Source organism: Passer domesticus, chromosome 7 (genome assembly GCF_036417665.1).
Source record: "Passer domesticus isolate bPasDom1 chromosome 7, bPasDom1.hap1, whole genome shotgun sequence".
In the NCBI taxonomy this organism is placed as follows: Eukaryota; Metazoa; Chordata; class Aves; order Passeriformes; family Passeridae; genus Passer; species Passer domesticus.
In genome coordinates, this window is record NC_087480.1 from 26,241,045 (window position 1) to 26,382,888 (window position 141,844).

A 141,844-nucleotide genomic window follows, 5' to 3' on the forward strand; every position below is an offset into this window, starting at 1 on the left:
CAGGATAATTCCCAGACCGAAATTAAAACCATAGGCAACTGTGGCTGGTTTGACAGTGCCAAGTGCCTCCTGCAAACAGACATCAGGAACCTGGACTGGTAAGTTTTGTTTCTCTGGGGAAAGGCCATCATTCTTTTACGGGGCCCGCTGGCCCGGAGTGGCCGGCAGCCTGCTGAAATTCCACACGGTTGAGAATACCTCCCAGATGCAAGGTGGCCCCACAGGCAACTGTGGCTGGTTTGACAGTGCCAAGTGCCTCCTGCAAACTGACATCAGGAACCTGACCTGGTGACTTTCGTTTCTCTGGGGAAAGACCATGATTCATGTCCAGGGCCTTGCGGCCCGGAGTGTCCGGCCGCCTGCTGAAATTCCGCATGGATCAGGATGCCTCCCAGATGAAAAGTGCCCCCACAGGCAAATGTGGCTGGTTTGACAGTGCCACGTGCCTCCTGCAAACTGACATCAGGAACCTGGCCTGGTGACTTTTGTTTCTCTGGGGAAAGGCCATCATTCTTCTCCAGTGCCCGTTGGCCCGGAGTGGCCGGCTGCCTGCTGAAATTCCGAACGGATTAGGATGCCGCCCAGATGCAAGGTACCACCACAGGCAACTGTGGCAGGTTTGACAGTGCCAAGTGCCTCCTGCAAACTAACATCAGGAACCTGGCCTGGTGACTTTTGTTTCTCTGGGGAGAAGCCGTGGTTCATATCCAGGCCCTGGTGGCCCGGAGTGGCCGGCCGCCTGCTGAAATTCCGCAGGGATCAGGATGCCTCCCAGATGTAAGTTGCCCCCATAGGCACCTGTGGCTGGTTTGACAGTGCCAAGTGCCTCCTGCAAACTGACATCAGGAACCTGGCCTGGTGACTTTTGTTTCTCCGGGGAAAGGCCATGATTCTTCTCCAGTGCCCGTTGGCCCCGAGTGGCCGGCTGCCTGCTGAAATTCCGAACGGATTAGGATGCCGCCCAGATGCAAGGTACCACCACAGGCAACTGTGGCAGGTTTGACAGTGCCAAGTGCCTCCTGCAAACTAACATCAGGAACCTGGCCTGGTAACTTTTGTTTCTCTGGGGAAAGACCATGGCTCATGTCCACGGCCTGGTGGGGCGGAGTGGCCGGCTGCCTCCTGAAATTCAGCATGGATAAGAATGCCTCCCAGATGAAAATTGCACCCAGAGGCAACTGTGGCTGGTTTGACAGTGCCAAGTGCCTCCTGCAAACTGACATCAGGAACCTGGCCTGGTGACTTTCGTTTCTCTGGGGAAAGACCATGATTCATGTCCAGGGCCTTGCGGCCCGGAGTGCCCGGCTGCCTGCTGAAATTCCGAACGGATCAGGATACCGCCCAGATGGAAAGTACCACCACAGGCAACTGTGGCAGGTTTGACAGTGCCAAGTGCCTCCTGCCAACTGACATCAGGAACCTGGCCTGGTGACTTTTGTTTCTCTGGGGAAAGGCCATAGATGATGTCCAGTGCCCACTGGCCCGGAGTGGCCGACGGCCTGCTGAAATTCCGCACGGATCAGGATACCTCCCAGATGCAAGGTGGCCCCACAGGCAACTGTGGCTGGTTTGACAGTGCCAAGTGCCTCCTGCAAACTGACATCAGGAACCTGGCCTGGTGACTTTTGTTTCTCTGGGGAAAGGCCATAGATGATGTCCAGTGCCCCCTGGCCCGGAGTGGCCGACGGCCTGCTGAAATTCCGCACGGATCAGGATACCTCCGAGATGCAAGGTGCCCCCACAGGCAACTGTGGCTGGTTTGACAGTGCCAAGTGCCTCCTGCAAACTGACATCAGGAACATGGCCTGGTGACTTTTGTTTCTCTGGGGAAAGGCCATAGATGGTGTCCAGTGCCCCCTGGCCCGGAGTGGCCGACTGCCTGCTGAAATTCCGCACGGATCAGGATACCTCCCAGATGCATGGTGCCCCCACAGGCACCGGTGGCTGGTTTGACAGTGCCAAGTGCCTCCTGCAAACTGACATCAGGAACCTGGCCTGGTGACTTTTGTTTCTCTGGGGAAAGGCCATGATTCTTTTCCGGGGCCTGCTGTCCCGGAGTGGCCGGCTGCCTGCTGAAATTCCGCACGGATCAGGATACCTCCCAGACCGAAACTAAAACCATAGGCAACTGTGGCTCGTTTGACAGTGCCAAGTGCCTCCTGCAAACTGACATCAGGAACCTGGCCAGGTGACTTTTGTTTCTCTGGGGAAAGGCCATCCTTTTTGTCCGGGGCCCGCCGGCCCGGAGTGGCCCGCTGCCTGCTGAAATTACACACGGTTGAGGATACCTCCCAGATGCAAGGTGGCCCCACAGGCAACTGTGGCTGGTTTGACAGTGCCAAGTGCCTCCTGCAAACTGACATCAGGAACCTTGCCTGGTGAGTTTTGTTTCATTGGGGAAAGGTCATGGTTCATATCCTGGACCCGTAGTCCCGGAGTGGCCGGCTGCCTGCTGAAATTCCGAACGGATTAGGATGCCGCCCAGCTGCAAGGTGCCACCACAGGCAACTGTGGCAGGTTTGACAGGGCCAAGTGCCTCCTGCAAACTGACATCCGAAACATGGCCTGGTGACTTTTGTTTCTCTGGGGAAAAGCCGTGGTTCATATCCAGGCCCTGGTGGCCCGGAGTGGCCGGCCGCCTGCTGAAATTCCGCATGGATCAGGATGCCTCCCAGATGAAAAGTGCACCCACCGGCAACTGTGGCTGGTTTGACAGTGCCAAGTGCCTCCTGCCAACTGACATCAGGAACCTGGCCAGGTGACTTTCGTTTCTCTGGGGAAAGGCCATCGTTCCTCTCCAGGGCCCGGTGGCCCGGAGTGGCCGGCTGCCTGCTGAAATTCCGCACGGATCAGGATACCTCCCAGAGCGAAACTAAAACCATTGGCAACTGTGGCTGGTTTGACAGTGCCAAGTGCCTCCTGCAAACTGACATCAGGAACCTGCCCTGGTAAGTTTTGTTTCTCAGGGGAAAGGCCATCGTTCTTGTCCGGGGCCCGCCGGCCCGGAGTGGCCAGGTGCCTGCTGAAATTACACACGGTTGAGGATACCTCCCAGATGCAAGGTGGCCCCACAGGCAACTGTGGCTGGTTTGACAGTGCCATGAGCCTCCTGCAAACTGACATCAGGAACCTGACCTGGTGACTTTCGTTTCTCTGGGGAAAGACCATGATTCATGTCCAGGGCCTTGCGGACTGGATTGCCCGGCTGGCTGCTGAAATTCCGCATGGATCAGGATGCCTCCCAGATGGCAAGTGCCCCCACATGCAACTGTGGCTGGTTTGACAGTGCCAAGTGCCTCCTGCAAACTGACATCAGGAACCTGGCCTGGTGACTTTTGTTTCTCTGGGGAAAGGCCATCGTTCCTCTCCAGGGCCCGGTGGCCCGGAGTGGCCGACTGCCTGCTGAAATTCCACACGGTTGAGGATACCACCCAGATGCAAGGTGGCCCCACAGGCACCTGTGGCTGGTTTGACAGTGCCAAGTGCCTCCTGCAAACTGACATCAGGAACCTGGCCCGGTGACTTTTGTTTCTCTGGGGAAAAGCCGTGCTTCATATCCTGGACCCGTAGTCCCGGAGTGGCCGGCTGCCTGCAGAAATTCCGAACGGATTAGGATGCCGCCCAGATGCAAGGTACCACCACAGGCAACTGTGGCTGGTTTGACAGTGCCAAGTGCCTCCTGCAAACTGACATCAGGAACCTGGCCTGGTGACTTTTGTTTCTCTGGGGAAAAGCCGTGGTTCATATCCTGTGCCTGATGGACCGGAGTGGCCGACTGCCTGCTGAAATTCCGCACGGATCGGGATACCTCCCAGATGCAAGTTGCACCCATAGGCACCTGTGGCTGCTTTGACAGTGCCATGTGCCTCCGGCAAACTGACATCAGGAACCTGGCCTGGTAACTTTTGTTTCTCTGGGGAAAGGCCATGGTTCAGGTCCACGGCCTGGTGGCCCGGAGTGTCCGGCTGCCTCCTGAAATTCCGCATGGGTAAGAATGCCTCCCAGATGAATAGTGCCCCAAAAGCAACTGTGTCTGGTTTGACAGTGCCAAGTGCCTCCAGCAAACTGACATCAGGAACCTGGCCTGGTGACTTTTGTTTCTCTGGGGAAAGGCCATCATTCTTTTCTGGGGACCGCTAGCCCGGAGTGGCCGGCAGCCTGCTGAAATTCCGCACGGATCAGGATAACTCCCAGACCGAAATTAAAACCATAGGCAACTGTGGCTGGTTTGACAGTGCCAAGTGCCTCCTGCAAACAGACATCAGGAACCTAGACTGGTAAGTTTTGTTTCTCTGGGGAAAGGCCATCATTCTTTTACGGGGCCCGCTGGCCCGGAGTGGCCGGCAGCCTGCTGAAATTCCACACGGTTGAGAATACCTCCCAGATGCAAGGTGGCCCCACTGGCAACTGTGGCTGGTTTGACAGTGCCAAGTGCCTCCTGCAAACTGACATCAGGAACCTGACCTGGTGACTTTCGTTTCTCTGGGGAAAGACCATGATTCATGTCCAGGGCCTTGCGGCCCGGAGTGCCCGGCTGCCTGCTGAAATTCCGCATGGATCAGGATGCCTCCCAGATGCAAGGTGCCCCCACAGGCAACTGTGGCTGGTTTGACAGTGCCAAGTGCTTCCTGCAAACTGACATCAGGAACATGGCCAGGTGACTTTTGTTTCTCTGGGGAAAGGCCATGGTTCATGTCCACAGCCTGGTGGCCCGGAGTGTCCGGCCGCCTGCTGAAATTCCGCATGGATCAGGATGCCTCCCAGATGAAAAGTGCCCCCACAGGCAACTGTGGCTGGTTTGACAGTGCCACGTGCCTCCTGCAAACTGACATCAGGAACCTGGCCTGGTGACTTTTGTTTCTCTGGGGAAAGGCCATCATTCTTCTCCAGTGCCCGTTGGCCCGGAGTGGCCGGCTGCCTGCTGAAATTCCGAACGGATCAGGATACCGCGCAGATGGAAAGTACCACCACAGGCAACTGTGGCAGGTTTGACAGTGCCAAGTGCCTCCTGCAAACTGACATCAGGAACCTGGCCTGGTGACTTTTGTTTCTCTGGGGAAAGGCCATCATTCTTCTCCAGTGCCCGTTGGCCCGGAGTGGCCGGCTGCCTGCTGAAATTCCGAACGGATTAGTATGCCGCCCAGATTCAAGGTTCCACCACAGGCAACTGTGGCAGGTTTGACAGTGCCAAGTGCCTCCTGCAAACTAACATCAGGAACCTGGCCTGGTGACTTTTGTTTCTCTGGGGAAAAGCCGTGGTTCATATCCAGGGCCTGGTGGCCCGGAGTGGCTGGCCGCCTGCTGAAATTCCGCATGGATCAGGATGCCTCCCAGATGCAAGTTGCCCCCATAGGCACCTGTGGCTGGTTTGACAGTGCCAAGTGCCTCCTGCAAACTGACATCAGGAACCTGGATAGGTGACTTTTGTTTCTCTGGGGAAAGGCCATAATTCTTAACCAGTGCCCGTTGGCCCGGAGTGGCCGGCAGCCTGCTGAACTTCCGCACAGATGAGGATACCTCCCAGATGCAAGTTGCCCCCATAGGCACCTGGGGTGGTTTGACAGTGCCAAGTGCCTCCTGCAAACTGACATCAGGAACCTGGCCTGGTAACTTTTGTTTCTCTGGGGAAAGACCATGGTTCATGTCCACGGCCTGGTGGGGCGGAGTGGCCGGCTGCCTCCTGAAATTCAGCATGGATCAGGATGCCTCCCAGATGAAAAGTGCCCCCACAGGCAACTGTGGCTTATTTGACAGTGACACGTGCCTCCTGCAAACTGACATCAGGAACCTGGCCTGGTGACTTTCATTTCTCTGGGGAAAGGCCATGATTCATGTCCAGGGCCTTGCGGCCTGGTGTGCCCGGCTGCCTGCTGAAATTCCGCATGGATTAGGATGCCACCCAGATGGAAAGTGCCCCCACAGGCAACTGTGGCTGGTTTGACAGTGCCAAGTGCCTCCTGCAAACTGACATCAGCAACCTGGCCTGGTGACTTTTGTTTCTCAGGGGAAAGGCCATCGTTCATATCCTGGACACATAGGACCTGAGTCTCCGGCTGCCTGCTGAAATTCCTCACGGATCAGGATGCCGCCGAGACGAAATGTGCCCCACAGGCACCTGTGGCTGGTTCGACAGTGCCAAGAGCCTCCTGCAAACTGACATCAGGAACACGGCCTGGTGACTTTTGTTTCTCTGGGGAAAGGCCATGGTTCATATCCTGAGCCTGTTGTCCTGGAGTGGCCGACTGCCTGCTGAAATTCCGCACGGATCAGGATACTTCCCAGATGCAAGTTGCCCCCATAGGCACCTGTGGCTGGTTTGACAGTGCCAAGTGCCTCCTGCAAACTGACATCAGGAACATGGCCTGGTAACTTTTGTTTCTCTGGGGAAAGGCCATCGTTCCTCTCCAGGGCCGGGTGACCCGGAGTGGCCGGCAGCCTGCTGAAATTCCGCACGGATCAGGATACCTCCCAGATTCAAGGTGCCCCCACAGGCAACTGTGGCTGGTTTGACAGTGCCAAGTGCCTCCTGCAAACTGACATCAGGAACCTGGCCTGGTGACTTTTGTTACTCTGGGGAAAGGCCATCATTCTTCTCCAGTGCCCGTTGGCCCGGAGTGGCCGGCTGCCTGCCAAAATTCCGCACGGTTCAGGATACCTCCCAGATGCAAGGTGCCCCCATAGGCAACTGTGGCTGGTTTGACAGTGCCATGTGCCTCCTGCAAACTGACATCAGGAACCTGGCCTGGTGACTTTCGTTTCTCTGGGGAAAGACCATGATTCATGTCCAGGGCCTTGCGGCCTGGAGTGCCCGGCTGCCTGCTGAAATTCCGCATGGATCAGGATGCCTCCCAGATGGAAAGTGCCCCCACAGGCAACTGTGGCTGGTTTGACAGTGCCAAGTGCCTCCTGCAAACTGACATCAGGAACCTGGCCTGGTGACTTTTATTTCTCTGGGGAAAGGCCATAGATGATGTCCAGTGCCCCCTGGCCCGGAGTGGCCGACTGCCTGCTGAAATTCCGCACGGATCAGGATACCTCCCAGATGCAAGGTGCCCCCACAGGCAACTGTGGCTGGTTTGACAGTGCCAAGTGCCTCCTGCAAACTGACATCAGGAACGTGGCCTGGTGACTTTTATTTCTCTGGGGAAAGGCCATGGTTCTTGTCCAGGGCCTTGAGGCCCGGAGTGGCCGGCTGCCTGCTGAAATTCCGCATGGATCAGGATACCTCCCAGATGCAAGTTTCCCCCATAGGCAACTGTGGCTGGTTTGACAGTGCCAAGTGCCTCCTGCAAACTGACATCAGGAACCTGGCCTGGTGACTTTTGTTTCTCTGGGAAAAAGCCGTGCTTCATATCCTGGACCCGTAGTCCTGGAGTGGCCGGCTGCCTGCAGAAATTCCGAACGGATTAGGATGCCGCCCAGATGCAAGGTACCACCACAGGCAACTGTGGCTGGTTTGACAGTGCCAAGTGCCTCCTGCAAACTGACATCAGGAACCTGGCCTGGTGACTTTTGTTTCTCTGGGGAAAAGCCGTGGTTCATATCCTGGGCCTGATGGACCGGAGTGGCCGGCCGCCTGCTGAAATTCCGCACGGATCAGGATGCCTCCCAGATGAATAGTGTCCCCACAGGCAACTGTGGCTGGTTTGACAGTGCCAAGTGCCTCCTGCCAACTGACATCAGGAACCTGGCCAGGTGACTTTCGTTTCTCTGGGGAAAGGCCATCGTTCCTCTCCAGGGCCCGGTGGCCCGGAGTGGCCGACTGCCTGCTGAAATTCCACACGGTTGAGGATAACACCCAGATGCAAGGTGGCCCCACAGGCACCTGTGGCTGGTTTGACAGTGCCATGTGCCTCCTGCAAACTGACATCAGGAACCTGGCCCGGTGACTTTTTTTTCTCTGGGGAAAGGCCATCGTTCCTCTCCAGGGCCCTGTGGCCCGGAGTGGCCGGCAGCCTGCTGAAATTCCGCACGGATTAGGATAGCTCCCAGATGAAAGGAGACCGCATAGGCAACTGTGGCTGGTTTGACAGTGCCAAGTGCCTCCTGCAAACTGACATCAGGAATCTGGCCTGGTGACTTTTGTTTCTCTGGGAAAAAGCCGTGCTTCATATCCTGGACCCGTAGTCCCGGAGTGGCCGGCTGCCTGCAGAAATTCCGAACGGATTAGGATGCCGCCCAGATGCAAGGTACCACCACAGGCAACGGTGGCTGGTTTGACAGTGCCAAGTGCCTCCTGCAAACTGACATCAGGAACCTGGCCTGGTGACTTTTGTTTCTCTGGGGAAAAGCCGTGGTTCATATCCTGGGCCTGATGGACCGGAGTGGCCGGCCGCCTGCTGAAATTCCGCACGGATCAGGATGCCTCCCAGATGAAAAGTGCCCCCACAGGCAACTGTGGCTGGTTTGACAGTGCCAAGTGCCTCCTGCCAACTGACATCAGGAACCTGGCCAGGTGACTTTTGTTTCTCTGGGGAAAGGCCATCGTTCCTCTCCAGGGCCCGGTGGCCCGGAGTGGCCGACTGCCTGCTGAAATTCCGCACGGATCGGGATACCTCCCAGATGCAAGTTGCACCCATAGGCACCTGTGGCTGCTTTGACAGTGCCAAGTGCCTCCTGCAAACTGACATCAGGAACCTGGCCTGGTGACTTTTGTTTCTCTGGGGAAAGGCCATCATTCTTTTCTGGGGACCGCTAGCCCGGAGTGGCCGGCCGCCTGCTGAAATTCCGCACGGATCAGGATAATTCCCAGACCGAAATTAAAACCATAGGCAACTGTGGCTGGTTTGACAGTGCCAAGTGCCTCCTGCAAACAGACATCAGGAACCTGGACTGGTAAGTTTTGTTTCTCTGGGGAAAGGCCATCATTCTTTTACGGGGCCCGCTGGCCCGGAGTGGCCGGCAGCCTGCTGAAATTCCACACGGTTGAGAATACCTCCCAGATGCAAGGTGGCCCCACAGGCAACTGTGGCTGGTTTGACAGTGCCAAGTGCCTCCTGCAAACTGTCATCAGGAACCTGACCTGGTGACTTTCGTTTCTCTGGGGAAAGACCATGATTCATGTCCAGGGCCTTGCGGCCCGGAGTGTCCGGCCGCCTGCTGAAATTCCGCATGGATCAGGATGCCTCCCAGATGAAAAGTGCCCCCACAGGCAAATGTGGCTGGTTTGACAGTGCCACGTGCCTCCTGCAAACTGACATCAGGAACCTGGCCTGGTGACTTTTGTTTCTCTGGGGAAAGGCCATAGATGGTGTCCAGTGCCCCCTGGCCCGGAGTGGCCGACTGCCTGCTGAAATTCCGCACGGATCAGGATACCTCCCAGATGCATGGTGCCCCCACAGGCACCGGTGGCTGGTTTGACAGTGCCAAGTGCCTCCTGCAAACTGACATCAGGAACCTGGCCTGGTGACTTTTGTTTCTCTGGGGAAAGGCCATGATTCTTTTCCGGGGCCTGCTGTCCCGGAGTGGCCGGCTGCCTGCTGAAATTCCGCACGGATCAGGATACCTCCCAGACCGAAACTAAAACCATAGGCAACTGTGGCTCGTTTGACAGTGCCAAGTGCCTCCTGCAAACTGACATCAGGAACCTGGCCAGGTGACTTTTGTTTCTCTGGGGAAAGGCCATCCTTTTTGTCCGGGGCCCGCCGGCCCGGAGTGGCCCGCTGCCTGCTGAAATTACACACGGTTGAGGATACCTCCCAGATGCAAGGTGGCCCCACAGGCAACTGTGGCTGGTTTGACAGTGCCAAGTGCCTCCTGCAAACTGACATCAGGAACCTTGCCTGGTGAGTTTTGTTTCATTGGGGAAAGGTCATGGTTCATATCCTGGACCCGTAGTCCCGGAGTGGCCGGCTGCCTGCTGAAATTCCGAACGGATTAGGATGCCGCCCAGCTGCAAGGTGCCACCACAGGCAACTGTGGCAGGTTTGACAGGGCCAAGTGCCTCCTGCAAACTGACATCCGAAACATGGCCTGGTGACTTTTGTTTCTCTGGGGAAAAGCCGTGGTTCATATCCAGGCCCTGGTGGCCCGGAGTGGCCGGCCGCCTGCTGAAATTCCGCATGGATCAGGATGCCTCCCAGATGAAAAGTGCACCCACCGGCAACTGTGGCTGGTTTGACAGTGCCAAGTGCCTCCTGCCAACTGACATCAGGAACCTGGCCAGGTGACTTTCGTTTCTCTGGGGAAAGGCCATCGTTCCTCTCCAGGGCCCGGTGGCCCGGAGTGGCCGGCTGCCTGCTGAAATTCCGCACGGATCAGGATACCTCCCAGAGCGAAACTAAAACCATTGGCAACTGTGGCTGGTTTGACAGTGCCAAGTGCCTCCTGCAAACTGACATCAGGAACCTGCCCTGGTAAGTTTTGTTTCTCAGGGGAAAGGCCATCGTTCTTGTCCGGGGCCCGCCGGCCCGGAGTGGCCAGGTGCCTGCTGAAATTACACACGGTTGAGGATACCTCCCAGATGCAAGGTGGCCCCACAGGCAACTGTGGCTGGTTTGACAGTGCCATGAGCCTCCTGCAAACTGACATCAGGAACCTGACCTGGTGACTTTCGTTTCTCTGGGGAAAGACCATGATTCATGTCCAGGGCCTTGCGGACTGGATTGCCCGGCTGGCTGCTGAAATTCCGCATGGATCAGGATGCCTCCCAGATGGCAAGTGCCCCCACATGCAACTGTGGCTGGTTTGACAGTGCCAAGTGCCTCCTGCAAACTGACATCAGGAACCTGGCCTGGTGACTTTTGTTTCTCTGGGGAAAGGCCATCGTTCCTCTCCAGGGCCCGGTGGCCCGGAGTGGCCGACTGCCTGCTGAAATTCCACACGGTTGAGGATACCACCCAGATGCAAGGTGGCCCCACAGGCACCTGTGGCTGGTTTGACAGTGCCAAGTGCCTCCTGCAAACTGACATCAGGAACCTGGCCCGGTGACTTTTGTTTCTCTGGGGAAAAGCCGTGCTTCATATCCTGGACCCGTAGTCCCGGAGTGGCCGGCTGCCTGCAGAAATTCCGAACGGATTAGGATGCCGCCCAGATGCAAGGTACCACCACAGGCAACTGTGGCTGGTTTGACAGTGCCAAGTGCCTCCTGCAAACTGACATCAGGAACCTGGCCTGGTGACTTTTGTTTCTCTGGGGAAAAGCCGTGGTTCATATCCTGTGCCTGATGGACCGGAGTGGCCGACTGCCTGCTGAAATTCCGCACGGATCGGGATACCTCCCAGATGCAAGTTGCACCCATAGGCACCTGTGGCTGCTTTGACAGTGCCATGTGCCTCCGGCAAACTGACATCAGGAACCTGGCCTGGTAACTTTTGTTTCTCTGGGGAAAGGCCATGGTTCAGGTCCACGGCCTGGTGGCCCGGAGTGTCCGGCTGCCTCCTGAAATTCCGCATGGGTAAGAATGCCTCCCAGATGAATAGTGCCCCAAAAGCAACTGTGTCTGGTTTGACAGTGCCAAGTGCCTCCAGCAAACTGACATCAGGAACCTGGCCTGGTGACTTTTGTTTCTCTGGGGAAAGGCCATCATTCTTTTCTGGGGACCGCTAGCCCGGAGTGGCCGGCAGCCTGCTGAAATTCCGCACGGATCAGGATAACTCCCAGACCGAAATTAAAACCATAGGCAACTGTGGCTGGTTTGACAGTGCCAAGTGCCTCCTGCAAACAGACATCAGGAACCTAGACTGGTAAGTTTTGTTTCTCTGGGGAAAGGCCATCATTCTTTTACGGGGCCCGCTGGCCCGGAGTGGCCGGCAGCCTGCTGAAATTCCACACGGTTGAGAATACCTCCCAGATGCAAGGTGGCCCCACTGGCAACTGTGGCTGGTTTGACAGTGCCAAGTGCCTCCTGCAAACTGACATCAGGAACCTGACCTGGTGACTTTCGTTTCTCTGGGGAAAGACCATGATTCATGTCCAGGGCCTTGCGGCCCGGAGTGCCCGGCTGCCTGCTGAAATTCCGCATGGATCAGGATGCCTCCCAGATGCAAGGTGCCCCCACAGGCAACTGTGGCTGGTTTGACAGTGCCAAGTGCTTCCTGCAAACTGACATCAGGAACATGGCCAGGTGACTTTTGTTTCTCTGGGGAAAGGCCATGGTTCATGTCCACAGCCTGGTGGCCCGGAGTGTCCGGCCGCCTGCTGAAATTCCGCATGGATCAGGATGCCTCCCAGATGAAAAGTGCCCCCACAGGCAACTGTGGCTGGTTTGACAGTGCCACGTGCCTCCTGCAAACTGACATCAGGAACCTGGCCTGGTGACTTTTGTTTCTCTGGGGAAAGGCCATCATTCTTCTCCAGTGCCCGTTGGCCCGGAGTGGCCGGCTGCCTGCTGAAATTCCGAACGGATCAGGATACCGCGCAGATGGAAAGTACCACCACAGGCAACTGTGGCAGGTTTGACAGTGCCAAGTGCCTCCTGCAAACTGACATCAGGAACCTGGCCTGGTGACTTTTGTTTCTCTGGGGAAAGGCCATCATTCTTCTCCAGTGCCCGTTGGCCCGGAGTGGCCGGCTGCCTGCTGAAATTCCGAACGGATTAGTATGCCGCCCAGATTCAAGGTTCCACCACAGGCAACTGTGGCAGGTTTGACAGTGCCAAGTGCCTCCTGCAAACTAACATCAGGAACCTGGCCTGGTGACTTTTGTTTCTCTGGGGAAAAGCCGTGGTTCATATCCAGGGCCTGGTGGCCCGGAGTGGCTGGCCGCCTGCTGAAATTCCGCATGGATCAGGATGCCTCCCAGATGCAAGTTGCCCCCATAGGCACCTGTGGCTGGTTTGACAGTGCCAAGTGCCTCCTGCAAACTGACATCAGGAACCTGGATAGGTGACTTTTGTTTCTCTGGGGAAAGGCCATAATTCTTAACCAGTGCCCGTTGGCCCGGAGTGGCCGGCAGCCTGCTGAACTTCCGCACAGATGAGGATACCTCCCAGATGCAAGTTGCCCCCATAGGCACCTGGGGTGGTTTGACAGTGCCAAGTGCCTCCTGCAAACTGACATCAGGAACCTGGCCTGGTAACTTTTGTTTCTCTGGGGAAAGACCATGGTTCATGTCCACGGCCTGGTGGGGCGGAGTGGCCGGCTGCCTCCTGAAATTCAGCATGGATCAGGATGCCTCCCAGATGAAAAGTGCCCCCACAGGCAACTGTGGCTTATTTGACAGTGACACGTGCCTCCTGCAAACTGACATCAGGAACCTGGCCTGGTGACTTTCATTTCTCTGGGGAAAGGCCATGATTCATGTCCAGGGCCTTGCGGCCTGGTGTGCCCGGCTGCCTGCTGAAATTCCGCATGGATTAGGATGCCACCCAGATGGAAAGTGCCCCCACAGGCAACTGTGGCTGGTTTGACAGTGCCAAGTGCCTCCTGCAAACTGACATCAGCAACCTGGCCTGGTGACTTTTGTTTCTCAGGGGAAAGGCCATCGTTCATATCCTGGACACATAGGACCTGAGTCTCCGGCTGCCTGCTGAAATTCCTCACGGATCAGGATGCCGCCGAGACGAAATGTGCCCCACAGGCACCTGTGGCTGGTTCGACAGTGCCAAGAGCCTCCTGCAAACTGACATCAGGAACACGGCCTGGTGACTTTTGTTTCTCTGGGGAAAGGCCATGGTTCATATCCTGAGCCTGTTGTCCTGGAGTGGCCGACTGCCTGCTGAAATTCCGCACGGATCAGGATACTTCCCAGATGCAAGTTGCCCCCATAGGCACCTGTGGCTGGTTTGACAGTGCCAAGTGCCTCCTGCAAACTGACATCAGGAACATGGCCTGGTAACTTTTGTTTCTCTGGGGAAAGGCCATCGTTCCTCTCCAGGGCCGGGTGACCCGGAGTGGCCGGCAGCCTGCTGAAATTCCGCACGGATCAGGATACCTCCCAGATTCAAGGTGCCCCCACAGGCAACTGTGGCTGGTTTGACAGTGCCAAGTGCCTCCTGCAAACTGACATCAGGAACCTGGCCTGGTGACTTTTGTTACTCTGGGGAAAGGCCATCATTCTTCTCCAGTGCCCGTTGGCCCGGAGTGGCCGGCTGCCTGCCAAAATTCCGCACGGTTCAGGATACCTCCCAGATGCAAGGTGCCCCCATAGGCAACTGTGGCTGGTTTGACAGTGCCATGTGCCTCCTGCAAACTGACATCAGGAACCTGGCCTGGTGACTTTCGTTTCTCTGGGGAAAGACCATGATTCATGTCCAGGGCCTTGCGGCCTGGAGTGCCCGGCTGCCTGCTGAAATTCCGCATGGATCAGGATGCCTCCCAGATGGAAAGTGCCCCCACAGGCAACTGTGGCTGGTTTGACAGTGCCAAGTGCCTCCTGCAAACTGACATCAGGAACCTGGCCTGGTGACTTTTATTTCTCTGGGGAAAGGCCATAGATGATGTCCAGTGCCCCCTGGCCCGGAGTGGCCGACTGCCTGCTGAAATTCCGCACGGATCAGGATACCTCCCAGATGCAAGGTGCCCCCACAGGCAACTGTGGCTGGTTTGACAGTGCCAAGTGCCTCCTGCAAACTGACATCAGGAACGTGGCCTGGTGACTTTTATTTCTCTGGGGAAAGGCCATGGTTCTTGTCCAGGGCCTTGAGGCCCGGAGTGGCCGGCTGCCTGCTGAAATTCCGCATGGATCAGGATACCTCCCAGATGCAAGTTTCCCCCATAGGCAACTGTGGCTGGTTTGACAGTGCCAAGTGCCTCCTGCAAACTGACATCAGGAACCTGGCCTGGTGACTTTTGTTTCTCTGGGAAAAAGCCGTGCTTCATATCCTGGACCCGTAGTCCTGGAGTGGCCGGCTGCCTGCAGAAATTCCGAACGGATTAGGATGCCGCCCAGATGCAAGGTACCACCACAGGCAACTGTGGCTGGTTTGACAGTGCCAAGTGCCTCCTGCAAACTGACATCAGGAACCTGGCCTGGTGACTTTTGTTTCTCTGGGGAAAAGCCGTGGTTCATATCCTGGGCCTGATGGACCGGAGTGGCCGGCCGCCTGCTGAAATTCCGCACGGATCAGGATGCCTCCCAGATGAATAGTGTCCCCACAGGCAACTGTGGCTGGTTTGACAGTGCCAAGTGCCTCCTGCCAACTGACATCAGGAACCTGGCCAGGTGACTTTCGTTTCTCTGGGGAAAGGCCATCGTTCCTCTCCAGGGCCCGGTGGCCCGGAGTGGCCGACTGCCTGCTGAAATTCCACACGGTTGAGGATAACACCCAGATGCAAGGTGGCCCCACAGGCACCTGTGGCTGGTTTGACAGTGCCATGTGCCTCCTGCAAACTGACATCAGGAACCTGGCCCGGTGACTTTTTTTTCTCTGGGGAAAGGCCATCGTTCCTCTCCAGGGCCCTGTGGCCCGGAGTGGCCGGCAGCCTGCTGAAATTCCGCACGGATTAGGATAGCTCCCAGATGAAAGGAGACCGCATAGGCAACTGTGGCTGGTTTGACAGTGCCAAGTGCCTCCTGCAAACTGACATCAGGAATCTGGCCTGGTGACTTTTGTTTCTCTGGGAAAAAGCCGTGCTTCATATCCTGGACCCGTAGTCCCGGAGTGGCCGGCTGCCTGCAGAAATTCCGAACGGATTAGGATGCCGCCCAGATGCAAGGTACCACCACAGGCAACGGTGGCTGGTTTGACAGTGCCAAGTGCCTCCTGCAAACTGACATCAGGAACCTGGCCTGGTGACTTTTGTTTCTCTGGGGAAAAGCCGTGGTTCATATCCTGGGCCTGATGGACCGGAGTGGCCGGCCGCCTGCTGAAATTCCGCACGGATCAGGATGCCTCCCAGATGAAAAGTGCCCCCACAGGCAACTGTGGCTGGTTTGACAGTGCCAAGTGCCTCCTGCCAACTGACATCAGGAACCTGGCCAGGTGACTTTTGTTTCTCTGGGGAAAGGCCATCGTTCCTCTCCAGGGCCCGGTGGCCCGGAGTGGCCGACTGCCTGCTGAAATTCCGCACGGATCGGGATACCTCCCAGATGCAAGTTGCACCCATAGGCACCTGTGGCTGCTTTGACAGTGCCAAGTGCCTCCTGCAAACTGACATCAGGAACCTGGCCTGGTGACTTTTGTTTCTCTGGGGAAAGGCCATCATTCTTTTCTGGGGACCGCTAGCCCGGAGTGGCCGGCCGCCTGCTGAAATTCCGCACGGATCAGGATAATTCCCAGACCGAAATTAAAACCATAGGCAACTGTGGCTGGTTTGACAGTGCCAAGTGCCTCCTGCAAACAGACATCAGGAACCTGGACTGGTAAGTTTTGTTTCTCTGGGGAAAGGCCATCATTCTTTTACGGGGCCCGCTGGCCCGGAGTGGCCGGCAGCCTGCTGAAATTCCACACGGTTGAGAATACCTCCCAGATGCAAGGTGGCCCCACAGGCAACTGTGGCTGGTTTGACAGTGCCAAGTGCCTCCTGCAAACTGTCATCAGGAACCTGACCTGGTGACTTTCGTTTCTCTGGGGAAAGACCATGATTCATGTCCAGGGCCTTGCGGCCCGGAGTGTCCGGCCGCCTGCTGAAATTCCGCATGGATCAGGATGCCTCCCAGATGAAAAGTGCCCCCACAGGCAAATGTGGCTGGTTTGACAGTGCCACGTGCCTCCTGCAAACTGACATCAGGAACCTGGCCTGGTGACTTTTGTTTCTCTGGGGAAAGGCCATCATTCTTCTCCAGTGCCCGTTGGCCCGGAGTAGCCGGCTGCCTGCTGAAATTCCGAACGGATTAGGATGCCGCCCAGATGCAAGGTACCACCACAGGCAACTGTGGCAGGTTTGACAGTGCCAAGTGCCTCCTGCAAACTAACATCAGGAACCTGGCCTGGTGACTTTTGTTTCTCTGGGGAAAAGCCGTGGTTCATATCCAGGGCCTGGTGGCCCGGAGTGGCCGGCCGCCTGCTGAAATTCCGCAGGGATCAGGATGCCTCCCAGATGCAAGTTGCCCCCATAGGCACCTGGGGCTGGTTTGACAGTGCCAAGTGCCTCCTGCAAACTGACATCAGGAACCTGGCCTGGTAACTTTTGTTTCTCTGGGGAAAGACCATGGCTCATGTCCACGGCCTGGTGGGGCGGAGTGGCCGGCTGCCTCCTGAAATTCAGCATGGATAAGAATGCCTCCCAGATGAAAATTGCACCCAGAGGCAACTGTGGCTGGTTTGACAGTGCCAAGTGCCTCCTGCAAACTGACATCAGGAACCTGGCCTGGTGACTTTCGTTTCTCTGGGGAAAGACCATGATTCATGTCCAGGGCCTTGCGGCCCGGAGTGCCCGGCTGCCTGCTGAAATTCCGAACGGATCAGGATACCGCCCAGATGGAAAGTACCACCACAGGCAACTGTGGCAGGTTTGACAGTGCCATGTGCCTCCCGCAAACTGACATCAGGAACCCGGCCTGGTGACTTTCATTTCTCTGGGGAAAGACCATGATTCATGTCCAGGGCCTTGCGGCCTGGTGTGCCCGGCTGCCTGCTGAAATTCCGCATGGATTAGGATGCCACCCAGATGGAAAGTGCCCCCACAGGCAACTGTGGCTGGTTTGACAGTGCCAAGTGCCTCCTGCAAACTGACATCAGCAACCTGGCCTGGTGACTTTTGTTTCTCTGGGGAAAGGCCATCGTTCATATCCTGGACACATAGGACCTGAGTCTCCGGCTGCCTGCTGAAATTCCTCACGGATCAGGATACTTCCCAGATGCAAGTTGCCCCCATAGGCACCTGTGGCTGGTTTGACAGTGCCAAGTGCCTCCTGCAAACTGACATCAGGAACATGGCCTGGTAACTTTTGTTTCTCTGGGGAAAGGCCATCGTTCCTCTCCAGGGCCAGGTGACCCGGAATGGCCGACTGCCTGCTGAAATTCCGCACGGATCAGGATACTTCCCAGATTCAAGGTGCCCCCACAGGCAACTGTGGCTGGTTTGACAGTGCCAAGTGCCTCCTGCAAACTGACATCAGGAAGCTGGCCTGGTGACTTTTGTTACTCTGGGGAAAGGCCATCATTCTTCTCCAGTGCCCGTTGGCCCGGAGTGGCCGTCTGCCTGCTCAAATTCCGCACGGATCAGGATACCTCCCAGATGCAAGGTGCCCCCATAGGCAACTGTGGCTGGTTTGACAGTGCCATGTGCCTCCTGCAAACTGACATCAGGAACCTGACCTGGTGACTTTCGTTTCTCTGGGGAAAGACCATGATTCATGTCCAGGGCCTTGCGGCCTGGAGTGCCCGGCTGCCTGCTGAAATTCCGCATGGATCAGGATGCCTCCCAGATGGAAAGTGTCCCCACAGGCAACTGTGGCTGGTTTGACAGTGCCAAGTGCCTCCTGCAAACTGACATCAGGAACCTGGATAGGTGACTTTTGTTTCTCTGGGGAAAGGCCATCGTTCCTCTCCAGGGCCCGGAGTGGCCCGGAGTGGCCGGCTGCCTGCTGAAATTCCGAACGGATTAGGATGCCGCCCAGATGCAAGGTACCACCACAGGCAACTGTGGCAGGTTTGACAGTGCCAAGGGCCTCCTGCAAACTAACATCAGGAACCTGGCCTGGTGACTTTTGTTTCTCTGGGGAAAAGCCGTGATTCATATCCAGGGCCTGGTGGCCCGGAGTGGACGGCCGCCTGCTGAAATTCCGCATGGATCAGGATACCTCCCAGATGAAAAGTGCCCACACAGGCAACTGTGGCTGGTTTGACAGTGCCACGTGCCTCCTGCAAACTGACATCAGGAACCTGGCCTGGTGACTTTTTTTTCTCTGGGGAAAGGCCATCATTCTTCTCCAGTGCCCGTTGGCCCGGAGTGGCCGGCTGCCTGCTGAAATTCCTCATGGATTAGGATGCCGCCGAGACGTAAGTTGCCCCCACAGGCACCTGTGGCTGGTTTGACAGTGCCAAGTGCCTCCTGCAAACTGACATCAGGAACCTGGCCTGGTGACTTTTGTTTCTCTGGGGAAAGGCCATAGATGATATCTAGTGCCCCCTGGCCCGGAGTGGCCGACTGCCTGCTGAAATTCCGCACGGATCAGGATGCCACCCAGATGAAAGCTACCACCACAGGCAACTGTTGCAGGTTTGACAGTGCCAAGTGCCTCCTGCAAACTGACATCTGGAACCTGGCCTGGTGACTTTTGTTTCTCTGGGGAAATGCCGTGGTTCATGTCCACGCCTGGTGGCCCGGAGTGGCCGGCCTCCTGCTGAAATTCCGCATGGATCAGGATGCCTCCCAGATGAAAAGTGCCCCCACAGGCACCTGTGGCTGGTTTGACAGTGCCAAGTGCCTCCTGCAAACTGACATCAGGAACCTGGCCTGGTGACTTATCTTTCTCTGGGGAAAGGCCATCGTTCACCTCCAGGGCCCGGTGGCCTGGAGTGGCCGACTGCCTGCTGAAATTCCGCACGGATCAGGATACCTCCCAGATGCCAGGAGCCCCCACAGGCAACTGTGGCTGGTTTGACAGTGCCAAGTGCCTCCTGCAAACTGACATCAGGAACCTGGCCTGGTGACTTTTGTTTCTCTGGGGAAAGGCCATGGTTCTTGTCCAGGGCCTTGAGGCCCGGAGTGGCCGGCTGCCTGCTGAAATTCCGCACGGATCAGGATACCTCCCAGATGCAAGTTTCCCCCGTAGGCAACTGTGGCTGGTTTGACAGTGCCAAGTGCCTCCAGCAAACTGACATCAGGAAGCTGGCCTGGTGACTTTTGTTTCTCTGGGAAAAAGCCGTGCTTCATATCCTGGACCCGTAGTCCCGGAGTGCCAGGCTGCCTGCTGAAATTCCGCATGGATCAGGATGCCGCCCAGATGCAAGGTACCACCACAGGCAACTGTGGCTGGTTTGACAGTGCCACGTGCCTCCTGCAAACTGACATCAGGAACCTGGCCTGGTGACTTTTGTTTCTCTGGGGAAAAGCCGTGGTTCATATCCAGGGCCTGATGGACCGGAGTGCCCGGCCGCCTGCTGAAATTCCGCACGGATCAGGATGCCTCCCAGATGAATAGTGTCCCCACAGGCAACTGTGGCTGGTTTGACAGTGCCAAGTGCCTCCTGCCAACTGACATCAGGAACCTGGCCAGGTGACTTTCGTTTCTCTGGGGAAAGGCCATCGTTCATGTCCAGGGCCCGGTGGCCCGGAGTGGCCGACTGCCTGCTGAAATTCCACGCGGTTGAGGATACCACCCAGATGCAAGGTGGCCCCACAGGCACCTGTGGCTGGTTTGACAGTGCCAAGTGCCTCCTGCAAACTGACATCAGGAACCTGGCCCGGTGACTTTTGTTTCTCTGGGGAAAGGCCATCGTTCCTCTCCAGGGCCCTGTGGCCCGGAGTGGCCGGCAGCCTGCTGGAATTCCGCATAGATCAGGATGCCTCCCAGATGAAAAGTGCCCCCACAGGCAACTGTGGCTGGTTTGACAGTGCCGAGTGCCTCCTGCAAACTGACATCAGGAAGCTGGCCTGGTGACTTTTGTTTCTCTGGGAAAAAGCCGTGCTTCATATCCTGGACCCGTAGTCCCGGAGTGGCCGGCTGCCTGCAGAAATTCCGAACGGTTTAGGATGCCGCCCAGATGCAAGGTACCACCACAGGCAACTGTGGCTGGTTTGACAGTGCCAAGTGCCTCCTGCAAACTGACATCAGGAACCTGGCCTGGTGACTTTTGTTTCTCTGGGGAAAAGCCGTGGTTCATATCCTGTGCCTGATGGACCGGAGTGGCCGGCCGCCTGCTGAAATTCCGCACGGATCAGGATGCCTCCCAGATGAAAAGTGCCCCCACAGGCAACTGTGGCTGGTTTGACAGTGCCAAGTGCCTCCTGCCAACTGACATCAGGAACCTGGCCTGGTGACTTTTGTTTCTCTGGGGAAAGGCCATCGTTCCTCTCCAGGGCCCGGTGGCCCGGAGTGGCCGACTGCCTGCTGAAATTCCGCACGGATCGGGATACCTCCCAGATGCAAGTTGCACCCATAGGCACCTGTGGCTGCTTTGACAGTGCCAAGTGCCTCCTGCAAACTGACATCAGGAACCTGGCCTGGTGACTTTTGTTGCCCTGGGGAAAGGCCATCGTTCATGTCCAGTGCCTGGTGGCCTGGAGTGGCCGGCTGCCTGCTGAAATTCCGCAAGGATGAGGATACCTCCCAGATGCAAGGTGCCCCCACAGGCAACTGTAGCTGGTTTGACAGTGCCAAGTGCCTCCTGCAAACTGACATCAGGAACCTGGCCTGGTGACTTTTGTTTCTCTGGGGAAAAGCCGTGGTTCATGTCCAGGGCCCGGTGGCTCGAGTGGGCGGATGCCTGCTGAAATTCCGAACAGATGAGGATAGCTCCCAGATGAAAGGAGCCCCCACCGGCAACTGTGGCTGGTTTGACAGTGCCAAGTGCCTCCTGCAAATTGACATCAGGAACCTGGCCCGGTGACTTTTGTTTCTCTTTGGGAAGACCATTGTACGTGTCCAGGGCCTGTGGCCCGGAGTGGCCGGCCGCCTGCTGAAATTCCGAACGGATCAGGATACCTCCCAGACCAATAGTACCAACACAGGCAACTGTGGCTGGTTTGACAGTGCCAAGTGCCTCCTGCAAACTGACATCGGAACCTGTCCTGGTGACTTTTGTTGCTCTGGGGAAAGGCCATCGATCGTGTCCAGTGCCCGCTGGCCCGGAATCCCGGCTGCCTGCTGAAATTCCGCACGGTTGAGGATACCTCCCAGATGCAAGGTGCCCCCACAGGCAACTGTGGCTGGTTTGACAGTGCCAAGTGCCTCCTGCAAACTGACATCAGGAACCTGGCCTGGTGACTTTTGTTTCTCTGGGGAAAGGCCATCGTTCATATCCTGGACCTGTAGGCCCGGAGTGGCCAGCTGCCTGCTGAAATTCCTCACGGATCAGGATACCTCCCAGATGCAAGGTCCTCCCACAGGCAACTGAGGCTGGATTGACAGTGCCAAGTGCCTCCTGCAAACTGACATCAGGAACCTGGCCTGGTGACTTTTGTTTCTCTGGGGAAAAGCCGTGGTACATGTCCAGGGCCCGGTGGCTCGAGTGGGCGGAGGCCTGCTGAAATTCCTCACGGATCAGGATAGCTCCCAGATGCAAGGAGCCCCCACAGGCAACTGTGGCTGGTTTGACAGTGCCAAGTGCCTCCTGCAAAGTGACATCAGGAACCTGGCCTGGTGAATTTGTTTCTCTTTGGAACGGCCATTGTACGTGTCCATGGCCTGTGGCCCGTAGTGGCCGGCCGCCTGCTGATATTCCGAATGGATCAGGATTCCTCCCAGAACGAAAGTACCACCACAGGCAACTGTGGCTGGTTTGACAGTGGCAAGTGCCTCCTGCAAACTGACATCAGGAACCTCTCCTGGTGACTTTTGTTGCTCTGGGGAAAGGCCATCGATCGTGTCCAGGGCCCGCTGGCCCGGAGTGGCCGGCTGCCTGCTGAAATTCCGAACAGATGAGGATAGCGCCCAGATGAAAGGAGCCCCCACAGGCAACAGTGGCTGGTTTGACAGTGCCAAGTGCCTCCTGCAAACTGACATCAGGAACCTGGCCTGGTGACTTTTGTTTCTCTGGGGAAAGGCCATCGTTCATGTCTAGTGCCTGGTGGCCCGGAGTGGCCGGCTGCCTGCTGAAATTTTTCACGGATCAGGATACCTCCCAGATGCAAGGTCCTCCCACAGGCAACTGTGGCTGGTTTGACAGTGCCAAGTGCCTCCTGCAAACTGACATCAGGAACCTGGCCTGGTGACTTTTGTTTCTCTGGGGAAAAGCCGTGGTTCATGTCCAGGGCCCGGTGGCTCGAGTGGGCGGATGCCTGCTGAAATTCCGAACGGATGAGGATAGCTCCCAGATGAAAGGAGCCCCCACAGGCAACTGTGGCTGGTTTGACAGTGCCAAGTGCCTCCTGCAAACTGACATCAGGAACCTGGCCTGGTGACTTTTGTTTCTCTTTGGAAAGGCCATTGTACGTGTCCAGGGCGTGTGGCCCGTAGTGGCCGGCTGCCTGCTGATATTCCGAACGGATCAGGATTCCTCCCAGAACGAAAGTACCACCACAGGCAACTGTGGCTGGTTTGACAGTGCCAAGTGCCTCCTGCAAACTGACATCAGGAACCTGCCCTGGTGACTTTTGTTTCTCTTTGGAAAGGCCATCGTTCATGTCCAGGGCCCGGTGGCCTGGAGTGGCCTGCTGCCTGCTGAAATTCCCCATGGATTAGGAAGCCTCCCAGATGAAATTTGTACCCACAGGCAACTGTGGCTGGTTGACAGTGCCAAGTGCCTCCTGCAAACTGACATCAGGAACCTGCCCTGGTGACTTTTGTTTCTCTTTGGAAAGGCCATTGTACGTGTCCAGGGCCTGTGGCCCGGAGTGGCCGGCCGCCTGCTGAAATTCCGAACGGATCAGGATACCTCCCAGACCGATAGTACCACCACAGGCAACTGTGGCTGGTTTGACAGTGCCAAGTGCCTTCTGCAAACTGACATCGGAACCTGTCCTGGTGACTTTTGCTGCTCTGGGGAAAGGCCATCGATCGTGTCCAGTGCCCGCTGGCCCGGAGTCCCGGCTGCCTGCTGAAATTCCGCACAGTTGAGGATACCTCCCAGATGCGAGGTGCCCCCACAGGCAACTGTGGCTGGTTTGACAGTGCCAAGTGCCTCCTGCAAACTGACATCAGGAACCTGGCCTGGTGACTTTTGTTTCTCTGGGGAAAGGCCATGGTTCTTGTCCAGGGCCTTGAGGCCCGGAGTGGCCGGCTGCCTGCTGAAATTCCGCACGGATCAGGATACCTCCCAGATGCAAGTTTCCCCCGTAGGCAACTGTGGCTGGTTTGACAGTGCCAAGTGCCTCCAGCAAACTGACATCAGGAAGCTGGCCTGGTGACTTTTGTTTCTCTGGGAAAAAGCCGTGCTTCATATCCTGGACCCGTAGTCCCGGAGTGCCCGGCTGCCTGCTGAAATTCCGCATGGATCAGGATGCCGCCCAGATGCAAGGTACCACCACAGGCAACTGTGGCTGGTTTGACAGTGCCACGTGCCTCCTGCAAACTGACATCAGGAACCTGGCCTGGTGACTTTTGTTTCTCTGGGGAAAAGCCGTGGTTCATATCCAGGGCCTGATGGACCGGAGTGCCCGGCCGCCTGCTGAAATTCCGCACGGATCAGGATGCCTCCCAGATGAATAGTGTCCCCACAGGCAACTGTGGCTGGTTTGACAGTGCCAAGTGCCTCCTGCCAACTGACATCAGGAACCTGGCCAGGTGACTTTCGTTTCTCTGGGGAAAGGCCATCGTTCATGTCCAGGGCCCGGTGGCCCGGAGTGGCCGACTGCCTGCTGAAATTCCACGCGGTTGAGGATACCACCCAGATGCAAGGTGGCCCCACAGGCACCTGTGGCTGGTTTGACAGTGCCAAGTGCCTCCTGCAAACTGACATCAGGAACCTGGCCCGGTGACTTTTGTTTCTCTGGGGAAAGGCCATCGTTCCTCTCCAGGGCCCTGTGGCCCGGAGTGGCCGGCAGCCTGCTGGAATTCCGCATAGATCAGGATGCCTCCCAGATGAAAAGTGCCCCCACAGGCAACTGTGGCTGGTTTGACAGTGCCGAGTGCCTCCTGCAAACTGACATCAGGAAGCTGGCCTGGTGACTTTTGTTTCTCTGGGAAAAAGCCGTGCTTCATATCCTGGACCCGTAGTCCCGGAGTGGCCGGCTGCCTGCAGAAATTCCGAACGGTTTAGGATGCCGCCCAGATGCAAGGTACCACCACAGGCAACTGTGGCTGGTTTGACAGTGCCAAGTGCCTCCTGCAAACTGACATCAGGAACCTGGCCTGGTGACTTTTGTTTCTCTGGGGAAAAGCCGTGGTTCATATCCTGTGCCTGATGGACCGGAGTGGCCGGCCGCCTGCTGAAATTCCGCACGGATCAGGATGCCTCCCAGATGAAAAGTGCCCCCACAGGCAACTGTGGCTGGTTTGACAGTGCCAAGTGCCTCCTGCCAACTGACATCAGGAACCTGGATAGGTGACTTTTGTTTCTCTGGGGAAAGGCCATCGTTCCTCTCCAGGGCCCGGTGGCCCGGAGTGGCCGACTGCCTGCTGAAATTCCGCACGGATCGGGATACCTCCCAGATGCAAGTTGCACCCATAGGCACCTGTGGCTGCTTTGACAGTGCCAAGTGCCTCCTGCAAACTGACATCAGGAACCTGGCCTGGTAACTTTTGTTTCTCTGGGGAAAGGCCATGGTTCAGGTCCACGGCCTGGTGGCCCGGAGTGTCCGGCTGCCTCGTGAAATTCCGCATGGGTAAGAATGCCTCCCAGATGAATAGTGCCCCAAAAGCAACTGTGTCTGGTTTGACAGTGCCAAGTGCCTCCAGCAAACTGACATCAGGAACCTGGCCTGGTGACTTTTGTTGCCCTGGGGAAAGGCCATCGTTCATGTCCAGTGCCTGGTGGCCCGGAGTGGCCGGCTGCCTGCTGAAATTTTTCACGGATCAGGATACCTCCCAGATGCAAGGTCCTCCCACAGGCAACTGTGGCTGGTTTGACAGTGCCAAGTGCCTCCTGCAAACTGACATCAGGAACCTGGCCAGGTGACTTTCGTTTCTCTGGGGAAAGGCCATCGTTCATGTCCAGGGCCCGGTGGCCCGGAGTGGCCGACTGCCTGCTGAAATTCCACGCGGTTGAGGATACCACCCAGATGCAAGGTGGCCCCACAGGCACCTGTGGCTGGTTTGACAGTGCCGAGTGCCTCCTGCAAACTGACATCAGGAAGCTGGCCTGGTGACTTTTGTTTCTCTGGGAAAAAGCCGTGCTTCATATCCTGGACCCGTAGTCCCGGAGTGGCCGGCTGCCTGCAGAAATTCCGAACGGTTTAGGATGCCGCCCAGATGCAAGGTACCACCACAGGCAACTGTGGCTGGTTTGACAGTGCCAAGTGCCTCCTGCAAACTGACATCAGGAACCTGGCCTGGTGACTTTTGTTTCTCTGGGGAAAAGCCGTGGTTCATATCCTGTGCCTGATGGACCGGAGTGGCCGGCCGCCTGCTGAAATTCCGCACGGATCAGGATGCCTCCCAGATGAAAAGTGCCCCCACAGGCAACTGTGGCTGGTTTGACAGTGCCAAGTGCCTCCTGCCAACTGACATCAGGAACCTGGCCTGGTGACTTTTGTTTCTCTGGGGAAAGGCCATCGTTCCTCTCCAGGGCCCGGTGGCCCGGAGTGGCCGACTGCCTGCTGAAATTCCGCACGGATCGGGATACCTCCCAGATGCAAGTTGCACCCATAGGCACCTGTGGCTGCTTTGACAGTGCCAAGTGCCTCCTGCAAACTGACATCAGGAACCTGGCCTGGTAACTTTCGTTTCTCTGGGGAAAGACCATGATTCATGTCCAGGGCCTTGCGGCCCGGAGTGTCCGGCCGCCTGCTGAAATTCCGCATGGATCAGGATGCCTCCCAGATGAAAAGTGCCCCCACAGGCAAATGTGGCTGGTTTGACAGTGCCACGTGCCTCCTGCAAACTGACATCAGGAACCTGGCCTGGTGACTTTTGTTTCTCTGGGGAAAGGCCATCATTCTTCTCCAGTGCCCGTTGGCCCGGAGTGGCCGGCTGCCTGCTGAAATTCCGAACGGATTAGGATGCCGCCCAGATGCAAGGTACCACCACAGGCAACTGTGGCAGGTTTGACAGTGCCAAGTGCCTCCTGCAAACTAACATCAGGAACCTGGCCTGGTGACTTTTGTTTCTCTGGGGAAAAGCCGTGGTTCATATCCAGGGCCTGGTGGCCCGGAGTGGCCGGCCGCCTGCTGAAATTCCGCAGGGATCAGGATGCCTCCCAGATGCAAGTTGCCCCCATAGGCACCTGGGGCTGGTTTGACAGTGCCAAGTGCCTCCTGCAAACTGACATCAGGAACCTGGCCTGGTAACTTTTGTTTCTCTGGGGAAAGACCATGGCTCATGTCCACGGCCTGGTGGGGCGGAGTGGCCGGCTGCCTCCTGAAATTCAGCATGGATAAGAATGCCTCCCAGATGAAATTTGCACCCAGAGGCAACTGTGGCTGGTTTGACAGTGCCAAGTGCCTCCTGCAAACTGACATCAGGAACCTGGCCTGGTGACTTTCGTTTCTCTGGGGAAAGACCATGATTCATGTCCAGGGCCTTGCGGCCCGGAGTGCCCGGCTGCCTGCTGAAATTCCGAACGGATCAGGATACCGCCCCGATGGAAAGTACCACCACAGGCAACTGTGGCAGGTTTGACAGTGCCATGTGCCTCCCGCAAACTGACATCAGGAACCCGGCCTGGTGACTTTCATTTCTCTGGGGAAAGACCATGATTCATGTCCAGGGCCTTGCGGCCTGGTGTGCCCGGCTGCCTGCTGAAATTCCGCATGGATTAGGATGCCACCCAGATGGAAAGTGACCCACAGGCAACTGTGGCTGGTTTGACTGTGCCAAGTGCCTCCTGCAAACTGACATCAGCAACCTGGCCTGGTGACTTTTCTTTCTCTGGGGAAAGGCCATCGTTCATATCCTGGACACATAGGACCTGAGTCTCCGGCTGCCTGCTGAAATTCCTCACAGATCAGGATACTTCCCAGATGCAAGTTGCCCCCATAGGCACCTGTGGCTGGTTTGACAGTGCCAAGTGCCTCCTGCAAACTGACATCAGGAACATGGCCTGGTAACTTTTGTTTCTCTGGGGAAAGGCCATCGTTCCTCTCCAGGGCCAGGTGACCCGGAATGGCCGACTGCCTGCTGAAATTCCGCACGGATCAGGATACTTCCCAGATTCAAGGTGCCCCCACAGGCAACTGTGGCTGGTTTGACAGTGCCAAGTGCCTCCTGCAAACTGACATCAGGAACCTGGCCAGGTGACTTTTGTTACTCTGGGGAAAGGCCATCATTCTTCTCCAGTGCCCGTTGGCCCGGAGTGGCCGTCTGCCTGCTCAAATTCCGCACGGATCAGGATACCTCCCAGATGCAAGGTGCCCCCATAGGCAACTGTGGCTGGTTTGACAGTGCCATGTGCCTCCTGCAAACTGACATCAGGAACCTGACCTGGTGACTTTCGTTTCTCTGGGGAAAGACCATGATTCATGTCCAGGGCCTTGCGGCCTGGAGTGCCCGGCTGCCTGCTGAAATTCCGCATGGATCAGGATGCCTCCCAGATGGAAAGTGTCCCCACAGGCAACTGTGGCTGGTTTGACAGTGCCAAGTGCCTCCTGCAAACTGACATCAGGAACCTGGATAGGTGACTTTTGTTTCTCTGGGGAAAGGCCATCGTTCCTCTCCAGGGCCCGGAGTGGCCCGGAGTGGCCGGCTGCCTGCTGAAATTCCGAACGGATTAGGATGCCGCCCAGATGCAAGGTACCACCACAGGCAACTGTGGCAGGTTTGACAGTGCCAAGGGCCTCCTGCAAACTAACATCAGGAACCTGGCCTGGTGACTTTTGTTTCTCTGGGGAAAAGCCGTGATTCATATCCAGGGCCTGGTGACCCGGAGTGGACGGCCGCCTGCTGAAATTCCGCATGGATCAGGATACCTCCCAGATGAAAAGTGCCCACACAGGCAACTGTGGCTGGTTTGACAGTGCCACGTGCCTCCTGCAAACTGACATCAGGAACCTGGCCTGGTGACTTTTTTTTCTCTGGGGAAAGGCCATCATTCTTCTCCAGTGCCCGTTGGCCCGGAGTGGCCGGCTGCCTGCTGAAATTCCTCATGGATTAGGATGCCGCCGAGACGTAAGTTGCCCCCACAGGCACCTGTGGCTGGTTTGACAGTGCCAAGTGCCTCCTGCAAACTGACATCAGGAACCTGGCCTGGTGACTTTTGTTTCTCTGGGGAAAGGCCATAGATGATATCTAGTGCCCCCTGGCCCGGAGTGGCCGACTGCCTGCTGAAATTCCGCACGGATCAGGATGCCACCCAGATGAAAGCTACCACCACAGGCAACTGTTGCAGGTTTGACAGTGCCAAGTGCCTCCTGCAAACTGACATCTGGAACCTGGCCTGGTGACTTTTGTTTCTCTGGGGAAATGCCGTGGTTCATGTCCACGCCTGGTGGCCCGGAGTGGCCGGCCTCCTGCTGAAATTCCGCATGGATCAGGATGCCTCCCAGATGAAAAGTGCCCCCACAGGCACCTGTGGCTGGTTTGACAGTGCCAAGTGCCTCCTGCAAACTGACATCAGGAACCTGGCCTGGTGACTTTTCTTTCTCTGGGGAAAGGCCATCGTTCACCTCCAGGGCCCGGTGGCCTGGAGTGGCCGACTGCCTGCTGAAATTCCGCACGGATCAGGATACCTCCCAGATGCCAGGAGCCCCCACAGGCAACTGTGGCTGGTTTGACAGTGCCAAGTGCCTCCTGCAAACTGACATCAGGAACCTGGCCTGGTGACTTTTGTTTCTCTGGGGAAAGGCCATGGTTCTTGTCCAGGGCCTTGAGGCCCGGAGTGGCCGGCTGCCTGCTGAAATTCCGCACGGATCAGGATACCTCCCAGATGCAAGTTTCCCCCGTAGGCAACTGTGGCTGGTTTGACAGTGCCAAGTGCCTCCAGCAAACTGACATCAGGAACCTGGCCTGGTGACTTTTGTTTCTCTGGGAAAAAGCCGTGCTTCATATCCTGGACCCGTAGTCCCGGAGTGCCCGGCTGCCTGCTGAAATTCCGCATGGATCAGGATGCCGCCCAGATGCAAGGTACCACCACAGGCAACTGTGGCTGGTTTGACAGTGCCACGTGCCTCCTGCAAACTGACATCAGGAACCTGGCCTGGTGACTTTTGTTTCTCTGGGGAAAAGCCGTGGTTCATATCCAGGGCCTGATGGACCGGAGTGCCCGGCCGCCTGCTGAAATTCCGCACGGATCAGGATGCCTCCCAGATGAATAGTGTCCCCACAGGCAACTGTGGCTGGTTTGACAGTGCCAAGTGCCTCCTGCCAACTGACATCAGGAACCTGGCCAGGTGACTTTCGTTTCTCTGGGGAAAGGCCATCGTTCATGTCCAGGGCCCGGTGGCCCGGAGTGGCCGACTGCCTGCTGAAATTCCACGCGGTTGAGGATACCACCCAGATGCAAGGTGGCCCCACAGGCACCTGTGGCTGGTTTGACAGTGCCAAGTGCCTCCTGCAAACTGACATCAGGAACCTGGCCCGGTGACTTTTGTTTCTCTGGGGAAAGGCCATCGTTCCTCTCCAGGGCCCTGTGGCCCGGAGTGGCCGGCAGCCTGCTGGAATTCCGCATAGATCAGGATGCCTCCCAGATGAAAAGTGCCCCCACAGGCAACTGTGGCTGGTTTGACAGTGCCGAGTGCCTCCTGCAAACTGACATCAGGAAGCTGGCCTGGTGACTTTTGTTTCTCTGGGAAAAAGCCGTGCTTCATATCCTGGACCCGTAGTCCCGGAGTGGCCGGCTGCCTGCAGAAATTCCGAACGGTTTAGGATGCCGCCCAGATGCAAGGTACCACCACAGGCAACTGTGGCTGGTTTGACAGTGCCAAGTGCCTCCTGCAAACTGACATCAGGAACCTGGCCTGGTGACTTTTGTTTCTCTGGGGAAAAGCCGTGGTTCATATCCTGTGCCTGATGGACCGGAGTGGCCGGCCGCCTGCTGAAATTCCGCACGGATCAGGATGCCTCCCAGATGAAAAGTGCCCCCACAGGCAACTGTGGCTGGTTTGACAGTGCCAAGTGCCTCCTGCCAACTGACATCAGGAACCTGGCCTGGTGACTTTTGTTTCTCTGGGGAAAGGCCATCGTTCCTCTCCAGGGCCCGGTGGCCCGGAGTGGCCGACTGCCTGCTGAAATTCCGCACGGATCGGGATACCTCCCAGATGCAAGTTGCACCCATAGGCACCTGTGGCTGCTTTGACAGTGCCAAGTGCCTCCTGCAAACTGACATCAGGAACCTGGCCTGGTAACTTTTGTTTCTCTGGGGAAAGGCCATGGTTCAGGTCCACGGCCTGGTGGCCCGGAGTGTCCGGCTGCCTCGTGAAATTCCGCATGGGTAAGAATGCCTCCCAGATGAATAGTGCCCCAAAAGCAACTGTGTCTGGTTTGACAGTGCCAAGTGCCTCCAGCAAACTGACATCAGGAACCTGGCCTGGTGACTTTTGTTGCCCTGGGGAAAGGCCATCGTTCATGTCCAGTGCCTGGTGGCCCGGAGTGGCCGGCTGCCTGCTGAAATTTTTCACGGATCAGGATACCTCCCAGATGCAAGGTCCTCCCACAGGCAACTGTGGCTGGTTTGACAGTGCCAAGTGCCTCCTGCAAACTGACATCAGGAACCTGGCCTGGTGACTTTTGTTTCTCTGGGGAAAAGCCGTGGTTCATGTCCAGGGCCCGGTGGCTCGAGTGGGCGGATGCCTGCTGAAATTCCGAACAGATGAGGATAGCTCCCAGATGAAAGGAGCCCCCACCGGCAACTGTGGCTGGTTTGACAGTGCCAAGTGCCTCCTGCAAACTCACATCAGGAACCTGGCCTGGTGACTTTTGTTTCTCTTTGGAAACGCCATTGTACGTGTCCAGGGCCTGTGGCCGGGAGTGGCCGGCTGCCTGCTGAAATTCCGAACGGATCAGGATACCTCCCAGACCGATAGTACCAACACAGGCAACTGTGGCTGGATTGACAGTGCCAAGTGCCTCCTGCAAACTGACATCGGAACCTGTCCTGGTGACTTTTGTTGCTCTGGGGAAAGGCCATTGAACGTGTCCAGTGCCCGCTGGCCCGGAGTGGCCGGCTGCCTGCTGAAATTCCGAACAGATGAGGATAGCTCCCAGATGAAAGGTGCCCCCAGAGGCAACTGTGGCTGGTTTGACAGTGCCAAGTGCCTCCTGCAAACTGACATCAGGAACCTGGCCTGGTGACTTTTGTTTCTCTTTGGAAAGGCCATCGTTCATGTCCAGGGCCCGGTGGCCCGGAGTGGCCGGCTGCCTTCTGAAATTCCGAACGGATCAGGAAGCCGCCAAGATGCAAGTTGCCCCCACAGACACCTGTGGCTTATTTGACAGTGCCAAGTGCCTCCTGCAAATTGACATCAGGAACCTGGCCCGGTGACTTTTGTTTCTCTTTGGGAAGACCATTGTACGTGTCCAGGGCCTGTGGCCCGGAGTGGCCGGCCGCCTGCTGAAATTCCGAACGGATCAGGATACCTCCCAGACCAATAGTACCAACACAGGCAACTGTGGCTGGTTTGACAGTGCCAAGTGCCTCCTGCAAACTGACATCGGAACCTGTCCTGGTGACTTTTGTTGCTCTGGGGAAAGGCCATCGATCGTGTCCAGTGCCCGCTGGCCCGGAATCCCGGCTGCCTGCTGAAATTCCGCACGGTTGAGGATACCTCCCAGATGCAAGGTGCCCCCACAGGCAACTGTGGCTGGTTTGACAGTGCCAAGTGCCTCCTGCAAACTGACATCAGGAACCTGGCCTGGTGACTTTTGTTTCTCTGGGGAAAGGCCATCGTTCATATCCTGGACCTGTAGGCCCGGAGTGGCCAGCTGCCTGCTGAAATTCCTCACGGATCAGGATACCTCCCAGATGCAAGGTCCTCCCACAGGCAACTGAGGCTGGATTGTCAGTGCCAAGTGCCTCCTGCAAACTGACATCAGGAACCTGGCCTGGTGACTTTTGTTTCTCTGGGGAAAAGCCGTGGTACATGTCCAGGGCCCGGTGGCTCGAGTGGGCGGAGGCCTGCTGAAATTCCTCACGGATCAGGATAGCTCCCAGATGCAAGGAGCCCCCACAGGCAACTGTGGCTGGTTTGACAGTGCCAAGTGCCTCCTGCAAAGTGACATCAGGAACCTGGCCTGGTGACTTTTGTTTCTCTTTGGAACGGCCATTGTACGTGTCCATGGCCTGTGGCCCGTAGTGGCCGGCCGCCTGCTGATATTCCGAATGGATCAGGATTCCTCCCAGAACGAAAGTACCACCACAGGCAACTGTGGCTGGTTTGACAGTGGCAAGTGCCTCCTGCAAACTGACATCAGGAACCTCTCCTGGTGACTTTTGTTGCTCTGGGGAAAGGCCATCGATCGTGTCCAGGGCCCGCTGGCCCGGAGTGGCCGGCTGCCTGCTGAAATTCCGAACAGATGAGGATAGCGCCCAGATGAAAGGAGCCCCCACAGGCAACAGTGGCTGGTTTGACAGTGCCAAGTGCCTCCTGCAAACTGACATCAGGAACCTGGCCTGGTGACTTTTGTTTCTCTGGGGAAAGGCCATCGTTCATGTCTAGTGCCTGGTGGCCCGGAGTGGCCGGCTGCCTGCTGAAATTTTTCACGGATCAGGATACCTCCCAGATGCAATGTCCTCCCACAGGCAACTGTGGCTGGTTTGACAGTGCCAAGTGCCTCCTGCAAACTGACATCAGGAACCTGGCCTGGTGACTTTTGTTTCTCTGGGGAAAAGCCGTGGTTCATGTCCAGGGCCCGGTGGCTCGAGTGGGCGGATGCCTGCTGAAATTCCGAACGGATGAGGATAGCTCCCAGATGAAAGGAGCCCCCACCGGCAACTGTGGCTGGTTTGACAGTGCCAAGTGCCTCCTGCAAACTGACATCAGGAACCTGGCCTGGTGACTTTTGTTTCTCTTTGGAAAGGCCATTGTACGTGTCCAGGGCGTGTGGCCCGTAGTGGCCGGCTGCCTGCTGATATTCCGAACGGATCAGGATTCCTCCCAGAACGAAAGTACCACCACAGGCAACTGTGGCTGGTTTGACAGTGCCAAGTGCCTCCTGCAAACTGACATCAGGAACCTGCCCTGGTGACTTTTGTTTCTCTTTGGAAAGGCCATCGTTCATGTCCAGGGCCCGGTGGCCTGGAGTGGCCTGCTGCCTGCTGAAATTCCCCATGGATTAGGAAGCCTCCCAGATGAAATTTGTACCCACAGGCAACTGTGGCTGGTTGACAGTGCCAAGTGCCTCCTGCAAACTGACATCAGGAACCTGCCCTGGTGACTTTTGTTTCTCTTTGGAAAGGCCATTGTACGTGTCCAGGGCCTGTGGCCCGGAGTGGCCGGCCGCCTGCTGAAATTCCGAACGGATCAGGATACCTCCCAGACCGATAGTATAACCACAGGCAACTGTGGCTGGTTTGACAGTGCCAAGTGCCTTCTGCAAACTGACATCGGAACCTGTCCTGGTGACTTTTGCTGCTCTGGGGAAAGGCCATCGATCGTGTCCAGTGCCCGCTGGCCCGGAGTCCCGGCTGCCTGCTGAAATTCCGCACAGTTGAGGATACCTCCCAGATGCAAGGTGCCCCCACAGGCAACTGTGGCTGGTTTGACAGTGCCAAGTGCCTCCTGCAAACTGACATCAGGAACCTGGCCTGGTGACTTTTGTTTCTCTGGGGAAAGGCCATGGTTCTTGTCCAGGGCCTTGAGGCCCGGAGTGGCCGGCTGCCTGCTGAAATTCCGCACGGATCAGGATACCTCCCAGATGCAAGTTTCCCCCGTAGGCAACTGTGGCTGGTTTGACAGTGCCAAGTGCCTCCAGCAAACTGACATCAGGAACCTGGCCTGGTGACTTTTGTTTCTCTGGGAAAAAGCCGTGCTTCATATCCTGGACCCGTAGTCCCGGAGTGCCCGGCTGCCTGCTGAAATTCCGCATGGATCAGGATGCCGCCCAGATGCAAGGTACCACCACAGGCAACTGTGGCTGGTTTGACAGTGCCACGTGCCTCCTGCAAACTGACATCAGGAACCTGGCCTGGTGACTTTTGTTTCTCTGGGGAAAAGCCGTGGTTCATATCCAGGGCCTGATGGACCGGAGTGCCCGGCCGCCTGCTGAAATTCCGCACGGATCAGGATGCCTCCCAGATGAATAGTGTCCCCACAGGCAACTGTGGCTGGTTTGACAGTGCCAAGTGCCTCCTGCCAACTGACATCAGGAACCTGGCCAGGTGACTTTCGTTTCTCTGGGGAAAGGCCATCGTTCATGTCCAGGGCCCGGTGGCCCGGAGTGGCCGACTGCCTGCTGAAATTCCACGCGGTTGAGGATACCACCCAGATGCAAGGTGGCCCCACAGGCACCTGTGGCTGGTTTGACAGTGCCAAGTGCCTCCTGCAAACTGACATCAGGAACCTGGCCCGGTGACTTTTGTTTCTCTGGGGAAAGGCCATCGTTCCTCTCCAGGGCCCTGTGGCCCGGAGTGGCCGGCAGCCTGCTGGAATTCCGCATAGATCAGGATGCCTCCCAGATGAAAAGTGCCCCCACAGGCAACTGTGGCTGGTTTGACAGTGCCGAGTGCCTCCTGCAAACTGACATCAGGAAGCTGGCCTGGTGACTTTTGTTTCTCTGGGAAAAAGCCGTGGTTCATATCCTGGACCCGTAGTCCCGGAGTGGCCGGCTGCCTGCAGAAATTCCGAACGGTTTAGGATGCCGCCCAGATGCAAGGTACCACCACAGGCAACTGTGGCTGGTTTGACAGTGCCAAGTGCCTCCTGCAAACTGACATCAGGAACCTGGCCTGGTGACTTTTGTTTCTCTGGGGAAAAGCCGTGGTTCATATCCTGTGCCTGATGGACCGGAGTGGCCGGCCGCCTGCTGAAATTCCGCACGGATCAGGATGCCTCCCAGATGAAAAGTGCCCCCACAGGCAACTGTGGCTGGTTTGACAGTGCCAAGTGCCTCCTGCCAACTGACATCAGGAACCTGGCCTGGTGACTTTTGTTTCTCTGGGGAAAGGCCATCGTTCCTCTCCAGGGCCCGGTGGCCCGGAGTGGCCGACTGCCTGCTGAAATTCCGCACGGATCGGGATACCTCCCAGATGCAAGTTGCACCCATAGGCACCTGTGGCTGCTTTGACAGTGCCAAGTGCCTCCTGCAAACTGACATCAGGAACCTGGCCTGGTAACTTTTGTTTCTCTGGGGAAAGGCCATGGTTCAGGTCCACGGCCTGGTGGCCCGGAGTGTCCGGCTGCCTCGTGAAATTCCGCATGGGTAAGAATGCCTCCCAGATGAATAGTGCCCCAAAAGCAACTGTGTCTGGTTTGACAGTGCCAAGTGCCTCCAGCAAACTGACATCAGGAACCTGGCCTGGTGACTTTTGTTGCCCTGGGGAAAGGCCATCGTTCATGTCCAGTGCCTGGTGGCCCGGAGTGGCCGGCTGCCTGCTGAAATTTTTCACGGATCAGGATACCTCCCAGATGCAAGGTCCTCCCACAGGCAACTGTGGCTGGTTTGACAGTGCCAAGTGCCTCCTGCAAACTGACATCAGGAACCTGGCCAGGTGACTTTCGTTTCTCTGGGGAAAGGCCATCGTTCATGTCCAGGGCCCGGTGGCCCGGAGTGGCCGACTGCCTGCTGAAATTCCACGCGGTTGAGGATACCACCCAGATGCAAGGTGGCCCCACAGGCACCTGTGGCTGGTTTGACAGTGCCAAGTGCCTCCTGCAAACTGACATCAGGAACCTGGCCCGGTGACTTTTGTTTCTCTGGGGAAAGGCCATCGTTCCTCTCCAGGGCCCTGTGGCCCGGAGTGGCCGGCAGCCTGCTGGAATTCCGCATAGATCAGGATGCCTCCCAGATGAAAAGTGCCCCCACAGGCAACTGTGGCTGGTTTGACAGTGCCGAGTGCCTCCTGCAAACTGACATCAGGAAGCTGGCCTGGTGACTTTTGTTTCTCTGGGAAAAAGCCGTGCTTCATATCCTGGACCCGTAGTCCCGGAGTGGCCGGCTGCCTGCAGAAATTCCGAACGGTTTAGGATGCCGCCCAGATGCAAGGTACCACCACAGGCAACTGTGGCTGGTTTGACAGTGCCAAGTGCCTCCTGCAAACTGACATCAGGAACCTGGCCTGGTGACTTTTGTTTCTCTGGGGAAAAGCCGTGGTTCATATCCTGTGCCTGATGGACCGGAGTGGCCGGCCGCCTGCTGAAATTCCGCACGGATCAGGATGCCTCCCAGATGAAAAGTGCCCCCACAGGCAACTGTGGCTGGTTTGACAGTGCCAAGTGCCTCCTGCCAACTGACATCAGGAACCTGGCCTGGTGACTTTTGTTTCTCTGGGGAAAGGCCATCGTTCCTCTCCAGGGCCCGGTGGCCCGGAGTGGCCGACTGCCTGCTGAAATTCCGCACGGATCGGGATACCTCCCAGATGCAAGTTGCACCCATAGGCACCTGTGGCTGCTTTGACAGTGCCAAGTGCCTCCTGCAAACTGACATCAGGAACCTGGCCTGGTAACTTTTGTTTCTCTGGGGAAAGGCCATGGTTCAGGTCCACGGCCTGGTGGCCCGGAGTGTCCGGCTGCCTCGTGAAATTCCGCATGGGTAAGAATGCCTCCCAGATGAATAGTGCCCCAAAAGCAACTGTGTCTGGTTTGACAGTGCCAAGTGCCTCCAGCAAACTGACATCAGGAACCTGGCCTGGTGACTTTTGTTGCCCTGGGGAAAGGCCATCGTTCATGTCCAGTGCCTGGTGGCCCGGAGTGGCCGGCTGCCTGCTGAAATTTTTCACGGATCAGGATACCTCCCAGATGCAAGGTCCTCCCACAGGCAACTGTGGCTGGTTTGACAGTGCCAAGTGCCTCCTGCAAACTGACATCACAAACCTGGCCTGGTGACTTTTGTTTCTCTGGGGAAAAGCCGTGGTTCATGTCCAGGGCCCGGTGGCTCGAGTGGGCGGATGCCTGCTGAAATTCCGAACAGATGAGGATAGCTCCCAGATGAAAGGAGCCCCCACCGGCAACTGTGGCTGGTTTGACAGTGCCAAGTGCCTCCTGCAAACTGACATCAGGAACCTGGCCTGGTGACTTTTGTTTCTCTTTGGAAACGCCATTGTACGTGTCCAGGGCCTGTGGCCGGGAGTGGCCGGCTGCCTGCTGAAATTCCGAACGGATCAGGATACCTCCCAGACCGATAGTACCAACACAGGCAACTGTGGCTGGATTGACAGTGCCAAGTGCCTCCTGCAAACTGACATCGGAACCTGTCCTGGTGACTTTTGTTGCTCTGGGGAAAGGCCATTGAACGTGTCCAGTGCCCGCTGGCCCGGAGTGGCCGGCTGCCTGCTGAAATTCCGAACAGATGAGGATAGCTCCCAGATGAAAGGTGCCCCCAGAGGCAACTGTGGCTGGTTTGACAGTGCCAAGTGCCTCCTGCAAACTGACATCAGGAACCTGGCCTGGTGACTTTTGTTTCTCTTTGGAAAGGCCATCGTTCATGTCCAGGGCCCGGTGGCCCGGAGTGGCCGGCTGCCTTCTGAAATTCCGAACGGATCAGGAAGCCGCCAAGATGGAAGTTGCCCCCACAGACACCTGTGGCTTATTTGACAGTGCCAAGTGCCTCCTGCAAATTGACATCAGGAACCTGGCCCGGTGACTTTTGTTTCTCTTTGGGAAGACCATTGTACGTGTCAAGGGCCTGTGGCCCGGAGTGGCCGGCCGCCTGCTGAAATTCCGAACGGATCAGGATACCTCCCAGACCAATAGTACCAACACAGGCAACTGTGGCTGGTTTGACAGTGCCAAGTGCCTCCTGCAAACTGACATCGGAACCTGTCCTGGTGACTTTTGTTGCTCTGGGGAAAGGCCATCGATCGTGTCCAGTGCCCGCTGGCCCGGAATCCCGGCTGCCTGCTGAAATTCCGCACGGTTGAGGATACCTCCCAGATGCAAGGTGCCCCCACAGGCAACTGTGGCTGGTTTGACAGTGCCAAGTGCCTCCTGCAAACTGACATCAGGAACCTGGCCTGGTGACTTTTGTTTCTCTGGGGAAAGGCCATCGTTCATATCCTGGACCTGTAGGCCCGGAGTGGCCAGCTGCCTGCTGAAATTCCTCACGGATCAGGATACCTCCCAGATGCAAGGTCCTCCCACAGGCAACTGAGGCTGGATTGACAGTGCCAAGTGCCTCCTGCAAACTGACATCAGGAACCTGGCCTGGTGACTTTTGTTTCTCTGGGGAAAAGCCGTGGTACATGTCCAGGGCCCGGTGGCTCGAGTGGGCGGAGGCCTGCTGAAATTCCTCACGGATCAGGATAGCTCCCAGATGCAAGGAGCCCCCACAGGCAACTGTGGCTGGTTTGACAGTGCCAAGTGCCTCCTGCAAAGTGACATCAGGAACCTGGCCTGGTGACTTTTGTTTCTCTTTGGAACGGCCATTGTACGTGTCCATGGCCTGTGGCCCGTAGTGGCCGGCCGCCTGCTGATATTCCGAATGGATCAGGATTCCTCCCAGAACGAAAGTACCACCACAGGCAACTGTGGCTGGTTTGACAGTGGCAAGTGCCTCCTGCAAACTGACATCAGGAACCTCTCCTGGTGACTTTTGTTGCTCTGGGGAAAGGCCATCGATCGTGTCCAGGGCCCGCTGGCCCGGAGTGGCCGGCTGCCTGCTGAAATTCCGAACAGATGAGGATAGCGCCCAGATGAAAGGAGCCCCCACAGGCAACAGTGGCTGGTTTGACAGTGCCAAGTGCCTCCTGCAAACTGACATCAGGAACCTGGCCTGGTGACTTTTGTTTCTCTGGGGAAAGGCCATCGTTCATGTCTAGTGCCTGGTGGCCCGGAGTGGCCGGCTGCCTGCTGAAATTTTTCACGGATCAGGATACCTCCCAGATGCAAGGTCCTCCCACAGGCAACTGTGGCTGGTTTGACAGTGCCAAGTGCCTCCTGCAAACTGACATCAGGAACCTGGCCTGGTGACTTTTGTTTCTCTGGGGAAAAGCCGTGGTTCATGTCCAGGGCCCGGTGGCTCGAGTGGGCGGATGCCTGCTGAAATTCCGAACGGATGAGGATAGCTCCCAGATGAAAGGAGCCCCCACCGGCAACTGTGGCTGGTTTGACAGTGCCAAGTGCCTCCTGCAAACTGACATCAGGAACCTGGCCTGGTGACTTTTGTTTCTCTTTGGAAAGGCCATTGTACGTGTCCAGGGCGTGTGGCCCGTAGTGGCCGGCTGCCTGCTGATATTCCGAACGGATCAGGATTCCTCCCAGAACGAAAGTACCACCACAGGCAACTGTGGCTGGTTTGACAGTGCCAAGTGCCTCCTGCAAACTGACATCAGGAACCTGCCCTGGTGACTTTTGTTTCTCTTTGGAAAGGCCATCGTTCATGTCCAGGGCCCGGTGGCCTGGAGTGGCCTGCTGCCTGCTGAAATTCCCCATGGATTAGGAAGCCTCCCAGATGAAATTTGTACCCACAGGCAACTGTGGCTGGTTGACAGTGCCAAGTGCCTCCTGCAAACTGACATCAGGAACCTGCCCTGGTGACTTTTGTTTCTCTTTGGAAAGGCCATTGTACGTGTCCAGGGCCTGTGGCCCGGAGTGGCCGGCCGCCTGCTGAAATTCCGAACGGATCAGGATACCTCCCAGACCGATAGTACCACCACAGGCAACTGTGGCTGGTTTGACAGTGCCAAGTGCCTTCTGCAAACTGACATCGGAACCTGTCCTGGTGACTTTTGCTGCTCTGGGGAAAGGCCATCGATCGTGTCCAGTGCCCGCTGGCCCGGAGTCCCGGCTGCCTGCTGAAATTCCGCACAGTTGAGGATACCTCCCAGATGCAAGGTGCCCCCACAGGCAACTGTGGCTGGTTTGACAGTGCCAAGTGCCTCCTGCAAACTGACATCAGGAACCTGGCCTGGTGACTTTTGTTTCTCTGGGGAAAGGCCATCGTTCATATCCTGGACCTGTAGGCCCGGAGTGGCCAGCTGCCTGCTGAAATTCCTCACGGATCAGGATACCTCCCAGATGCAAGGTCCTCCCACAGGCAACTGTGGCTGGTTTGACAGTGCCAAGTGCCTCCTGCAAACTGACATCAGGAACCTGGCCTGGTGACTTTTGTTTCTCTGGGGAAAAGCCATGGTACATGTCCAGGGCCCGGTGGCCCGAGTGGGCGGAGGCCTGCTGAAATTCCTCACGGATCAGGGTAGCTCCCAGATGAAAGGAGCCCCCACAGGCAACTGTGGCTGGTTTGACAGTGCCAAGTGCCTCCTGCAAACTGACATCAGGAACCTGGCCTGGTGACTTTTGTTTCTCTTTGGAACGGCCATTGTACGTGTCCATGGCCTGTGGCCAGTAGTGGCCGGCCGCGTGCTGATATTCCAAATGGATCAGGATTCCTCCCAGAACGAAAGTACCACCACAGGCAACTGTGGCTGGTTTGACAGTGCCAAGTGCCTCCTGCAAACTGACATCAGGAACCTCTCCTGGTGACTTTTGTTGCTCTGGGGAAAGGCCATCGATCGTGTCCAGTGCCCGCTGGCCCGGAGTGGCCGGCTGCCTGCTGAAATTCCAAACAGATGAGGATAGCTCCCAGATGAAAGGAGCCCCCACAGGCAACTGTGGCTGGTTTGACAGTGCCAAGTGCCTCCTGCAAACTGACATCAGGAACCTGGCCTGGTGACTTTTGTTTCTCTTTGGAAAGGCCATCGTTCATGTCCAGGGCCCGGTGGCCCGGAGTGGCCGGCTGCCTGCTGAAATTCCTCACGGATCAGGATGCCGCCAAGATGCAAGGTGCCCCCACAGACACCTGTGGCTGATTTGACAGTGCCAAGTGCCTCCTGCAAACTGATATCAGGAACCTGGCCTGGTGACTTTTGTTTCTCTGGGGAAAAGCCGTGGTTCATGTCCAGGGCCCGGTGGCTCGAGTGGGCGGATGCCTGCTGAAATTCCGAACAGATGAGGATAGCTCCCAGATGAAAGGAGCCCCCACAGGCAACTGTGGCTGGTTTGACAGTGCCAAGTGCCTCCTGCAAACTGACATCAGGAACCTGGCCTGGTGACTTTTGTTTCTCTGGGGAAAAGCCATTGTATGTGTCCAGGGCCTGTGGCCGGGAGTGGCCGGCCCCCTGCTGAAGTTCCGAACTGATCAGGATACCTCCCAGACCGATAGTACGACCACAGGCAACTGTGGCTGGTTTGACAGTGGCAAGTGCCTCCTGCAAACTGACATCGGAACCTGTCCTGGTGACTTTTGCTGCTCTGGGGAAAGGCCATCGATCGTGTCCAGTGCCCGCTGGCCCGGAGTCCCGGCTGCCTGCTGAAATTCCTCACGTTTGAGGATACCTCCCAGATGCAAGGTGCCCCCACAGGCAACTGTGGTTGATTTGACAGTGCCAAGTGCCTCCTGCAAACTGACATCAGGAACCTGGCCTGGTGACTTTTGTTTCTCTTTGGAACGGCCATTGTACGTGTCCATGGCCTGTGGCCCGTAGTGGCCGGCCGCCTGCTGATATTCCGAACGGATCAGGATTCCTCCCAGAACGAAAGTACCACCACAGGCAACTGTGGCTGGTTTGACAGTGCCAAGTGCCTCCTGCAAACTGACATCGGAACCTGTCCTGGTGACTTTTGTTGCTCTGGGGAAAGGCCATCGATCGTGTCCAGTGCCCGGTGGCCCGCAGTCCCGGCTGCCTGCTTAAATTCTGCATGGTTGAGGATACCTCCCAGATGCAAGGTGCTCCCACAGGCAACTGTGGCTGGTTTGACAGTGCCAAGTGCCTCCTGCAAACTGACATCAGGAACCTGGCCTGGTGACTTTTCTTTCTCTGGGGAAAGGCCATCGTTCATATCCTGTACCTGTAGGCCCGGAGTGGCCAGATGCCTGCTGAAATTCCTCACGGATCAGGATACCTCCCAGATGCAAGGTCCTCCCACAGGCAACTGTGGCTGGTTTGACAGTGCCAAGTGCCTCCTGCAAACTGACATCAGGAACCTGGCCTGGTGACTTTTGTTTCTCTGTGGAAAAGCCGTGGTTCATGTCCAGGGCCCGGTGGCTCGAGTGGGCGGATGCCTGCTGAAATTCCGAAAGGATGAGGATAGCTCCCAGATGAAAGGAGCCCCCAACGGCAACTGTGGCTGGTTTGACAGTGCCAAGTGCCTCCTGCAAACTGACATCAGGAACCTGGCCTGGTGACTTTTGTTTCTCTTTGGAAAGGCCATCGTTCGTGTCCAGTGCCCGGTGGCCTGGAGTGGCCGGCTGCCTGCTGAAATTCCGCATGGATGAGGATACCTCCCAGATGGAAGGTGCCCCCAGAGGCAACTGTGGCTGGTTTGACAGTGCCAAGTGCCTCCTGCAAACTGACATCAGGAACCTGGCCTGGTGACTTTTGTTTCTCTGGGGAAAAGCCGTGGTTCATGTCCAGGGCCCGGTGGCTCGAGTGGGCGGATGCCTGCTGAAATTCCGAACAGATGAGGATAGCTCCCAGATGAAAGGAGCCCCCACAGGCAACTGTGGCTGGTTTGACAGTGCCAAGTGCCTCCTGCAAACTGACATCAGGAACCTGGCCTGGTGACTTTTGTTTCTCTTTGGAAAGGCCATCGTTCATGTCCAGGGCCCGGTGGCCCGGAGTGGCCTGCTGCCTGCTGAAATTCCGAACGGATCAGGATTCCTCCCAGAACGAAAGTACCACCACAGGCAACTGTGGCTGGTTTGACAGTGGCAAGTGCCTCCTGCAAACTGACATCAGGAACCTCTCCTGGTGACTTTTGTTGCTCAGGGGAAAGGCCATCGATCGTGTCCAGTGCCCGCTGGCCCGGAGTGGCCGGCTGCCTGCTGAAATTCCGAACAGATGAGGATAGCTCCCAGATGAAAGGAGCCTCCACAGGCAACAGTGGCTGGTTTGACAGTGCCAAGTGCCTCCTGCAAACTGACATCAGGAACCTGGCCTGGTGACTTTTGTTTCTCTTTGGAAAGGCCATCGTTCATGTCCAGGGCCCGGTGGCCCGGAGTGGCCGGCTGCCTGCTGAAATTCCTCACGGATCAGGATGCCGCCAAGATGCAAGGTGCCCCGACAGACACCTGTGGCTGATTTGACAGTGCCAAGTGCCTCCTGCAAACTGACATCAGGAACCTCTCCTGGTGACTTTTGTTTCTCTGGGGAAAAGCCGTGGTTCATGTCCATGGCCCGGTGGCTCGAGTGGGCGGATGCCTGCTGAAATTCCGAAAGGATGAGGATAGCTCGCAGATGAAAGGAGCCCCCACCGGCAACTGTGGCTGGTTTGACAGTGCCAAGTGCCTCCTGCAAACTGACATCAGGAACCTGGCCTGGTGACTTTTGTTTCTCTTTGGAAAGGCCATCGTTCATGTCCAGGGCCCGGTGGCCTGGAGTGGCTGGCTGCCTGCTGAAATTCCGCATGGATGAGGATACCTCCCATATGCAAGGTGCCCCCAGAGGCAACTGTGGCTGGTTTGACAGTGCCAAGTGCCTCCTGCAAACTGACATCAGGAACCTGGCCTGGTGACTTTTGTTTCTCTTTGGAAAGGCCATCGTTCATGTCCAGGGCCCGGTGGCCCGGAGTGGCCGGCTGCCTGCTGAAATTCCGAACGGATCAGGAAGCCGCCAAGATGAAAGGTGCCCCCACAGACACCTGTGGCTTATTTGACAGTGCCAAGTGCCTCCTGCAAATTGACATCAGGAACCTGGCCCGGTGACTTTTGTTTCTCTTTGGGAAGGCCATTGTACGTGTCCAGGGCCTGTGGCCGGGAGTGGCCGGCTGCCTGCTGAAATTCCGAACGGATCAGGATACCTCCCAGACCGATAGTACCAACACAGGCAACTGTGGCTGGTTTGACAGTGCCAAGTGCCTCCTGCAAACTGACATCGGAACCTGTCCTGGTGACTTTTGTTGCTCTGGGGAAAGGCCATCGATCGTGTCCAGTGCCCGCTGGCCCGGAGTCCCGGCTGCCTGCTGAAATTCCGCACGGTTGAGGATACCTCCCAGATGCAAGGTGCCCCCACAGGCAACTGTGGCTGGTTTGACAGTGCCAAGTGCCTCCTGCAAACTGACATCAGGAACCTGGCCTGGTGACTTTTGTTTCTCTGGGGAAAGGCCATCGTTCATGTCTAGTGCCTGGTGGCCCGGAGTGGCCGGCTGCCTGCTGAAATTTTTCACGGATCAGGATACCTCCCAGATGCAAGGTCCTCCCACAGGCAACTGTGGCTGGTTTGACAGTGCCAAGTGCCTCCTGCAAACTGACATCAGGAACCTGGCCTGGTGACTTTTGTTTCTCTGGGGAAAAGCCGTGGTTCATGTCCAGGGCCCGGTGGCTCGAGTGGGCGGATGCCTGCTGAAATTCCGAACGGATGAGGATAGCTCCCAGATGAAAGGAGCCCCCACCGGCAACTGTGGCTGGTTTGACAGTGCCAAGTGCCTCCTGCAAACTGACATCAGGAACCTGGCCTGGTGACTTTTGTTTCTCTTTGGAAAGGCCATTGTACGTGTCCAGGGCGTGTGGCCCGTAGTGGCCGGCTGCCTGCTGATATTCCGAACGGATCAGGATTCCTCCCAGAACGAAAGTACCACCACAGGCAACTGTGGCTGGTTTGACAGTGCCAAGTGCCTCCTGCAAACTGACATCAGGAACCTGCCCTGGTGACTTTTGTTTCTCTTTGGAAAGGCCATCGTTCATGTCCAGGGCCCGGTGGCCTGGAGTGGCCTGCTGCCTGCTGAAATTCCCCATGGATTAGGAAGCCTCCCAGATGAAATTTGTACCCACAGGCAACTGTGGCTGGTTGACAGTGCCAAGTGCCTCCTGCAAACTGACATCAGGAACCTGCCCTGGTGACTTTTGTTTCTCTTTGGAAAGGCCATTGTACGTGTCCAGGGCCTGTGGCCCGGAGTGGCCGGCCGCCTGCTGAAATTCCGAACGGATCAGGATACCTCCCAGACCGATAGTACCACCACAGGCAACTGTGGCTGGTTTGACAGTGCCAAGTGCCTTCTGCAAACTGACATCGGAACCTGTCCTGGTGACTTTTGCTGCTCTGGGGAAAGGCCATCGATCGTGTCCAGTGCCCGCTGGCCCGGAGTCCCGGCTGCCTGCTGAAATTCCGCACAGTTGAGGATACCTCCCAGATGCAAGGTGCCCCCACAGGCAACTGTGGCTGGTTTGACAGTGCCAAGTGCCTCCTGCAAACTGACATCAGGAACCTGGCCTGGTGACTTTTGTTTCTCTGGGGAAAGGCCATCGTTCATATCCTGGACCTGTAGGCCCGGAGTGGCCAGCTGCCTGCTGAAATTCCTCACGGATCAGGATACCTCCCAGATGCAAGGTCCTCCCACAGGCAACTGTGGCTGGTTTGACAGTGCCAAGTGCCTCCTGCAAACTGACATCAGGAACCTGGCCTGGTGACTTTTGTTTCTCTGGGGAAAAGCCATGGTACATGTCCAGGGCCCGGTGGCCCGAGTGGGCGGAGGCCTGCTGAAATTCCTCACGGATCAGGGTAGCTCCCAGATGAAAGGAGCCCCCACAGGCAACTGTGGCTGGTTTGACAGTGCCAAGTGCCTCCTGCAAACTGACATCAGGAACCTGGCCTGGTGACTTTTGTTTCTCTTTGGAACGGCCATTGTACGTGTCCATGGCCTGTGGCCAGTAGTGGCCGGCCGCGTGCTGATATTCCAAATGGATCAGGATTCCTCCCAGAACGAAAGTACCACCACAGGCAACTGTGGCTGGTTTGACAGTGCCAAGTGCCTCCTGCAAACTGACATCAGGAACCTCTCCTGGTGACTTTTGTTGCTCTGGGGAAAGGCCATCGATCGTGTCCAGTGCCCGCTGGCCCGGAGTGGCCGGCTGCCTGCTGAAATTCCAAACAGATGAGGATAGCTCCCAGATGAAAGGAGCCCCCACAGGCAACTGTGGCTGGTTTGACAGTGCCAAGTGCCTCCTGCAAACTGACATCAGGAACCTGGCCTGGTGACTTTTGTTTCTCTTTGGAAAGGCCATCGTTCATGTCCAGGGCCCGGTGGCCCGGAGTGGCCGGCTGCCTGCTGAAATTCCTCACGGATCAGGATGCCGCCAAGATGCAAGGTGCCCCCACAGACACCTGTGGCTGATTTGACAGTGCCAAGTGCCTCCTGCAAACTGATATCAGGAACCTGGCCTGGTGACTTTTGTTTCTCTGGGGAAAAGCCGTGGTTCATGTCCAGGGCCCGGTGGCTCGAGTGGGCGGATGCCTGCTGAAATTCCGAACAGATGAGGATAGCTCCCAGATGAAAGGAGCCCCCACAGGCAACTGTGGCTGGTTTGACAGTGCCAAGTGCCTCCTGCAAACTGACATCAGGAACCTGGCCTGGTGACTTTTGTTTCTCTGGGGAAAAGCCATTGTATGTGTCCAGGGCCTGTGGCCGGGAGTGGCCGGCCCCCTGCTGAAGTTCCGAACTGATCAGGATACCTCCCAGACCGATAGTACGACCACAGGCAACTGTGGCTGGTTTGACAGTGGCAAGTGCCTCCTGCAAACTGACATCGGAACCTGTCCTGGTGACTTTTGCTGCTCTGGGGAAAGGCCATCGATCGTGTCCAGTGCCCGCTGGCCCGGAGTCCCGGCTGCCTGCTGAAATTCCTCACGTTTGAGGATACCTCCCAGATGCAAGGTGCCCCCACAGGCAACTGTGGTTGATTTGACAGTGCCAAGTGCCTCCTGCAAACTGACATCAGGAACCTGGCCTGGTGACTTTTGTTTCTCTTTGGAACGGCCATTGTACGTGTCCATGGCCTGTGGCCCGTAGTGGCCGGCCGCCTGCTGATATTCCGAACGGATCAGGATTCCTCCCAGAACGAAAGTACCACCACAGGCAACTGTGGCTGGTTTGACAGTGCCAAGTGCCTCCTGCAAACTGACATCGGAACCTGTCCTGGTGACTTTTGTTGCTCTGGGGAAAGGCCATCGATCGTGTCCAGTGCCCGGTGGCCCGCAGTCCCGGCTGCCTGCTTAAATTCTGCATGGTTGAGGATACCTCCCAGATGCAAGGTGCTCCCACAGGCAACTGTGGCTGGTTTGACAGTGCCAAGTGCCTCCTGCAAACTGACATCAGGAACCTGGCCTGGTGACTTTTCTTTCTCTGGGGAAAGGCCATCGTTCATATCCTGTACCTGTAGGCCCGGAGTGGCCAGATGCCTGCTGAAATTCCTCACGGATCAGGATACCTCCCAGATGCAAGGTCCTCCCACAGGCAACTGTGGCTGGTTTGACAGTGCCAAGTGCCTCCTGCAAACTGACATCAGGAACCTGGCCTGGTGACTTTTGTTTCTCTGTGGAAAAGCCGTGGTTCATGTCCAGGGCCCGGTGGCTCGAGTGGGCGGATGCCTGCTGAAATTCCGAAAGGATGAGGATAGCTCCCAGATGAAAGGAGCCCCCAACGGCAACTGTGGCTGGTTTGACAGTGCCAAGTGCCTCCTGCAAACTGACATCAGGAACCTGGCCTGGTGACTTTTGTTTCTCTTTGGAAAGGCCATCGTTCGTGTCCAGTGCCCGGTGGCCTGGAGTGGCCGGCTGCCTGCTGAAATTCCGCATGGATGAGGATACCTCCCAGATGGAAGGTGCCCCCAGAGGCAACTGTGGCTGGTTTGACAGTGCCAAGTGCCTCCTGCAAACTGACATCAGGAACCTGGCCTGGTGACTTTTGTTTCTCTGGGGAAAAGCCGTGGTTCATGTCCAGGGCCCGGTGGCTCGAGTGGGCGGATGCCTGCTGAAATTCCGAACAGATGAGGATAGCTCCCAGATGAAAGGAGCCCCCACAGGCAACTGTGGCTGGTTTGACAGTGCCAAGTGCCTCCTGCAAACTGACATCAGGAACCTGGCCTGGTGACTTTTGTTTCTCTTTGGAAAGGCCATCGTTCATGTCCAGGGCCCGGTGGCCCGGAGTGGCCTGCTGCCTGCTGAAATTCCGAACGGATCAGGATTCCTCCCAGAACGAAAGTACCACCACAGGCAACTGTGGCTGGTTTGACAGTGGCAAGTGCCTCCTGCAAACTGACATCAGGAACCTCTCCTGGTGACTTTTGTTGCTCAGGGGAAAGGCCATCGATCGTGTCCAGTGCCCGCTGGCCCGGAGTGGCCGGCTGCCTGCTGAAATTCCGAACAGATGAGGATAGCTCCCAGATGAAAGGAGCCTCCACAGGCAACAGTGGCTGGTTTGACAGTGCCAAGTGCCTCCTGCAAACTGACATCAGGAACCTGGCCTGGTGACTTTTGTTTCTCTTTGGAAAGGCCATCGTTCATGTCCAGGGCCCGGTGGCCCGGAGTGGCCGGCTGCCTGCTGAAATTCCTCACGGATCAGGATGCCGCCAAGATGCAAGGTGCCCCGACAGACACCTGTGGCTGATTTGACAGTGCCAAGTGCCTCCTGCAAACTGACATCAGGAACCTCTCCTGGTGACTTTTGTTTCTCTGGGGAAAAGCCGTGGTTCATGTCCATGGCCCGGTGGCTCGAGTGGGCGGATGCCTGCTGAAATTCCGAAAGGATGAGGATAGCTCGCAGATGAAAGGAGCCCCCACCGGCAACTGTGGCTGGTTTGACAGTGCCAAGTGCCTCCTGCAAACTGACATCAGGAACCTGGCCTGGTGACTTTTGTTTCTCTTTGGAAAGGCCATCGTTCATGTCCAGGGCCCGGTGGCCTGGAGTGGCTGGCTGCCTGCTGAAATTCCGCATGGATGAGGATACCTCCCATATGCAAGGTGCCCCCAGAGGCAACTGTGGCTGGTTTGACAGTGCCAAGTGCCTCCTGCAAACTGACATCAGGAACCTGGCCTGGTGACTTTTGTTTCTCTTTGGAAAGGCCATCGTTCATGTCCAGGGCCCGGTGGCCCGGAGTGGCCGGCTGCCTGCTGAAATTCCGAACGGATCAGGAAGCCGCCAAGATGAAAGGTGCCCCCACAGACACCTGTGGCTTATTTGACAGTGCCAAGTGCCTCCTGCAAATTGACATCAGGAACCTGGCCCGGTGACTTTTGTTTCTCTTTGGGAAGGCCATTGTACGTGTCCAGGGCCTGTGGCCGGGAGTGGCCGGCTGCCTGCTGAAATTCCGAACGGATCAGGATACCTCCCAGACCGATAGTACCAACACAGGCAACTGTGGCTGGTTTGACAGTGCCAAGTGCCTCCTGCAAACTGACATCGGAACCTGTCCTGGTGACTTTTGTTGCTCTGGGGAAAGGCCATCGATCGTGTCCAGTGCCCGCTGGCCCGGAGTCCCGGCTGCCTGCTGAAATTCCGCACGGTTGAGGATACCTCCCAGATGCAAGGTGCCCCCACAGGCAACTGAGGTTGATTTGACAGTGCCAAGTGCCTCCTGCAAACTGACATCAGGAACCTGGCCTGGTGACTTTTGTTTCTCTTTGGAACGGCCATTGTACGTGTCCATGGCCTGTGGCCCGTAGTGGCCGGCCCCCTGCTGATATTCCGAACGGATCAGGATTCCTCCCAGAACGAAAGTACCACCACAGGCAACTGTGGCTGGTTTGACAGTGCCAAGTGCCTCCTGCAAACTGACATCAGGAACCTGGCCTGGTGACTTTTGTTTCTCTGGGGAAAGGCCATCGTTCATGTCCAGGGCCCGGTGGCCTGGAGTGGCCCGCTGCCTGCTGAAATTCCCCATGGATTAGGAAGCCTCCCAGATGAAAGGTGTACCCACAGGCAACTGTGGCTGGTTTGACAGTGCCAAGTGCCTCCTGCAAACTGACATTAGGAACCTGCCCCGGTGACTTTTGTTTCTCTTTGGAAAGGCCATTGTACGTGTCCAGGGCCTGTGGCCCGGAGTGGCCGGCCGCCTGCTGAAATTCCGAACGGATCAGGATACCTCCCAGACCGATAGTACCACCACAGGCAACTGTGGCTGGTTTGACAGTGCCAAGTGCCTCCTGCAAACTGACATCGGAACCTGTCCTGGTGACTTTTGCTGCTCTGGGGAAAGGCCATCGATCGTGTCCAGTGCCCGCTGGCCCGGAGTCCCGTCTGCCTGCTGAGATTCCGCATGGTTGAGGATACCTCCCAGATGCAAGGTGCCCCCACAGGCAACTGTGGCTGGTTTGACAGGGCCAAGTGCCTCCTGCAAACTGACATCAGGAACCTGGCCTGGTGACTTTTGTTTCTCTGGGGAAAAGCCGTGGTTCATGTCCAGGGCCCGGTGGCTCGAGTGGGCGGATGCCTGCTGAAATTCCGAACACATGAGGATAGCTCCCAGATGAAAGGAGCCCCCACCGGCAACTGTGGCTGGTTTGACAATGCCAAGTGCCTCCTGCAAACTGACATCAGGAACCTGGCCTGGTGACTTTTGTTTCTCTTTGGAAAGGCCATCGTTCATGTCCAGGGCCCGGTGGCCCGGAGTGGCCGGCTGCCTGCTGAAATTCCGAACGGATCAGGATTCCTCCCAGAACGAAAGTACCACCACAGGCAACTGTGGCTGGTTTGACAGTGGCAAGTGCATCCGGCAAACTGACATCAGGAACCTCTCCTGGTGACTTTTGTTGCTCAGGGGAACGGCCATCGATCGTGTCCAGTGCCCGCTGGCCCGGAGTGGCCGGCTGCCTGCTGAAATTCCGAACAGATGAGGATAGCTCCCAGATGAAAGGAGCCCCCACAGGCAACAGTGGCTGGTTTCACAGTGCCAAGTGCCTCCTGCAAACTGACATCAGGAACCTGGCCTGGTGACTTTTGTTTCTCTTTGGAAAGGCCATTGTACGTGTCCAGGGCCTGTGGCCGGGAGTGGCCGGCCACCTGCTGAAATTCCGCACGGATCAGGATACCTCCCAGACCGATAGTACCACCACAGGCAACTGTGGCTGGTTTGACAGTGCCAAGTGCCTCCTGCAAACTGACATCGGAACCTGTCCTGGTGACTTTTGTTGCTCTGGGGAAAGGCCATCGATCGTGTCCAGTGCCCGGTGGCCCGCAGTCCCGGCTGCCTGCTGAAATTCCGCATGGTTGAGGATACCTCCCAGATGCAAGGTGCCCCCACAGGCAACTGTGGCTGGTTTGACAGTGCCAAGTGCCTCCTGCAAACTGACATCAGGAACCTGGCCTGGTGAGTTTTGTTTCTCTGGGGAAAGGCCATCGTTCATATTCTGTACCTGTAGGCCCGGAGTGGCCAGCTGCCTGCTGAAATTCCTCACGGATCAGGATACCTCCCAGATGCAAGGTCCTCCCACAGGCAACTGTGGCTGGTTTGACAGTGCCAAGTGCCTCCTGCAAACTGACATCAGGAACCTGGCCTGGTGACTTTTGTTTCTCTGGGGAAAAGCCGTGGTTCATGTCCAGGGCCCGGTGGCTCGAGTGGGCGGATGCCTGCTGTAATTCCGAAAGGATGAGGATAGCTCCCAGATGCAAGGAGCCCCCACAGGCAACTGTGGCTGGTTTGACAGTGCCAAGTGCCTCCTGCAAACTGACATCAGGAACCTGGCCTGGTGACTTTTGTTTCTCTTTGGAACGGCCATTGTACGTGTCCATGGCCTGTGGCCCGCAGTGGCCCGCCCCCTACTGATATTCCGAACGGATCAGGATTCCTCCCAGAACGAAAGTACCACCACAGGCAACTGTGGCTGGTTTGACAGTGCCAAGTGCCTCCTGCAAACTGACATCAGGAACCTGGCCTGGTGACTTTTGTTTCTCTTTGGAAAGGCCATCGTTCATGTCCAGGGCCCGGTGGCCTGGAGTGGCCTGCTGCCTGCTGAAATTCCCCATGGATTAGGAAGCCTCCCAGATGTAAGGAGCCCCCACCGGCAACTGTGGCTGGTTTGACAGTGCCAAGTGCCTCCTGCAAACTGACATCAGGAACCTGGCCTGGTGATTTTTGTTTCTCTTTGGAAAGGCCATCGTTCATGTCCAGGGCCCGGTGGACCGCAGTGGCCGGCTGCCTGCTGAAATTCCTCACGGATCAGGATGCCGCCAAGATGCAAGGTGCCCCCAGAGACACCTGTGGCTGATTTGACAGTGCCAAGTGCCTCCTGCAAACTGACATCAGGAACCTGACCCGGTGACTTTTGTTTCTCTTTGGAAAGGCCATTGTACGTGTCCAGGGCCTGTGGCTGGGAGTGGCCGGCCACCTGCTGAAATTCCGAACGGATCAGGATACCTCCCAGACCGATTGTACCACCACAGGCAACTGTGGCTGGTTTGACAGTGCCAAGTGCCTCCTGCAAACTGACATCAGGAACCTGGCCTGGTGACTTTTGTTGCTCTGGGGAAAGGCCATCGATCGTGTCCAGTGCCTGCTGGCCCGGAGTCCCGGCTGCCTGCTGAAATTCCGCACGGTTGAGGATACCTCCAAGATGCAAGGTGCCCCTACAGGCACCTGTGGCTGGTTTGACAGTGCCAAGTGCCTCCTGCAAACTGACATCAGGAACCTGGCCTGGTGACTTTTGTTTCTCTGGGGAAAGGCCATCGTTCATGTCCAGGGCCCGGTGGCCTGGAGTGGCCGGCTGCCTGCTGAAATTCCGCACGGATGAGGATACCTCCCAGATGCAAGGTCCTCCCACAGGCAACTGTGGCTGGTTTGACAGTGCCAAGTGCCTCCTGCAAACTGACATCAGGAACCTGGCCTGGTGACTTTTGTTGCCCTGGGGAAAGGCCATCGTTCATGTCCAGTGCCGGGTGGCCCGGAGTGGCCGGCTGCCCGCTTAAATTTTTCACGGATCAGGATACCTCCCAGATGCAAGGTCCTCCCACAGGCAACTGTGGCTGGTTTGACAGTGCCAAGTGCCTCCTGCAAACTGACATCGGAACCTGTCCTGGTGACTTTTGTTGCTCTGGGGAAAGGCCATCGATCGTGTCCAGTGCCAGCTGGCCCGGAGTCCCGGCTGCCTGCTGAAATTCCGCACGGTTGAGGATACCTCCCAGATGCAAGGTGCCCCCACAGGCAACTGTGGTTGATTTGACAGTGACAAGTGCCTCCTGCAAACTGACATCAGGAACCTGGCCTGGTGACTTTTGTTTCTCTGGGGAAAAGCCGTGGTTCATGTCCAGGGCCCGGTGGCCTGGAGTGGCCTGCTGCCTGCTGAAATTCCCCATGGATTAGGAAGCCTCCCAGATGAAAGGTGTACCCACAGGCAACTGTGGTTGATTTGACAGTGCCAAGTGCCTCCTGCAAACTGACATCAGGAACCTGGCCTGGTGACTTTTGTTTCTCTTTGGAAAGGCCATTGTACGTGTCCAGGGCCTGTGGCCGGGAGTGGCCGGCCACCTGCTGAAATTCCGAACGGATCAGGATACCTCCCAGACCGATAGTACCACCACAGGCAACTGTGGCTGGTTTGACAGTGACAAGTGCCTCCTGCAAACTGACATCGGAACCTGTCCTGGTGACTTTTGTTGCTCTGGGGAAAGGCCATCGATCGTGTCCAGTGCCCGGTGGCCCGCAGTCCCGGCTGTCTGCTGAAATTCCGCATGGTTGAGGATACCTCCCAGATGCAAGGTGCCCCCACAGGCAACTGTGGCTGGTTTGACAGTGCCAAGTGCCTCCTGCAAACTGACATCAGGAACCTGGCCTGGTGACTTTTCTTTCTCTGGGGAAAGGCCATCGTTCATATCCTGTACCTGTAGGCCCGGAGTGGCCAGCTGCCTGCTGAAATTCCTCACGGATCAGGATACCTCCCAGATGCAAGGTCCTCCCACAGGCAACTGTGGCTGGTTTGACAGTGCCAAGTGCCTCCTGCAAACTCACATCAGGAACCTGGCCTGGTGACTTTTGTTTCTCTTTGGAACGGCCATTGTACGTGTCCATGGCCTGTGGCCCGTAGTGGCCGGCCGCCTGCTGATTTTCCGAATGGATCAGGATTCCTCCCAGAACGAAAGTACCACCACAGGCAACTGTGGCTGGTTTGACAGTGCCAAGTGCCTCCTGCAAACTGACATCAGGAACCTCTCCTGGTGACTTTTGTTGCTCTGGGGAAAGGCCATCGATCGTGTCCAGGGCCCGCTGGCCCGGAATCCCGGCTGCCTGCTGAAATTCCGAACAGATGAGGATAGCTCCCAGATGAAAGGAGCCCCCACCGGCAACTGTGGCTGGTTTGACAGTGCCAAGTGCCTCCTGCAAACTGACATCAGGAACCTGGCCTGGTGACTTTTGTTTCTCTGGGGAAAGGCCATCGTTCGTGTCCAGTGCCCGGTGGCCTGGAGTGGCCGGCTGCCTGCTGAAATTCTGCATGGATGAGGATACCTCCCAGATGCAAGGTGCCCCCACAGGCAACTGTGGCTGGTTTGACAGTGCCAAGTGCCTCCTGCAAACTGACATCAGGAACCTGGCCTGGTGACTTTTGTTTCTCTTTGGAAAGGCCATCGTTCATCTCCAGGGCCCGGTGGCCCGGAGTGGCCGGCTGCCTGCTGAAATTCCGAACGGATCAGGAAGCCGCCAAGATGCAAGGTGCCCCCACAGACACCTGTGGCTTATTTGACAGTGCCAAGTGCCTCCTGCAAATTGACATATGGAACCTGGCCCGGTGACTTTTATTTCTCTTTGGGAAGGCCATTGTACGTGTCTAGGGCCTGTGGCCGGGAGTGGCCGGCTGCCTGCTGAAATTCCGAACGGATCAGGATACCTCCCAGACCAATAGTACCAACACAGGCAACTGTGGCTGGTTTGACAGTGCCAAGTGCCTCCTGCAAACTGACATCGGAACCTGTCCTGGTGACTTTTGTTGCTCTGGGGAAAGGCCATCGATCGTGTCCAGTGCCCGCTGGCCCGGAGTCCCGGCTGCCTGCTGAAATTCCGCACGGTTGAGGATACCTCCCAGATGCAAGGTGCCCCCACAGGCAACTGTGGTTGATTTGACAGTGCCAAGTGCCTCCTGCAAACTGACATCAGGAACCTGGCCTGGTGACTTTTGTTTCTCTTTGGAACGGCCATTGTACGTGTCCATGGCCTGTGGCCCGCAGTGGCCCGCCCCCTGCTGATATTCCGAACGGATCAGGATTCCTCCCAGAACGAATGTACCACCACTGGCAACTGTGGTTGGTTTGACAGTGCCAAGTGCCTCCTGCAAACTGACATCAGGAACCTGGCCTGGTGACTTTTGTTTCTCTTTGGAAAGGCCATCGTTCATGTCCAGGGCCCGGTGGCCTGGAGTGGCCTGCTGCCTGCTGAAATTCCCCATGGATTAGGAAGCCTCCCAGATGTAAGGAGCCCCCACCGGCAACTGTGGCTGGTTTGACAGTGCCAAGTGCCTCCTGCAAACTGACATCAGGAACCTGGCCTGGTGATTTTTGTTTCTCTTTGGAAAGGCCATCGTTCATGTCCAGGGCCCGGTGGCCCTGAGTGGCCGGCTGCCTGCTGAAATTCCTCACGGATCAGGATGCCGCCAAGATGCAAGGTGCCCCCACAGACACCTGTGGCTGATTTGACAGTGCCAAGTGCCTCCTGCAAACTGACATCAGGAACCTGACCCGGTGACTTTTGTTTCTCTTTGGAAAGGCCATTGTACGTGTCCAGGGCCTGTGGCTGGGAGTGGCCGGCCACCTGCTGAAATTCCGAACGGATCAGGATACCTCCCAGACCGATTGTACCACCACAGGCAACTGTGGCTGGTTTGACAGTGCCAAGTGCCTCCTGCAAACTGACATCAGGAACCTGGCCTGGTGACTTTTATTGCTCTGGGGAAAGGCCATCGATCGTGTCCAGTGCCTGCTGGCCCGGAGTCCCGGCTGCCTGCTTAAATTCCGCACGGTTGAGGATACCTCCAAGATGCAAGGTGCCCCTACAGGCACCTGTGGCTGGTTTGACAGTGCCAAGTGCCTCCTGCAAACTGACATCAGGAACCTGGCCTGGTGACTTTTGTTTCTCTGGGGAAAGGCCATCGTTCATGTCCAGGGCCCGGTGGCCTGGAGTGGCCGGCTGCCTGCTGAAATTCCGCACGGATGAGGATACCTCCCAGATGCAAGGTCCTCCCACAGGCAACTGTGGCTGGTTTGACAGTGCCAAGTGCCTCCTGCAAACTGACATCGGAACCTGGCCTGGTGACTTTTGTTGCCCTGGGGAAAGGCCATCGTTCATGTCCAGTGCCTGGTGGCCCGGAGTGGCCGGCTGCCTGCTGAAATTTTTCACGGATCAGGATACCTCCCAGATGCAAGGTCCTCCCACAGGCAACTGTGGCTGGTTTGACAGTGCCAAGTGCCTCCTGCAAACTGACATCAGGAACCTGGCCTGGTGACTTTTGTTTCTCTGGGGAAAAGCCGTGGTTCATGTCCAGGGCCCGGTGGCTCGAGTGGGCGGATGCCTGCTGAAATTCCGAACAGATGAGGATAGCTCCCAGATGAAAGGAGCCCCCACCGGCAACTGTGGCTGGTTTGACAGTGCCAAGTGCCTCCTGCAAACTGACATCGGAACCTGTCCTGGTGACTTTTGTTGCTCTGGGGAAAGGCCATCGATCGTGTCCAGTGCCCGCTGGCCCGGAGTCCCGGCTGCCTGCTGAAATTCCGCACGGTTGAGGATACCTCCCAGATGCAAGGTGCCCCCACAGGCAACTGTGGTTGATTTGACAGTGCCAAGTGCCTCCTGCAAACTGACATCAGGAACCTGGCCTGGTGACTTTTGTTTCTCTTTGGAACGGCCATTGTACGTGTCCATGTCCTGTGGCCCGTAGTGGCCGGCCGCCTGCTGATATTCCGAACGGATCAGGATTCCTCCCAGAACGAAAGTACCACCACAGGCAACTGTGGCTGGTTTGACAGTGCCAAGTGCCTCCTGCAAACTGACATCAGGAACCTGGCCTGGTGACTTTTGTTTCTCTTTGGAAAGGCCATCGTTCATCTCCAGGGCCCGGTGGCCCGGAGTGGCCGGCTGCCTGCTGAAATTCCGAACGGATCAGGAAGCCGCCAAGATGCAAGGTGCCCCCACAGACACCTGTGGCTTATTTGACAGTGCCAAGTGCCTCCTGCAAATTGACATATGGAACCTGGCCCGGTGACTTTTATTTCTCTTTGGGAAGGCCATTGTACGTGTCTAGGGCCTGTGGCCGGGAGTGGCCGGCTGCCTGCTGAAATTCCGAACGGATCAGGATACCTCCCAGACCAATAGTACCAACACAGGCAACTGTGGCTGGTTTGACAGTGCCAAGTGCCTCCTGCAAACTGACATCGGAACCTGTCCTGGTGACTTTTGTTGCTCTGGGGAAAGGCCATCGATCGTGTCCAGTGCCCGCTGGCCCGGAGTCCCGGCTGCCTGCTGAAATTCCGCACGGTTGAGGATACCTCCCAGATGCAAGGTGCCCCCACAGGCAACTGTGGTTGATTTGACAGTGCCAAGTGCCTCCTGCAAACTGACATCAGGAACCTGGCCTGGTGACTTTTGTTTCTCTTTGGAATGGCCATTGTACGTGTCCATGGCCTGTGGCCCGCAGTGGCCCGCCCCCTGCTGATATTCCGAACGGATCAGGATTCCTCCCAGAACGAATGTACCACCACTGGCAACTGTGGTTGGTTTGACAGTGCCAAGTGCCTCCTGCAAACTGACATCAGGAACCTGGCCTGGTGACTTTTGTTTCTCTTTGGAAAGGCCATCGTTCATGTCCAGGGCCCGGTGGCCTGGAGTGGCCTGCTGCCTGCTGAAATTCCCCATGGATTAGGAAGCCTCCCAGATGTAAGGAGCCCCCACCGGCAACTGTGGCTGGTTTGACAGTGCCAAGTGCCTCCTGCAAACTGACATCAGGAACCTGGCCTGGTGATTTTTGTTTCTCTTTGGAAAGGCCATCGTTCATGTCCAGGGCCCGGTGGCCCTGAGTGGCCGGCTGCCTGCTGAAATTCCTCACGGATCAGGATGCCGCCAAGATGCAAGGTGCCCCCACAGACACCTGTGGCTGATTTGACAGTGCCAAGTGCCTCCTGCAAACTGACATCAGGAACCTGACCCGGTGACTTTTGTTTCTCTTTGGAAAGGCCATTGTACGTGTCCAGGGCCTGTGGCTGGGAGTGGCCGGCCACCTGCTGAAATTCCGAACGGATCAGGATACCTCCCAGACCGATTGTACCACCACAGGCAACTGTGGCTGGTTTGACAGTGCCAAGTGCCTCCTGCAAACTGACATCAGGAACCTGGCCTGGTGACTTTTATTGCTCTGGGGAAAGGCCATCGATCGTGTCCAGTGCCTGCTGGCCCGGAGTCCCGGCTGCCTGCTTAAATTCCGCACGGTTGAGGATACCTCCAAGATGCAAGGTGCCCCTACAGGCACCTGTGGGTGGTTTGACAGTGCCAAGTGCCTCCTGCAAACTGACATCAGGAACCTGGCCTGGTGACTTTTGTTTCTCTGGGGAAAGGCCATCGTTCATGTCCAGGGCCCGGTGGCCTGGAGTGGCCGGCTGCCTGCTGAAATTCCGCACGGATGAGGATACCTCCCAGATGCAAGGTCCTCCCACAGGCAACTGTGGCTGGTTTGACAGTGCCAAGTGCCTCCTGCAAACTGACATCGGAACCTGGCCTGGTGACTTTTGTTGCCCTGGGGAAAGGCCATCGTTCATGTCCAGTGCCTGGTGGCCCGGAGTGGCCGGCTGCCTGCTGAAATTTTTCACGGATCAGGATACCTCCCAGATGCAAGGTCCTCCCACAGGCAACTGTGGCTGGTTTGACAGTGCCAAGTGCCTCCTGCAAACTGACATCAGGAACCTGGCCTGGTGACTTTTGTTTCTCTGGGGAAAAGCCGTGGTTCATGTCCAGGGCCCGGTGGCTCGAGTGGGCGGATGCCTGCTGAAATTCCGAACAGATGAGGATAGCTCCCAGATGAAAGGAGCCCCCACCGGCAACTGTGGCTGGTTTGACAGTGCCAAGTGCCTCCTGCAAACTGACATCGGAACCTGTCCTGGTGACTTTTGTTGCTCTGGGGAAAGGCCATCGATCGTGTCCAGTGCCCGCTGGCCCGGAGTCCCGGCTGCCTGCTGAAATTCCGCACGGTTGAGGATACCTCCCAGATGCAAGGTGCCCCCACAGGCAACTGTGGTTGATTTGACAGTGCCAAGTGCCTCCTGCAAACTGACATCAGGAACCTGGCCTGGTGACTTTTGTTTCTCTTTGGAACGGCCATTGTACGTGTCCATGTCCTGTGGCCCGTAGTGGCCGGCCGCCTGCTGATATTCCGAACGGATCAGGATTCCTCCCAGAACGAAAGTACCACCACAGGCAACTGTGGCTGGTTTGACAGTGCCAAGTGCCTCCTGCAAACTGACATCAGGAACCTGGCCTGGTGACTTTTGTTTCTCTTTGGAAAGGCCATCGTTCATGTCCAGGGCCCGGTGGCCTGGAGTGGCCTGCTGCCTGCTGAAATTCCCCATGGATTAGGAAGCCTCCCAGATGAAATGTGTACCCACAGGCAACTGTGGCTGGTTTGACAGTGCCAAGTGCCTCCTGCAAACTGACATCAGGAACCTGCCCTGGTGACTTTTGTTTCTCTTTGGAAAGGCCATTGTACGTGTCCAGGGCCTGTGGCCCGGAGTGGCCGGCCGCCTGCTGAAATTCCGAACGGATCAGGATACCTCCCAGACCGATAGTACCACCACAGGCAACTGTGGCTGGTTTGACAGTGCCAAGTGCCTCCTGCAAACTGACATCAGGAACCTGGCCTGGTGACTTTTGTTTCTCTGGGGAAAAGCCGTGGTTCATGTCCAGGGCCCGGTGGCTCGAGTGGGCGGATGCCTGCTGAAATTCCGAACAGATGAGGATAGCTCCCAGATGAAAGGAGCCCCCACCGGCAACTGTGGCTGGTTTGACAGTGCCAAGTGCCTCCTGCAAACTGACATCGGAACCTGTCCTGGTGACTTTTGTTGCTCTGGGGAAAGGCCATCGATCGTGTCCAGTGCCCGCTGGCCCGGAGTCCCGGCTGCCTGCTGAAATTCCGCACGGTTGAGGATACCTCCCAGATGCAAGGTGCCCCCACAGGCAACTGTGGTTGATTTGACAGTGCCAAGTGCCTCCTGCAAACTGACATCAGGAACCTGGCCTGGTGACTTTTGTTTCTCTTTGGAACGGCCATTGTACGTGTCCATGTCCTGTGGCCCGTAGTGGCCGGCCGCCTGCTGATATTCCGAACGGATCAGGATTCCTCCCAGAACGAAAGTACCACCACAGGCATCTGTGGCTGGTTTGACAGTGCCAAGTGCCTCCTGCAAACTGACATCAGGAACCTGGCCTGGTGACTTTTGTTTCTCTTTGGAAAGGCCATCGTTCATGTCCAGGGCCCGGTGGCCTGGAGTGGCCTGCTGCCTGCTGAAATTCTCCATGGATTAGGAAGCCTCCCAGATGAAATGTGTACCCACAGGCAACTGTGGCTGGTTTGACAGTGCCAAGTGCCTCCTGCAAACTGACATCAGGAACCTGCCCTGGTGACTTTTGTTTCCCTTTGGAAAGGCCATTGTACGTGTCCAGGGCCTGTGGCCCGGAGTGGCCGGCCGCCTGCTGAAATTCCGAACGGATCAGGATACCTCCCAGACCGATAGTACCACCACAGGCAACTGTGGCTGGTTTGACAGTGCCAAGTGCCTCCTGCAAACTGACATCAGGAACCTGGCCTGGTGACTTTTGTTTCTCTGTGGAAAAGACGTGGTTCATGTCCAGGGCCCGGTGGCTCGAGTGGGCGGATGCCTGCTGAAATTCCGAACAGATGAGGATACCTCCCAGATGCAAGGAGCCCCCACCGGCAACTGTGGCTGGTTTGACAGTGCCAAGTGCCTCCTGCAAACTGACATCAGGAACCTGGCCTGGTGACTTTTGTTTCTCTTTGGAAAGGCCATCGTTCATGTCCAGGGCCCGGTGGCCTGGAGTGGCCTGCTGCCTGCTGAAATTCCCCATGGATTAGGAAGCCTGCCAGATGTAAGGAGCCCCCACCGGCAACTGTGGCTGGTTTGACAGTGCCAAGTGCCTCCTGCAAACTGACATCAGGAACCTGGCCTGGTGATTTTTGTTTCTCTTTGGAAAGGCCATCGTTCATGTCCAGGGCCCGGTGGCCTGGAGTGGCCGGCTGCCTGCTGAAATTCCTCACGGATCAGGATGCCGCCAAGATGCAAGGTGCCCCCACAGACACCTGTGGCTGATTTGACAGTGCCAAGTGCCTCCTGCAAACTGACATCAGGAACCTGACCCGGTGACTTTTGTTTCTCTTTGGAAAGGCCATTGTACATGTCCAGGGCCTGTGGCTGGGAGTGGCCGGCCACCTGCTGAAATTCCGAACGGATCAGGATACCTCCCAGACCGATTGTACCACCACAGGCAACTGTGGCTGGTTTGACAGTGCCAAGTGCCTCCTGCAAACTGACATCAGGAACCTGGCCTGGTGACTTTTGTTGCTCTGGGGAAAGGCCATCGATCGTGTCCAGTGCCTGCTGGCCCGGAGTCCCGGCTGCCTGCTGAAATTCCGCACGGTTGAGGATACCTCCAAGATGCAAGGTGCCCCTACAGGCACCTGTGGCTGGTTTGACAGTGCCAAGTGCCTCCTGCAAACTGACATCAGGAACCTGGCCTGGTGACTTTTGTTTCTCTGGGGAAAGGCCATCGTTCATGTCCAGGGCCCGGTGGCCTGGAGTGGCCGGCTGCCTGCTGAAATTCCGCACGGATGAGGATACCTCCCAGATGCAAGGTCCTCCCACAGGCAACTGTGGCTGGTTTGACAGTGCCAAGTGCCTCCTGCAAACTGACATCAGGAACCTGGCCTGGTGACTTTTGTTGCCCTGGGGAAAGGCCATCGTTCATGTCCAGTGCCTGGTGGCCCGGAGTGGCCGGCTGCCTGCTGAAATTTTTCACGGATCAGGATACCTCCCAGATGCAAGGTCCTCCCACAGGCAACTGTGGCTGGTTTGACAGTGCCAAGTGCCTCCTGCAAACTGACATCAGGAACCTGGCCTGGTGACTTTTGTTTCTCTGGGGAAAAGCCGTGGTTCATGTCCAGGGCCCGGTGGCTCGAGTGGGCGGATGCCTGCTGAAATTCCGAACAGATGAGGATAGCTCCCAGATGAAAGGAGCCCCCACCGGCAACTGTGGCTGGTTTGACAGTGCCAAGTGCCTCCTGCAAACTGACATCAGGAACCTGGCCTGGTGACTTTTGTTTCTCTTTGGAAACGCCATTGTACGTGTCCAGGGGCTGTGGCCGGGAGTGGCCGGCCGCCTGCTGAAATTCCGAACGGATCAGGATACCTCCCAGACCGATAGTACCAACACAGGCAACTGTGGCTGGTTTGACAGTGCCAAGTGCCTCCTGCAAACTGACATCGGAACCTGTCCTGGTGACTTTTGTTGCTCTGGGGAAAGGCCATCGATCGTGTCCAGTGCCCGCTGGCCCGGAGTCCCGGCTGCCTGCTGAAATTCCGCACGGTTGAGGATACCTCCCAGATGCAAGGTGCCCCCACAGGCAACTGTGGTTGATTTGACAGTGCCAAGTGCCTCCTGCAAACTGACATCAGGAACCTGGCCTGGTGACTTTTGTTTCTCTTTGGAAAGGCCATCCTTCATGTCCAGGGCCCGGTGGCCTGGAGTGGCCTGCTGCCTGCTGAAATTCTCCATGGATTAGGAAGCCTCCCAGATGAAATGTGTACCCACAGGCAACTGTGGCTGGTTTGACAGGGCCAAGTGCCTCCTGCAAACTGACATCAGGAACCTGCCCTGGTGACTTTTGTTTCTCTTTGGAAAGGCCATTGTACGTGTCCAGGGCCTGTGGCCCGGAGTGGCCGGCCGCCTGCTGAAATTCCGAACGGATCAGGATACCTCCCAGACCGATAGTACCACCACAGGCAACTGTGGCTGGTTTGACAGTGCCAAGTGCCTCCTGCAAACTGACATCAGGAACCTGGCCTGGTGACTTTTGTTTCTCTGTGGAAAAGACGTGGTTCATGTCCAGGGCCCGGTGGCTCGAGTGGGCGGATGCCTGCTGAAATTCCGAACAGATGAGGATACCTCCCAGATGCAAGGAGCCCCCACCGGCAACTGTGGCTGGTTTGACAGTGCCAAGTGCCTCCTGCAAACTGACATCAGGAACCTGGCCTGGTGACTTTTGTTTCTCTTTGGAAAGGCCATCGTTCATCTCCAGGGCCCGGTGACCAGGAGCGGCCGGCTACCTGCTGAAATTCCTCACGGATCAGGAAGCCGCCAAGATGCAAGGTGCCCCCACAGACACCTGTGGCTGATTTGACAGTGCCAAGTGCCTCCTGCAAATTGACATCAGGAACCTGGCCCGGTGACTTTTGTTTCTCTTTGGAAAGGCCATTGTACGTGTCCAGGGCCTGTGGCCCGGAGTGGCCGGCCGCCTGCTGAAATTCCGAACGGATCAGGATACCTCCCAGACCGATAGTACCACCACAGGCAACTGTGGCTGGTTTGACAGTGCCAAGTGTCTTCTGCAAACTGACGTCAGGAACCTGTCCTGGTGACTTTTGCTGCTCTGGGGAAAGGCCATCGATCGTGTCCAGTGCCCGCTGGCCCGGAGTCCCGGCTGCCTGCTGAAATTCCGCATGGTTGAGGATACCTCCCAGATGCAAGGTGCCCCCACAGGCAACTGTGGCTGGTTTGACAGTGCCAAGTGCCTCCTGCAAACTGACGTCAGGAACCTGGCCTGGTGACTTTTGTTTCTCTGGGGAAAGGCCATCGTTCATATCCTGGACCTGTAGGCCCGGAGTGGCCAGCTGCCTGCTGAAATTCCTCACGGATCAGGATACCTCCCAGATGCAAGGTCCTCCCACAGGCAACTGTGGCTGGTTTGACAGTGCCAAGTGCCTCCTGCAAACTGACATCAGGAACCTGGCCTGGTGACTTTTGTTTCTCTTTGGAAAGGCCATCGTTCGTGTCCAGGGCCCGGTGGCCTGGAGTGGCCTGCTGCCTGCTGAACTTCCGCATGGATGAGGATACCTCCCAGATGCAAGGTGCCCCCAGAGGCAACTGTGGCTGGTTTGACAGTGCCAAGTGCCTCCTGCAAACTGACATCAGGAACCTGGCCTGGTGACTTTTTTTTCTCTGGGGAAAAGCCGTGGTTCATGTCCAGGGCCCGGTGGCTCGAGTGGGCGGATGCCTGCTGAAATTCCGAACAGATGAGGATAGCTCCCAGATGAAAGGGGCCCCCACCGGCAACTGTGGCTGGTTTGACAGTGCCAAGTGCCTCCTGCAAACTGACATCAGGAACCTGGCCTGGTGACTTTTGTTTCTCTTTGGAAAGGCCATCGTTCATGTCCAGGGCCCGGTGGCCTGGAGTGGCCGGCTGCCTGCTGAAATTCCGAACGGATCAGGAAGCCGCCAAGATGCAAGGTGCCCCCACAGACACCTGTGGCTGATTTGACAGTGCCAAGTGCCTCCTGCAAATTGACATCAGGAACCTGGCCCGGTGACTTTTGTTTCTCTTTGGAAAGGCCATTGTACGTGTCCAGGGCCTGTGGCCCGGAGTGGCCGGCCGCCTGCTGAAATTCCGAACGGATCAGGATACCTCCCAGACCGATAGTACCACCACAGGCAACTGTGGCTGGTTTGACAGTGCCAAGTGCCTTCTGCAAACTGACATCGGAACCTGTCCTGGTGACTTTTGCTGCTCTGGGGAAAGGCCATCGATCGTGTCCAGTGCCCGCTGGCCCGGAGTCCCGGCTGCCTGCTGAAATTCCGCATGGTTGAGGATACCTCCCAGATGCAATGTGCCCCCACAGGCAACTGTGGGTGGTTTGACAGTGCCAAGTGCCTCCTGCAAACTGACATCAGGAACCTGGCCTGGTGACTTTTGTTTCTCTGGGGAAAAGCCGTGGTTCATGTCCAGGGCCCGCTGGCTCGAGTGGGTGGAGGCCTGCTGAAATTCCTCACGGATCAGGATAGCTCCCAGATGAAAGGAGCCCCCTCCGGCAACTGTGGCTGGTTTGACAGTGCCAAGTGCCTCCTGCAAACTGACATCAGGAACCTGGCCTGGTGACTTTTGTTTCTCTTTGGAACGGCCATTGTACGTGTCCATGGCCTGTGGCCCGTAGTGGCCGGCCGCCTGCTGATATTCCGAATGGATCAGGATTCCTCCCAGAACTAAAGTACCACCACAGGCAACTGTGGCTGGTTTGACAGTGGCAAGTGCCTCCTGCAAACTGACATCAGGAACCTCTCCTGGTGACTTTTGTTGCTCTGGGGAAAGGCCATCGATCGTGTCCAGGGCCCGCTGGCCCGGAATCCCGGCTGCCTGCTGAAATTCCGAACAGATGAGGATAGCTCCCAGATGAAAGGAGCCCCCACAGGCAACAGTGGCTGGTTTCACAGTGCCAAGTGCCTCCTGCAAACTGACATCAGGAACCTGGCCTGGTGACTTTTGTTTCTCTTTGGAAAGGCCATCGTTCATGTCCAGGGCCCGGTGGCCCGGAGTGGCCGGCTGCCTGCTGAAATTCCTCACGGATCAGGATGCCGCCAAGATGCAAGGTGCCCCCACAGACACCTGTGGCTGATTTGACAGTGCCAAGTGGCTCCTGCAAACTGACATCAGGAACCTGGCCTGGTGACTTTTGTTTCTCTTTGGAAAGGCCATTGTACGTGTCCAGGGCCTGTGGCCGGGAGTGGCCGGCCACCTGCTGAAATTCCGAACGGATCAGGATACCTCCCAGACCGATAGTACCACCACAGGCAACTGTGGCTGGTTTGACAGTGCCAAGTGCCTCCTGCAAACTGACATCGGAACCTGTCCTGGTGACTTTTGTTGCTCTGGGGAAAGGCCATCGATCGTGTCCAGTGCCCGCTAGCCCGGAGTCCCGGCTGCCTGCTGAAATTCCGCACGGTTGAGGATACCTCCCAGATGCAAGGTGCCCCTACAGGCAACTGTGGCTGGTTTGACAGTGCCAAGTGCCTCCTGCAAACTGACATCAGGAACCTGGCCTGGTGACTTTTGTTTCTCTGGGGAAAGGCCATCGTTCGTGTCCAGGGCCAGGCGGCCTGGAGTGGCCGGCTGCCTGCTGAAATTCCTCACGGATGAGGATACCTCCCAGATGCAAGGTCCTCCCACAGGCAACTGTGGCTGGTTTGACAGTGCCAAGTGCCTCCTGCAAACTGACATCAGGAACCTGGCCTGGTGACTTTTTTTTCTCTGGGGAAAAGCCGTGGTTCATGTCCAGGGCCCGGTGGCTCGAGTGGGCGGATGCCTGCTGAAATTCCTCACAGATCAGGATGCCGCCAAGATGCAAGGTGCCCCCACCGGCAACTGTGGCTGGTTTGACAGTGCCAAGTGCCTCCTGCAAACTGACATCAGGAACCTGACCTGGTGACTTTTGTTTCTCTTTGGAAAGGCCATCGTTCATGTCCAGGGCCCGGTGGCCTGGAGTGGCCGGCTGCCTGCTGAAATTCCGAACGGATCAGGAAGCCGCCAAGATGCAAGGTGCCCCCACAGACACCTGTGGCTGATTTGACAGTGCCAAGTGCCTCCTGCAAATTGACATCAGGAACCTGGCCCGGTGACTTTTGTTTCTCTTTGGAAAGGCCATTGTACGTGTCCAGGGCCTGTGGCCCGGAGTGGCCGGCCGCCTGCTGAAATTCCGAACGGATCAGGATACCTCCCAGACCGATAGTACCACCACAGGCAACTGTGGCTGGTTTGACAGTGCCAAGTGCCTTCTGCAAACTGACATCGGAACCTGTCCTGGTGACTTTTGCTGCTCTGGGGAAAGGCCATCGATCGTGTCCAGTGCCCGCTGGCCCGGAGTCCCGGCTGCCTGCTGAAATTCCGCATGGTTGAGGATACCTCCCAGATGCAATGTGCCCCCACAGGCAACTGTGGGTGGTTTGACAGTGCCAAGTGCCTCCTGCAAACTGACATCAGGAACCTGGCCTGGTGACTTTTGTTTCTCTGGGGAAAAGCCGTGGTTCATGTCCAGGGCCCGCTGGCTCGAGTGGGTGGAGGCCTGCTGAAATTCCTCACGGATCAGGATAGCTCCCAGATGAAAGGAGCCCCCTCCGGCAACTGTGGCTGGTTTGACAGTGCCAAGTGCCTCCTGCAAACTGACATCAGGAACCTGGCCTGGTGACTTTTGTTTCTCTTTGGAACGGCTATTGTACGTGTCCATGGCCTGTGGCCCGTAGTGGCCGGCCGCCTGCTGATATTCCGAATGGATCAGGATTCCTCCCAGAACGAAAGTACCACCACAGGCAACTGTGGCTGGTTTGACAGTGGCAAGTGCCTCCTGCAAACTGACATCAGGAACCTCTCCTGGTGACTTTTGTTGCTCTGGGGAAAGGCCATCGATCGTGTCCAGGGCCCGCTGGCCCGGAGTCCCGGCTGCCTGCTGAAATTCCGAACAGATGAGGATAGCTCCCAGATGAAAGGAGCCCCCACAGGCAACAGTGGCTGGTTTCACAGTGCCAAGTGCCTCCTGCAAACTGACATCAGGAACCTGGCCTGGTGACTTTTGTTTCTCTTTGGAAAGGCCATCGTTCATGTCCAGGGCCCGGTGGCCCGGAGTGGCCGGCTGCCTGCTGAAATTCCTCACGGATCAGGATGCCGCCAAGATGCAAGGTGCCCCCACAGACACCTGTGGCTGATTTGACAGTGCCAAGTGCCTCCTGCAAACTGACATCAGGAACCTGGCCTGGTGACTTTTGTTTCTCTTTGGAAAGGCCATTGTACGTGTCCAGGGCCTGTGGCCGGGAGTGGCCGGCCACCTGCTGAAATTCCGAACGGATCAGGATACCTCCCAGACCGATAGTACCACCACAGGCAACTGTGGCTGGTTTGACAGTGCCAAGTGCCTCCTGCAAACTGACATCGGAACCTGTCCTGGTGACTTTTGTTGCTCTGGGGAAAGGCCATCGATCGTGTCCAGTGCCCGCTAGCCCGGAGTCCCGGCTGCCTGCTGAAATTCCGCACGGTTGAGGATACCTCCCAGATGCAAGGTGCCCCTACAGGCAACTGTGGCTGGTTTGACAGTGCCAAGTGCCTCCTGCAAACTGACATCAGGAACCTGGCCTGGTGACTTTTGTTTCTCTGGGGAAAGGCCATCGTTCGTGTCCAGGGCCAGGCGGCATGGAGTGGCCGGCTGCCTGCTGAAATTCCTCACGGATGAGGATACCTCCCAGATGCAAGGTCCTCCCACAGGCAACTGTGGCTGGTTTGACAGTGCCAAGTGCCTCCTGCAAACTGACATCAGGAACCTGGCCTGGTGACTTTTGTTTCTCTGGGGAAAAGCCGTGGTTCATGTCCAGGGCCCGGTGGCTCGAGTGGGCGGATGCCTGCTGAAATTCCTCACAGATCAGGATGCCGCCAAGATGCAAGGTGCCCCCACCGGCAACTGTGGCTGGTTTGACAGTGCCAAGTGCCTCCTGCAAACTGACATCAGGAACCTGACCTGGTGACTTTTGTTTCTCTTTGGAAAGGCCATCGTTCATGTCCAGGGCCCGGTGGCCTGGAGTGGCCGGCTGCCTGCTGAAATTCCGAACGGATCAGGAAGCCGCCAAGATGCAAGGTGCCCCCACAGACACCTGTGGCTGATTTGACAGTGCCAAGTGCCTCCTGCAAATTGACATCAGGAACCTGGCCCGGTGACTTTTGTTTCTCTTTGGAAAGGCCATTGTACGTGTCCAGGGCCTGTGGCCCGGAGTGGCCGGCCGCCTGCTGAAATTCCGAACGGATCAGGATACCTCCCAGACCGATAGTACCACCACAGGCAACTGTGGCTGGTTTGACAGTGCCAAGTGCCTTCTGCAAACTGACATCGGAACCTGTCCTGGTGACTTTTGCTGCTCTGGGGAAAGGCCATCGATCGTGTCCAGTGCCCGCTGGCCCGGAGTCCCGGCTGCCTGCTGAAATTCCGCATGGTTGAGGATACCTCCCAGATGCAATGTGCCCCCACAGGCAACTGTGGGTGGTTTGACAGTGCCAAGTGCCTCCTGCAAACTGACATCAGGAACCTGGCCTGGTGACTTTTGTTTCTCTGGGGAAAAGCCGTGGTTCATGTCCAGGGCCCGGTGGCTCGAGTGGGTGGAGGCCTGCTGAAATTCCTCACGGATCAGGATAGCTCCCAGATGAAAGGAGCCCCCTCCGGCAACTGTGGCTGGTTTGACAGTGCCAAGTGCCTCCTGCAAACTGACATCAGGAACCTGGCCTGGTGACTTTTGTTTCTCTTTGGAACGGCCATTGTACGTGTCCATGGCCTGTGGCCCGTAGTGGCCGGCCGCCTGCTGATATTCCGAATGGATCAGGATTCCTCCCAGAACGAAAGTACCACCACAGGCAACTGTGGCTGGTTTGACAGTGGCAAGTGCCTCCTGCAAACTGACATCAGGAACCTCTCCTGGTGACTTTTGTTGCTCTGGGGAAAGGCCATCGATCGTGTCCAGGGCCCGCTGGCCCGGAGTCCCGGCTGCCTGCTGAAATTCCGAACAGATGAGGATAGCTCCCAGATGAAAGGAGCCCCCACAGGCAACAGTGGCTGGTTTCACAGTGCCAAGTGCCTCCTGCAAACTGACATCAGGAACCTGGCCTGGTGACTTTTGTTTCTCTTTGGAAAGGCCATCGTTCATGTCCAGGGCCCGGTGGCCCGGAGTGGCCGGCTGCCTGCTGAAATTCCTCACGGATCAGGATGCCGCCAAGATGCAAGGTGCCCCCACAGACACCTGTGGCTGATTTGACAGTGCCAAGTGCCTCCTGCAAACTGACATCAGGAACCTGCCCTGGTGACTTTTGTTTCTCTTTGGAAAGGCCATTGTACGTGTCCAGGGCCTGTGGCCGGGAGTGGCCGGCCACCTGCTGAAATTCCGAACGGATCAGGATACATCCCAGACCGATAGTACCACCACAGGCAACTGTGGCTGGTTTGACAGTGCCAAGTGCCTCCTGCAAACTGACATCGGAACCTGTCCTGGTGACTTTTGTTGCTCTGGGGAAAGGCCATCGATCGTGTCCAGTGCCCGCTAGCCCGGAGTCCCGGCTGCCTGCTGAAATTCCGCACGGTTGAGGATACCTCCCAGATGCAAGGTGCCCCTACAGGCAACTGTGGCTGGTTTGACAGTGCCAAGTGCCTCCTGCAAACTGACATCAGGAACCTGGCCTGGTGACTTTTGTTTCTCTGGGGAAAGGCCATCGTTCGTGTCCAGGGCCCGGCGGCCTGGAGTGGCCGGCTGCCTGCTGAAATTCCTCACGGATGAGGATACCTCCCAGATGCAAGGTCCTCCCACAGGCAACTGTGGCTGGTTTGACAGTGCCAAGTGCCTCCTGCAAACTGACATCAGGAACCTGGCCTGGTGACTTTTTTTTCTCTGGGGAAAAGCCGTGGTTCATGTCCAGGGCCCGGTGGCTCGAGTGGGCGGATGCCTGCTGAAATTCCTCACAGATCAGGATGCCGCCAAGATGCAAGGTGCCCCCACCGGCAACTGTGGCTGGTTTGACAGTGCCAAGTGCCTCCTGCAAACTGACATCAGGAACCTGACCTGGTGACTTTTGTTTCTCTTTGGAAAGGCCATCGTTCATGTCCAGGGCCCGGTGGCCTGGAGTGGCCGGCTGCCTGCTGAAATTCCTCACGGATCAGGAAGCCGCCAAGATGCAAGGTGCCCCCACAGACACCTGTGGCTGATTTGACAGTGCCAAGTGCCTCCTGCAAATTGACATCAGGAACCTGGCCCGGTGACTTTTGTTTCTCTTTGGAAAGGCCATTGTACGTGTCCAGGGCCTGTGGCCCGGAGTGGCCGGCCGCCTGCTGAAATTCCGAACGGATCAGGATACCTCCCAGACCGATAGTACCACCACAGGCAACTGTGGCTGGTTTGACAGTGCCAAGTGCCTTCTGCAAACTGACATCGGAACCTGTCCTGGTGACTTTTGCTGCTCTGGGGAAAGGCCATCGATCGTGTCCAGTGCCCGCTGGCCCGGAGTCCCGGCTGCCTGCTGAAATTCCGCATGGTTGAGGATACCTCCCAGATGCAATGTGCCCCCACAGGCAACTGTGGGTGGTTTGACAGTGCCAAGTGCCTCCTGCAAACTGACATCAGGAACCTGGCCTGGTGACTTTTGTTTCTCTGGGGAAAAGCCGTGGTTCATGTCCAGGGCCCGGTGGCTCGAGTGGGCGGAGGCCTGCTGAAATTCCTCACGGATCAGGATAGCTCCCAGATGAAAGGAGCCCCCTCCGGCAACTGTGGCTGGTTTGACAGTGCCAAGTGCCTCCTGCAAACTGACATCAGGAACCTGGCCTGGTGACTTTTGTTTCTCTTTGGAACGGCCATTGTACGTGTCCATGGCCTGTGGCCCGTAGTGGCCGGCCGCCTGCTGATATTCCGAATGGATCAGGATTCCTCCCAGAACGAATGTACCACCACAGGCAACTGTGGCTGGTTTGACAGTGGCAAGTGCCTCCTGCAAACTGACATCAGGAACCTCTCCTGGTGACTTTTGTTGCTCTGGGGAAAGGCCATCGATCGTGTCCAGGGCCCGCTGGCCCGGAGTCCCGGCTGCCTGCTGAAATTCCGAACAGATGAGGATAGCTCCCAGATGAAAGGAGCCCCCACAGGCAACAGTGGCTGGTTTCACAGTGCCAAGTGCCTCCTGCAAACTGACATCAGGAACCTGGCCTGGTGACTTTTGTTTCTCTTTGGAAAGGCCATCGTTCATGTCCAGGGCCCGGTGGCCCGGAGTGGCCGGCTGCCTGCTGAAATTCCTCACGGATCAGGATGCCGCCAAGATGCAAGGTGCCCCCACAGACACCTGTGGCTGATTTGACAGTGCCAAGTGCCTCCTGCAAACTGACATCAGGAACCTGCCCTGGTGACTTTTGTTTCTCTTTGGAAAGGCCATTGTACGTGTCCAGGGCCTGTGGCCGGGAGTGGCCGGCCACCTGCTGAAATTCCGAACGGATCAGGATACCTCCCAGACCGATAGTACCACCACAGGCAACTGTGGCTGGTTTGACAGTGCCAAGTGCCTCCTGCAAACTGACATCGGAACCTGTCCTGGTGACTTTTGTTGCTCTGGGGAAAGGCCATCGATCGTGTCCAGTGCCCGCTAGCCCGGAGTCCCGGCTGCCTGCTGAAATTCCGCACGGTTGAGGATACCTCCCAGATGCAAGGTGCCCCTACAGGCAACTGTGGCTGGTTTGACAGTGCCAAGTGCCTCCTGCAAACTGACATCAGGAACCTGCCCTGGTGACTTTTGTTTCTCTGGGGAAAGGCCATCGTTCGTGTCCAGGGCCCGGCGGCCTGGAGTGGCCGGCTGCCTGCTGAAATTCCTCACGGATGAGGATACCTCCCAGATGCAAGGTCCTCCCACAGGCAACTGTGGCTGGTTTGACAGTGCCAAGTGCCTCCTGCAAACTGACATCAGGAACCTGGCCTGGTGACTTTTGTTTCTCAGGGGAAAAGCCGTGGTTCTTGTCCAGGGCCCGGTGGCTCGACTGGGCGGATGCCTGCTGAAATTCCGAACAGATGAGGATAGCTCCCAGATGAAAGGAGCCCCCACAGGCAACTGTGGCTGGTTTGACAGTGCCAAGTGCCTCCTGCAAACTGACATCAGGAACCTGGCCTGGTGACTTTTGTTTCTCTTTGGAAAGGCCATTGTACGTGTCCATGGCCTGTGGCCGGGAGTGGCCGGTTGCCTGCTGAAATTCCGAACGGATCAGGATACCTCCCAGACCGATAGTACCAACACAGGCAACTGTGGCTGGTTTGACAGTGCCAAGTGCCTCCTGCAAACTGACATCGGAACCTGTCCTGGTGACTTTTGTTGCTCTGGGGAAAGGCCATCGATCGTGTCCAGTGCCCGCTGGCCCGGAGTCCCGGCTGCCTGCTGAAATTCCGCACGGTTGAGGATACCTCCCAGATGCAAGGTGCCCCCACAGGCAACTGTGGTTGATTTGACAGTGCCAAGTGCCTCCTGCAAACTGACATCAGGAACCTGGCCTGGTGACTTTTGTTTCTCTTTGGAACGGCCATTGTACGTGTCCATGGCCTGTGGCCCGTAGTGGCCGGCCCCCTGCTGATATTCCGAACGGATCGGGATTCCTCCCAGAACGAAAGTACCACCACAGGCAACTGTGGCTGGTTTGACAGTGCCAAGTGCCTCCTGCAAACTGACATCAGGAACCTGGCCTGGTGACTTTTGTTTCTCTTTGGAAAGGCCATCGTTCATGTCCAGGGCCCGGTGGCCTGGAGTGGCCTGCTGCCTGCTGAAATTCCCCATGGATAAGGAAGCCTCCCAGATGACAGGTGTACCCACAGGCAACTGTGGCTGGTTTGACAGTGCCAAGTGCCTCCTGCAAACTGACATCAGGAACCTGGCCCGGTGACTTTTGTTTCTCTTTGGAAAGGCCATTGTACGTGTCCAGGGCCTGTGGCCCGGAGTGGCCGGCCGCCTGCTGAAATTCCGAACGGATCAGGATACCTCCCAGACCGATAGTACCACCACAGGCAACTGTGGCTGGTTTGACAGTGCCAAGTGCCTCCTGCAAACTGACATCAGGAACCTGTCCTGGTGACTTTTGTTTCTCTTTGGAAAGGCCATCGTTCATGTCCAGTGCCCGGTGGCCTGGAGTGGCCGGCTGCCTGCTGAAATTCCTCACGGATCAGGATACCTCCCAGATGCAAGGTGACCCCACAGGCAACTGTGGCTGGTTTGACAGTGCCAAGTGCCTCCTGCAAACTGACATCAGGAACCTGGCCTGGTGACTTTTGTTTCTCTTTGGAAAGGCCGTCGTTCATGTCCAGGGCCCGGTGGCCCGGAGTGGCCGGCTGCCTGCTGAAATTCTGAACGGATCAGGATGCCGCCAAGATGCAAGGTGCCCCCACAGACACATGCGGCTGATTTGACAGTGCCAAGTGCCTCCTGCAAACTGACATCAGGAAACTGGCCCGGTGACTTTTGTTTCTCTTTGGAAAGGCCATTGTACGTGTCCAGGGCCTGTGGCCCGGAGTGGCAGGCCGCCTGTGGATATTCCGAACGGATCAGGATTCCTCCCAGAACGAAAGTACCACCACAGGCAACTGTGGCTGGTTTGACAGTGCCAAGTGCCTCCTGCAAACTGACATCAGGAACCTGGCCTGGTGACTTTTGTTTCCCTTTGGAAAGGCCATCGTTCATGTCCAGGGCCCGGTGGCCCGGAGTGGCCGGTTGCCTGCTGAAATTCCGCATGGATCAGGATTCCTCCCAGATGAAAGGTGTACCCACAGGCAACTGTGGCTGGTTAGACAGTGCCAAGTGCCTCCTGCAAACTGACATCGGAACCTCTCCTGGTGACTTTTGTTGCTCTGGGGAAAGGCCATCGATCGTGTCCAGTGCCCGGCGGCCCGGAGTCCAGGCTGCCTGCTGAAATTCCGCACGGTTGAGGATACCTCCCAGATGCAAGGTGCCCCCACAGGCAACTGTGGCTGGTTTGACAGTGCCAAGTGCCTCCTGCAAACTGACATCAGGGACCTGGCCTGGTGACTTTTGTTTCTCTTTGGAAAGGCCATCGTTCATGTCCAGGGCCCGGTGGCCCGGAGTGGCCGGCTGCCTGCTGAAATTTTTCACGGATCAGGATGCCGCCAAGATGCAAGGAGCCTCCACAGACACCTGTGGCTGGTTTGACAGTGCCAAGTGCCTCCTGCAAACTGACATCAGGAACCGGGCCCGGTGACTTTTGTTTCTCTTTGGAAAGGCCATTGTACGTGTCCAGGGCCTGTGGCCGGGAGTGGCAGGCTGCCTGCTGAAATTCCGAACGGATCAGGATACCTCCCAGACCGATAGTACCACCACAGGCAACTGTGGCTGGTTTGACAGTGCCAAGTGCCTCCTGCAAACTGACATCGGAACCTGTCCTGGTGACTTTTGTTGCTCTGGGGAAAGGCCATCGATCTTGTCCAGTGCCCGCTGGCCCGGAGTCCCGGCTGCCTGCTGAAATTCCGCACGGTTGAGGATACCTCCCAGATGCAAGGTGCCCCCACAGGCAACTGTGGCTGGTTTGACAGTGCCAAGTGCCTCCTGCAAACTGACAGCAGGAACCTGGCCTGGTGACTTTTGTTTCTCTGGGGAAAAGCCGTGGTTCATGTCCATGGCCCGGTGGCTCGAGTGGGCGGATGCCTGCTGAAATTCCGAACGGATGAGGATAGCTCCCAGATGAAAGGAGCCCCCACCGGCAACTGTGGCTGGTTTGACAGTGCCAAGTGCCTCCTGCAAACTGACATCAGGAACCTGGCCTGGTGACTTTTGTTTCTCTTTGGAAAGGCCATCATTCGTGTCCAGTGCCCGGTGGCCTGGAGTGGCCGGCTGCCTGCTGAAATTCCGCACGGATGAGGATACCTCCCAGATGCAAGGTGCCCCCACAGGCAACTGTAGCTGGTTTGACAGTGCCAAGTGCCTCCTGCAAACTGACATCAGGAACCTGGCCTGGTGACTTTTGTTTCTCTTTGGAAAAGCCATCGTTCATGTCCAGGGCCCGGTGGCCCGGAGTGCCCGGCTGCCTGCTGAAATTCGGAACGGATCAGGATGCCGCCAAGATGCAAGGTGTCCCCACAGACACCTGTGGCTGATTTGACAGTGCCAAGTGCCTCCTGCAAACTGACATCAGGAACCTGGCCCGGTGACTTTTGTTTCTCTTTGGAAAGGCCATTGTACGTGTCCAGGGCCTGTGGCCCGGAGTGGCAGGCCGCCTGTGGATATTCCGAACGGATCAGGATTCCTCCCAGAACGAAAGTACCACCACAGGCAACTGTGGCTGGTTTGACAGTGCCAAGTGCCTCCTGCAAACTGACATCAGGAACCTGGCCTGGTGACTTTTGTTTCCCTTTGGAAAGGCCATCGTTCATGTCCAGGGCCCGGTGGCCCGGAGTGGCCGGTTGCCTGCTGAAATTCCGCATGGATCAGGATTCCTCCCAGATGAAAGGTGTACCCACAGGCAACTGTGGCTGGTTAGACAGTGCCAAGTGCCTCCTGCAAACTGACATCGGAACCTCTCCTGGTGACTTTTGTTGCTCTGGGGAAAGGCCATCGATCGTGTCCAGTGCCCGGCGGCCCGGAGTCCAGGCTGCCTGCTGAAATTCCGCACGGTTGAGGATACCTCCCAGATGCAAGGTGCCCCCACAGGCAACTGTGGCTGGTTTGACAGTGCCAAGTGCCTCCTGCAAACTGACATCAGGAACCTGGCCTGGTGACTTTTGTTTCTCTTTGGAAAGGCCATCGTTCATCTCCAGGGCCCGGTGGCCCGGAGTGGCCGGCTGCCTGCTGAAATTCCTCACGGATCAGGATGCCGCCAAGATGCAAGGAGCCTCCACAGACACCTGTGGCTGGTTTGACAGTGCCAAGTGCCTCCTGCAAACTGACATCAGGAACCGGGCCCGGTGACTTTTGTTTCTCTTTGGAAAGGCCATTGTACGTGTCCAGGGCCTGTGGCCGGGAGTGGCAGGCTGCCTGCTGAAATTCCGAACGGATCAGGATACCTCCCAGACCGATAGTACCACCACAGGCAACTGTGGCTGGTTTGACAGTGCCAAGTGCCTCCTGCAAACTGACATCGGAACCTGTCCTGGTGACTTTTGTTGCTCTGGGGAAAGGCCATCGATCTTGTCCAGTGCCCGCTGGCCCGGAGTCCCGGCTGCCTGCTGAAATTCCGCACGGTTGAGGATACCTCCCAGATGCAAGGTGCCCCCACAGGCAACTGTGGCTGGTTTGACAGTGCCAAGTGCCTCCTGCAAACTGACATCAGGAACCTGGCCTGGTGACTTTTGTTTCTCTGGGGAAAAGCCGTGGTTCATGTCCATGGCCCGGTGGCTCGAGTGGGCGGATGCCTGCTGAAATTCCGAACGGATGAGGATAGCTCCCAGATGAAAGGAGCCCCCACCGGCAACTGTGGCTGGTTTGACAGTGCCAAGTGCCTCCTGCAAACTGACATCAGGAACCTGGCCTGGTGACTTTTGTTTCTCTTTGGAAAAGCCATCGTTCATGCCCAGGGCCCGGTGGCCCGGAGTGCCCGGCTGCCTGCTGAAATTCGGAACGGATCAGGATGCCGCCAAGATGCAAGGTGTCCCCACAGACACCTGTGGCTGATTTGACAGTGCCAAGTGCCTCCTGCAAACTGACATCAGGAACCTCTCCTGGTGACTTTTGTTTCTCTTTGGAAAGGCCATTGTACGTGTCCAGGGCCTGTGGCCCGGAGTGGCCGGCCGCCTGCTGAAATTCCGAACGGATCAGGATTCCTCCCAGAACGAAAGCGCCACCACAGGCAACAGTGGCTGGTTTGACAGTGCCAAGTGCCTCCTGCAAACTGACATCAGGAACCTGTCCTGGTGACTTTTGTTGCTCTGGGGAAAGGCCATCGATCGTGTCCAGTGCCCGCTGGCCCGGAGTCCCGGCTGCCTGCTGAAATTCCGCACGGTTGAGGATACCTCCCAGATGCAAGGTGCCCCCACAGGCAAATGTGGCTGGTTTGACAGTGCCAAGTGCCTCCTGCAAACTGACATCAGGAACCTGGCCTGGTGACTTTTGTTTCTCTGGGGAAAGGCCATCGTTCATATCCTGGACCTGTAGGCCTTGAGTGGCCAGCTGCCTGCTGAAATTCCAAACAGATCAGGATACCTCCCAGAGGCAAGATCCTCCCACAGGCAACTGTGGCTGGTTTGACAGTGCCAAGTGCCTCCTGCAAACTGACATCAGGAACCTGGCCCGGTGACTTTTGTTTCTCTTTGGAAAGGCCATTGTACGTGTCCAGGGCCTGTGGCCGGGTGTGGCCGGCCGCCTTCTGAAACTCCGAACGGATCAGGATACCTCCCACACCGATAGTACCACCACAGGCAACTGTGGCTGGTTTGACAGTGCCAAGTGCCTCCTGCAAACTGACATCAGGAACCTGTCCTGGTGACTTTTGTTGCTCTGGGGAAAGGCCATCGATCTTGTCCAGTGCCCGCTGGCCCGGAGTCCCGGCTGCCTGCTGAAATTCCGCACGGTTGAGGATACCTCCCAGATGCAAGGTGCCCCCACAGGCAACTGTGGCTGGTTTGACAGTGCCAAGTGCCTCCTGCAAACTGACATCAGGAACCGGTCCTGGTGACTTTTGTTGCTCTGGGGAAAGGCCATCGATCATGTCCAGTGCCCGCTGGCCCGGAGTGGCCGGCTGCCAGCTGAAATTCTGCACAGTTGAGGATACCTCCCAGATGCAAGGTGCCCCCACAGGCAACTGTGGCTGGTTTGACAGTGCCAAGTGCCTCCTGCAAACTGACATCAGGAACCTGGCCTGGTGACTTTTGTTGCTCTGGGGAAAGGCCATCGATCGTGTCCAGTGCCCGCTGGCCCGGAGTCCCGGCTGCCTGCTGAAATTCCGAACGGATCAGGATACCTCCCAGATGCAAGGTGCCCCCACAGGCAAATGTGGCTGGTTTGACAGTGCCAAGTGCCTCCTGCAAACTGACATCAGGAACCTGGCCTGGTGACTTTTGTTTCTCTGGGGAAAGGCCATCGTTCTTATCCTGGACCTGTAGGCCCGGAGTGGCCAGCTGCCTGCTGAAATTCCAAACAGATCAGGATACCTCCCAGAGGCAAGATCCTCCCACAGGCAACTGTGGCTGGTTTGACAGTGCCAAGTGCCTCCTGCAAACTGACATCAGGAACCTGGCCCGGTGACTTTTGTTTCTCTTTGGAAAGGCCATTGTACGTGTCCAGGGCCTGTGGCCGGGAGTGGCCGGCCGCCTTCTGAAACTCCGAACGGATCAGGATACCTCCCACACCGATAGCACCACCACAGGCAACTGTGGCTGGTTTGACAGTGCCAAGTGCCTCCTGCAAACTGACATCAGGAACCTGTCCTGGTGACTTTTGTTGCTCTGGGGAAAGGCCATCGATCTTGTCCAGTGCCCGCTGGCCCGGAGTCCCGGCTGCCTGCTGAAATTCCGCACGGTTGAGGATACCTCCCAGATGCAAGGTGCCCCCACAGGCAACTGTGGCTGGTTTGACAGTGCCAAGTGCCTCCTGCAAACTGACATCAGGAACCGGTCCTGGTGACTTTTGTTTCTCTGGGGAAAGGCCATCGTTCATATCCTGGACCTGTAGGCCGGAAGTGGCCAGCTGCCTGCTGAAATTCCAAACGGATCAGGATACCTCCCAGATGCAAGGTGCCCCCACAGGCAACTGTGGCTGGTTTGACAGTGCCAAGTGCCTCCTGCAAACTGACATCAGGAACCTGGCCTGGTGACTTTTGTTTCTCTGGGGAAAGGCCATCGTTCGTGTCCAGGGCCTTGCGGCCCGGAGTGGCCGGCTGCCTGCTGAAATTCCTCAACGTTGAGGATACCTCCCAGATGCAAGGTGCCCCCACAGGCAACAGTGGCTGTTTTTACTGTGCCAAGTGCCTCCTGCAAACTGACATCAGGAACCTGGCCTGGTGACTTTTGTTTCTCTTTGGAAAGGCCATCGTTCATCTCCAGGGCCCGGTGGCCCGGAGTGCCCGGCTGCCTGCTGAAATTCCTCACAGATCAGGATGCCGCCAAGATGCAAGGTGCCCCCACAGACACCTGCGGCTGATTTGACAGTGCCAAGTGCCTCCTGCAAATTGACATCAGGAACCTGGCCCGGTGACTTTTGTTTCTCTTTGGAAAGGCCATTGTACGTGTCCAGGGCCTGTGGCCCGGAGTGGCCAGCCGCCTTCTGAAACTCCGAACGGATCAGGATACCTCCCAGACCGATAGTACCACAACAGGCAACTGTGGCTGGTTTGACAGTGCCAAGTGCCTCCTGCAAACTGATATCAGGAACCTCTCCTGGTGACTTTTGTTGCTCTGGGGAAAGGCCATCGATCATGTCCAGTGCCCGCTGGCCCGGAGTGGCCGGCGGCCAGCTGAAATTCTGCACAGTTGAGGATACCTCCCAGATGCAAGGTGCCCCCACAGGCAACTGTGGCTGGTTTGACAGTGCCAAGTGCCTCCTGCAAACTGACATCAGGAACCTGGCCTGGTGACTTTTGTTGCTCTGGGGAAAGGCCATCGATCGTGTCCAGTGCCCGCTGGCCCGGAGTCACGGCTGCCTGCTGAAATTCCGCACGGTTGAGGATACCTCCCAGATGCAAGGTGCCCCCACAGGCAACTGTGGCTGGTTTGACAGTGCCAAGTGCCTCCTGCAAACTGACATCAGGAACCTGGCCTGGTGACTTTTGTTTCTCTGGGGAAAGGCCATCGTTCATATCCTGGACCTGTAGGCCCGGAGTGGCCAGCTGCCTGCTGAAATTCCAAACAGATCAGGATACCTCCCAGAGGCAAGATCCTCCCACAGGCAACTGTGGCTGGTTTGACAGTGCCAAGTGCCTCCTGCAAACTGACATCAGGAACCTGGCCCGGTGACTTTTGTTTCTCTTTGGAAAGGCCATTTTACGTGTCCAGGGCCTGTGGCCGGGAGTGGCGGCCGCCTTCTGAAACTCCGAACGGATCAGGATACCTCCCACACCGATAGTACCACCACAGGCAACTGTGGCTGGTTTGACAGTGCCAAGTGCCTCCTGCAAACTGACATCAGGAACCTGTCCTGGTGACTTTTGTTTCTCTGGGGAAAGGCCATCGATCTTGTCCAGTGCCCGCTGGCCCGGAGTCCCGGCTGCCTGCTGAAATTCCGCACGGTTGAGGATACCTCCCAGATGCAAGGTGCCCCCACAGGCAACTGTGGCTGGTTTGACAGTGCCAAGTGCCTCCTGCAAACTGACATCAGGAACCGGTCCTGGTGACTTTTGTTTCTCTGGGGAAAGGCCATCGTTCATATCCTGGACCTGTAGGCCGGAAGTGGCCAGCTGCCTGCTGAAATTCCAAACGGATCAGGATACCTCCCAGATGCAAGGTCCTCCCACAGGCAACTGTGGCTGGTTTGACAGTGCCAAGTGCCTCCTGCAAACTGACATCAGGAACCTGGCCTGGTGACTTTTGTTTCTCTTTGGAAAGGCCATCGTTCATGTCCAGGGCCCGGTGGCCCGGAGTGCCCGGCTGCCTGCTGAAATTCCTCACAGATCAGGATGCCGCCAAGATGCAAGGTGCCCCCACAGACACCTGTGGCTGATTTGACAGTGCCAAGTGCCTCCTGCAAATTGACATCAGGAACCTGGCCCGGTGACTTTTGTTTCTCTTTGGAAAGGCCATTGTACGTGTCCAGGGCCTGTGGCCCGGAGTGGCCGGCCGCCTTCTGAAACTCCGAACGGATCAGGATACCTCCCAGACCGATAGTACCACAACAGGCAACTGTGGCTGGTTTGACAGTGCCAAGTGCCTCCTGCAAACTGACATCAGGAACCTGTCCTGGTGACTTTTGTTGCTCTGGGGAAAGGCCATCGATCATGTCCAGTGCCCGCTGGCCCGGAGTGGCCGGCTGCCAGCTGAAATTCTGCACAGTTGAGGATACCTCCCAGATGCAAGGTGCCCCCACAGGCAACTGTGGCTGGTTTGACAGTGCCAAGTGCCTCCTGCAAACTGACATCAGGAACCTGGCCTGGTGACTTTTGTTGCTCTGGGGAAAGGCCATCGATCGTGTCCAGTGCCCGCTGGCCCGGAGTCCCGGCTGCCTGCTGAAATTCCGCACGGTTGAGGATACCTCCCAGATGCAAGGTGCCCCCACAGGCAACTGTGGCTGGTTTGACAGTGCCAAGTGCCTCCTGCAAACTGACATCAGGAACCGGTCCTGGTGACTTTTGTTTCTCTGGGGAAAGGCCATCGTTCATATCCTGGACCTGTAGGCCGGAAGTGGCCAGCTGCCTGCTGAAATTCCAAACGGATCAGGATACCTCCCAGATGCAAGGTGCCCCCACAGGCAACTGTGGCTGGTTTGACAGTGCCAAGTGCCTCCTGCAAACTGACATCAGGAACCTGGCCTGGTGACTTTTGTTTCTCTGGGGAAAGGCCATCGTTCCTGGCCAGGGCCTTGCGGCCCGGAGTGGCCGGCTGCCTGCTGAAATTCCTCAACGTTGAGGATACCTCCCAGATGCAAGGTGCCCCCACAGGCAACAGTGGCTGTTTTTACAGTGCCAAGTGCCTCCTGCAAACTGACATCAGGAACCTGGCCTGGTGACTTTTGTTTCTCTGGGGAAAGGCCATCGTTCGTGTCCAGTGCCCGGTGGCCTGGAGTGGCCAGCTGCCTGCTGAAATTCCGCACGGATGAGGATACCTCCCAGATGCAAGTTGCCCCCAGAGGCAACTGTGGCTGGTTTGACAGTGCCAAGTGCCTCCTGCAAACTGACATCAGGAACCTGGCCTGGTGACTTTTGTTTCTCTTTGGAAAGGCCATCGTTCATGTCCAGGGCCCGGTGGCCCGGAGTGCCCGGCTGCCTGCTGAAATTCCTCACAGATCAGGATGCCGCCAAGATGCAAGGTGCCCCCACAGACACCTGTGGCTGATTTGACAGTGCCAAGTGCCTCCTGCAAATTGACATCAGGAACCTGGCCCGGTGACTTTTGTTTCTCTTTGGAAAGGCCATTGTACGTGTCCAGGGCCTGTGGCTGGGAGTGGCCGGCCGCCTTCTGAAACTCCGAACGGATCAGTATACCTCCCAGACCGATAGTACCACAACAGGCAACTGTGGCTGGTTTGACAGTGCCAAGTGCCTCCTGCAAACTGACATCAGGAACCTCTCCTGGTGACTTTTGTTGCTCTGGGGAAAGGCCATCGATCATGTCCAGTGCCCGCTGGCCCGGAGTGGCCGGCTGCCAGCTGAAATTCTGCACAGTTGAGGATACCTCCCAGATGCAAGGTGCCCCCACAGGCAACTGTGGCTGGTTTGACAGTGCCAAGTGCCTCCTGCAAACTGACATCAGGAACCTGGCCTGGTGACTTTTGTTGCTCTGGGGAAAGGCCATCGATCGTGTCCAGTGCCCGCTGGCCCGGAGTCCCGGCTGCCTGCTGAAATTCCGCACGGTTGAGGATACCTCCCAGATGCAAGGTGCCCCCACAGGCAAATGTGGCTGGTTTGACAGTGCCAAGTGCCTCCTGCAAACTGACATCAGGAACCTGGCCTGGTGACTTTTGTTTCTCTGGGGAAAGGCCATCGTTCATATCCTGGACCTGTAGGCCCGGAGTGGCCAGCTGCCTGCTGAAATTCCAAACAGATCAGGATACCTCCCAGAGGCAAGATCCTCCCACAGGCAACTGTGGCTGGTTTGACAGTGCCAAGTGCCTCCTGCAAACTGACATCAGGAACCTGGCCCGGTGACTTTTGTTTCTCTTTGGAAAGGCCATTGTACGTGTCCAGGGCCTGTGGCCGGGAGTGGCCGGCCGCCTTCTGAAACTCCGAACGGATCAGGATACCTCCCACACCGATAGTACCACCACAGGCAACTGTGGCTGGTTTGACAGTGCCAAGTGCCTCCTGCAAACTGACATCAGGAACCTGTCCTGGTGACTTTTGTTTCTCTGGGGAAAGGCCATCGTTCATATCCTGGACCTGTAGGCCGGAAGTGGCCTGCTGCCTGCTGAAATTCCAAACGGATCAGGATACCTCCCAGATGCAAGGTCCTCCCACAGGCAACTGTGGCTGGTTTGACAGTGCCAAGTGCCTCCTGCAAACTGACATCAGGAACCTGGCCTGGTGACTTTTGTTTCTCTGGGGAAAAGCTGTGGTTCATGTCCAGGGCCCGGTGGCTCGAGTGGGCGGATGCCTGCTGAAATTCCGAACAGATGAGGATAGCTCCCAGATGAAAGGAGCCCCCACCGGCAACTGTGGCAGGTTTGACAGTGCCAAGTGCCTCCTGCAAACTGACATCAGGAACCTGGCCTGGTGACTTTTGTTTCTCTTTGGAAACGCCATTGTACGTGTCCAGGGCCTGTGGCCGGGAGTGGCTGGCTGCCTGCTGAAATTCCGAACGGATCAGGATACCTCCCAGACCGATAGTACCAACACAGGCAACTGTGGCTGGTTTGACAGTGCCAAGTGCCTCCTGCAAACTGACATCGGAACCTGTCCTGGTGACTTTTGTTGCTCTGGGGAAAGGCCATCGATCGTGTCCAGTGCCCGCTGGCCCGGAGTCCCGGCTGCCTGCTGAAATTCCGCACGGATCAGGATACCTCCCAGACACAAGGTGCCCCCACAGGCAACTGTGGTTGATTTGACAGTGCCAAGTGCCTCCTGCAAACTGACATCAGGAACCTGGCCTGGTGACTTTTGTTTCTCTTTGGAACGGCCATTGTACGTGTCCATGTCCTGTGGCCCGTAGTGGCCGGACGCCTGCTGATATTCCGAACGGATCAGGATTCCTCCCAGAACGAAAGTACCACCACAGGCAACTGTGGCTGGTTTGACAGTGCCAAGTGCCTCCTGCAAACTGACATCAGGAACCTGGCCTGGTGACTTTTGTTTCTCTTTGGAAAGGCCATCGTTCATGTCCAGGGCCCGGTGGCCTGGAGTGGCCTGCTGCCTGCTGAAATTCCCCATGGATTAGGAAGCCTCCCTGATGAAATGTGTACCCACAGGCAACTGTGGCTGGTTTGACAGTGCCAAGTGCCTCCTGCAAACTGACATCAGGAACCTGCCCTGGTGACTTTTGTTTCTCTTTGGAAAGGCCATTGTACATGTCCAGGGCCTTTGGCCCGGAGTGCCCGGCCGCCTGCTGAAATTCCGAACGGATCAGGATACCTCCCAGCCTGATTGTACCACCACAGGCAACTGTGGCTGGTTTGACAGTGCCAAGTGCCTCCTGCAAACTGACATCAGGAACCTGGCCTGGTGACTTTTGTTTCTCTGTGGAAAAGACGTGGTTCATGTCCAGGGCCCCGTGGCTCGAGTGGGCGGATGCCTGCTGAAATTCCGAACAGATGAGGATACCTCCCAGATGAAAGGAGCCCCCACCGGCAACTGTGGCTGCTTTGACAGTGCCAAGTGCCTCCTGCAAACTGACATCAGGAACCTGGCCTGGTGACTTTTGTTTCTCTTTGGAAAGGCCATCGTTCATCTCCAGGGCCCGGTGGCCAGGAGTGGCCGGCTACCTGCTGAAATTCCTCACGGATCAGGATGCCGCCAAGATGCAAGGTGCCCCCACAGACACCTGTGGCTGATTTGACAGTGCCAAGTGCCTCCTGCAAACTGACATCAGGAACCTGCCCTGGTGACTTTTGTTTCTCTGGGGAAAGGCCATCGTTCCTGGCCAGGGCCTTGCGGCCCGGAGTGGCCGGCTGCCTGCTGAAATTCCTCAACGTTGAGGATACCTCCCAGATGCAAGGTGCCCCCACAGGCAACAGTGGCTGTTTTTACAGTGCCAAGTGCCTCCTGCAAACTGACATCAGGAACCTGGCCTGGTGACTTTTGTTTCTCTGGGGAAAGGCCATCGTTCGTGTCCAGTGCCCGGTGGCCTGGAGTGGCCAGCTGCCTGCTGAAATTCCGCACGGATGAGGATACCTCCCAGATGCAAGGTGCCCCCAGAGGCAACTGTGGCTGGTTTGACAGTGCCAAGTGCCTCCTGCAAACTGACATCAGGAACCTGGCCTGGTGACTTTTGTTTCTCTTTGGAAAGGCCATCGTTCATGTCCAGGGCCCGGTGGCCCGGAGTGCCCGGCTGCCTGCTGAAATTCCTCACAGATCAGGATGCCGCCAAGATGCAAGGTGCCCCCACAGACACCTGTGGCTGATTTGACAGTGCCAAGTGCCTCCTGCAAATTGACATCAGGAACCTGGCCCGGTGACTTTTGTTTCTCTTTGGAAAGGCCATTGTACGTGTCCAGGGCCTGTGGCTGGGAGTGGCCGGCCGCCTTCTGAAACTCCGAACGGATCAGTATACCTCCCAGACCGATAGTACCACAACAGGCAACTGTGGCTGGTTTGACAGTGCCAAGTGCCTCCTGCAAACTGACATCAGGAACCTCTCCTGGTGACTTTTGTTGCTCTGGGGAAAGGCCATCGATCATGTCCAGTGCCCGCTGGCCCGGAGTGGCCGGCTGCCAGCTGAAATTCTGCACAGTTGAGGATACCTCCCAGATGCAAGGTGCCCCCACAGGCAACTGTGGCTGGTTTGACAGTGCCAAGTGCCTCCTGCAAACTGACATCAGGAACCTGGCCTGGTGACTTTTGTTGCTCTGGGGAAAGGCCATCGATCGTGTCCAGTGCCCGCTGGCCCGGAGTCCCGGCTGCCTGCTGAAATTCCGCACGGTTGAGGATACCTCCCAGATGCAAGGTGCCCCCACAGGCAAATGTGGCTGGTTTGACAGTGCCAAGTGCCTCCTGCAAACTGACATCAGGAACCTGGCCTGGTGACTTTTGTTTCTCTGGGGAAAGGCCATCGTTCATATCCTGGACCTGTAGGCCCGGAGTGGCCAGCTGCCTGCTGAAATTCCAAACAGATCAGGATACCTCCCAGAGGCAAGATCCTCCCACAGGCAACTGTGGCTGGTTTGACAGTGCCAAGTGCCTCCTGCAAACTGACATCAGGAACCTGGCCCGGTGACTTTTGTTTCTCTTTGGAAAGGCCATTGTACGTGTCCAGGGCCTGTGGCCGGGAGTGGCCGGCCGCCTTCTGAAACTCCGAACGGATCAGGATACCTCCCACACCGATAGTACCACCACAGGCAACTGTGGCTGGTTTGACAGTGCCAAGTGCCTCCTGCAAACTGACATCAGGAACCTGTCCTGGTGACTTTTGTTTCTCTGGGGAAAGGCCATCGTTCATATCCTGGACCTGTAGGCCGGAAGTGGCCTGCTGCCTGCTGAAATTCCAAACGGATCAGGATACCTCCCAGATGCAAGGTCCTCCCACAGGCAACTGTGGCTGGTTTGACAGTGCCAAGTGCCTCCTGCAAACTGACATCAGGAACCTGGCCTGGTGACTTTTGTTTCTCTGGGGAAAAGCTGTGGTTCATGTCCAGGGCCCGGTGGCTCGAGTGGGCGGATGCCTGCTGAAATTCCGAACAGATGAGGATAGCTCCCAGATGAAAGGAGCCCCCACCGGCAACTGTGGCAGGTTTGACAGTGCCAAGTGCCTCCTGCAAACTGACATCAGGAACCTGGCCTGGTGACTTTTGTTTCTCTTTGGAAACGCCATTGTACGTGTCCAGGGCCTGTGGCCGGGAGTGGCTGGCTGCCTGCTGAAATTCCGAACGGATCAGGATACCTCCCAGACCGATAGTACCAACACAGGCAACTGTGGCTGGTTTGACAGTGCCAAGTGCCTCCTGCAAACTGACATCGGAACCTGTCCTGGTGACTTTTGTTGCTCTGGGGAAAGGCCATCGATCGTGTCCAGTGCCCGCTGGCCCGGAGTCCCGGCTGCCTGCTGAAATTCCGCACGGATCAGGATACCTCCCAGACACAAGGTGCCCCCACAGGCAACTGTGGTTGATTTGACAGTGCCAAGTGCCTCCTGCAAACTGACATCAGGAACCTGGCCTGGTGACTTTTGTTTCTCTTTGGAACGGCCATTGTACGTGTCCATGTCCTGTGGCCCGTAGTGGCCGGACGCCTGCTGATATTCCGAACGGATCAGGATTCCTCCCAGAACGAAAGTACCACCACAGGCAACTGTGGCTGGTTTGACAGTGCCAAGTGCCTCCTGCAAACTGACATCAGGAACCTGGCCTGGTGACTTTTGTTTCTCTTTGGAAAGGCCATCGTTCATGTCCAGGGCCCGGTGGCCTGGAGTGGCCTGCTGCCTGCTGAAATTCCCCATGGATTAGGAAGCCTCCCTGATGAAATGTGTACCCACAGGCAACTGTGGCTGGTTTGACAGTGCCAAGTGCCTCCTGCAAACTGACATCAGGAACCTGCCCTGGTGACTTTTGTTTCTCTTTGGAAAGGCCATTGTACATGTCCAGGGCCTTTGGCCCGGAGTGCCCGGCCGCCTGCTGAAATTCCGAACGGATCAGGATACCTCCCAGCCTGATTGTACCACCACAGGCAACTGTGGCTGGTTTGACAGTGCCAAGTGCCTCCTGCAAACTGACATCAGGAACCTGGCCTGGTGACTTTTGTTTCTCTGTGGAAAAGACGTGGTTCATGTCCAGGGCCCCGTGGCTCGAGTGGGCGGATGCCTGCTGAAATTCCGAACAGATGAGGATACCTCCCAGATGAAAGGAGCCCCCACCGGCAACTGTGGCTGCTTTGACAGTGCCAAGTGCCTCCTGCAAACTGACATCAGGAACCTGGCCTGGTGACTTTTGTTTCTCTTTGGAAAGGCCATCGTTCATCTCCAGGGCCCGGTGGCCAGGAGTGGCCGGCTACCTGCTGAAATTCCTCACGGATCAGGATGCCGCCAAGATGCAAGGTGCCCCCACAGACACCTGTGGCTGATTTGACAGTGCCAAGTGCCTCCTGCAAATTGACATCAGGAACCTGGCCCGGTGACTTTTGTTTCTCTTTGGAAAGGCCATTGTACGTGTCCAGGGCCTGTGGCCCGGAGTGGCCGGCCGCCTGCTGAAATTCCGAACGGATCAGGATACCTCCCAGACCGATAGTACCACCACAGGCAACTGTGGCTAGTTTGACAGTGCCAAGTGTCTTCTGCAAACTGACGTCAGGAACCTGTCCTGGTGACTTTTGCTGCTCTGGGGAAAGGCCATCGATCGTGTCCAGTGCCCGCTGGCCCGGAGTCCCGGCTGCCTGCTGAAATTCCGCATGGTTGAGGATACCTCCCAGATGCAAGGTGCCCCCACAGGCAACTGTGGCTGGTTTGACAGTGCCAAGTGCCTCCTGCAAACTGACGTCAGGAACCTGGCCTGGTGACTTTTGTTTCTCTGGGGAAAGGCCATCGTTCATATCCTGGACCTGTAGGCCCGGAGTGGCCAGCTGCCTGCTGAAATTCCTCACGGATCAGGATACCTCCCAGATGCAAGGTCCTCCCACAGGCAACTGTGGCTGGTTTGACAGTGCCAAGTGCCTCCTGCAAACTGACATCAGGAACCTGGCCTGGTGACTTTTGTTTCTCTTTGGAAAGGCCATCGTTCGTGTCCAGTGCCCGGTGGCCTGGAGTGGCCTGCTGCCTGCTGAAATTCCGCATGGATGAGGATACCTCCCAGATGCAAGGTGCCCCCAGAGGCAACTGTGGCTGGTTTGACAGTGCCAAGTGCCTCCTGCAAACTGACATCAGGAACCTGGCCTGGTGACTTTTTTTTCTCTGGGGAAAAGCCGTGGTTCATGTCCAGGGCCCGGTGGCTCGAGTGGGCGGATGCCTGCTGAAATTCCGAACAGATGAGGATAGCTCCCAGATGAAAGGAGCCCCCACCGGCAACTGTGGCTGGTTTGACAGTGGCAAGTGCCTCCTGCAAACTGACATCAGGAACCTGGCCTGGTGACTTTTGTTTCTCTTTGGAAAGGCCATCGTTCATGTCCAGGGCCCGGTGGCCCGGAGTGGCCGGCTGCCTGCTGAAATTCCGAACGGATCAGGAAGCCGCCAAGATGCAAGGTGCCCCCACAGACACCTGTGGCTGATTTGACAGTGCCAAGTGCCTCCTGCAAATTGACATCAGGAACCTGGCCCGGTGACTTTTGTTTCTCTTTGGAAAGGCCATTGTACGTGTCCAGGGCCTGTGGCCCGGAGTGGCCGGCCGCCTGCTGAAATTCCGAACGGATCAGGATACCTCCCAGACCGATAGTACCACCACAGGCAACTGTGGCTGGTTTGACAGTGCCAAGTGCCTTCTGCAAACTGACATCGGAACCTGTCCTGGTGACTTTTGCTACTCTGGGGAAAGGCCATCGATCGTGTCCAGTGCCCGCTGGCCCGGAGTCCCGGCTGCCTGCTGAAATTCCGCATGGTTGAGGATACCTCCCAGATGCAAGGTGCCCCCACAGGCAACTGTGGCTGGTTTGACAGTGCCAAGTGCCTCCTGCAAACTGACATCAGGAACCTGGCCTGGTGACTTTTGTTTCTCTGGGGAAAGGCCATCGATCGTATCCTGGACCTGTAGGCCCGGAGTGGCCAGCTGCCTGCTGAAATTCCTCACGGATCAGGATACCTCCCAGATGCAAGGTCCTCCCACAGGCAACTGTGGCTGGTTTCACAGTGCCAAGTGCCTCCTGCAAACTGACATCAGGAACCTGGCCTGGTGACTTTTGTTTCTCTGGGGAAAAGCCGTGGTTCATGTCCAGGGCCCGGTGGCTCGAGTGGGCGGAGGCCTGCTGAAATTCCTCACGGATCAGGATAGCTCCCAGATGAAAGGAGCCCCCACCGGCAACTGTGGCTGGTTTGACAGTGCCAAGTGCCTCCTGCAAACTGACATCAGGAACCTGGCCTGGTGACTTTTGTTTCTCTGGGGAAAGACCATTGTACGTGTCCATGGCCTGTGGCCCGTAGTGGCCGGCCGCCTGCTGATATTCCGAATGGATCAGGATTCCTCCCAGAACGAAAGTACCACCACAGGCAACTGTGGCTGGTTTGACAGTGGCAAGTGCCTCCTGCAAACTGACATCAGTAACCTCTCCTGGTGACTTTTGTTGCTCTGGGGAAAGGCCATCGATCGTGTCCAGGGCCCGCTGGCCCGGAGTGGACGGCTGCCTGCTGAAATTCCGAACAGATGAGGATAGCTCCCAGATGAAAGGAGCCCCCACAGGCAACAGTGGCTGGTTTCACAGTGCCAAGTGCCTCCTGCAAACTGACATCAGGAACCTGGCCTGGTGACTTTTGTTTCTCTTTGGAAAGGCCATCGTTCATCTCCAGGGCCCGGTGGCCCGGAGTGGCCGGCTGCCTGCTGAAATTCCTCACGGATCAGGATGCCGCCAAGATGCAAGGTGCCCCCACAGACACCTGTGGCTTATTTGACAGTGCCAAGTGCCTCCTGCAAACTGACATCAGGAACCTGGCCTGGTGACTTTTGTTTCTCTTTGGAAAGGCCATTGTACGTGTCCAGGGCCTGTGGCCGGGAGTGGCCGGCCACCTGCTGAAATTCCGAACGGATCAGGATACCTCCCAGACCGATAGTACCACCACAGGCAACTGTGGCTGGTTTGACAGTGCCAAGTGCCTCCTGCAAACTGACATCGGAACCTGTCCTGGTGACTTTTGTTGCTCTGGGGAAAGGCCATCGATCGTGTCCAGTGCCCGCTAGCCCGGAGTCCCGGCTGCCTGCTGAAATTCCGCACGGTTGAGGATACCTCCCAGATGCAAGGTGCCCCTACAGGCAACTGTGGCTGGCTTGACAGTGCCAAGTGCCTCCTGCAAACTGACATCAGGAACCTGGCCTGGTGACTTTTGTTTCTCTGGGGAAAGGCCATCGTTCGTGTCCAGGGCCCGGCGGCCTGGAGTGGCCGGCTGCCTGCTGAAATTCCGCACGGATGAGGATACCTCCCAGATGCAAGGTCCTCCCACAGGCAACTGTGGCTGGTTTGACAGTGCCAAGTGCCTCCTGCAAACTGACATCAGGAACCTGGCCTGGTGACTTTTGTTGCCCTGGGGAAAGGCCATCGTTCATGTCCAGTGCCTGGTGGCCCGGAGTGGCCGGCTGCCTGCTGAAATTCCGCACGGATGAGGATACCTCCCAGATGCAAGGTCCTCCCAGAGGCAACTGTGGCTGGTTTGACAGTGCCAAGTGCCTCCTGCAAACTGACATCAGGAACCTGGCCTGGTGACTTTTGTTTCTCTGGGGAAAAGCCGTGGTTCATGTCCAGGACCCGGTGGCTCGAGTGGGCGGATGCCTGCTGAAATTCCGAACAGATGAGGATAGCTCCCAGATGAAAGGAGCACCCACAGGCAACTGTGGCTGGTTTGACAGTGCCAAGTGCCTCCTGCAAACTGACATCAGGAACCTGGCCTGGTGACTTTTGTTTCTCTTTGGAAAGGCCATTGTACGTGTCCATGGCCTGTGGCCCGGAGTGGCCGGCTGCCTGCTGAAATTCCGAACGGATCAGGATACCTCCCAGACCGATAGTACCAACACAGGCAACTGTGGCTGGTTTGACAGTGCCAAGTGCCTCCTGCAAACTGACATCGGAACCTGTCCTGGTGACTTTTGTTGCTCTGGGGAAAGGCCATCGATCGTGTCCAGTGCCCGCTGGCCCGGAGTCCCGGCTGCCTGCTGAAATTCCGCATGGTTGAGGATACCTCCCAGATGCAAGGTGCCCCCACAGGCAACTGCGGTTGATTTGACAGTGCCAAGTGCCTCCTGCAAACTGACATCAGGAACCTGGCCTGGTGACTTTTGTTTCTCTTTGGAAAGGCCATCGTTCATGTCCAGGGCCCGGTGGCCTGGAGTGGCCTGCTGCCTGCTGAAATTCCCCATGGATTAGGAAGCCTCCCAGATGACAGGTGTAACCACAGGCAACTGTGGCTGGTTTGACAGTGCCAAGTGCCTCCTGCAAACTGACATCAGGAACCTGGCCCGGTGACTTTTGTTTCTCTTTGGAAAGGCCATTGTACGTGTCCAGGGCCTGTGGCCCGGAGTGGCCGGCCGCCTGCTGAAATTCCGAACGGATCAGGATACCTCCCAGACCGATAGTACCACCACAGGCAACTGTGGCTGGTTTGACAGTGCCAAGTGCCTCCTGCAAACTGACATCAGGAACCTGGCCTGGTGACTTTTGTTTCTCTGGGGAAAGGCCATCGTTCGTGTCCAGGGCCCGGCGGCCTGGAGTGGCCGGCTGCCTGCTGAAATTCCGCACGGATGAGGATACCTCCCAGATGCAAGGTCCTCCCACAGGCAACTGTGGCTGGTTTGACAGTGCCAAGTGCCTCCTGCAAACTGACATCAGGAACCTGGCCTGGTGACTTTTGTTTCTCTGGGGAAAGGCCATCGTTCGTGTCCAGGGCCCGGCGGCCTGGAGTGGCCGGCTGCCTGCTGAAATTCCGCACGGATGAGGATACCTCCCAGATGCAAGGTCCTCCCACAGGCAACTGTGGCTGGTTTGACAGTGCCAAGTGCCTCCTGCAAACTGACATCAGGAACCTGGCCTGGTGACTTTTGTTGCCCTGGGGAAAGGCCATCGTTCATGTCCAGTGCCTGGTGGCCCGGAGTGGCCGGCTGCCTGCTGAAATTCCGCACGGATGAGGATACCTCCCAGATGCAAGGTCCTCCCACAGGCAACAGTGGCTGGTTTCACAGTGCCAAGTGCCTCCTGCAAACTGACATCAGGAACCTGGCCTGGTGACTTTTGTTTCTCTTTGGAAAGGCCATCGTTCATCTCCAGGGCCCGGTGGCCCGGAGTGGCCGGCTGCCTGCTGAAATTCCTCACGGATCAGGATGCCGCCAAGATGCAAGGTGCCCCCACAGACACCTGTGGCTTATTTGACAGTGCCAAGTGCCTCCTGCAAACTGACATCAGGAACCTGGCCCGGTGACTTTTGTTTCTCTTTGGAAAGGCCATTGTACGTGTCCAGGGCCTGTGGCCGGGAGTGGCCGGCCACCTGCTGAAATTCCGAACGGATCAGGATATCTCCCAGACCGATAGTACCACCACAGGCAACTGTGGCTGGTTTGACAGTGCCAAGTGCCTCCTGCAAACTGACATCGGAACCTGTCCTGGTGACTTTTGTTGCTCTGGGGAAAGGCCATCGATCGTGTCCAGTGCCCGCTAGCCCGGAGTCCCGGCTGCCTGCTGAAATTCCGCACGGTTGAGGATACCTCCCAGATGCAAGGTGCCCCTACAGGCAACTGTGGCTGGTTTGACAGTGCCAAGTGCCTCCTGCAAACTGACATCAGGAACCTGGCCTGGTGACTTTTGTTTCTCTGGGGAAAGGCCATCGTTCGTGTCCAGGGCCCGGCGGCCTGGAGTGGCCGGCTGCCTGCTGAAATTCCGCACGGATGAGGATACCTCCCAGATGCAAGGTCCTCCCACAGGCAACTGTGGCTGGTTTGACAGTGCCAAGTGCCTCCTGCAAACTGACATCAGGAACCTGGCCTGGTGACTTTTGTTGCCCTGGGGAAAGGCCATCGTTCATGTCCAGTGCCTGGTGGCCCGGAGTGGCCGGTTGCCTGCTGAAATTCCGCACGGATGAGGATACCTCCCAGATGCAAGGTCCTCCCACAGGCAACTGTGGCTGGTTTGACAGTGCCAAGTGCCTCCTGCAAACTGACATCAGGAACCTGGCCTGGTGACTTTTGTTTCTCTGGGGAAAAGCCGTGGTTCATGTCCAGGACCCGGTGGCTCGAGTGGGCGGATGCCTGCTGAAATTCCGAACAGATGAGGATAGCTCCCAGATGAAAGGAGCACCCACAGGCAACTGTGGCTGGTTTGACAGTGCCAAGTGCCTCCTGCAAACTGACATCAGGAACCTGGCCTGGTGACTTTTGTTTCTCTTTGGAAAGGCCATTGTACGTGTCCATGGCCTGTGGCCCGGAGTGGCCGGCTGCCTGCTGAAATTCCGAACGGATCAGGATACCTCCCAGACCGATAGTACCAACACAGGCAACTGTGGCTGGTTTGACAGTGCCAAGTGCCTCCTGCAAACTGACATCGGAACCTGTCCTGGTGACTTTTGTTGCTCTGGGGAAAGGCCATCGATCGTGTCCAGTGCCCGCTGGCCCGGAGTCCCGGCTGCCTGCTGAAATTCCGCACGGTTGAGGATACCTCCCAGATGCAAGGTGCCCCCACAGGCAACTGCGGTTGATTTGACAGTGCCAAGTGCCTCCTGCAAACTGACATCAGGAACCTGGCCTGGTGACTTTCCTTTCTCTTTGGAAAGGCCATCGTTCATGTCCAGGGCCCGGTGGCCTGGAGTGGCCTGCTGCCTGCTGAAATTCCCCATGGATTAGGAAGCCTCCCAGATGACAGGTGTACCCACAGGCAACTGTGGCTGGTTTGACAGTGCCAAGTGCCTCCTGCAAACTGACATCAGGAACCTGGCCTGGTGACTTTTGTTGCCCTGGGGAAAGGCCATCGTTCATGTCCAGTGCCTGGTGGCCCGGAGTGGCCGGCTGCCTGCTGAAATTCCGCACGGATGAGGATACCTCCCAGATGCAAGGTCCTCCCACAGGCAACTGTGGCTGGTTTGACAGTGCCAAGTGCCTCCTGCAAACTGACATCAGGAACCTGGCCTGGTGACTTTTGTTTCTCTGGGGAAAAGCCGTGGTTCATGTCCAGGACCCGGTGGCTCGAGTGGGCGGATGCCTGCTGAAATTCCGAACAGATGAGGATAGCTCCCAGATGAAAGGAGCACCCACAGGCAACTGTGGCTGGTTTGACAGTGCCAAGTGCCTCCTGCAAACTGACATCAGGAACCTGGCCTGGTGACTTTTGTTTCTCTTTGGAAAGGCCATTGTACGTGTCCATGGCCTGTGGCCCGGAGTGGCCGGCTGCCTGCTGAAATTCCGAACGGATCAGGATACCTCCCAGACCGATAGTACCAACACAGGCAACTGTGGCTGGTTTGACAGTGCCAAGTGCCTCCTGCAAACTGACATCGGAACCTGTCCTGGTGACTTTTGTTGCTCTGGGGAAAGGCCATCGATCGTGTCCAGTGCCCGCTGGCCCGGAGTCCCGGCTGCCTGCTGAAATTCCGCACGGTTGAGGATACCTCCCAGATGCAAGGTGCCCCCACAGGCAACGGCGGTTGATTTGACAGTGCCAAGTGCCTCCTGCAAACTGACATCAGGAACCTGGCCTGGTGACTTTTGTTTCTCTTTGGAAAGGCCATCGTTCATGTCCAGTGCCCGGTGGCCTGGAGTGGCCGGCCGCCTGCTGAAATTCCGAACGGATCAGGATACCTCCCAGACCGATAGTACCACCAGAGGCAACTGTGGCTGGTTTGACAGTGCCAAGTGCCTCCTGCAAACTGACATCAGGAACCTGGCCTGGTGACTTTTGTTTCTCTTTGGAAAGGCCATCGTTCATGTCCAGTGCCCGGTGGCCTGGAGTGGCCGGCTGCCTGCTGAAATTCCGCACGGATCAGGACACCTCCCAGACACAAGGTGCCCCCACAGGCAACTGTGGTTGATTTGACAGTGCCAAGTGCCTCCTGCAAACTGACATCAGGAACCTGGCCTGGTGACTTTTGTTTCTCTTTGGAACGGCCATTGTACGTGTCCATGTCCTGTGGCCCGTAGTGGCCGGACGCCTGCTGATATTCCGAACGGATCAGGATTCCTCCCAGAACGAAAGTACCACCACAGGCAACTGTGGCTGGTTTGACAGTGCCAAGTGCCTCCTGCAAACTGACATCAGGAACCTGGCCTGGTGACTTTTGTTTCTCTTTGGAAAGGCCATCGTTCATGTCCAGGGCCCGGTGGCCTGGAGTGCCCGGCCGCCTGCTGAAATTCCGAACGGATCAGGATACCTCCCAGCCTGATTGTACCACCACAGGCAACTGTGGCTGGTTTGACAGTGCCAAGTGCCTCCTGCAAACTGACATCAGGAACCTGGCCTGGTGACTTTTGTTTTTCTGTGGAAAAGACGTGGTTCATGTCCAGGGCCCCGTGGCTCGAGTGGGCGGATGCCTGCTGAAATTCCGAACAGATGAGGATACCTCCCAGATGAAAGGAGCCCCCACCGGCAACTGTGGCTGGTTTGACAGTGCCAAGTGCCTCCTGCAAACTGACATCAGGAACCTGGCCTGGTGACTTTTGTTTCTCTTTGGAAAGGCCATCGTTCATCTCCAGGGCCCGGTGGCCAGGAGTGGCCGGCTACCTGCTGAAATTCCTCACGGATCAGGATGCCGCCAAGATGCAAGGTGCCCCCACAGACACCTGTGGCTGATTTGACAGTGCCAAGTGCCTCCTGCAAATTGACATCAGGAACCTGGCCCGGTGACTTTTGTTTCTCTTTGGAAAGGCCATTGTACGTGTCCAGGGCCTGTGGCCCGGAGTGGCCGGCCGCCTGCTGAAATTCCGAACGGATCAGGATACCTCCCAGACCGATAGTACCACCACAGGCAACTGTGGCTGGTTTGACAGTGCCAAGTGTCTTCTGCAAACTGACGTCAGGAACCTGTCCTGGTGACTTTTGCTGCTCTGGGGAAAGGCCATCGATCGTGTCCAGTGCCCGCTGGCCCGGAGTCCCGGCTGCCTGCTGAAATTCCGCATGGTTGAGGATACCTCCCAGATGCAAGGTGCCCCCACAGGCAACTGTGGCTGGTTTGACAGTGCCAAGTGCCTCCTGCAAACTGACGTCAGGAACCTGGCCTGGTGACTTTTGTTTCTCTGGGGAAAGGCCATCGTTCATATCCTGGACCTGTAGGCCCGGAGTGGCCAGCTGCCTGCTGAAATTCCTCACGGATCAGGATACCTCCCAGATGCAAGGTCCTCCCACAGGCAACTGTGGCTGGTTTGACAGTGCCAAGTGCCTCCTGCAAACTGACATCAGGAACCTGGCCTGGTGACTTTTGTTTCTCTTTGGAAAGGCCATCGTTCGTGTCCAGTGCCCGGTGGCCTGGAGTGGCCTGCTGCCTGCTGAAATTCCGCATGGATGAGGATACCTCCCAGATGCAAGGTGCCCCCAGAGGCAACTGTGGCTGGTTTGACAGTGCCAAGTGCCTCCTGCAAACTGACATCAGGAACCTGGCCTGGTGACTTTTTTTTCTCTGGGGAAAAGCCGTGGTTCATGTCCAGGGCCCGGTGGCTCGAGTGGGCGGATGCCTGCTGAAATTCCGAACAGATGAGGATAGCTCCCAGATGAAAGGAGCCCCCACCGGCAACTGTGGCTGGTTTGACAGTGGCAAGTGCCTCCTGCAAACTGACATCAGGAACCTGGCCTGGTGACTTTTGTTTCTCTTTGGAAAGGCCATCGTTCATGTCCAGGGCCCGGTGGCCCGGAGTGGCCGGCTGCCTGCTGAAATTCCGAACGGATCAGGAAGCCGCCAAGATGCAAGGTGCCCCCACAGACACCTGTGGCTGATTTGACAGTGCCAAGTGCCTCCTGCAAATTGACATCAGGAACCTGGCCCGGTGACTTTTGTTTCTCTTTGGAAAGGCCATTGTACATGTCCAGGGCCTGTGGCCCGGAGTGGCCGGCCGCCTGCTGAAATTCCGAACGGATCAGGATACCTCCCAGACCGATAGTACCACCACAGGCAACTGTGGCTGGTTTGACAGTGCCAAGTGCCTTCTGCAAACAGACATCGGAACCTGTCCTGGTGACTTTTGCTACCCTGGGGAAAGGCCATCGATCGTGTCCAGTGCCCGCTGGCCCGGAGTCCCGGCTGCCTGCTGAAATTCCGCATGGTTGAGGATACCTCCCAGATGCAAGGTGCCCCCACAGGCAACTGTGGCTGGTTTGACAGTGCCAAGTGCCTCCTGCAAACTGACATCAGGAACCTGGCCTGGTGACTTTTGTTTCTCTGGGGAAAGGCCATCGTTCATATCCTGGACCTGTAGGCCCGGAGTGGCCAGCTGCCTGCTGAAATTCCTCACGGATCAGGATACCTCCCAGATGCAAGGTCCTCCCACAGGCAACTGTGGCTGTTTTGACAGTGCCAAGTGCCTCCTGCAAACTGACATCAGGAACCTGGCCTGGTGACTTTTGTTTCTCTGGGGAAAAGCCGTGGTTCATGTCCAGGGCCCGGTGGCTCGAGTGGGCGGAGGCCTGCTGAAATTCCTCACGGATCAGGATAGCTCCCAGATGAAAGGAGCCCCCACCGGCAACTGTGGCTGGTTTGACAGTGCCAAGTGCCTCCTGCAAACTGACATCAGGAACCTGGCCTGGTGACTTTTGTTTCTCTGGGGAAAGGCCATTGTACGTGTCCATGGCCTGTGGCCCGTAGTGGCCGGCCGCCTGCTGATATTCCGAATGGATCAGGATTCCTCCCAGAACGAAAGTACCACCACAGGCAACTGTGGCTGGTTTGACAGTGCCAAGTGCCTCCTGCAAACTGACATCAGGAACCTCTCCTGGTGACTTTTGTTGCTCTGGGGAAAGGCCATCGATCGTGTCCAGGGCCCGCTGGCCCGGAGTGGACGGCTGCCTGCTGAAATTCCGAACAGATGAGGATAGCTCCCAGATGAAAGGAGCCCCCACAGGCAACAGTGGCTGGTTTCACAGTGCCAAGTGCCTCCTGCAAACTGACATCAGGAACCTGGCCTGGTGACTTTTGTTTCTCTTTGGAAAGGCCATCGTTCATCTCCAGGGCCCGGTGGCCCGGAGTGGCCGGCTGCCTGCTGAAATTCCGAACGGATCAGGATGCCGCCAAGATGCAAGGTGCCCCCACAGACACCTGTGGCTTATTTGACAGTGCCAAGTGCCTCCTGCAAACTGACATCAGGAACCTGGCCCGGTGACTTTTGTTTCTCTTTGGAAAGGCCATTGTACGTGTCCAGGGCCTGTGGCCGGGAGTGGCCGGCCACCTGCTGAAATTCCGAACGGATCAGGATACCTCCCAGACCGATAGTACCACCACAGGCAACTGTGGCTGGTTTGACAGTGCCAAGTGCCTCCTGCAAACTGACATCGGAACCTGTCCTGGTGACTTTTGTTGCTCTGGGGAAAGGCCATCGATCGTGTCCAGTGCCCGCTAGCCCGGAGTCCCGGCTGCCTGCTGAAATTCCGCACGGTTGAGGATACCTCCCAGATGCAAGGTGCCCCTACAGGCAACTGTGGCTGGTTTGACAGTGCCAAGTGCCTCCTGCAAACTGACATCAGGAACCTGGCCTGGTGACTTTTGTTTCTCTGGGGAAAGGCCATCGTTCGTGTCCAGGGCCCGGCGGCCTGGAGTGGCCGGCTGCCTGCTGAAATTCCGCACGGATGAGGATACCTCCCAGATGCAAGGTCCTCCCACAGGCAACTGTGGCTGGTTTGACAGTGCCAAGTGCCTCCTGCAAACTGACATCAGGAACCTGGCCTGGTGACTTTTGTTGCCCTGGGGAAAGGCCATCGTTCATGTCCAGTGCCTGGTGGCCCGGAGTTGCCGGCTGCCTGCTGAAATTCCGCACGGATGAGGATACCTCCCAGATGCAAGGTCCTCCCACAGGCAACTGTGGCTGGTTTGACAGTGCCAAGTGCCTCCTGCAAACTGACATCAGGAACCTGGCCTGGTGACTTTTGTTTCTCTGGGGAAAAGCCGTGGTTCATGTCCAGGGCCCGGTGGCTCGAGTGGGCGGATGCCTGCTGAAATTCCGAACAGATGAGGATAGCTCCCAGATGAAAGGAGCACCCACAGGCAACTGTGGCTGGTTTGACAGTGCCAAGTGCCTCCTGCAAACTGACATCAGGAACCTGGCCTGGTGACTTTTGTTTCTCTTTGGAAAGGCCATTGTACGTGTCCATGGCCTGTGGCCCGGAGTGGCCGGCTGCCTGCTGAAATTCCGAACGGATCAGGATACCTCCCAGACCGATAGTACCAACACAGGCAACTGTGGCTGGTTTGACAGTGCCAAGTGCCTCCTGCAAACTGACATCGGAACCTGTCCTGGTGACTTTTGTTGCTCTGGGGAAAGGCCATCGATCGTGTCCAGTGCCCGCTGGCCCGGAGTCCCGGCTGCCTGCTGAAATTCCGCACGGTTGAGGATACCTCCCAGATGCAAGGTGCCCCCACAGGCAACTGCGGTTGATTTGACAGTGCCAAGTGCCTCCTGCAAACTGACATCAGGAACCTGGCCTGGTGACTTTTGTTTCTCTTTGGAAAGGCCATCGTTCATGTCCAGGGCCCGGTGGCCTGGAGTGGCCTGCTGCCTGCTGAAATTCCCCATGGATTAGGAAGCCTCCCAGATGACAGGTGTACCCACAGGCAACTGTGGCTGGTTTGACAGTGCCAAGTGCCTCCTGCAAACTGACATCAGGAACCTGGCCCGGTGACTTTTGTTTCTCTTTGGAAAGGCCATTGTACGTGTCCAGGGCCTGTGGCCCGGAGTGGCCGGCCGCCTGCTGAAATTCCGAACGGATCAGGATACCTCCCAGACCGATAGTACCACCACAGGCAACTGTGGCTGGTTTGACAGTGCCAAGTGCCTCCTGCAAACTGACATCAGGAACCTGGCCTGGTGACTTTTGTTTCTCTTTGGAAAGGCCATCGTTCATGTCCAGTGCCCGGTGGCCTGGAGTGGCCGGCTGCCTGCTGAAATTCCGCACGGATCAGGATACCTCCCAGATGCAAGGTGACCCCACAGGCAACTGTGGTTGATTTGACAGTGCCAAGTGCCTCCTGCAAACTGACATCAGGAACCTGGCCTGGTGACTTTTGTTTCTCTTTGGAAAGGCCGTCGTTCATGTCCAGGGCCCGGTGGCACGGAGTGGCCGGCTGCCTGCTGAAATTCTGAACGGATCAGGATGCCGCCAAGATGCAAGGTGCCCCCACAGACACCTGCGGCTGATTTGACAGTGCCAAGTGCCTCCTGCAAACTGACATCAGGAACCTGGCCCGGTGACTTTTGTTTCTCTTTGGAAAGGCCATTGTACGTGTCCAGGGCCTGTGGCCCGGAGTGGCAGGCCGCCTGTGGATATTCCGAACGGATCAGGATTCCTCCCAGAACGAAAGTACCACCACAGGCAACTGTGGCTGGTTTGACAGTGCCAAGTGCCTCCTGCAAACTGACATCAGGAACCTGGCCTGGTGACTTTTGTTTCCCTTTGGAAAGGCCATCGTTCATGTCCAGGGCCCGGTGGCCCGGAGTGGCCGGTTGCCTGCTGAAATTCCGCATGGATCTTGATTCCTCCCAGATGAAAGGTGTACCCACAGGCAACTGTGGCTGGTTAGACAGTGCCAAGTGCCTCCTGCAAACTGACATCGGAACCTCTCCTCGTGACTTTTGTTGCTCTGGGGAAAGGCCATCGATCGTGTCCACTGCCCGGCGGCCCGGAGTCCAGGCTGCCTGCTGAAATTCCGCACGGTTGAGGATACCTCCCAGATGCAAGGTGCCCCCACAGGCAACTGTGGCTGGTTTGACAGTGCCAAGTGCCTCCTGCAAACTGACATCAGGAACCTGGCCTGGTGACTTTTGTTTCTCTTTGGAAAGGCCATCGTTCATGTCCAGGGCCCGGTGGCCCGGAGTGGCCGGCTGCCTGCTGAAATTCCTCACGGATCAGGATGCCGCCAAGATGCAAGGTGCCTCCACAGACACCTGTGGCTGGTTTGACAGTGCCAAGTGCCTCCTGCAAACTGACATCAGGAACCGGGCCCGGTGACTTTTGTTTCTCTTTGGAAAGGCCATTGTACGTGTCCAGGGCCTGTGGCCCGGAGTGGCAGGCCGCCTGCTGAAATTCCGAACGGATCAGGATACCTCCCAGACCGATAGTACCACCACAGGCAACTGTGGCTGGTTTGACAGTGCCAAGTGCCTCCTGCAAACTGACATCGGAACCTGTCCTGGTGACTTTTGTTGCTCTGGGGAAAGGCCATCGATCTTGTCCAGTGCCCGCTGGCCCGGAGTCCCGGCTGCCTGCTGAAATTCCGCACGGTTGAGGATACCTCCCAGATGCAAGGTGCCCCCACAGGCAACTGTGGCTAGTTTGACAGTGCCAAGTGCCTCCTGCAAACTGACATCAGGAACCTGGCCTGGTGACTTTTGTTTCTCTGGGGAAAAGCCGTGGTTCATGTCCATGGCCCGGTGGCTCGAGTGGGCGGATGCCTGCTGAAATTCCGAACGGATGAGGATAGCTCCCAGATGAAAGGAGCCCCCACCGCAACTGTGGCTGGTTTGACAGTGCCAAGTGCCTCCTGCAAACTGACATCAGGAACCTGGCCTGGTGACTTTTGTTTCTCTTTGGAAAGGCCATCGTTCGTGTCCAGTGCCCGGTGGCCTGGAGTGGCCGGCTGCCTGCTGAAATTCCGCAAGGATGAGGATACCTCCCAGATGCAAGGTGCCCCCACAGGCAACTGTAGCTGGTTTGACAGTGCCAAGTGCCTCCTGCAAACTGACATCAGGAACCTGGCCTGGTGACTTTTGTTTCTCTTTGGAAAAGCCATCGTTCATGTCCAGGGCCCGGTGGCCCGGAGTGGCCGGCTGCCTGCTGAAATTCCTCACAGATCAGGATGCCGCCAAGATGCAAGGTGCCCCCACAGACACCTGTGGCTGATTTGACAGTGCCAAGTGCCTCCTGCAAACTGACATCAGGAACCTGGCCCGGTGACTTTTGTTTCTCTTTGGAAAGGCCATTGTACGTGTCCAGGGCCTGTGGCCCGGAGTGGCCAGCCTCCTGCTGAAATTCCGAACGGATCAGGATTCCTCCCAGAACGAAAGCGCCACCACAGGCAACAGTGGCTGGTTTGACAGTGCCAAGTGCCTCCTGCAAACTGACATCAGGAACCTGTCCTGGTGACTTTTGTTGCTCTGGGGAAAGGCCATCGATCTTGTCCAGTGCCCGCTGGCCCGGAGTCCCGGCTGCCTGCTGAAATTCCGCACGGTTGAGGATACCTCCCAGATGCAAGGTGCCCCCACAGGCAACTGTGGCTGGTTTGACAGTGCCAAGTGCCTCCTGCAAACTGACATCAGGTACCGGTCCTGGTGACTTTTGTTTCTCTGGGGAAAGGCCATCGTTCATATCCTGGACCTGTAGGCCGGAAGTGGCCAGCTGCCTGCTGAAATTCCAAACGGATCAGGATACCTCCCAGATGCAAGGTGCCCCCACAGGCAACTGTGGCTGGTTTGACAGTGCCAAGTGCCTCCTGCAAACTGACATCAGGAACCTGGCCTGGTGACTTTTGTTTCTCTGGGGAAAGGCCATCGTTCGTGTCCAGGGCCTTGCGGCCCGGAGTGGCCGGCTGCCTGCTGAAATTCCTCAACGTTGAGGATACCTCCCAGAGGCAAGGTGCCCCCACAGGCAACAGTGGCTGTTTTTACAGTGCCAAGTGCCTCCTGCAAACTGACATCAGGAACCTTGCCTGGTGAGTTTTGTTTCTCTGGGGAAAGGCCATCGTTCGTGTCCAGTGCCCGGTGGCCCGGAGTGGCCGGCTGCCTGCTGAAATTCCGCACGGATGAGGATACCTCCCAGATGCAAGGTGCCCCCACAGACACCTGTGGCTGATTTGACAGTGCCAAGTGCCTCCTGCAAATTGACATCAGGAACCTGGCCCGTTGACTTTTGTTTCTCTTTGGAAAGGCCATTGTACGTGTCCAGGGCCTGTGGCCCGGAGTGGCCGGCCGCCTTCTGAAACTCCGAACGGATCAGGATACCTCCCAGACCGATAGTACCACCACAGGCAACTGTGGCTGGTTTGACAGTGCCAAGTGCCTCCTGCAAACTGACATCAGGAACCTGTCCTGGTGACTTTTGTTGCTCTGGGGAAAGGCCATCGATCATGTCCAGTGCCCGCTGGCCCGGAGTGGCCGGCTGCCAGCTGAAATTCTGCACAGTTGAGGATACCTCCCAGATGCAAGGTGCCCCCACAGGCAACTGTGGCTGGTTTGACAGTGCCAAGTGCCTCCTGCAAACTGACATCAGGAACCTGGCCTGGTGACTTTTGTTTCTCTGGGGAAAGGCCATCGTTCATATCCTGGACCTGTAGGACCGGAGTGGCCAGCTGTGTGCTGAAATTCCTCACGGATCAGGATACCTCCAAGATGCAAGGTCCTCCCACAGGCAACTGTGGCTGGTTTGACAGGGCCAAGTGCCTCCTGCAAACTGACATCAGGAACCTGGCCTGGTGACTTTTGTTTCTCTGGGGAAAGGCCATCGTTCATGTCCAGGGCCCGGAGGCCTGGAGTGGCCGGCTGCCTGCTGAAATTCCGCATGGATCAGGATGCCTCCCAGATGCAAGGTGTACCCACAGGCAACAGTGGCTGGTTTGACAGTGCCAAGTGCCTCCTGCAAACTGACATCAGGAACCTGGCCTGGTGACTTTTGTTTCTCTGGGGAAAGGCCATAGATCTTGTCCAGGGCCTTGCGGCCCGGAGTGGCCGGCTGCCTGCTGAAATTCCTCAACGTTGAGGATACCTCCCAGATGCAAGGTGCCCCCACAGGCAACTGTGGCTGTTTTTACAGTGCCAAGTGCCTCCTGCAAACTGACATCAGGAACCTTGCCTGGTGAGTTTTGTTTCTCTGGGGAAAGGCCATCGTTCGTGTCCAGTGCCCGGTGGCCTGGAGTGGCCGGCTGCCTGCTGAAATTCCGCACGGATGAGGATACCTCCCAGATGCAAGGTGCCCCCACAGGCAACTGTGGCTGGTTTGACAGTGCCAAGTGCCTCCTGCAAACTGACATCAGGAACCTGGCCTGGTGACTTTTGTTTCTCTTTGGAAAGGCCATCGTTCATGTCCAGGGCCCGGTGGCCCGGAGTGGCCGGCTGCCTGCTGAAATTCCTCACAGATCAGGATGCCGCCAAGATGCAAGGTGCCCCCACAGACACCTGTGGCTGATTTGACAGTGCCAAGTGCCTCCTGTAAATTGACATCAGGAACCTGGCCCGTTGACTTTTGTTTCTCTTTGGAAAGGCCATTGTACGTGTCCAGGGCCTGTGGCCCGGAGTGGCCGGCCGCCTTCTGAAACTCCGAACGGATCAGGATACCTCCCAGACCGATAGTACCACCACAGGCAACTGTGGCTGGTTTGACAGTGCCAAGTGCCTCCTGCAAACTGACATCAGGAACCTGTCCTGGTGACTTTTGTTGCTCTGGGGAAAGGCCATCGATCTTGTCCAGTGCCCGCTGGCCCGGAGTCCCGGCAGCCTGCTGAAATTCCGCATGGTTGAGGATACCTCCCAGATGCAAGGTGCCCCCACAGGCAACTGTGGCTGGTTTGACAGTGCCAAGTGCCTCCTGCAAACTGACGTCAGGAACCTGGCCTGGTGACTTTTGTTTCTCTGGGGAAAGGCCATCGTTCATATCCTGGACCTGTAGGCCCGGAGTGGCCAGCTGCCTGCTGAAATTCCTCACGGATCAGGATACCTCCCAGATGCAAGGTCCTCCCACAGGCAACTGTGGCTGGTTTGACAGTGCCAAGTGCCTCCTGCAAACTGACATCAGGAACCTGGCCTGGTGACTTTTGTTTCTCTTTGGAAAGGCCATCGTTCGTGTCCAGTGCCCGGTGGCCTGGAGTGGCCTGCTGCCTGCTGAAATTCCGCATGGATGAGGATACCTCCCAGATGCAAGGTGCCCCCAGAGGCAACTGTGGCTGGTTTGACAGTGCCAAGTGCCTCCTGCAAACTGACATCAGGAACCTGGCGTGGTGACTTTTTTTTCTCTGGGGAAAAGCCGTGGTTCATGTCCAGGGCCCGGTGGCTCGAGTGGGCGGATGCCTGCTGAAATTCCGAACAGATGAGGATAGCTCCCAGATGAAAGGAGCCCCCACCGGCAACTGTGGCTGGTTTGACAGTGGCAAGTGCCTCCTGCAAACTGACATCAGGAACCTGGCCTGGTGACTTTTGTTTCTCTTTGGAAAGGCCATCGTTCATGTCCAGGGCCCGGTGGCCCGGAGTGGCCGGCTGCCTGCTGAAATTCCGAACGGATCAGGAAGCCGCCAAGATGCAAGGTGCCCCCACAGACACCTGTGGCTGATTTGACAGTGCCAAGTGCCTCCTGCAAATTGACATCAGGAACCTGGCCCGGTGACTTTTGTTTCTCTTTGGAAAGGCCATTGTACATGTCCAGGGCCTGTGGCCCGGAGTGGCCGGCCGCCTGCTGAAATTCCGAACGGATCAGGATACCTCCCAGACCGATAGTACCACCACAGGCAACTGTGGCTGGTTTGACAGTGCCAAGTGCCTTCTGCAAACTGACATCGGAACCTGTCCTGGTGACTTTTGCTACTCTGGGGAAAGGCCATCGATCGTGTCCAGTGCCCGCTGGCCCGGAGTCCCGGCTGCCTGCTGAAATTCCGCATGGTTGAGGATACCTCCCAGATGCAAGGTGCCCCCACAGGCAACTGTGGCTGGTTTGACAGTGCCAAGTGCCTCCTGCAAACTGACATCAGGAACCTGGCCTGGTGACTTTTGTTTCTCTGGGGAAAGGCCATCGTTCATATCCTGGACCTGTAGGCCCGGAGTGGCCAGCTGCCTGCTGAAATTCCTCACGGATCAGGATACCTCCCAGATGCAAGGTCCTCCCACAGGCAACTGTGGCTGTTTTGACAGTGCCAAGTGCCTCCTGCAAACTGACATCAGGAACCTGGCCTGGTGACTTTTGTTTCTCTGGGGAAAAGCCGTGGTTCATGTCCAGGGCCCGGTGGCTCGAGTGGGCGGAGGCCTGCTGAAATTCCTCACGGATCAGGATAGCTCCCAGATGAAAGGAGCCCCCACCGGCAACTGTGGCTGGTTTGACAGTGCCAAGTGCCTCCTGCAAACTGACATCAGGAACCTGGCCTGGTGACTTTTGTTTCTCTGGGGAAAGGCCATTGTACGTGTCCATGGCCTGTGGCCCGTAGTGGCCGGCCGCCTGCTGATATTCCGAATGGATCAGGATTCCTCCCAGAACGAAAGTACCACCACAGGCAACTGTGGCTGGTTTGACAGTGCCAAGTGCCTCCTGCAAACTGACATCAGGAACCTCTCCTGGTGACTTTTGTTGCTCTGGGGAAAGGCCATCGATCGTGTCCAGGGCCCGCTGGCCCGGAGTGGACGGCTGCCTGCTGAAATTCCGAACAGATGAGGATAGCTCCCAGATGAAAGGAGCCCCCACAGGCAACAGTGGCTGGTTTCACAGTGCCAAGTGCCTCCTGCAAACTGACATCAGGAACCTGGCCTGGTGACTTTTGTTTCTCTTTGGAAAGGCCATCGTTCATCTCCAGGGCCCGGTGGCCCGGAGTGGCCGGCTGCCTGCTGAAATTCCGAACGGATCAGGATGCCGCCAAGATGCAAGGTGCCCCCACAGACACCTGTGGCTTATTTGACAGTGCCAAGTGCCTCCTGCAAACTGACATCAGGAACCTGGCCCGGTGACTTTTGTTTCTCTTTGGAAAGGCCATTGTACGTGTCCAGGGCCTGTGGCCGGGAGTGGCCGGCCACCTGCTGAAATTCCGAACGGATCAGGATACCTCCCAGACCGATAGTACCACCACAGGCAACTGTGGCTGGTTTGACAGTGCCAAGTGCCTCCTGCAAACTGACATCGGAACCTGTCCTGGTGACTTTTGTTGCTCTGGGGAAAGGCCATCGATCGTGTCCAGTGCCCGCTAGCCCGGAGTCCCGGCTGCCTGCTGAAATTCCGCACGGTTGAGGATACCTCCCAGATGCAAGGTGCCCCTACAGGCAACTGTGGCTGGTTTGACAGTGCCAAGTGCCTCCTGCAAACTGACATCAGGAACCTGGCCTGGTGACTTTTGTTTCTCTGGGGAAAGGCCATCGTTCGTGTCCAGGGCCCGGCGGCCTGGAGTGGCCGGCTGCCTGCTGAAATTCCGCACGGATGAGGATACCTCCCAGATGCAAGGTCCTCCCACAGGCAACTGTGGCTGGTTTGACAGTGCCAAGTGCCTCCTGCAAACTGACATCAGGAACCTGGCCTGGTGACTTTTGTTGCCCTGGGGAAAGGCCATCGTTCATGTCCAGTGCCTGGTGGCCCGGAGTGGCCGGCTGCCTGCTGAAATTCCGCACGGATGAGGATACCTCCCAGATGCAAGGTCCTCCCACAGGCAACTGTGGCTGGTTTGACAGTGCCAAGTGCCTCCTGCAAACTGACATCAGGAACCTGGCCTGGTGACTTTTGTTTCTCTGGGGAAAAGCCGTGGTTCATGTCCAGGGCCCGGTGGCTCGAGTGGGCGGATGCCTGCTGAAATTCCGAACAGATGAGGATAGCTCCCAGATGAAAGGAGCACCCACAGGCAACTGTGGCTGGTTTGACAGTGCCAAGTGCCTCCTGCAAACTGACATCAGGAACCTGGCCTGGTGACTTTTGTTTCTCTTTGGAAAGGCCATTGTACGTGTCCATGGCCTGTGGCCCGGAGTGGCCGGCTGCCTGCTGAAATTCCGAACGGATCAGGATACCTCCCAGACCGATAGTACCAACACAGGCAACTGTGGCTGGTTTGACAGTGCCAAGTGCCTCCTGCAAACTGACATCGGAACCTGTCCTGGTGACTTTTGTTGCTCTGGGGAAAGGCCATCGATCGTGTCCAGTGCCCGCTGGCCCGGAGTCCCGGCTGCCTGCTGAAATTCCGCACGGTTGAGGATACCTCCCAGATGCAAGGTGCCCCCACAGGCAACTGCGGTTGATTTGACAGTGCCAAGTGCCTCCTGCAAACTGACATCAGGAACCTGGCCTGGTGACTTTTGTTTCTCTTTGGAAAGGCCATCGTTCATGTCCAGGGCCCGGTGGCCTGGAGTGGCCTGCTGCCTGCTGAAATTCCCCATGGATTAGGAAGCCTCCCAGATGACAGGTGTACCCACAGGCAACTGTGGCTGGTTTGACAGTGCCAAGTGCCTCCTGCAAACTGACATCAGGAACCTGGCCCGGTGACTTTTGTTTCTCTTTGGAAAGGCCATTGTACGTGTCCAGGGCCTGTGGCCCGGAGTGGCCGGCCGCCTGCTGAAATTCCGAACGGATCAGGATACCTCCCAGACCGATAGTACCACCACAGGCAACTGTGGCTGGTTTGACAGTGCCAAGTGCCTCCTGCAAACTGACATCAGGAACCTGGCCTGGTGACTTTTGTTTCTCTTTGGAAAGGCCATCGTTCATGTCCAGTGCCCGGTGGCCTGGAGTGGCCGGCTGCCTGCTGAAATTCCGCACGGATCAGGATACCTCCCAGATGCAAGGTGACCCCACAGGCAACTGTGGTTGATTTGACAGTGCCAAGTGCCTCCTGCAAACTGACATCAGGAACCTGGCCTGGTGACTTTTGTTTCTCTTTGGAAAGGCCGTCGTTCATGTCCAGGGCCCGGTGGCACGGAGTGGCCGGCTGCCTGCTGAAATTCTGAACGGATCAGGATGCCGCCAAGATGCAAGGTGCCCCCACAGACACCTGCGGCTGATTTGACAGTGCCAAGTGCCTCCTGCAAACTGACATCAGGAACCTGGCCCGGTGACTTTTGTTTCTCTTTGGAAAGGCCATTGTACGTGTCCAGGGCCTGTGGCCCGGAGTGGCAGGCCGCCTGTGGATATTCCGAACGGATCAGGATTCCTCCCAGAACGAAAGTACCACCACAGGCAACTGTGGCTGGTTTGACAGTGCCAAGTGCCTCCTGCAAACTGACATCAGGAACCTGGCCTGGTGACTTTTGTTTCCCTTTGGAAAGGCCATCGTTCATGTCCAGGGCCCGGTGGCCCGGAGTGGCCGGTTGCCTGCTGAAATTCCGCATGGATCTTGATTCCTCCCAGATGAAAGGTGTACCCACAGGCAACTGTGGCTGGTTAGACAGTGCCAAGTGCCTCCTGCAAACTGACATCGGAACCTGTCCTGGTGACTTTTGTTGCTCTGGGGAAAGGCCATCGATCGTGTCCACTGCCCGGCGGCCCGGAGTCCAGGCTGCCTGCTGAAATTCCGCACGGTTGAGGATACCTCCCAGATGCAAGGTGCCCCCACAGGCAACTGTGGCTGGTTTGACAGTGCCAAGTGCCTCCTGCAAACTGACATCAGGAACCTGGCCTGGTGACTTTTGTTTCTCTTTGGAAAGGCCATCGTTCATGTCCAGGGCCCGGTGGCCCGGAGTGGCCGGCTGCCTGCTGAAATTCCTCACGGATCAGGATGCCGCCAAGATGCAAGGTGCCTCCACAGACACCTGTGGCTGGTTTGACAGTGCCAAGTGCCTCCTGCAAACTGACATCAGGAACCGGGCCCGGTGACTTTTGTTTCTCTTTGGAAAGGCCATTGTACGTGTCCAGGGCCTGTGGCCCGGAGTGGCAGGCCGCCTGCTGAAATTCCGAACGGATCAGGATACCTCCCAGACCGATAGTACCACCACAGGCAACTGTGGCTGGTTTGACAGTGCCAAGTGCCTCCTGCAAACTGACATCGGAACCTGTCCTGGTGACTTTTGTTGCTCTGGGGAAAGGCCATCGATCTTGTCCAGTGCCCGCTGGCCCGGAGTCCCGGCTGCCTGCTGAAATTCCGCACGGTTGAGGATACCTCCCAGATGCAAGGTGCCCCCACAGGCAACTGTGGCTAGTTTGACAGTGCCAAGTGCCTCCTGCAAACTGACATCAGGAACCTGGCCTGGTGACTTTTGTTTCTCTTGGGAAAAGCCGTGGTTCATGTCCATGGCCCGGTGGCTCGAGTGGGCGGATGCCTGCTGAAATTCCGAACGGATGAGGATAGCTCCCAGATGAAAGGAGCCCCCACCGCAACTGTGGCTGGTTTGACAGTGCCAAGTGCCTCCTGCAAACTGACATCAGGAACCTGGCCTGGTGACTTTTGTTTCTCTTTGGAAAGGCCATCGTTCGTGTCCAGTGCCCGGTGGCCTGGAGTGGCCGGCTGCCTGCTGAAATTCCGCAAGGATGAGGATACCTCCCAGATGCAAGGTGCCCCCACAGGCAACTGTAGCTGGTTTGACAGTGCCAAGTGCCTCCTGCAAACTGACATCAGGAACCTGGCCTGGTGACTTTTGTTTCTCTTTGGAAAAGCCATCGTTCATGTCCAGGGCCCGGTGGCCCGGAGTGGCCGGCTGCCTGCTGAAATTCCTCACGGATCAGGATGCCGCCAAGATGCAAGGTGCCCCCACAGACACCTGTGGCTGATTTGACAGTGCCAAGTGCCTCCTGCAAACTGACATCAGGAACCTGGCCCGGTGACTTTTGTTTCTCTTTGGAAAGGCCATTGTACGTGTCCAGGGCCTGTGGCCCGGAGTGGCCAGCCTCCTGCTGAAATTCCGAACGGATCAGGATTCCTCCCAGAACGAAAGCGCCACCACAGGCAACAGTGGCTGGTTTGACAGTGCCAAGTGCCTCCTGCAAACTGACATCAGGAACCTGTCCTGGTGACTTTTGTTGCTCTGGGGAAAGGCCATCGATCTTGTCCAGTGCCCGCTGGCCCGGAGTCCCGGCTGCCTGCTGAAATTCCGCACGGTTGAGGATACCTCCCAGATGCAAGGTGCCCCCACAGGCAACTGTGGCTGGTTTGACAGTGCCAAGTGCCTCCTGCAAACTGACATCAGGTACCGGTCCTGGTGACTTTTGTTTCTCTGGGGAAAGGCCATCGTTCATATCCTGGACCTGTAGGCCGGAAGTGGCCAGCTGCCTGCTGAAATTCCAAACGGATCAGGATACCTCCCAGATGCAAGGTGCCCCCACAGGCAACTGTGGCTGGTTTGACAGTGCCAAGTGCCTCCTGCAAACTGACATCAGGAACCTGGCCTGGTGACTTTTGTTTCTCTGGGGAAAGGCCATCGTTCGTGTCCAGGGCCTTGCGGCCCGGAGTGGCCGGCTGCCTGCTGAAATTCCTCAACGTTGAGGATACCTCCCAGAGGCAAGGTGCCCCCACAGGCAACAGTGGCTGTTTTTACAGTGCCAAGTGCCTCCTGCAAACTGACATCAGGAACCTTGCCTGGTGAGTTTTGTTTCTCTGGGGAAAGGCCATCGTTCGTGTCCAGTGCCCGGTGGCCTGGAGTGGCCGGCTGCCTGCTGAAATTCCGCACGGATGAGGATACCTCCCAGATGCAAGGTGCCCCCACAGGCAACTGTGGCTGGTTTGACAGTGCCAAGTGCCTCCTGCAAACTGACATCAGGAACCTGGCCTGGTGACTTTTGTTTCTCTTTGGAAAGGCCATCGTTCATGTCCAGGGCCCGGTGGCCCGGAGTGCCCGGCTGCCTGCTGAAATTCTTCACAGATCAGGATGCCGCCAAGATGCAAGGTGCCCCCACAGACACCTGTGGCTGATTTGACAGTGCCAAGTGCCTCCTGCAAATTGACATCAGGAACCTGGCCCGTTGACTTTTGTTTCTCTTTGGAAAGGCCATTGTACGTGTCCAGGGCCTGTGGCCCGGAGTGGCCGGCCGCCTTCTGAAACTCCGAACGGATCAGGATACCTCCCAGACCGATAGTACCACCACAGGCAACTGTGGCTGGTTTGACAGTGCCAAGTGCCTCCTGCAAACTGACATCAGGAACCTGTCCTGGTGACTTTTGTTGCTCTGGGGAAAGGCCATCGATCATGTCCAGTGCCCGCTGGCCCGGAGTGGCCGGCTGCCAGCTGAAATTCTGCACAGTTGAGGATACCTCCCAGATGCAAGGTGCCCCCACAGGCAACTGTGGCTGGTTTGACAGTGCCAAGTGCCTCCTGCAAACTGACATCAGGAACCTGGCCTGGTGACTTTTGTTTCTCTGGGGAAAGGCCATCGTTCATATCCTGGACCTGTAGGCCCGGAGTGGCCAGCTGTGTGCTGAAATTCCTCACGGATCAGGATACCTCCAAGATGCAAGGTCCTCCCACAGGCAACTGTGGCTGGTTTGACAGGGCCAAGTGCCTCCTGCAAACTGACATCAGGAACCTGGCCTGGTGACTTTTGTTTCTCTGGGGAAAGGCCATCGTTCATGTCCAGGGCCCGGTGGCCTGGAGTGGCCGGCTGCCTGCTGAAATTCCGCATGGATCAGGATGCCTCCCAGATGCAAGGTGTACCCACAGGCAACAGTGGCTGGTTTGACAGTGCCAAGTGCCTCCTGCAAACTGACATCAGGAACCTGGCCTGGTGACTTTTGTTTCTCTGGGGAAAGGCCATAGATCTTGTCCAGGGCCTTGCGGCCCGGAGTGGCCGGCTGCCTGCTGAAATTCCTCAACGTTGAGGATACCTCCCAGATGCAAGGTGCCCCCACAGGCAACTGTGGCTGTTTTTACAGTGCCAAGTGCCTCCTGCAAACTGACATCAGGAACCTTGCCTGGTGAGTTTTGTTTCTCTGGGGAAAGGCCATCGTTCGTGTCCAGTGCCCGGTGGCCTGGAGTGGCCGGCTGCCTGCTGAAATTCCGCACGGATGAGGATACCTCCCAGATGCAAGGTGCCCCCACAGGCAACTGTGGCTGGTTTGACAGTGCCAAGTGCCTCCTGCAAACTGACATCAGGAACCTGGCCTGGTGACTTTTGTTTCTCTTTGGAAAGGCCATCGTTCATGTCCAGGGCCCTGTGGCCCGGAGTGGCCGGCTGCCTGCTGAAATTCCTCACAGATCAGGATGCCGCCAAGATGCAAGGTGCCCCCACAGACACCTGTGGCTGATTTGACAGTGCCAAGTGCCTCCTGTAAATTGACATCAGGAACCTGGCCCGTTGACTTTTGTTTCTCTTTGGAAAGGCCATTGTACGTGTCCAGGGCCTGTGGCCCGGAGTGGCCGGCCGCCTTCTGAAACTCCGAACGGATCAGGATACCTCCCAGACCGATAGTACCACCACAGGCAACTGTGGCTGGTTTGACAGTGCCAAGTGCCTCCTGCAAACTGACATCAGGAACCTGTCCTGGTGACTTTTGTTGCTCTGGGGAAAGGCCATCGATCTTGTCCAGTGCCCGCTGGCCCGGAGTCCCGGCAGCCTGCTGAAATTCCGCACGGTTGAGGATACCTCCCAGATGCAAGGTGCCCCCACAGGCAACTGTGGCTGGTTTGACAGTGCCAAGTGCCTCCTGCAAACTGACATCAGGAACCTGGCCTGGTGACTTTTGTTTCTCTGGGGAAAGGCCATCGTTCATATCCTGGACCTGTCGGCCTGAAGTGGCCAGCTGCCTGCTGAAATTCCAAACGGATCAGGATACCTCCCAGATGCAAGGTCCTCCCACAGGCAACTGTGGCTGGTTTGACAGTGCCAAGTGCCTCCTGCAAACTGACATCAGGAACCTGGCCTGGTGACTTTTGTTTCTCTGGGGAAAGGCCATAGATCGTGTCCAGGGCCTTGCGGCCCGGAGTGGCCGGCTGCCTGCTGAAATTCCTCAACGTTGAGGATACCTCCCAGATGCAAGGTGCCCCCACAGGCAACAGTGGCTGTTTTTACAGTGCCAAGTGCCTCCTGCAAACTGACATCAGGAACCTGGCCTGGTGACTTTTGTTTCTCTTTGGAAAGGCCATCGTTCATGTCCAGGGCCCGGTGGCCTGGAGTGGCCGGCTGCCTGCTGAAATTCCGCATGGATCAGGATGCCTCCCAGATGAAAGGTGTACCCACAGGCAACTGTGGCTGGTTTGACAGTGCCAAGTGCCTCCTGCAAACTGACATCAGGAACCTGGCCCGGTGACTTTTGTTTCTCTTTGGAAAGGCCATTGTACGTGTCCAGGGCCTGTGGCCCGGAGTGGCCAGCCGCCTGCTGAAATTCTGAACGGATCAGGATACCTCCCAGACCGATAGTACCACCACAGGCAACTGTGGCTGGTTTGACAGTGCCAAGTGCCTCCTGCAAACTGACATCAGGAACCTGGCCTGGTGACTTTTGTTTCTCTGGGGAAAGGCCATCGTTCTTATCCTGGACCTGTAGGCCCGGAGTGGCCAGCTGCCTGCTGAAATTCCTCACGGATCAGGATACCTCCCAGACGCAAGGTCCTCCCCCAGGCAACTGTGGCTGGTTTGACAGTGCCAAGTGCCTCCTGCAAACTGACATCAGGAACCTTGCCTGGTGAGTTTTGTTTCTCTGGGGAAAGGCCATCGTTCGTGTCCAGTGCCCGGTGGCCTGGAGTGGCCGGCTGCCTGCTGAAATTCCGCACGGATGAGGATACCTCCCAGATGCAAGGTGCCCCCACAGGCAACTGTGGCTGGTTTGACAGTGCCAAGTGCCTCCTGCAAACTGACATCAGGAACCTGGCCTGGTGACTTTTGTTTCTCTTTGGAAAGGCCATCGTTCATGTCCAGGGCCCGGTGGCCCGGAGTGCCCGGCTGCCTGCTGAAATTCTTCACAGATCAGGATGCCGCCAAGATGCAAGGTGCCCCCACAGACACCTGTGGCTGATTTGACAGTGCCAAGTGCCTCCTGCAAATTGACATCAGGAACCTGGCCCGTTGACTTTTGTTTCTCTTTGGAAAGGCCATTGTACGTGTCCAGGGCCTGTGGCCCGGAGTGGCCGGCCGCCTTCTGAAACTCCGAACGGATCAGGATACCTCCCACACCGATAGTACCACCACAGGCAACTGTGGCTGGTTTGACAGTGCCAAGTGCCTCCTGCAAACTGACATCAGGAACCTGTCCTGGTGACTTTTGTTGCTCTGGGGAAAGGCCATCGATCATGTCCAGTGCCCGCTGGCCCGGAGTGGCCGGCTGCCAGCTGAAATTCTGCACAGTTGAGGATACCTCCCAGATGCAAGGTGCCCCCACAGGCAACTGTGGCTGGTTTGACAGTGCCAAGTGCCTCCTGCAAACTGACATCAGGAACCTGGCCTGGTGACTTTTGTTTCTCTGGGGAAAGGCCATCGTTCATATCCTGGACCTGTAGGCCCGGAGTGGCCAGCTGTGTGCTGAAATTCCTCACGGATCAGGATACCTCCAAGATGCAAGGTCCTCCCACAGGCAACTGTGGCTGGTTTGACAGGGCCAAGTGCCTCCTGCAAACTGACATCAGGAACCTGGCCTGGTGACTTTTGTTTCTCTGGGGAAAGGCCATCGTTCATGTCCAGGGCCCGGTGGCCTGGAGTGGCCGGCTGCCTGCTGAAATTCCGCATGGATCAGGATGCCTCCCAGATGCAAGGTGTACCCACAGGCAACAGTGGCTGGTTTGACAGTGCCAAGTGCCTCCTGCAAACTGACATCGGAACCTGTCCTGGTGACTTTTGTTGCTCTGGGGAAAGGCCATCGATCTTGTCCAGTGCCCGCTGGCCCGGAGTCCCGGCTGCCTGCTGAAATTCCGCACGGTTGAGGATACCTCCCAGATGCAAGGTGCCCCCACAGGCAACTGTGGCTAGTTTGACAGTGCCAAGTGCCTCCTGCAAACTGACATCAGGAACCTGGCCTGGTGACTTTTGTTTCTCTTGGGAAAAGCCGTGGTTCATGTCCATGGCCCGGTGGCTCGAGTGGGCGGATGCCTGCTGAAATTCCGAACGGATGAGGATAGCTCCCAGATGAAAGGAGCCCCCACCGCAACTGTGGCTGGTTTGACAGTGCCAAGTGCCTCCTGCAAACTGACATCAGGAACCTGGCCTGGTGACTTTTGTTTCTCTTTGGAAAGGCCATCGTTCGTGTCCAGTGCCCGGTGGCCTGGAGTGGCCGGCTGCCTGCTGAAATTCCGCAAGGATGAGGATACCTCCCAGATGCAAGGTGCCCCCACAGGCAACTGTAGCTGGTTTGACAGTGCCAAGTGCCTCCTGCAAACTGACATCAGGAACCTGGCCTGGTGACTTTTGTTTCTCTTTGGAAAAGCCATCGTTCATGTCCAGGGCCCGGTGGCCCGGAGTGGCCGGCTGCCTGCTGAAATTCCTCACGGATCAGGATGCCGCCAAGATGCAAGGTGCCCCCACAGACACCTGTGGCTGATTTGACAGTGCCAAGTGCCTCCTGCAAACTGACATCAGGAACCTGGCCCGGTGACTTTTGTTTCTCTTTGGAAAGGCCATTGTACGTGTCCAGGGCCTGTGGCCCGGAGTGGCCAGCCTCCTGCTGAAATTCCGAACGGATCAGGATTCCTCCCAGAACGAAAGCGCCACCACAGGCAACAGTGGCTGGTTTGACAGTGCCAAGTGCCTCCTGCAAACTGACATCAGGAACCTGTCCTGGTGACTTTTGTTGCTCTGGGGAAAGGCCATCGATCTTGTCCAGTGCCCGCTGGCCCGGAGTCCCGGCTGCCTGCTGAAATTCCGCACGGTTGAGGATACCTCCCAGATGCAAGGTGCCCCCACAGGCAACTGTGGCTGGTTTGACAGTGCCAAGTGCCTCCTGCAAACTGACATCAGGTACCGGTCCTGGTGACTTTTGTTTCTCTGGGGAAAGGCCATCGTTCATATCCTGGACCTGTAGGCCGGAAGTGGCCAGCTGCCTGCTGAAATTCCAAACGGATCAGGATACCTCCCAGATGCAAGGTGCCCCCACAGGCAACTGTGGCTGGTTTGACAGTGCCAAGTGCCTCCTGCAAACTGACATCAGGAACCTGGCCTGGTGACTTTTGTTTCTCTGGGGAAAGGCCATCGTTCGTGTCCAGGGCCTTGCGGCCCGGAGTGGCCGGCTGCCTGCTGAAATTCCTCAACGTTGAGGATACCTCCCAGAGGCAAGGTGCCCCCACAGGCAACAGTGGCTGTTTTTACAGTGCCAAGTGCCTCCTGCAAACTGACATCAGGAACCTTGCCTGGTGAGTTTTGTTTCTCTGGGGAAAGGCCATCGTTCGTGTCCAGTGCCCGGTGGCCTGGAGTGGCCGGCTGCCTGCTGAAATTCCGCACGGATGAGGATACCTCCCAGATGCAAGGTGCCCCCACAGGCAACTGTGGCTGGTTTGACAGTGCCAAGTGCCTCCTGCAAACTGACATCAGGAACCTGGCCTGGTGACTTTTGTTTCTCTTTGGAAAGGCCATCGTTCATGTCCAGGGCCCGGTGGCCCGGAGTGCCCGGCTGCCTGCTGAAATTCTTCACAGATCAGGATGCCGCCAAGATGCAAGGTGCCCCCACAGACACCTGTGGCTGATTTGACAGTGCCAAGTGCCTCCTGCAAATTGACATCAGGAACCTGGCCCGTTGACTTTTGTTTCTCTTTGGAAAGGCCATTGTACGTGTCCAGGGCCTGTGGCCCGGAGTGGCCGGCCGCCTTCTGAAACTCCGAACGGATCAGGATACCTCCCAGACCGATAGTACCACCACAGGCAACTGTGGCTGGTTTGACAGTGCCAAGTGCCTCCTGCAAACTGACATCAGGAACCTGTCCTGGTGACTTTTGTTGCTCTGGGGAAAGGCCATCGATCATGTCCAGTGCCCGCTGGCCCGGAGTGGCCGGCTGCCAGCTGAAATTCTGCACAGTTGAGGATACCTCCCAGATGCAAGGTGCCCCCACAGGCAACTGTGGCTGGTTTGACAGTGCCAAGTGCCTCCTGCAAACTGACATCAGGAACCTGGCCTGGTGACTTTTGTTTCTCTGGGGAAAGGCCATCGTTCATATCCTGGACCTGTAGGCCCGGAGTGGCCAGCTGTGTGCTGAAATTCCTCACGGATCAGGATACCTCCAAGATGCAAGGTCCTCCCACAGGCAACTGTGGCTGGTTTGACAGGGCCAAGTGCCTCCTGCAAACTGACATCAGGAACCTGGCCTGGTGACTTTTGTTTCTCTGGGGAAAGGCCATCGTTCATGTCCAGGGCCCGGTGGCCTGGAGTGGCCGGCTGCCTGCTGAAATTCCGCATGGATCAGGATGCCTCCCAGATGCAAGGTGTACCCACAGGCAACAGTGGCTGGTTTGACAGTGCCAAGTGCCTCCTGCAAACTGACATCAGGAACCTGGCCTGGTGACTTTTGTTTCTCTGGGGAAAGGCCATAGATCTTGTCCAGGGCCTTGCGGCCCGGAGTGGCCGGCTGCCTGCTGAAATTCCTCAACGTTGAGGATACCTCCCAGATGCAAGGTGCCCCCACAGGCAACTGTGGCTGTTTTTACAGTGCCAAGTGCCTCCTGCAAACTGACATCAGGAACCTTGCCTGGTGAGTTTTGTTTCTCTGGGGAAAGGCCATCGTTCGTGTCCAGTGCCCGGTGGCCTGGAGTGGCCGGCTGCCTGCTGAAATTCCGCACGGATGAGGATACCTCCCAGATGCAAGGTGCCCCCACAGGCAACTGTGGCTGGTTTGACAGTGCCAAGTGCCTCCTGCAAACTGACATCAGGAACCTGGCCTGGTGACTTTTGTTTCTCTTTGGAAAGGCCATCGTTCATGTCCAGGGCCCTGTGGCCCGGAGTGGCCGGCTGCCTGCTGAAATTCCTCACAGATCAGGATGCCGCCAAGATGCAAGGTGCCCCCACAGACACCTGTGGCTGATTTGACAGTGCCAAGTGCCTCCTGTAAATTGACATCAGGAACCTGGCCCGTTGACTTTTGTTTCTCTTTGGAAAGGCCATTGTACGTGTCCAGGGCCTGTGGCCCGGAGTGGCCGGCCGCCTTCTGAAACTCCGAACGGATCAGGATACCTCCCAGACCGATAGTACCACCACAGGCAACTGTGGCTGGTTTGACAGTGCCAAGTGCCTCCTGCAAACTGACATCAGGAACCTGTCCTGGTGACTTTTGTTGCTCTGGGGAAAGGCCATCGATCTTGTCCAGTGCCCGCTGGCCCGGAGTCCCGGCAGCCTGCTGAAATTCCGCACGGTTGAGGATACCTCCCAGATGCAAGGTGCCCCCACAGGCAACTGTGGCTGGTTTGACAGTGCCAAGTGCCTCCTGCAAACTGACATCAGGAACCTGGCCTGGTGACTTTTGTTTCTCTGGGGAAAGGCCATCGTTCATATCCTGGACCTGTCGGCCTGAAGTGGCCAGCTGCCTGCTGAAATTCCAAACGGATCAGGATACCTCCCAGATGCAAGGTCCTCCCACAGGCAACTGTGGCTGGTTTGACAGTGCCAAGTGCCTCCTGCAAACTGACATCAGGAACCTGGCCTGGTGACTTTTGTTTCTCTGGGGAAAGGCCATAGATCGTGTCCAGGGCCTTGCGGCCCGGAGTGGCCGGCTGCCTGCTGAAATTCCTCAACGTTGAGGATACCTCCCAGATGCAAGGTGCCCCCACAGGCAACAGTGGCTGTTTTTACAGTGCCAAGTGCCTCCTGCAAACTGACATCAGGAACCTGGCCTGGTGACTTTTGTTTCTCTTTGGAAAGGCCATCGTTCATGTCCAGGGCCCGGTGGCCTGGAGTGGCCGGCTGCCTGCTGAAATTCCGCATGGATCAGGATGCCTCCCAGATGAAAGGTGTACCCACAGGCAACTGTGGCTGGTTTGACAGTGCCAAGTGCCTCCTGCAAACTGACATCAGGAACCTGGCCCGGTGACTTTTGTTTCTCTTTGGAAAGGCCATTGTACGTGTCCAGGGCCTGTCGCCCGGAGTGGCCATCCGCCTGCTGAAATTCTGAACGGATCAGGATACCTCCCAGACCGATAGTACCACCACAGGCAACTGTGGCTGGTTTGACAGTGCCAAGTGCCTCCTGCAAACTGACATCAGGAACCTGGCCTGGTGACTTTTGTTTCTCTGGGGAAAGGCCATCGTTCTTATCCTGGACCTGTAGGCCCGGAGTGGCCAGCTGCCTGCTGAAATTCCTCACGGATCAGGATACCTCCCAGACGCAAGGTCCTCCCCCAGGCAACTGTGGCTGGTTTGACAGTGCCAAGTGCCTCCTGCAAACTGACATCAGGAACCTTGCCTGGTGAGTTTTGTTTCTCTGGGGAAAGGCCATCGTTCGTGTCCAGTGCCCGGTGGCCTGGAGTGGCCGGCTGCCTGCTGAAATTCCGCACGGATGAGGATACCTCCCAGATGCAAGGTGCCCCCACAGGCAACTGTGGCTGGTTTGACAGTGCCAAGTGCCTCCTGCAAACTGACATCAGGAACCTGGCCTGGTGACTTTTGTTTCTCTTTGGAAAGGCCATCGTTCATGTCCAGGGCCCGGTGGCCCGGAGTGCCCGGCTGCCTGCTGAAATTCTTCACAGATCAGGATGCCGCCAAGATGCAAGGTGCCCCCACAGACACCTGTGGCTGATTTGACAGTGCCAAGTGCCTCCTGCAAATTGACATCAGGAACCTGGCCCGTTGACTTTTGTTTCTCTTTGGAAAGGCCATTGTACGTGTCCAGGGCCTGTGGCCCGGAGTGGCCGGCCGCCTTCTGAAACTCCGAACGGATCAGGATACCTCCCACACCGATAGTACCACCACAGGCAACTGTGGCTGGTTTGACAGTGCCAAGTGCCTCCTGCAAACTGACATCAGGAACCTGTCCTGGTGACTTTTGTTGCTCTGGGGAAAGGCCATCGATCATGTCCAGTGCCCGCTGGCCCGGAGTGGCCGGCTGCCAGCTGAAATTCTGCACAGTTGAGGATACCTCCCAGATGCAAGGTGCCCCCACAGGCAACTGTGGCTGGTTTGACAGTGCCAAGTGCCTCCTGCAAACTGACATCAGGAACCTGGCCTGGTGACTTTTGTTTCTCTGGGGAAAGGCCATCGTTCATATCCTGGACCTGTAGGCCCGGAGTGGCCAGCTGTGTGCTGAAATTCCTCACGGATCAGGATACCTCCAAGATGCAAGGTCCTCCCACAGGCAACTGTGGCTGGTTTGACAGGGCCAAGTGCCTCCTGCAAACTGACATCAGGAACCTGGCCTGGTGACTTTTGTTTCTCTGGGGAAAGGCCATCGTTCATGTCCAGGGCCCGGTGGCCTGGAGTGGCCGGCTGCCTGCTGAAATTCCGCATGGATCAGGATGCCTCCCAGATGCAAGGTGTACCCACAGGCAACAGTGGCTGGTTTGACAGTGCCAAGTGCCTCCTGCAAACTGACATCAGGAACCTGGCCTGGTGACTTTTGTTTCTCTGGGGAAAGGCCATAGATCTTGTCCAGGGCCTTGCGGCCCGGAGTGGCCGGCTGCCTGCTGAAATTCCTCAACGTTGAGGATACCTCCCAGATGCAAGGTGCCCCCACAGGCAACTGTGGCTGTTTTTACAGTGCCAAGTGCCTCCTGCAAACTGACATCAGGAACCTTGCCTGGTGAGTTTTGTTTCTCTGGGGAAAGGCCATCGTTCGTGTCCAGTGCCCGGTGGCCTGGAGTGGCCGGCTGCCTGCTGAAATTCCGCACGGATGAGGATACCTCCCAGATGCAAGGTGCCCCCACAGGCAACTGTGGCTGGTTTGACAGTGCCAAGTGCCTCCTGCAAACTGACATCAGGAACCTGGCCTGGTGACTTTTGTTTCTCTTTGGAAAGGCCATCGTTCATGTCCAGGGCCCGGTGGCCCGGAGTGGCCGGCTGCCTGCTGAAATTCCTCACAGATCAGGATGCCGCCAAGATGCAAGGTGCCCCCACAGACACCTGTGGCTGATTTGACAGTGCCAAGTGCCTCCTGTAAATTGACATCAGGAACCTGGCCCGTTGACTTTTGTTTCTCTTTGGAAAGGCCATTGTACGTGTCCAGGGCCTGTGGCCCGGAGTGGCCGGCCGCCTTCTGAAACTCCGAACGGATCAGGATACCTCCCAGACCGATAGTACCACCACAGGCAACTGTGGCTGGTTTGACAGTGCCAAGTGCCTCCTGCAAACTGACATCAGGAACCTGTCCTGGTGACTTTTGTTGCTCTGGGGAAAGGCCATCGATCTTGTCCAGTGCCCGCTGGCCCGGAGTCCCGGCAGCCTGCTGAAATTCCGCACGGTTGAGGATACCTCCCAGATGCAAGGTGCCCCCACAGGCAACTGTGGCTGGTTTGACAGTGCCAAGTGCCTCCTGCAAACTGACATCAGGAACCTGGCCTGGTGACTTTTGTTTCTCTGGGGAAAGGCCATCGTTCATATCCTGGACCTGTCGGCCTGAAGTGGCCAGCTGCCTGCTGAAATTCCAAACGGATCAGGATACCTCCCAGATGCAAGGTCCTCCCACAGGCAACTGTGGCTGGTTTGACAGTGCCAAGTGCCTCCTGCAAACTGACATCAGGAACCTTGCCTGGTGAGTTTTGTTTCTCTGGGGAAAGGCCATCGTTCGTGTCCAGTGCCAGGTGGCCTGGAGTGGCCGGCTGCCTGCTGAAATTCCGCACGGATGAGGATACCTCCCAGATGCAAGGTGCCCCCACAGGCAACTGTGGCTGGTTTGACAGTGCCAAGTGCCTCCTGCAAACTGACATCAGGAACCTGGCCTGGTGACTTTTGTTTCTCTTTGGAAAGGCCATCGTTCATGTCCAGGGCCCGGTGGCCCGGAGTGGCCGGCTGCCTGCTGAAATTCCTCACAGATCAGGATGCCGCCAAGATGCAAGGTGCCCCCACAGACACCTGTGGCTGATTTGACAGTGCCAAGTGCCTCCTGTAAATTGACATCAGGAACCTGGCCCGTTGACTTTTGTTTCTCTTTGGAAAGGCCATTGTACGTGTCCAGGGCCTGTGGCCCGGAGTGGCCGGCCGCCTTCTGAAACTCCGAACGGATCAGGATACCTCCCAGACCGATAGTACCACCACAGGCAACTGTGGCTGGTTTGACAGTGCCAAGTGCCTCCTGCAAACTGACATCAGGAACCTGTCCTGGTGACTTTTGTTGCTCTGGGGAAAGGCCATCGATCTTGTCCAGTGCCCGCTGGCCCGGAGTCCCGGCAGCCTGCTGAAATTCCGCACGGTTGAGGATACCTCCCAGATGCAAGGTGCCCCCACAGGCAACTGTGGCTGGTTTGACAGTGCCAAGTGCCTCCTGCAAACTGACATCAGGAACCTGGCCTGGTGACTTTTGTTTCTCTGGGGAAAGGCCATCGTTCATATCCTGGACCTGTCGGCCTGAAGTGGCCAGCTGCCTGCTGAAATTCCAAACGGATCAGGATACCTCCCAGATGCAAGGTCCTCCCACAGGCAACTGTGGCTGGTTTGACAGTGCCAAGTGCCTCCTGCAAACTGACATCAGGAACCTGGCCTGGTGACTTTTGTTTCTCTGGGGAAAGGCCATAGATCGTGTCCAGGGCCTTGCGGCCCGGAGTGGCCGGCTGCCTGCTGAAATTCCTCAACGTTGAGGATACCTCCCAGATGCAAGGTGCCCCCACAGGCAACAGTGGCTGTTTTTACAGTGCCAAGTGCCTCCTGCAAACTGACATCAGGAACCTGGCCTGGTGACTTTTGTTTCTCTTTGGAAAGGCCATCGTTCATGTCCAGGGCCCGGTGGCCTGGAGTGGCCGGCTGCCTGCTGAAATTCCGCATGGATCAGGATGCCTCCCAGATGAAAGGTGTACCCACAGGCAACTGTGGCTGGTTTGACAGTGCCAAGTGCCTCCTGCAAACTGACATCAGGAACCTGGCCCGGTGACTTTTGTTTCTCTTTGGAAAGGCCATTGTACGTGTCCAGGGCCTGTGGCCCGGAGTGGCCAGCCGCCTGCTGAAATTCTGAACGGATCAGGATACCTCCCAGACCGATAGTACCACCACAGGCAACTGTGGCTGGTTTGACAGTGCCAAGTGCCTCCTGCAAACTGACATCAGGAACCTGGCCTGGTGACTTTTGTTTCTCTGGGGAAAGGCCATCGTTCTTATCCTGGACCTGTAGGCCCGGAGTGGCCAGCTGCCTGCTGAAATTCCTCACGGATCAGGATACCTCCCAGACGCAAGGTCCTCCCCCAGGCAACTGTGGCTGGTTTGACAGTGCCAAGTGCCTCCTGCAAACTGACATCAGGAACCTGGCCTGGTGACTTTTGTTTCTCTTTGGAAAGGCCATCGTTCATGTCCAGGGCCCGGTGGCCCGGAGTGCCCGGCTGCCTGCTGAAATTCCTCACGGATCAGGATACCTCCCAGATGCAAGTTCCTCCCACAGGCAACTGTGGCTGGTTTGACAGTGCCAAGAGCCTCCTGCAAACTGACATCAGGAACCTGGCCTGGTGACTTTTGTTTCTCTGGGGAAAGGCCATAGATCTTGTCCAGGGCCTTGCGGCCCGGAGTGGCCGGCTGCCTGCTGAAATTCCTCAACGTTGAGGATACCTCCCAGATGCAAGGTGCCCCCACAGGCAACAGTGGCTGTTTTTACAGTGCCAAGTGCCTCCTGCAAACTGACATCAGGAACCTGGCCTGGTGACTTTTGTTTCTCTTTGGAAAGGCCATCGTTCGTGTCCAGTGCCCGGTGGCCCGGAGTGCCCGGCAGCCTGCTGAAATTCCTCACAGATCAGGATGCCGCCAAGATGCAAGGTGCCCCCACAGACACCTGTGGCTGATTTGACAGTGCCAAGTGCCTCCTGCAAATTGACACCAGGAAACTGGCCCGGTGACTTTTGTTTCTCTTTGGAAAGGCCATTGTACATGTCCAGGGCCTGTGGCCCGGAGTGGCCTGCCGCCTGCTGAAATTCTGAACGGATCAGGATACCTCACAGAGCGATAGTACCACCACAGGCAACTGTGGCTGGTTTGACAGTGCCAAGTGCCTCCTGCAAACTGACATCAGGAACCTGGCCTGGTGACTTTTGTTTCTCTGGGGAAAGGCCATCGTTCTTATCCTTGACCTGTAGGCCCGGAGTGGCCAGCTGCCTGCTGAAATTCCTCACGGATCAGGATACCTCCCAGATGCAGGGTCCTCCCCCAGGCAACTGTGGCTGGTTTGACAGTGCCAACTGCCTCCTGCAAACTGACATCAGGAACCTGGCCTGGTGACTTTTGTTTCTCTTTGGAAAGGCCATCGTTCATGTCCAGGGCCCGGTGGCCCGGAGTGGCCGGCTGCCTGCTGAAATTCCTCACGGATCAGGATGCCGCCATGATGCAAGGTGCCCCCACAGACACCTGCGGCTGATTTGACAGTGCCAAGTGCTTCCTGCAAATTGACATCAGGAAACTGGCCCGGTGACTTTTGTTTCTCTTTGGAAAGGCCATTGTACATGTCCAGGGCCTGTGGCCCGGAGAGTCCTGCCGCCTGCTGAAATTCTGAACGGATCAGGATACCTCACAGAGCGATAGTACCACCACAGGCAACTGTGGCTGGTTTGACAGTGCCAAGTGCCTCCTGCAAACTGACATCAGGAACCTGGCCTGGTGACTTTTGTTTCTCTGGGGAAAGGCCATCGTTCATATCCTGGACCTGTAGGCCTGATGTGGCCAACTGCCTGCTGAAATTCCGCATGGATCAGGATACCTCCCAGATGCAAGTTCCTCCCACAGGCAACTGTGGCTGGTTTGACAGTGCCAAGTGCCTCCTGCAAACTGACATCAGGAACCTGGCCTGGTGACTTTTGTTTCTCTGGGGAAAGGCCATAGATCTTGTCCAGGGCCTTGCGGCCCGGAGTGGCCGGCTGCCTGCTGAAATTCCTCAACGTTGAGGATACCTCCCAGATGCAAGGTGCCCCCACAGGCAACAGTGGCTGTTTTTACAGTGCCAAGTGCCTCCTGCAAACTGACATCAGGAACCTGGCCTGGTGACTTTTGTTTCTCTGGGGAAAGGCCATCGTTCGTGTCCAGTGCCCGGTGGCCTGGAGTGGCCGGCTGCCTGCTGAAATTCCGCACGGATGAGGATACCTCCCAGAAGCAAGGTGCCCCCACAGGCAACTGTGGCTGGTTTGACAGTGCCAAGTGCCTCCTGCAAACTGACATCAGGAACCTGGCCTGGTGACTTTTGTTTCTCTGATGAAAGGCCATCGTTCATGTCCAGGGCCCGGTGGCCCGGAGTGGCCGGCTGCCTGCTGAAATTCCTCACAGATCAGGATGCCGCCAAGATGCAAGGTGCCCCCACAGACACCTGTGGCTGATTTGACAGTGCCAAGTGCCTCCTGCAAATTGACATCAGGAACCTGGCCCGTTGACTTTTGTTTCTCTTTGGAAAGGCCATTGTACGTGTCCAGGGCCTGTGGCCCGGAGTGGCCGACCGCCTTCTGAAACTCCGAACGGATCAGGATACCTCCCAGACTGATAGTACCACCACAGGCAACTGTGGCTGGTTTGACAGTGCCAAGTGCCTCCTGCAAACTGACATCAGGAACCTGTCCTGGTGACTTTTGTTTCTCTGGGGAAAGGCCATCGATCATGTCCAGTGCCCGCTGGCCCGGAGTCCCGGCTGCCAGCTGAAATTCCGCACAGTTGAGGATACCTCCCAGATGCAAGGTGCCCCCACAGGCAACTGTGGCTGGTTTGACAGTGCCAAGTGCCTCCTGCAAACTGACATCAGGAACCTGGCCTGGTGACTTTTGTTTCTCTGGGGAAAGGCCATCGTTCATATCCTGGACCTGTAGGCCCGGAGTGGCCAGCTGCCTGCTGAAATTCCTCACGGATCAGGATACCTCCCAGATGCAAGGTCCTCCCACAGGCAACTGTGGCTGGTTTGACAGTGCCAAGTGCCTCCTGCAAACTGACATCAGGAACCTGGCCTGGTGACTTTTGTTTCTCTGTGGAAAAGCCGTGGTTCATGTCCAGGGCCTGGTGGCTCGAGTGGGCGGATGCCTGCTGAAATTCCGAAAGGATGAGGATAGCTCCCAGATGAAAGGAGCCCCCACAGGCAACTGTGGCTGGTTTGACAGTGCCAAGTGCCTCCTGCAAACTGACATCAGGAACCTGGCCGGGTGAGTTTTGTTTCTCTTTGGAACGGCCATTGTACGTGTCCATGGCCTGTGGCCCGTAGTGGCCGGCAGCCTGCTGATATTCCGAACGGATCAGGATTCCTCCCAGAAGGAAAGTACCACCACAGGCAACTGTGGCTGGTTTGACAGTGCCAAGTGCCTCCTGCAAACTGACATCAGGAACCTGGCCTGGTGACTTTTGTTTCTCTGGGGAAAGGCCATCGTTCATGTCCAGGGCCCGGTGGCCTGGAGTGGCCGTCCGCCTGCTGAAATTCCGCATGGATCAGGATGCCTCCCAGATGAAAGGTGTACCCACAGGCAACTATGGTTGATTTGACAGTGCCAAGTGCCTTCTGCAAACTGACATCAGGAACCTGGCCCGGTGACTTTTGTTTCTCTTTGGAAAGGCCATTGTACGTGTCCAGGGCCTGTGGCCCGGAGTGGCCGGCCGCCTGCTGAAATTCCGAACGGGTCAGGATACCTCCCAGACCGATAGTACCACCACAGGCAACTGTGGCTGGTTTGACAGTGCCAAGTGCCTCCTGCAAACTGACATCAGAACCTGTCCTGGTGACTTTTGTTGCTCTGGGGAAAGGCCATCGATTGTGTCCAGTGCCCAATGGCCCGGAGTCACGGCTGCCTGCTGAAATTCCGCACGGTTGAGGATACCTCCCAGATGCAAGGTGCCCCCACAGGCAACTGTGGCTGGTTTGACAGTGCCAAGTGCCTCCTGCAAACTGACATCAGGAACCTGGCCTGGTGACTTTTGTTTCTCTGGGGAAAGGCCATAGTTCCTGTCCAGTGCCCGGTGGCCTGGAGTGGCCGGCTGCCTGCTGAAATTCCAAACCGATCAGGATACCTCCCAGATGCAAGGTCCTCCCACCGGCAACTGTGGCTGGTTTGACAGTGCCAAGTGCCTCCTGCAAACTGACATCAGGAACCTAGCCTGGTGAGTTTTGTTTCTCTTTGGAAAGGCCATCGTTCGTGTCCAGTGCCCGGGGGCCTGGAGTGGCCGGCTGCCTGCTGAAATTCCGCACGGATGAGGATACCTCCCAGATGCAAGTTGCCCCCACCGGCAACTGTGGCTGGTTTGACAGTGCCAAGTGCCTCCTGCAAACTGACAGCAGGAACCTGGCCTGGTGACTTTTGTTTCTCTGGGGAAAAGCCGTGGTTCATGTCCAGGGCCCGCTGGCTCGATTGGGCGGATGCCTGCTGAAATTCCGAACAGATGAGGATAGCTCCCAGATGAAAGGAGCCCCCACCGGCAACTGTGGCTGGTTTGACAGTGCCAAGTGCCTCCTGCAAACTGACATCAGGAACCTGGCCTGGTGACTTTTGTTTCTCTGGGGAAAGGCCATGGTTCATATCCTGGGCCTGTAGGCCCGGAGTGGCCAGCTGCCTGCTGAAATTCCTCACGGATCAGGATACCTCCCAGATGCAAGGTCCTCCCACAGGCAACTGTGGCTGGTTTGACAGTGCCAAGAGCCTCCTGCAAACTGACATCAGGAACCTGGCCTGGTGACTTTTGTTTCTCTGGGGAAAGGCCATAGATCGTGTCCAGGGCCTTGCGGCCCGGAGTGGCCGGCTGCCTGCTGAAATTCCTCAACGTTGAGGATACCTCCCAGATGCAAGGTGCCCCCACAGGCAACAGTGGCTGGTTTGACATTGCCAAGTGCCTCCTGGAAACAGACATCAGGAACCTGGCCTGGTGACTTTTGTTTCTCTGGGGAAAGGCCATCGTTCATGTCCAGTGCCCGGTGGCCTGGAGTGGCCGGCTGCCTGCTGAAATTCCGCACAGCTGAGGATACCTCCCAGATGCAAGGTGCCCCCACAGGCAACTGTGGCTGGTTTGACAGTGCCAAGTGCCTCCTGCAAACTGACATCAGGAACCTGGCCTGGTGACTTTTGTTTCTCTTTGGAAAGGCCATCGTTCATGTCCAGGGCCCGGTGGCCCGGAGTGGCCGGCTGCGTGCTGAAATTCCTCACAGATCAGGATGCCGCCAAGATGCAAGGTGCCCCCACAGACACCTGTGGCTGATTTGACAGTGCCAAGTGCCTCCTGCAAATTGACATCAGGAACGTGGCCCGTTGACTTTTGTTTCCCTTTGGAAAGGCCATTGTACGTGTCCAGGGCCTGTGGCCCGGAGTGGCCGGCCGCCTTCTGAAACTCCGAACGGATCAGGATACCTCCCAGACCGATAGTACCACCACAGGCAACTGTGGCTGGTTTGACAGTGCCAAGTGCCTCCTGCAAACTGACATCAGGAACCTGTCCTGGTGACTTTTGTTGCTCTGGGGAAAGGCCATCGATCATGTCCAGTGCCCGCTGGCCCGGAGTCCCGGCTGCCAGCTGAAATTCCGCACAGTTGAGGATACCTCCCAGATGCAAGGTGCCCCCACAGGCAACTGTGGCTGGTTTGACAGTGCCAAGTGCCTCCTGCAAACTGACATCAGGAACCTGGCCTGGTGACTTTTGTTTCTCTGGGGAAAGGCCATCGTTCATATCCTGGACCTGTAGGCCCGGAGTGGCCAGCTGCCTGCTGAAATTCCTCACGGATCAGGATACCTCCCAGATGCAAGGTCCTCCCACAGGCAACTGTGGCTGTTTTGACAGTGCCAAGTGCCTCCTGCAAACTGACATCAGGAACCTGGCCTGGTGACTTTTGTTTCTCTGTGGAAAAGCCGTGGTTCATGTCCAGGGCCTGGTGGCTCGAGTGGGCGGATGCCTGCTGAAATTCCGAAAGGATGAGGATAGCTCCCAGATGAAAGGAGCCCCCACAGGCAACTGTGGCTGGTTTGACAGTGCCAAGTGCCTCCTGCAAACTGACATCAGGAACCTGGCCTGGTGACTTTTGTTTCTCTGGGGAAAGGCCATCGTTCATATCCTGGACCTGTAGGCCCGGAGTGGCCAGCTGCCTGCTGAAATTCCTCACGGATCAGGATACCTCCCAGATGCAAGGTCCTCCCACAGGCAACTGTGGCTGGTTTGACAGTGCCAAGTGCCTCCTGCAAACTGACATCAGGAACCTGGCCTGGTGACTTTTGTTTCTCTGTGGAAAAGCCGTGGTTCATGTCCAGGGCCTGGTGGCTCGAGTGGGCGGATGCCTGCTGAAATTCCGAAAGGATGAGGATAGCTCCCAGATGCAAGGTCCTCCCACCGGCAACTGTGGCTGGTTTGACAGTGCCAAGTGCCTCCTGCAAACTGACATCAGGAACCTAGCCTGGTGAGTTTTGTTTCTCTTTGGAAAGGCCATCGTTCGTGTCCAGTGCCCGGGGGCCTGGAGTGGCCGGCTGCCTGCTGAAATTCCGCACGGATGAGGATACCTCCCAGATGCAAGTTGCCCCCACCGGCAACTGTGGCTGGTTTGAGAGTGCCAAGTGCCTCCTGCAAACTGACAGCAGGAACCTGGCCTGGTGACTTTTGTTTCTCTGGGGAAAAGCCGTGGTTCATGTCCAGGGCCCGGTGGCTCGATTGGGCGGATGCCTGCTGAAATTCCGAACAGATGAGGATAGCTCCCAGATGAAAGGAGCCCCCACCGGCAACTGTGGCTGGTTTGACAGTGCCAAGTGCCTCCTGCAAACTGACATCAGGAACCTGGCCTGGTGACTTTTGTTTCTCTGGGGAAAGGCCATCGTTCATATCCTGGACCTGTAGGCCCGGAGTGGCCAGCTGCCTGCTGAAATTCCTCACGGATCAGGATACCTCCCAGATGCAAGGTCCTCCCACAGGCAACTGTGGCTGGTTTGACAGTGCCAAGAGCCTCCTACAAACTGACATCAGGAACCTGGCCTGGTGACTTTTGTTTCTCTGGGGAAAGGCCATAGATCGTGTCCAGGGCCTTGCGGCCCGGAGTGGCCGGCTGCCTGCTGAAATTCCTCAACGTTGAGGATACCTCCCAGATGCAAGGTGCCCCCACAGGCAACAGTGGCTGGTTTGACAGTGCCAAGTGCCTCCTGCAAACAGACATCAGGAACCTGGCCTGGTGACTTTTGTTTCTCTGGGGAAAGGCCATCGTTCGTGTCCAGGGCCCGGTGGCCCGGAGTGCCCGGCTGCCTGCTGAAATTCCTCACAGATCAGGATGCCGCCAAGATGCAAGGTGCCCCCGCAGACACCTGTGGCTGAATTGACAGTGCCAAGTGCCTCCTGCAAATTGACATCAGGAACCTGGCCCGTTGACTTTTGTTTCCCTTTGGAAAGGCCATTGTACGTGTCCAGGGCCTGTGGCCCGGAGTGGCCGGCCGCCTTCTGAAACTCCGAACGGATCATGATACCTCCCAGACCGATAGTACCACCACAGGCAACTGTGGCTGGTTTGACAGTGCCAAGTGCCTCCTGCAAACTGACATCAGGAACCCGTCCTGGTGACTTTTGTTGCTCTGGGGAAAGGCCATCGATCATGTCCAGTGCCCGCTGGCCCGGAGTCCCGGCTGCCAGCTGAAATTCCGCACAGTTGAGGTTACCTCCCAGATGCAAGGTGCCCCCACAGGCAACTGTGGCTGGTTTGACAGTGCCAAGTGCCTCCTGCAAACTGACATCAGGAACCTGGCCTGGTGACTTTTGTTTCTCTGTGGAAAAGCCGTGGTTCATGTCCAGGGGCTGGTGGCTCGAGTGTGCGGATGCCTGCTGAAATTCCGAAAGGATGAGGATAGCTCCCAGATGAAAGGAGCCCCCACAGGCAACTGTGGCTGGTTTGACAGTGCCAAGTGCCTCCTGCAAACTGACAGCAGGAACCTGGCCGCGTGAGTTTTGTTTCTCTTTGGAACGGCCATTGTACGTGTCCATGGCCTGTGGCCCGTAGTGGCCGGCAGCCTGCTGATATTCCGAACGGATCAGGATTCCTCCCAGAACGAAAGTACCACCACAGGCAACTGTGGCTGGTTTGACAGTGCCAAGTGCCTCCTGCAAACTGACATCAGGAACCTGGCCTGGTGACTTTTGTTTCTCTGGGGAAAGGCCATCGTTCATATCCTGGACCTGTAGGCCCGGAGTGGCCAGCTGCCTGCTGAAATTCCTCACGGATCAGGATACCTCCCAGATGCAAGGTCCTCCCACAGGCAACTGTGGCTGGTTTGACAGTGCCAAGTGCCTCCTGCAAACTGACATCAGGAACCTGGCCTGGTGACTTTTGTTTCTCTGTGGAAAAGCCGTGGTTCATGTCCAGGGCCTGGTGGCTCGAGTGGGCGGATGCCTGCTGAAATTCCGAAAGGATGAGGATAGGTCCCAGATGAAAGGAGCCCCCACAGGCAACTGTGGCTGGTTTGACAGTGCCAAGTGCCTCCTGCAAACTGACAGCAGGAACCTGGCCGGGTGAGTTTTGTTTCTCTTTGGAACGGCCATTGTACGTGTCCATGGCCTGTGGCCCGTAGTGGCCGGCAGCCTGCTGATATTCCGAACGGATCAGGATTCCTCCCAGAAGGAAAGTACCACCACAGGCAACTGTGGCTGGTTTGACAGTGCCAAGTGCCTCCTGCAAACTGACATCAGGAACCTGGCCTGGTGACTTTTGTTTCTCTGGGGAAAGGCCATCGTTCATGTCCAGGGCCCGGTGGCCTGGAGTGGCCGGCCGCCTGCTGATATTCCGAACGGATCAGGATTCCTCCCAGAAGGAAAGTACCACCACAGGCAACTGTGGCTGGTTTGACAGTGCCAAGTGCCTCCTGCAAACTGACATCAGAACCTGTCCTGGTGACTTTTGTTGCTCTGGGGAAAGGCCATCGATTGTGTCCAGTGCCCAATGGCCCGGAGTCACGGCTGCCTGCTGAAATTCCGCACGGTTGAGGATACCTCCCAGATGCAAGGTGCCCCCACAGGCAACTGTGGCTGGTTTGACAGTGCCAAGTGCCTCCTGCAAACTGACATCAGGAACCTGGCCTGGTGACTTTTGTTTCTCTGGGGAAAGGCCATAGTTCCTGTCCAGTGCCCGGGGGCCTGGAGTGGCCGGCTGCCTGCTGAAATTCCGCACGGATGAGGATACCTCCCAGATGCAAGTTGCCCCCACCGGCAACTGTGGCTGGTTTGACAGTGCCAAGTGCCTCCTGCAAACTGACAGCAGGAACCTGGCCTGGTGACTTTTGTTTCTCTGGGGAAAAGCCGTGGTTCATGTCCAGGGCCCGGTGGCTCGATTGGGCGGATGCCTGCTGAAATTCCGAACAGATGAGGATAGCTCCCAGATGAAAGGAGCCCCCACAGGCAACTGTGGCTGGTTTGACAGTGCCAAGTGCCTCCTGCAAACTGACATCAGGAACCTGTCCTGGTGACTTTTGTTTCTCTGGGGAAAGGCCATCGTTCGTGTCCAGTGCCCGGGGGCCTGGAGTGGCCGGCTGCCTGCTGAAATTCCGCACGGATGAGGATACCTCCCAGATGCAAGTTGCCCCCACCGGCAACTGTGGCTGGTTTGACAGTGCCAAGTGCCTCCTGGAAACTGACATCAGGAACCTGTCCTGGTGACTTTTGTTGCTCTGGGGAAAGGCCATCGTTCATGTCCAGGGCCCGGTGGCCCGGAGTGCCCGGCTGCCTGCTGAAATTCCTCACAGATCAGGATGCCGCCAAGATGCAAGGTGCCCCCACAGACACCTGTGGCTGATTTGACAGTGCCAAGTGCCTCCTGCAAATTGACATCAGGAACCTGGCCCGTTGACTTTTGTTTCTCTTTGGAAAGGCCCTTGTACGTGTCCAGGGCCTGGTGGCCCGGAGTGGCCGGCCGCCTTCTGAAACTCCGAACGGATCAGGATACCTCCCAGACCGATAGTACCACCACAGGCAACTGTGGCTGGTTTGACAGTGCCAAGTGCCTCCTGCAAACTGACATCAGGAACCTGTCCTGGTGACTTTTGTTGCTCTGGGGAAAGGCCATCGTTCATATCCAGTGCCCGCTGGCCCGGAGTCCCGGCTGCCAGCTGAAATTCCGCACAGTTGAGGATACCTCCCAGATGCAAGGTCCTCCCACCGGCAACTGTGGCTGGTTTGACAGTGCCAAGTGCCTCCTGCAAACTGACATCAGGAACCTGGCCTGGTGACTTTTGTTTCTCTGTGGAAAAGCCGTGGTTCATGTCCAGGGCCTGGTGGCTCGAGTGTGCGGATGCCTGCTGAAATTCCGAAAGGATGAGGATAGGTCCCAGATGAAAGGAGCCCCCACAGGCAACTGTGGCTGGTTTGACAGTGCCAAGTGCCTCCTGCCAACTGACAGCAGGAACCTGGCCGGGTGAGTTTTGTTTCTCTTTGGAACGGCCATTGTACGTGTCCATGGCCTGTGGCCCGTAGTGGCCGGCAGCCTGCTGATATTCCGAACGGATCAGGATTCCTCCCAGAAGGAAAGTACCACCACAGGCAACTGTGGCTGGTTTGACAGTGCCAAGTGCCTCCTGCAAACTGACATCAGGAACCTGGCCTGGTGACTTTTGTTTCTCTGGGGAAAGGCCATCGTTCATGTCCAGGGCCCGGTGGCCTGGAGTGGCCGGCAGCCTGCTGATATTCCGAACGGATCAGGATTCCTCCCAGAAGGAAAGTACCACCACAGGCAACTGTGGCTGGTTTGACAGTGCCAAGTGCCTCCTGCAAACTGACATCAGAACCTGTCCTGGTGACTTTTGTTGCTCTGGGGAAAGGCCATCGATTGTGTCCAGTGCCCAATGGCCCGGAGTCACGGCTGCCTGCTGAAATTCCGCACGGTTGAGGATACCTCCCAGATGCAAGGTGCCCCCACAGGCAACTGTGGCTGGTTTGACAGTGCCAAGTGCCTCCTGCAAACTGACATCAGGAACCTGGCCTGGTGACTTTTGTTTCTCTGGGGAAAGGCCATAGTTCCTGTCCAGTGCCCGGGGGCCTGGAGTGGCCGGCTGCCTGCTGAAATTCCGCACGGATGAGGATACCTCCCAGATGCAAGTTGCCCCCACCGGCAACTGTGGCTGGTTTGACAGTGCCAAGTGCCTCCTGCAAACTGACAGCAGGAACCTGGCCTGGTGACTTTTGTTTCTCTGGGGAAAAGCCGTGGTTCATGTCCAGGGCCCGGTGGCTCGATTGGGCGGATGCCTGCTGAAATTCCGAACAGATGAGGATAGATCCCAGATGAAAGGAGCCCCCACAGGCAACTGTGGCTGGTTTGACAGTGCCAAGTGCCTCCTGCAAACTGACATCAGGAACCTGGCCTGGTGACTTTTGTTTCTCTGGGGAAAGGCCATCGTTCATATCCTGGACCTGTAGGCCCGGAGTGGCCAGCTGCCTGCTGAAAATCCTCACGGATCAGGATACCTCCCAGATGCAAGGTCCTCCCACAGGCAACTGTGGCTGGTTTGACAGTGCCAAGAGCCTCCTGCAAACTGACATCAGGAACCTGGCCTGGTGACTTTTGTTTCTCTGGGGAAAGGTCATAGATCGTGTCCAGGGCCTTGCGGCCCGGAGTGGCCGGCTGCCTGCTGAAATTCCTCAACGTTGAGGATACCTCCCAGATGCAAGGTGCCCCCACAGGCAACAGTGGCTGGTTTGACAGTGCCAAGTGCCTCCTGCAAACTGACATCAGGAACCTGGCCTGGTGACTTTTGTTTCTCTGGGGAAAGGCCATCGTTCGTGTCCAGTGCCCGGGGGCCTGGAGTGGCCGGCTGCCTGCTGAAATTCCGCACGGATGAGGATACCTCCCAGATGCAAGTTGCCCCCACCGGCAACTGTGGCTGGTTTGACAGTGCCAAGTGCCTCCTGCAAACTGACATCAGGAACCTGTCCTGGTGACTTTTGTTGCTCTGGGGAAAGGCCATCGTTCATGTCCAGGGCCCGGTGGCCCGGAGTGCCCGGCTGCCTGCTGAAATTCCTCACAGATCAGGATGCCGCCAAGATGCAAGGTGCCCCCACAGACACCTGTGGCTGATTTGACAGTGCCAAGTGCCTCCTGCAAATTGACATCAGGAACCTGGCCCGTTGACTTTTGTTTCTCTTTGGAAAGGCCATTGTACGTGTCCAGGGCCTGTGGCCCGGAGTGGCCGGCCGCCTTCTGAAACTCCGAACGGATCAGGATACCTCCCAGACCGATAGTACCACCACAGGCAACTGTGGCTGGTTTGACAGTGCCAAGTGCCTCCTGCAAACTGACATCAGGAACCTGTCCTGGTGACTTTTGTTGCTCTGGGGAAAGGCCATCGATCATGTCCAGTGCCCGCTGGCCCGGAGTCCCGGCTGCCAGCTGAAATTCCGCACAGTTGAGGATACCTCCCAGATGCAAGGTCCTCCCACCGGCAACTGTGGCTGGTTTGACAGTGCCAAGTGCCTCCTGCAAACTGACATCAGGAACCTGGCCTGGTGACTTTTGTTTCTCTGTGGAAAAGCCGTTGTTCATGTCCAGGGCCTGGTGGCTCGAGTGTGCGGATGCCTGCTGAAATTCCGAAAGGATGAGGATAGCTCCCAGATGAAAGGAGCCCCCACAGGCAACTGTGTCTGGTTTGACAGTGCCAAGTGCCTCCTGCAAACTGACAGCAGGAACCTGGCCGGGTGAGTTTTGTTTCTCTTTGGAACGGCCATTGTACGTGTCCATGGCCTGTGGCCCGTAGTGGCCGGCAGCCTGCTGATATTCCGAACGGATCAGGATTCCTCCCAGAACGAAAGTACCACCACAGGCAACTGTGGCTGGTTTGACAGTGCCAAGTGCCTCCTGCAAACTGACATCAGGAACCTGGCCTGGTGACTTTTGTTTCTCTGGGGAAAGGCCATCGTTCATATCCTGGACCTGTAGGCCCGGAGTGGCCAGCTGCCTGCTGAAATTCCTCACGGATCAGGATACCTCCCAGATGCAAGGTCCTCCCACAGGCAACTGTGGCTGGTTTGACAGTGCCAAGTGCCTCCTGCAAACTGACATCAGGAACCTGGCCTGGTGACTTTTGTTTCTCTGGGGAAAAGCCGTGGTTCATGTCCAGGCCCTGGTGGCTCGAGTGGGCGGATGCCTGCTGAAATTCCGAAAGGATGAGGATAGCTCCCAGATGAAAGGAGCCCCCACAGGCAACTGTGGCTGGTTTGACAGTGCCAAGTGCCTCCTGCAAACTGACAGCAGGAACCTGGCCGGGTGAGTTTTGTTTCTCTTTGGAACGGCCATTGTACGTGTCCATGGCCTGTGGCCCGTAGTGGCCGGCAGCCTGCTGATATTCCGAACGGATCAGGATTCCTCCCAGAAGGAAAGTAACACCACAGGCAACTGTGGCTGGTTTGACAGTGCCAAGTGCCTCCTGCAAACTGACATCAGGAACCTGGCCTGGTGACTTTTGTTTCTCTGGGGAAAGGCCATCGTTCATGTCCAGGGCCCGGTGGCCTGGAGTGGCCGGCCGCCTGCTGAAAATCCGCATGGATCAGGATGCCTCCCAGATGAAAGGTGTACCCACAGGCAACTGTGGCTGCTTTGACAGTGCCAAGTGCCTTCTGCAAACTGACATCAGGAACCTGGCCTGGTGACTTTTGTTTCTCTTTGGAAAGGCCATTGTACGTGTCCAGGGCCTGTGGCCCGTAGTGGCCGGCCACCTGCTGAAATTCTGAACGGATCAGGATACCTCCCAGACCGATAGTACCACCACAGGCAACTGTGGCTGGTTTGACAGTGCCAAGTGCCTCCTGCAAACTGACATCAGGAACCTGGCCTGGTGACTTTTGTTTCTCTGGGGAAAGGCCATAGTTCCTGTCCAGTGCCCGGTGGCCTGGAGTGGCCGGCTGCCTGCTGAAATTCCAAACCGATCAGGATACCTCCCAGATGCAAGGTCCTCCCACCGGCAACTGTGGCTGGTTTGACAGTGCCAAGTGCCTCCTGCAAACTGACATCAGGAACCTGGCCTGGTGACTTTTGTTTCTCTGGGGAAAGGCCATCGTTCATATCCTGGACCTTTAGGCCCGGAGTGGCCAGCTGCCTGCTGAAATTCCTCACGGATCAGGATACCTCCCAGATGCAAGGTCCTCCCACAGGCAACTGTGGCTGGTTTGACAGTGCCAAGAGCCTCCTGCAAACTGACATCAGGAACCTGGCCTGGTGACTTTTGTTTCTCTGGGGAAAGGCCATCGTTCGTGTCCAGTGCCCGGTGGCCTGGAGTGGCCGGCTGCCTGCTGAAATTCCGCACGGATGAGGATACCTCCCAGATGCAAGGTGCCCCCACAGGCAACTGTGGCTGGTTTGACAGTGCCAAGTGCCTCCTGCAAACTGACATCAGGAACCTGGCCTGGTGACTTTTGTTTCTCTTTGGAAAGGCCATCGTTCATGTCCAGGGCCCCGTGTCCCGGAGTGCCCGGCTGCCTGCTGAAATTCCTCACAGATCAGGATGCCGCCAAGATGCAAGGTGCCCCCACAGACACCTGTGGCTGATTTGACAGTGCCAAGTGCCTCCTGCAAACTGACATCAGGAACCTGGCCTGGTGACTTTTGTTTCTCCGGGGAAAGGCCATCGTTCATATCCTGGACCTGTAGGCCCGGAGTGGCCAGCTACCTGCTGAAATTCCAAACGGATCAGGATACCTCCCAGATGCAAGGTGCCCCAAGAGGCAACAGTGGCTGGTTTGACAGTGCCAAGTGCCTCCTGCAAACTGACATTTGGAACCTGGCCTGGTGACTTTTGTTTCTCTTTGGAAAGGTCATGGTTCGTGTCCCATGCCTGGTGGCCCGTAGTAGCCGGCCGCCTGCTGAAATTCTGAACGAATGAGGATACCTCCCAGACCGATAGTACCACCACAGGCAACTGTGGCTGGTTTGACAGTGCCAAGTGCCTCCTGCAAACTGACATCAGAACCTGTCCTGGTGACTTTTGTTGCTCTGGGGAAAGGCCATCGATTGTGTCCAGTGCCCAATGGCCCGGAGTCACGGCTGCCTGCTGAAATTCCGCACGGTTGAGGATACCTCCCAGATGCAAGGTGCCCCCACAGGCAACTGTGGCTGGTTTGACAGTGCCAAGTGCCTCCTGCAAACTGACATCAGGAACCTGGCCTGGTGACTTTTGTTTCTCTGGGGAAAGGCCATAGTTCCTGTCCAGTGCCCGGTGGCCTGGAGTGGCCGGCTGCCTGCTGAAATTCCAAACCGATCAGGATACCTCCCAGATGCAAGGTCCTCCCACCGGCAACTGTGGCTGGTTTGACAGTGCCAAGTGCCTCCTGCAAACTGACATCAGGAACCTGGCCTGGTGACTTTTGTTTCTCTGGGGAAAGGCCATCGTTCATATCCTGGACCTGTAGGCCCGGAGTGGCCAGCTGCCTGCTGAAATTCCTCACGGATCAGGATACCTCCCAGATGCAAGGTCCTCCCACAGGCAACTGTGGCTGGTTTGACAGTGCCAAGAGCCTCCTGCAAACTGACATCAGGAACCTGGCCTGGTGACTTTTGTTTCTCTGGGGAAAGGCCATAGATCGTGTCCAGGGCATTGCGGCCTGGAGTGGCCGGCTGCCTGCTGAAATTCCGCACGGATGAGGATACCTCCCAGATGCAAGGTGCCCCCACAGGCAACTGTGGCTGGTTTGACAGTGCCAAGTGCCTCCTGCAAACTGACATCAGGAACCTGGCCTGGTGACTTTTGTTTCTCTTTGGAAAGGCCATCGTTCATGTCCAGGGCCCGGTGGCCCGGAGTGCCCGGCTGCCTGCTGAAATTCCTCACAGATCAGGATGCCGCCAAGATGCAAGGTGCCCCCACAGACACCTGTGGCTGATTTGACAGTGCCAAGTGCCTCCTGCAAACTGACATCAGGAACCTGGCCTGGTGACTTTTGTTTCTCCGGGGAAAGGCCATCGTTCATATCCTGGACCTGTAGGCCCGGAGTGGCCAGCTACCTGCTGAAATTCCAAACGGATCAGGATACCTCCCAGATGCAAGGTCCTCCCACAGGCAACTGTGGCTGGTTTGACAGGGCCAAGTGCCTCCTGCAAACTGACATCTGGAACCTGGCCTGGTGACTTTTGTTTCTCTTTGGAAAGGTCATGGTTCGTGTCCCATGCCTGGTGGCCCGTAGTAGCCGGCCGCCTGCTGAAATTCTGAACGGATGAGGATACCTCGCGAACAGAAAGTACCACCATAGCAACTGTGGCTGGTTTGACAGTGCCAAGTGCCTCCTGCAAACTGACATCAGGAACCTGTCCTGGTGACTTTTGTTGCTCTGGGGAAAGGCCATCGTTCATGTCCAGTGCCCGCTGGCCCGGACTCCCGGCTGCCAGCTGAAATTCCGCACAGTTGAGGATACCTCCCAGATGCAAGGTGCCCCCACAGGCAACTGTGGCTGGTTTGACAGTGCCAAGTGCCTCCTGCAAACTGACATCAGGAACCTGGCCTGGTGCCTTTTGTTTCTCTGGGGAAAGGCCATCGTTCATATCCTGGACCTGTAGGCCCGGTGTGGCCAGCTGCCTGCTGAAATTCCTCACGGATCAGGATACCTCCCAGATGCAAGGTCCTCCCACCGGCAACTGTGGCTGGTTTGACAGTGCCAAGTGCCTCCTGCAAACTGACATCAGAACCTGTCCTGGTGACTTTTGTTGCTCTGGGGAAAGGCCATCGATTGTGTCCAGTGCCCAATGGCCCGGAGTCACGGCTGCCTGCTGAAATTCCGCACGGTTGAGGATACCTCCCAGATGCAAGGTGCCCCCACAGGCAACTGTGGCTGGTTTGACAGTGCCAAGTGCCTCCTGCAAACTGACATCAGGAACCTGGCCTGGTGACTTTTG